The sequence below is a fragment of the Hypanus sabinus genome, chromosome 8 (genome assembly GCF_030144855.1).
Source record: "Hypanus sabinus isolate sHypSab1 chromosome 8, sHypSab1.hap1, whole genome shotgun sequence".
Classification (NCBI taxonomy): Eukaryota; Metazoa; Chordata; class Chondrichthyes; order Myliobatiformes; family Dasyatidae; genus Hypanus; species Hypanus sabinus.
Window position 1 is genome coordinate 100,683,541 of NC_082713.1, and position 144,179 is coordinate 100,827,719.

Below are 144,179 nucleotides of genomic sequence, written 5' to 3' on the forward strand. Positions count from 1 at the left end.
CTCCAGGCAATTTACCCTCTCAGACTGTGCATGCCAGGCAGTTTACCCTCTCAGACAGTGTACACCACTCAGTTTACCCTCACGGACATTGTACACCAGTCAGTTTATTCTCTCAGACAGTGTATACCAGGCAGTTCACACTCTCAGACAGTGTATACCAGGCAGTTTACCATCTGAGAAAGTGAATGACAGGCAGTTTACCCTCTCAGACAGTATATTCAAGGCAGTATATCCTCTCAGACAGTGTACACCTGGCAGTTTATCCTCTCAGTCAGTGTACACCAGACGGTTTATCCTCTCAAAGAATATATACCTCACAGCTTATCCTCTCAGTCAGTGTACACCAGACGGTTTATCCTCTCAAAGAATATATACCTCACAGCTTATCCTCTCAGTCAGTGTATACCAGGCAGTTTATCCTCTTAGACAGTGTACACCAGGCAGTTTATCCTCTCAGTCAGTGTACACCAGGCAGTTTATCCTCTTAGACAGTGTACACCAGGCAGTTTATCCTCTCAGTCAGTGTACACCCGGCAGTTTATCCTCTTAGACAGTGTACACCAGGCAGTTTATCCTCTCAGTCAGTGTACACCAGGCAGTTTATCCTCTCAGACAGTATACACCAGGCAGTTTATCCTCTCAGTCAGTGTACACCAGGCAGTTTATCCTCTCAGTCAGTGTACACCAGGCAGTTTATCCTCTTAGACAGTGTACACCAGGCAGTTTATCCTCTCAGTCAGTGTACACCAGGCAGTTCACCCTCTCAGACAGTGTACACCTGGCAGTTTACGCTCTCAGACAGTGTACACCTGGCAGTTTATCCTCTTAGACAGTGTAAACCAGGCAGTTCACCCTCTCAGGCAGTGTACACCAGGCAGTTTATCCTCTCAGTCAGTGTACACCAGGCAGTTTATCCTCTTAGACAGTGTACACCAGGCAGTTTATCCTCTCAGTCAGTGTACACCTGGCAGTTTACGCTCTCAGACTGTGTACACCAGGCAGTTTACCCTCTCAGACAGAGTATTTCAAGCAGTTTACTCTCTCAGACACTGTATACTAGGACGTTTATCCACTCAGACTATATATACCTGGCAGTTTACCCTCTCAGTCAGTGTACACCAGGCAGTTTACCCTCACAGACAGTGTATACCAAACAGTTTACTCTTCAGACACTGTATACTAGGACGTTTATCCACTCAGACTGTATATACCTGGCAGTTTACCCTCTCAGACAGAGTATACCAGACAGATTACCCACTTAGTTTACACCAGGCAGTTTAGACTCTCAGTTATAATATAGCAGGTAATTCACCCTCTCAGACAGTGTACACCAGGCAGTTCACCCTCTCAGGCAGTGTACACCAGGCAGTTCACCCTCTCAGACAGTGTACACCAGGCAGTTTACCCACTCAGACAGTGTACACCAGGCAGTTCACCCTCTCAGACAGTGTACACCAGGCAGTTCACCCTCTCAGACAGTGTACACCAGGCAGTTTACCCTCTCAGGCAGTGTACACCAGGCAGTTCACCCTCTCAGACAGTGTACACCAGGCAGTTCACCCTCTCAGACAGTGTACACCAGGCAGTTCACCCTCTCAGGCAGTGTACACCAGGCAGTTCACCCTCTCAGACAGTGTACACCAGGCAGTTTACCCACTCAGACACTGTACACCAGGCAGTTCACCCTCTCAGACAGTGTACACCAGGCAGTTCACCCTCTCAGACAGTGTACACCAGGGAGTTCACCCTCTCAGACAGTGTACACCAGGCAGTTTACCTCTCAGACAGTGTACTCCAGGCAGTTCACCCTCTCAGACAGTGTACACCAGGCAGTTTACCTCTCAGACAGTGTACTCCAGGCAGTTCACCCTCTCAGACAGTGTACACCAGGCAGTTCACCCTTTGAGACAGTGTACACCAGGGTGTTCACCCTCTCAGACAGTGTACACCAGGCAGTTTACCTCTCAGACAGTGTACACCAGGCAGTTCACCCTCTCAGACAGTGTACACCAGGCAGTTCACCCTCTCAGACAGTGTACTCCAGGCTGTTCACCCTCTCAGACAGTGTATTCCAGGCAGTTTACCCTCATAGACAGTGTACACCAGGCAGTTTACCCTCTCTGAAAGTGTATACCAGGCAGTTCACCCTCTCAGACAGTGTACTCCAGGCAGTTCACCCTCTGAGACAGTGTACTCCAGGCAGTTCACCCTCTCAGACAGTGTACTCCAGGCAATTTACCCTCTCAGACTGTGCATGCCAGGCAGTTTACCCTCTCAGACAGTGTACACCACTCAGTTTACCCTCACGGACATTGTACACCAGTCAGTTTATCCTCTCAGACAGTGTATACCAGGCAGTTCACACTCTCAGACAGTGTACACCAGGCAGTTTATCCTCTCAGACAGTATACACCAGGCAGTTTATCCTCTCAGACAGTGTACACCAGGCAGTTTATCCTCTCAGACAGTATACACCAGGCAGTTTATCCTCTCAGTCAGTGTACACCAGGCAGTTTATCCTCTCAGTCAGTGCACACCAGGCAGTTTATCCTCTTAGACAGTGTACACCAGGCAGTTTATCCTCTCAGTCAGTGTACACCAGGCAGTTCACCCTCTCAGACAGTGTACACCTGGCAGTTTACGCTCTCAGACAGTGTACACCTGGCAGTTTATCCTCTTAGACAGTGTACACCAGGCAGTTCACCCTCTCAGGCAGTGTACACCAGGCAGTTTATCCTCTCAGTCAGTGTACACCAGGCAGTTTATCCTCTTAGACAGTGTACACCAGGCAGTTTATCCTCTCAGTCAGTGTACACCTGGCAGTTTACGCTCTCAGACTGTGTACACCAGGCAGTTTACCCTCTCAGACAGAGTATTTCAAGCAGTTTACTCTCTCAGACACTGTATACTAGGACGTTTATCCACTCAGACTATATATACCTGGCAGTTTACCCTCTCAGTCAGTGTACACCAGGCAGTTTACCCTCACAGACAGTGTATACCAAACAGTTTACTCTTCAGACACTGTATACTAGGACGTTTATCCACTCAGACTGTATATACCTGGCAGTTTACCCTCTCAGACAGAGTATACCAGACAGATTACCCACTTAGTTTACACCAGGCAGTTTAGACTCTCAGTTATAATATAGCAGGTAATTCACCCTCTCAGACAGTGTACACCAGGCAGTTCACCCTCTCAGACAGTGTACACCAGGCAGTTCACCCTCTCAGGCAGTGTACACCAGGCAGTTCACCCTCTCAGACAGTGTACACCAGGCAGTTTACCCACTCAGACAGTGTACACCAGGCAGTTCACCCTCTCAGACAGTGTACACCAGGCAGTTCACCCTCTCAGACAGTGTACACCAGGCAGTTCACCCTCTCAGACAGTGTACACCAGGCAGTTCACCCTCTCAGACAGTGTACACCAGGGAGTTCACCCTCTCAGACAGTGTACACCAGGCAGTTCACCCTCTCAGACAGTGTACACCAGGCAGTTCACCCTCTCAGACAGTGTACACCAGGCAGTTTACCCTCTCAGACAGTGTACTCCAGGCAGTTCACCCTCTCAGACAGTGTACACCAGGCAGTTCACCCTCTCAGACAGTGTACACCAGGCAGTTCACCCTCTCAGACAGTGTACACCAGGGAGTTCACCCTCTCAGACAGTGTACACCAGGCAGTTTACCTCTCAGACAGTGTACTCCAGGCAGTTCACCCTCTCAGACAGTGTACACCAGGCAGTTCACCCTCTCAGACAGTGTACACCAGGCAGTTCACCCTCTCAGACAGTGTACACCAGGCAGTTCACCCTTTGAGACAGTGTACACCAGGGTGTTCACCCTCTCAGACAGTGTACACCAGGCAGTTTACCTCTCAGACAGTGTACACCAGGCAGTTCACCCTCTCAGACAGTGTACACCAGACAGTTCACCCTCTCAGACAGTGTACACCAGGCAGTTCACCCTCTCAGACAGTGTACTCCAGGCTGTTCACCCTCTCAGACAGTGTATTCCAGGCAGTTTACCCTCATAGACAGTGTACACCAGGCAGTTTACCCTCTCAGACAGTGTACACCAGGCAGTTCACCCTCTGAGACAGTGTACTCCAGGCAGTTCACCCTCTGAGACAGTGTACTCCAGGCAATTTACCCTCTCAGACTGTGCATGCCAGGCAGTTTACCCTCTCAGACAGTGTACACCACTCAGTTTACCCTCACGGACATTGTACACCAGTCAGTTTATCCTCTCAGACAGTGTATACCAGGCAGTTCAAACTCTCAGACAGTGTATACCAGGCAGTTTACCATCTGAGAAAGTGAATGACAGGCAGTTTACCCTCTCAGACAGTATATTCAAGGCAGTATATCCTCTCAGACAGTGTATACCAGGCAGTTTATCCTCTCAGACAGTGTACACCAGACGGTTTATCCTCTCAAAGAATATATACCTCACAGCTTATCCTCTCAGTCAGTGTATACCAGGCAGTTTATCCTCTTAGACAGTGTACACCAGGCAGTTTATCCTCTCAGTCAGTGTACACCAGGCAGTTTATCCTCTTAGACAGTGTACACCAGGCAGTTTATCCTCTCAGTCAGTGTACACCCGGCAGTTTATCCTCTTAGACAGTGTACACCAGGCAGTTTATCCTCTCAGACAGTATACACCAGGCAGTTTATCCTCTCAGTCAGTGTACACCAGGCAGTTTATCCTCTCAGTCAGTGTACACCAGGCAGTTTATCCTCTTAGACAGTGTACACCAGGCAGTTTATCCTCTCAGTCAGTGTACACCAGGCAGTTTATCCTCTCAGTCAGTGTACACCAGGCAGTTTATCCTCTTAGACAGTGTACACCTGGCAGTTTATCCTCTCAGTCAGTGTACACCAGGCAGTTTATCCTCTTAGACAGTGTACACCAGGCAGTTCACCCTCTCAGACAGTGTACACCTGGCAGTTTACGCTCTCAGACAGTGTACACCTGGCAGTTTATCCTCTTAGACAGTGTACACCAGGCAGTTCACCCTCTCAGGCAGTGTACACCAGGCAGTTTATCCTCTCAGTCAGTGTACACCAGGCAGTTTATCCTCTTAGACAGTGTACACCAGGCAGTTTATCCTCTCAGTCAGTGTACACCTGGCAGTTTACGCTCTCAGACTGTGAACACCGGGCAGTTTATCCTCTTAGACAGTGTACACCAGGCAGTTTACCCTCTCAGACAGAGTATATCAAGCAGTTTACTCTCTCAGACACTGTATACTAGGACGTTTATCCACTCAGACTGTATATACCTGGCAATTTACCCTCTCAGTCAGTGTACACCAGGCAGTTTACCCTCACAGACAGTGTATACCAAACAGTTTACTCTTCAGACACTGTATACTAGGACGTTTATCCACTCAGACTGTATATACCTGGCAGTTTACCCTCTCAGACAGAGTATACCAGACAGATTACCCACTTAGTTTACACCAGGCAGTTTAGACTCTCAGTTATAATATAGCAGGTAATTCACCCTCTCAGACAGTGTACACCAGGCAGTTCACCCTCTCAGGCAGTGTACACCAGGCAGTTCACCCTCTCAGACAGTGTACACCAGGCAGTTTACCCACTCAGACAGTGTACACCAGGCAGTTCACCCTCTCAGACAGTGTACACCAGGCAGTTCACCCTCTCAGACAGTGTACACCAGGCAGTTTACCCTCTCAGACAGTGTACTCCAGGCAGTTCACCCTCTCAGACAGTGTACACCAGGGAGTTCACCCTCTCAGACAGTATACACCAGGGAGTTTACCCTCTCAGACAGTGTACTCCAGGCAGTTCACCCTCTCAGACAGTGTACACCAGGGAGTTCACCCTCTCAGACAGTGTACACCAGGCAGTTTACCCTCTCAGACAGTGTACTCCAGGCAGTTCACCCTCTCAGACAGTGTACACCAGGCAGTTCACCCTCTCAGACAGTGTACACCAGGCAGTTTACCCTCTCAGACAGTGTACTCCAGGCAGTTCACCCTCTCAGACAGTGTACACCAGGCAGTTCACCCTCTCAGGCAGTGTACACCAGGCAGTTTACCCTCTCAGTCAGTGTACACCAGGCAGTTTATCCTCTCAGACAGTGTACACCAGGCAGTTCACCCTCTCAGACAGTGTACACCAGGCAGTTCACCCTCTCAGACAGTGTACACCAGGCAGTTCACCCTCTCAGGCAGTGTACACCAGGCAGTTCACCCTCTCAGACAGTGTACACCAGGCAGTTTACCCTCATAGACAGTGTACACCAGGGAGTTCACCCTCTCAGACAGTGTACACCAGGCAGTTCACCCTCTCAGATAGTGTATACCAGGCAGTTCACCCTCTGAGACAGTGTACACCAGGCAGTTCACCCTCTCAGACAGTGTACTCCAGGCTGTTCACCCTCTCAGACAGTGTATTTCAGGCAGTTTACCCTCATAGACTGTGTACACCAGGCAGTTTACCCTCTCTGAAATTGTATACCAGGCAGTTTACCCTCTCTGACAGGGTACACCTGGCCGATTACAATCTCAGACAGTGTATACCAGATAGTTTACAACCTTATTGTAAACCCGGCAGTTTAACCTCTCAGACCGTGTAAAGCAGGCAGTTCACCCTCTCAGACAGTGAACACACTTTAGTTTATCCTCTCAGACAGTGTACACCAGGCACTTTACGCTCTCAGACTGTGAACACCGGGCAGTTTACCCTCTCAGTCAGTGTACACCAGGCAGTTTACTCTCTCAGACACTGTATACTAGGACGTTTATCCACTCAGACTGTATATACCTGGCAATTTACCCTCTCAGACAGAGTATATCAGACAGATTACCCACTTAGTTTACACCAGGCAGTTTAGACTCTCATTTATTATATACCTGGTTGTTCACCCTCTTAGACAGTGTACACCAGGCAGTTTACCCTCTCAGACAGAGTATATCAAGCAGTTTACTCTCTCAGACACTGTATACTAGGACGTTTATCCACTCAGACTGTATATACCTGGCAATTTACCCTCTCAGTCAGTGTACACCAGGCAGTTTACCCTCACAGACAGTGTATACCAAACAGTTTACTCTTCAGACACTGTATACTAGGACGTTTATCCACTCAGACTGTATATACCTGGCAGTTTACCCTCTCAGACAGAGTATACCAGACAGATTACCCACTTAGTTTACACCAGGCAGTTTAGACTCTCAGTTATAATATAGCAGGTAATTCACCCTCTCAGACAGTGTACACCAGGCAGTTCACCCTCTCAGGCAGTGTACACCAGGCAGTTCACCCTCTCAGACAGTGTACACCAGGCAGTTTACCCACTCAGACAGTGTACACCAGGCAGTTCACCCTCTCAGACAGTGTACACCAGGCAGTTCACCCTCTCAGACAGTGTACACCAGGCAGTTTACCCTCTCAGACAGTGTACTCCAGGCAGTTCACCCTCTCAGACAGTGTACACCAGGGAGTTCACCCTCTCAGACAGTATACACCAGGGAGTTTACCCTCTCAGACAGTGTACTCCAGGCAGTTCACCCTCTCAGACAGTGTACACCAGGGAGTTCACCCTCTCAGACAGTGTACACCAGGCAGTTTACCCTCTCAGACAGTGTACTCCAGGCAGTTCACCCTCTCAGACAGTGTACACCAGGCAGTTCACCCTCTCAGACAGTGTACACCAGGCAGTTTACCCTCTCAGACAGTGTACTCCAGGCAGTTCACCCTCTCAGACAGTGTACACCAGGCAGTTCACCCTCTCAGGCAGTGTACACCAGGCAGTTTACCCTCTCAGTCAGTGTACACCAGGCAGTTTATCCTCTCAGACAGTGTACACCAGGCAGTTCACCCTCTCAGACAGTGTACACCAGGCAGTTCACCCTCTCAGACAGTGTACACCAGGCAGTTCACCCTCTCAGGCAGTGTACACCAGGCAGTTCACCCTCTCAGACAGTGTACACCAGGCAGTTTACCCTCATAGACAGTGTACACCAGGGAGTTCACCCTCTCAGACAGTGTACACCAGGCAGTTCACCCTCTCAGATAGTGTATACCAGGCAGTTCACCCTCTGAGACAGTGTACACCAGGCAGTTCACCCTCTCAGACAGTGTACTCCAGGCTGTTCACCCTCTCAGACAGTGTATTTCAGGCAGTTTACCCTCATAGACTGTGTACACCAGGCAGTTTACCCTCTCTGAAATTGTATACCAGGCAGTTTACCCTCTCTGACAGGGTACACCTGGCCGATTACAATCTCAGACAGTGTATACCAGATAGTTTACAACCTTATTGTAAACCCGGCAGTTTAACCTCTCAGACCGTGTAAAGCAGGCAGTTCACCCTCTCAGACAGTGAACACACTTTAGTTTATCCTCTCAGACAGTGTACACCAGGCACTTTACGCTCTCAGACTGTGAACACCGGGCAGTTTACCCTCTCAGTCAGTGTACACCAGGCAGTTTACTCTCTCAGACACTGTATACTAGGACGTTTATCCACTCAGACTGTATATACCTGGCAATTTACCCTCTCAGACAGAGTATATCAGACAGATTACCCACTTAGTTTACACCAGGCAGTTTAGACTCTCATTTATTATATACCTGGTTGTTCACCCTCTTAGACAGTGTACACCAGGCAGTTCACCCTCTCAGACAGTATACACCAGGCAGTTCACCCTCTCAGACAGTGTACACCAGGCTGTTCACCCTCTCAGACAGTGTATTCCAGGCAGTTTACCCTCATAGACTGTGTACACCAGGCAGTTTACCCTCTCTGACAGTGTATACCAGGCAGTTTACCCTCTCTGACAGGGTACACCTGGCCGATTACAATCTCAGACAGTGTATACCAGATAGTTTACAACCTTATTGTAAACCTGGCAGTTTAACCTCTCAGACCGTGTAAAGCAGGCAGTTCACACTCTCAGGCAGTGTACACACTTTAGTTTATCCATTCAGACAGTGTACACCAGGCAGTTTATCCTCTCAGACAGTGTACACCAGGCACTTTACGCTCTCAGTCTGTGAACACCGGGCAGTTTACCCTCTCAGACAGTGTACACCATGCAGTTTACCCTCTCAGACAGTGTACACCAGGCAGTTTACTCTCTCAGACAGAGTATATCAGACAGATTACCCACGTAGTTTACACCAGGCAGTTTAGACTCTCATTTATTATATACCTGGTAGTTCACCCTCTCAGACAGTGTACACCAGGCAGTTCACCCTCTCAGACAGTGTACACCAGGCAGTTAACCCTCTCAGACATTGTACACCAGGCAGTTAACCCTCTCAGACAGTGTACACCAGGGAGTTTACCCTCTCAGACAGTGTACACCAGTGAGTTTACCCTCTCAGACAGTGTACACCAGGCAGTTCACCCTCTCAGACAGTGTACAGCAGGGAGTTCACCCTCTCAGACAGTGTACACCAGGCAGTTCACCCTCTCAGACAGTGTACACCAGGCAGTTTACCCTCTCAGACAGTGTACACCAGGCAGTTTACTCTCTCAGACAGAGTATATCAGACAGATTACCCACGTAGTTTACACCAGGCAGTTTAGACTCTCATTTATTATATACCTGGTAGTTCACCCTCTCAGACAGTGTACACCAGGCAATTTACCCTCTCAGACCGTGTACACCAGGCAGTTTACCCTCTCAGACCGTGTACACCAGGCAGTTTACCTCTCAGACAGTGTACACCAGGCAGTTTACCCTCTCAGACAGTGTACACCAGGCAGTTCACCCTCTCAGACAGTGTACACCAGGCAGTTAACCCTCTCAGACATTGTACACCAGGCAGTTAACCCTCTCAGACAGTGTACACCAGGGAGTTTACCCTCTCAGACAGTGTACACCAGGCAGTTAACCCTCTCAGACATTGTACACCAGGCAGTTCACCCTCTCAGACAGTGTACACCAGTGAGTTTACCCTCTCAGACAGTGTACACCAGGCAGTTCACCCTCTCAGACAGTGTACAGCAGGGAGTTCACCCTCTCAGACAGTGTACAGCAGGGAGTTCACCCTCTCAGACAGTGTACACCAGGCAGTTCACCCTCTCAGACATTGTACACCAGGCAGTTCACCCTCTCCGTCAGTGTACACCAGGCACTTTACTCTCTCAGACAGAGTATATCAGACAGATTACCCACTTAGTTTACACCAGGCAGTTTAGACTCTCATTTATTATATACCTGGTAGTTCACCCTCTCAGACAGTGTACACCAGGCAGTTCACCCTCTCAGACAGTGTACACCAGGCAGTTTACCCTCTCTGAAATTGTATACCAGGCAGTTTACCCTCTCTGACAGGGTACACCTGGCCGATTACAATCTCAGACAGTGTATACCAGATAGTTTACAACCTTATTGTAAACCCGGCAGTTTAACCTCTCAGACCGTGTAAAGCAGGCAGTTCACCCTCTCAGACAGTGAACACACTTTAGTTTATCCTCTCAGACAGTGTACACCAGGCACTTTACGCTCTCAGACTGTGAACACCGGGCAGTTTACCCTCTCAGTCAGTGTACACCAGGCAGTTTACTCTCTCAGACACTGTATACTAGGACGTTTATCCACTCAGACTGTATATACCTGGCAATTTACCCTCTCAGACAGAGTATATCAGACAGATTACCCACTTAGTTTACACCAGGCAGTTTAGACTCTCATTTATTATATACCTGGTTGTTCACCCTCTTAGACAGTGTACACCAGGCAGTTCACCCTCTCAGACAGTATACACCAGGCAGTTCACCCTCTCAGACAGTGTACACCAGGCTGTTCACCCTCTCAGACAGTGTATTCCAGGCAGTTTACCCTCATAGACTGTGTACACCAGGCAGTTTACCCTCTCTGACAGTGTATACCAGGCAGTTTACCCTCTCTGACAGGGTACACCTGGCCGATTACAATCTCAGACAGTGTATACCAGATAGTTTACAACCTTATTGTAAACCTGGCAGTTTAACCTCTCAGACCGTGTAAAGCAGGCAGTTCACACTCTCAGGCAGTGTACACACTTTAGTTTATCCATTCAGACAGTGTACACCAGGCAGTTTATCCTCTCAGACAGTGTACACCAGGCACTTTACGCTCTCAGTCTGTGAACACCGGGCAGTTTACCCTCTCAGACAGTGTACACCATGCAGTTTACCCTCTCAGACAGTGTACACCAGGCAGTTTACTCTCTCAGACAGAGTATATCAGACAGATTACCCACGTAGTTTACACCAGGCAGTTTAGACTCTCATTTATTATATACCTGGTAGTTCACCCTCTCAGACAGTGTACACCAGGCAGTTCACCCTCTCAGACAGTGTACACCAGGCAGTTAACCCTCTCAGACATTGTACACCAGGCAGTTAACCCTCTCAGACAGTGTACACCAGGGAGTTTACCCTCTCAGACAGTGTACACCAGGCAGTTAACCCTCTCAGACATTGTACACCAGGCAGTTCACCCTCTCAGACAGTGTACACCAGTGAGTTTACCCTCTCAGACAGTGTACACCAGGCAGTTCACCCTCTCAGACAGTGTACAGCAGGGAGTTCACCCTCTCAGACAGTGTACACCAGGCAGTTCACCCTCTCAGACAGTGTACACCAGGCAGTTTACCCTCTCAGACAGTGTACACCAGGCAGTTTACTCTCTCAGACAGAGTATATCAGACAGATTACCCACGTAGTTTACACCAGGCAGTTTAGACTCTCATTTATTATATACCTGGTAGTTCACCCTCTCAGACAGTGTACACCAGGCAATTTACCCTCTCAGACCGTGTACACCAGGCAGTTTACCCTCTCAGACCGTGTACACCAGGCAGTTTACCTCTCAGACAGTGTACACCAGGCAGTTTACCCTCTCAGACAGTGTACACCAGGCAGTTCACCCTCTCAGACAGTGTACACCAGGCAGTTAACCCTCTCAGACATTGTACACCAGGCAGTTAACCCTCTCAGACAGTGTACACCAGGGAGTTTACCCTCTCAGACAGTGTACACCAGGCAGTTAACCCTCTCAGACATTGTACACCAGGCAGTTCACCCTCTCAGACAGTGTACACCAGTGAGTTTACCCTCTCAGACAGTGTACACCAGGCAGTTCACCCTCTCAGACAGTGTACAGCAGGGAGTTCACCCTCTCAGACAGTGTACAGCAGGGAGTTCACCCTCTCAGACAGTGTACACCAGGCAGTTCACCCTCTCAGACATTGTACACCAGGCAGTTCACCCTCTCCGTCAGTGTACACCAGGCACTTTACTCTCTCAGACAGAGTATATCAGACAGATTACCCACTTAGTTTACACCAGGCAGTTTAGACTCTCATTTATTATATACCTGGTAGTTCACCCTCTCAGACAGTGTACACCAGGCAGTTCACCCTCTCAGACAGTGTACACCAGGCAGTTTACCCTCTCAGATAGTGTACTCCAGGCAGTTAACACTCTCAGACAGTGTATACCAGGCAATTTACCCTCTCAGAGTGTGCATTCCAGGCAGTTTACCCTCTCAGACAGTGTACACCAGGCAGTTTACGCTCTCAGACAGTGTATACCAGGCAATTTACCCTCTCAGATAGTGTACTCCAGGCAGTTAACACTCTCAGACAGTGTATACCAGGCAATTTACCCTCTCAGACTGTGCATGCCAGGCAGTTTACCCTCTCAGACAGTGTACACCACTCAGTTTACCCTCACGGACATTGTATACCAGTCAGTTTATCCTCTCAGACAGTGTATACCAGGCAGTTCACACTCTCAGACAGTGTATACCAGGCAGTTTACCATCTGAGAAAGTGAATGACAGGCAGTTTACCCTCTCAGACAGTATATTCAAGGCAGTATATCCTCTCAGACAGTGTATACCAGACAGTTTACCCTCTCTGACAGTGTACATCAAACATTTTACCCTCACAGACAGTGTATACCAAGCAGTTTACTCTCTCAGACACTGTATAGTAGGAAGTTTACCCTCTCAGACCGTATATACCTGGCAGGTTACCCTCTCAGACAGTGTACACAGGCAATTTACCTTTTCAGACAGAGTATACCAGACAGATTACCCACTTAGTTTACACCAGGCTGTTTAGACTCTCAGATATCATATACCAGTCAGGTCATCCTCTCAGACTGTGTACACCAGGCAGTTTATCCTCTCAGACAGTGTACACCAGACGGTTTACCCTCTCAAAGAATATATACCACACAGCTTATGCTCTCAGTCAGTGTACACCAGGCAGTTCACCCTCTCAGACAGTGTACACCAGGGAGTTTACCCTCTCAGACAGTGTACACCAGGCAGATCATGCTCTCAGACAGTGTACACCAGGCAGTTTATCCTCTCAGTCAGTGTACACCAGGCAGTTTATCCTCTCAGTCAGTGTACACCAGGCAGTTTATCCTCTTAGACAGTGTACACCAGGCAGTTCACCCTCTCAGACAGTGTACACCTGGCAGTTTATCCTCTCAGTCAGTGTACACCAGGCAGTTTATCCTCTTAGACAGTGTACACCTGGCAGTTTATCCTCTCAGTCAGTGTACACCAGGCAGTTTATCCTCTTAGACAGTGTACACCAGGCAGTTCACCCTCTCAGACAGTGTACACCAGGGAGTTCACCCTCTCAGACAGTGTAAACCAGGCAGTTCACCCTCTGAGACAGTTTACTCCAGGCTGTTCACCCTCTCAGACAGTGTATTCCAGGCAGTTTACCCTCATAGACTGTGTACACCAGGCAGTTTACCCTCTCTGACAGTGTATTCCAGGCAGTTTACCCTCTCTGACAGGGCACACCTGGCCGATTACAATCTCAGACAGTGTATACCAGATAGTTTACAACCTTATTGTGAACCTGGCAGTTTAACCTCTCAGACCGTGTAAAGCAGGCAGTTCCCACTCTCAGGCAGTGTACACACTTTAGTTTATCCATTCAGACAGTGTACACCAGGCAGTTTATCCTCTCAGACAGTGTACACCAGGCACTTTACGCTCTCAGACTGTGAACACCGGGCAGTTTACCCTCTCAGCCAGTGTACACCAGGCAGTTTACTCTCTCAGACAGAGTATATCAGACAGATTACCCACTTAGTTTACACCAGGCAGTTTAGACTCATTTATTATATACCTGGTAGTTCACGCTCTCAGACAGTGTATACCAGGCAATTTACCCTCTCAGATAGTGTACTCCAGGCAGTTAACACTCTCAGACAGTGTATACCAGGCAATTTACCCTCTCAGACTGTGCATGCCAGGCAGTTTACCCTCTCAGACAGTGTACACCAGGCAGTTTACGCTCTCAGACAGTGTATACCAGGCAATTTATCCTCTCAGATAGTGTACTCCAGGCAGTTAACACTCTCAGACAGTGTATACCAGGCAATTTACCCTCTCAGACTGTGCATGCCAGGCAGTTTACCCTCTCAGTGTACACCAGGCAGTTTACGCTCTCAGACAGTGTATACCAGGCAATTTACCCTCTCAGATAGTGTACTCCAGGCAGTTAACACTCTCAGACAGTGTATACCAGGCAATTTACCCTCTCAGACTGTGCATGCCAGGCAGTTTACCCTCTCAGACAGTGTACACCAGGCAGTTTATCCTCTCAGACAGTGTATACCAGGCACTTCACACTCTCAGACAGTGTATACCAGGCAGTTTACCATCTGAGAAAGTGAATGACAGGCAGTTTACCCTCTCAGACAGTATATTCAAGGCAGTATATCCTCTCAGACAGTGTATACCAGGCAGTTTATCCTCTCAGACAGTGTACACCAGACGGTTTACCCTCTCAAAGAATATATACCTCACAGCTTATCCTCTCAGTCAGTGTATACCAGGCAGTTTATCCTCTCAGACAGTGTACACCTGGCAGTTTATCCTCTCAGTCAGTGTACACCAGGCAGTTTATCCTCTTAGACAGTGTACACCAGGCAGTTTATCCTCTTAGACAGTGTACACCAGGCAGTTCACCCTCTCAGACAGTGTACACCAGGCAGTTTATCCTCTCAGTCAGTGTACACCAGGCAGTTTATCCTCTTAGACAGTGTACACCAGGCAGTTTATCCTCTCAGTCAGTGTACACCAGGCAGTTTATCCTCTTAGACAGTGTACACCAGGCAGTTTATCCTCTCAGACAGTATACACCAGGCAGTTTATCCTCTCAGTCAGTGTACACCAGGCAGTTTATCCTCTCAGTCAGTGTACACAAGGCAGTTTATCCTCTTAGACAGTGTACACCTGGCAGTTTATCCTCTCAGACAGTGTACACCAGGCAGTTTATCCTCTCAGTCAGTGTACACCAGGCAGTTTATCCTCTCAGTCAGTGTACACCAGGCAGTTTATCCTCTTAGACAGTGTACACCAGGCAGTTCACCCTCTCAGACAGTGTACACCAGGCAGTTTATCCTCTCAGTCAGTGTACACCAGGCAGTTTATCCTCTCAGACAGTGTACACCAGACGGTTTACCCTCTCAAAGAATATATACCACACAGCTTATCCTCTCAGTCAGTGTATACCAGGTAGTTTATCCTCTCAGACAGTGTACACCTGGCAGTTTGTTCCCCAAAGCAGTGTAATCCAAGTATTCACCATTCTTTACAGCACAGGAATAATCCCTTCAGTTCATGATTTTGTGCAAAACAGATTAAGCTAATGATACACTATCACTGTTGATCCGTATCTCTCCATTGTTTTCATATTCATATGTCTATAAAAGAGCTTCTTAATCTCCTCTGTCGTTTCTGCTTCCATCACCACCCCATTCAATACATATCAGTTATCTCGTATTCTCTTTGTAAAATACCTGTGCTGCACTTCTGCTTTGATATTTTCCCCTCTCACTTCAAATACATATCTTCTAGTATCAGAGACTTGGAACTTGGGATTAGTCTACCAGCTGCCTGTACCTCTGATAACTTCTATCTGGGTTCCTCTAGGCCCTACTACTCCAAAGAAAAAAAAATGTCCTGGTTTGTTTAACCTCTCCTTATAGTACATCCCCTTTAATCTTGATCATGTACTAATGAATCTCCTCTGCATCCACTCCATAGCCTCCACATCCCTCCCATGACAGGCACCTAGAAAAGAACACAATATTGCAGATGCAGCTCAATCCCCTCTAAGTAACGTCCTCTTCATACTAAATCAAAGCCTATACTGGTATTTATCTCAGATATGGGGAGAAGATTCCTCCAGGCTACCCGATCTCAACTTGGCGGCCACTTTATTAGGTACACCTGTACACCTGCACATTAATGAAAATATCTGATCAGCCAACTATGTAGCAGCAACTCAATTCATAAAAGCATGCAGACATTTGGTTGTTGTTCAGGCCAATGATCTAAAGGACCTTGAGGATGGAACGATTGTTTGCGCTTGATGGGTTGTTTGAGAAACTCCTGATCTCCTCGGATTTTCATGCACAGCAGTTTCTAGGGTTTACAGGGAATGGTATAAAAAAAAAGAGCATCCAATGAGTGCAGTGAGTGGTAATTCTGTGGGCAAAAACATCTTTTAATGAGAGAGCTCTCAGACTGGTTCAAGCTGACAGGAAGAGAACAGTGACTTGAATAACCATGCATTCCAACAATAGTGTGCAGAAGAGCATCCCTGAATGCACAACACATCAAACCTTGAGCATTCCACCCCAGATAACATCTTTGTGAATCTCTTCCCTTTCCAGTACTTTGCATCTTCAATATAGTGATTTATTTTTATTTCAATGGAATAACGCTGAGCTTTTTTTCTCTCCAAATTCAGAAATATTGTGTAGATTGTTGAGAAAGCTGATATTGTGCACACTACAACATTGCCAATGGTGGCTCATTCAAACTTGTGAGTATGTCCGGATAATTCTAGAATTATTCTCCCAGTCCATATCTAGAACCTTAAATGCAGTTATAGATTGAGCTGCCTTTATCCCAAAACCTACAAAATCCAAAATTTTTTTGATTACTGACATGATGTCACAAATGGAAATTTCCACAAGGCTTTGGGAAGTTTCTCATGAGTGTCTGTACACCACAGAAAGGATCTCACATTTGTACTGAACAGAAGTTAATGTAAGTTAGAAAAACACTGCATAAAGAAAAAATGAAGATCTTGATCGTATATTGAAAGAGTGAATTCTTCAGCATCAAAGTATCATATGCCAGTTAATGGTATACTGAGCATGAAACAAGCAAAGTTCCATTACAACTAGCTGACAATTGAAGATAATTGTGAATATTCAGCTAGCCTTTTGCAGAAATTTAAGAAAAGGCACAACATTAAATATTTAAAGATGCATGATGATGAGAAGTCTGCTGAGCAGCAGAGAAATTCATTGATGTGTTTGCTAAGATTGTTGCTGGTGAAAATCTAACACACTGAGCAGATATATCAATACATATGTGTTATTAACAAGTGTAAGACAAAGACCGCTTACCAGCAGCACAAAAACTCAGAATTGGGAATGATGGCGACGCCAAGTGACCACTAACTGTCCATCTGGGCAGCTGATGTGGTGATAGCGCACCTTTCTGATGCTTCAATGTACACATTATTGTTTCATGCACAAAATTATTAAAATATATAAAGCTACCTTCAGAGTATATGTGTAAGCTGCATATATAATGTAAATGGATTCTGTGTTTAGATTTGGGTCCCATCCCCACACTACCTCATTATATTGATTCAAATATTCCAAAACCAAAAAAAAACAAAATCTGCGACACTATCAGTCCAAAGTATTTTGGATCGGGGATGATCAACTTGTATCTAGCTTTAATGTCCATCACAAGACTGAGAGAGTGCCACAGCGGCTGTGGCACTGCCTTGCAGCTGGAAGGGAAAGTCAAGCACCAATCTGTTTTCTCAAGAGGAGGAAAGTCATCTAATGTTGGTACTTGTAAATATTTGGTTGTAGAGGAAAACAACATCTATCATAGTTCTTCTAGAGTCTGTAACGATTTTCAGTCTTTAATAGGTTCATACATTGTATAAAGGCTTTAGTGAAATATTTGTTGAGTACATATAGAATTGTACCACTAATGAGAGGTCATATTGTTTGGATCGTGATAAACTTATTATTATCTAACTGGTGATGCCCCTTGTGATGTGATCATGTTGCTTTGCAGGTGTAAAAGATGGGGCAGACCAGCTGATTGTCGGACTTTCTCTGTAACCGGATTTGTTAAATGGTGCTAAGGAAATTGGCAAGCGGCTCTCAGATATCATGTTGGAAAACAGGAGGGATGCAAGATACCTTTTGTTATTGTACGCGTCTATAAGCAATTGTTGTTGGCTTTTGTAATAAATGGAACTTTGGTAAAACCTCTGATGTGCTGGTGTTTCTCCTTCACCGGTATCAATAGACCCAAAATGCAATGGAAAACCTTTCTAGTGACATAACCAGAAAAGGAAGAATGTTTAGAGATCCTGTCCAACTCCTTGCCCTTCAATCTACATTGCTGAAAGTAGTTTAGCAGGCCAATGCTTTTTGTGGAACTTATGTGCGAAAATTAGCTGTCCGGGAATGAAAAGATTAATGTATGAGGAGCATTTGATAGCTCTCATACTCACTAGTGTTTAGAAGAATGATAGCGAGTCCCATTGAAACCTATTAAATATTGAAGGGGCTGGATAGAGTGGATGTGGAGAGGATGTTTCCTATAGTGGGGGAGTCTAGGACAAGAGGGCACAGCCTCAGAATAGAAGGATGTAATTTGGAACAGTATTTCAGGGATCTGAAAGACTGGGTGTAAATAAAGTCACTTTCTTTAGTATTAAAAGCCCACTTTATGAGTGTTGTATTATAATTGAACTATGGATAAATCAATCTAAAAAAAAATTGCCATTAGTGCATCAACATTTGAAAACTGTACCATAGAACTATTTACTAACAAGAGAAAATCTGCTGATGCTGAAAATCCAAGCAATACACACAAATTGCTGGAGGAACTCAGTAATCCAGGCAGCATCTATGGAAAGTGAACAGTCTACATTTCAAGCTGAGAAACTTCAGCAAGACTGGAGAAAAAAATATGAGGATTTGGAGCTAGAAGGTAGAGGGAGGGGAGGCAGGAACACAAAGTGATAGGTGAATCTGTAGCTTCCATCATTTCCAATGAGTTTTCACCACCAAGCACATGTTCCCCTACCCCCCACTTTCAGCCCTGTACAGGAACTTCGCCCTACATGACTCCCTTGTCCACTCGTCTCTCCGCACTGATCTTTCTCCTGGCACTTATCCTTGAAAGTGTAACAAGTGCTACACCTACCTTATACCTCCTCCCTCACTACTTTCAGGGCCCCAAACTGACCTTCCAGGTTAGGGGACACTTCACCTGTGAGTCTGTTGGGGTCAGATACTGTGTCCGGTACTCACAGTGTGGCCTCCGGTATATTGGTGAGACCCAGCGTAGATTGGGAGACTGCTTTTTCGAGCATCTACACTCCATCTGCCAGAGAAAGTTGGAATTCCCAATGGCCACCTACTTTAATTCCACTTCTCATTCCCATTCCAACGTGTCTATCCATGGCCTCCCCCACTGTTATGATGAGGCCACATTCAGGTTGGAAGAACAACACTTTACATTCTGTTTGGGTAGTCTCCAACCTGATGATGTGAATATCGATTTCCCGAACTTCCAGTAATCCCTCCTGCATCATTCCCCATCCCCTTTTCCTTCTTTCAGCTTAACCTTGCCAGCCCATCACCTCCCTCTGGTACTCCTCCCCCTTTTTCTTTCTTCTATGGCCTTCTAACCTCTCCTATTAGAATTCCCCTTCTCCAGCACTGTATCAACACCCCAGCTCTTTACTTCATCCCTCCCCCTCCCGATAGCACCTATCACCTTGTGTTTCTCCCTCCCCTCCCCCACCTTTTAACTCTACTCCTATCTTCTCCAGTCCTGCTGAAGGGTCTCTGCCTGAAACATTGACTGTACTCTTTTTCAGAGATGTTGCCTGGCTTGCTGAGTTCCTCCAGCATTTTGCGTGTATTCCTTAAGAACTATTCATTTGTTTCCCATTCTTGTGTGCCCATTTCATAACTCTGCTGTCTATTAAAAAGCCGTTGGCAAATATTTTGTTCTCTGTCTGTCCAACAGTGTCATGCAGAAGTGACACAATGCACTTCTGGGGTTTCTTCATTTTCATTGATTATGTAATATTCCAATAATATTTGAGTAATATTGAAAATACGTTGTTTGATAAAGCATCCTTTGTTTGTTTAAGTAATTCACTATGAGATATATGTGCTTAAAGTATGTAAATAGCATGTGTCATCATGACGCAATGCCATATATACACAGTTCACTAAAGTAACAATCAAGAAACATAGAAAACCTACGGCACAATACAGGCGCTTCAGCCCACAAAGTTGAGCCGAACATGTCCCTACCTTAGAAATTACTAGGTTTATCCATAGCCCTCTATTTTTCCAAGCTCCATGTACCTATCCAAAAGCCTCTTAAAAGACCCTGTTGTATCCGCCTCCACCACTGTTGCCGGCAGCCCATTCCACGCACTCACCACTCTCAGAGTAAAAACTTACCCCTGACATCTCCTCTGTACATACTCCCCAGCACCTTAAACCTGTGCCCTCCTGTGGCAACCATTTCAGCCCTGGGAAAAAGCTTCTGACTATCCACATGATCAATGCCTCTCATCATCTTATACACCTCTATCAGGTCACCTCTCATCCTCCATTGTTCCAAGGAGAAAAGGCCCAGTTCACTGAACCTATTCTCATAAGGCATTCTCCCCAATCCAGGCAACATCCTTGTAAATGTCGTCTGCACGCTTTCTATGGCTTCCACATCCTTCCTGTAGTGAGGTGACCAGAACTGAGCACAGTACTCCAAATGAGGTCTGACCAGGGTCCTATATAGCTGCAACATTACCTCTCGGCTCCTAAATTCAATTCCATGATTGATGAAGGCCAGTACACCATTAGCTTTCTTAACCACAGAGTCAACCTGTGCATCTGCTTTGAGCAGACCCCAAGACTCGGACCCCAAAATCCCTCTGATCCTCCACACTGCCAAGAGTCTTACCATCATATTTTACCTACCAAAATTAAACACTTCACTCTCATCTGGTTTGAACTCCATCTGCCACTTCTCAGCCCAGTTTTGCATCCTATCAATGTCCCATTGTAACCTCTGATAGCCCTTCACACTATCCACAACACCTCCAACCTTCGTATTATCTGCAAACTTACTAACCCATCCCTCCACTTCCTCATCCAGGTCATTTATAAAAATCACAAAGAGTAAGGGTCCTAGAATGGAACCCCGAGGCACACCACTGGTGACCGACCTCCATGCAGAATATGACCCGTCTACAACCATTCTTTGCCTTCTGTGGGCAAGCCAGTTCTGGATCCACAAAGCAATGTCCCCTTGGATCCCATGCCTCCTTACTTTCTCAATAAGCCTTGCATGGGGTATCTTGTCAAATACCTTGCTGAAATCCATATACACTACATCTACTGCTCTTCCTTCATCAATGTGTTCAGTCACATCCTCAAAAAATTCAATCAGGCTCATAAGGCACGATCTGCCCTTGACAAAGCCATGCTGACTATTCCTAATCATATTATGCCTGTCCAAATGTTCACAAATCCTGCCTCTCAGGATCTTCTCCACTAACTTACCAACCACTAAGGTAAGACTCACTGGTCTATAAATTCCTGGGCTATCTCTACTCCCTTTCTTGAATAAAGGAACAACATTTCCAACTCTCCAGTCCCCCTGAACCTCTCCCGTCCCCATTGATGATGCAAAGATCATCTCCAGAGGCTCAACACTCTCCTCCTTCACCTTCTACAGTAGCCTGGGGTACTTCTTATCCGGTTCCGGCGACTTATTCATCTTGATGCTTTCCAAAAGCTCCAGCACATCTTCTTTCTTAATGTCTACATGCTCAAGCTTTTCAGTCTGCTGAAAGTCATCTCTACTATCACCAAGATCCTCTTCCATAGTGAATACTGAAGCAAAGTATTCATTAAGTACCTCTGCTATCTCCTCCAGTTCCATACACATTTTCCCACTGTCACACTTGATAGGTCCTATACTTTCTTGTCTTATGGTCTTGCTCTTCACATACTTGTAGAATGCCTTGGGATTTCCCTTAATCCTTCCCAGCATGGCCTACTCATGGCCCCTTCTGGCTCTCCTAATTTTCTTCTTAAGCTCCTTCCTGTTAACATTATAATCTAGATCTCTAACATTACCTAGCTCTCTGAACCTTTTGTAAGCTTTTCTTTTCTTCTTGACTAGATTTATTACAGCCCTTGTACACCACGGTTCCTGTCCCCTATCATAACTTCCCTGTCTCTTTGAAGCATACCTATAAAGAACTCCACACAAATATTTCCTGAACATTTGCCACACTTCTTCTGTACTTTACCCTGAAGACTGTTTCCAATTTAAGCTTCCAATTTCCTGCCTGATAGCCTCATAATTCCCCTTACTCCAATTAAACATTTTTCTAACTTGTCTGTTCCTATCTCTCTCCAATGCTATTGTAAAGGAGATGGAATTTTCATCACTATCTCCAAAATGCTCTCCTGCTGACAGATCTGACACCTGACCAGGTTATTTCCCAGTACATGCTTATCCCAACCTCCCCACGTATTTCATTCAATTAATTTCTGGAGGTACAAAACATGACAATGGTGATGAACAAGTTCAAACAAGAACCCGACGCAACTACCTATCTCTTAAAGTGCAGCATTTTTATTTATATTTGAAAGGAAAAAGTTGCTTGAGTTAAAAAAAGTTCGGAAACAAACAAAATTCAGAGGTTAACAAAGAGTAAGTACAAGGCAATAATAATAGAAATAAAAAAGAAAAAATGTCCGCTACCTCAAAAAGATAGATATGTTTGATTGCACAAGACATAACTGGCTAATTTATGCTAAAGAAATTAAGCCTTATTTTAATGTAAATGGAGTAGTTGATGAGAAATGAGTGCCAGTTTTGCTGAATGCCTGGGGTGGAGGATGGTACAGTTTGCTTAGAAGTTTGAGCAGTGCAAGCAAACCAGCTAAAATGAACTTTGCTGATACCATGAATGTAATGTGGGAACATTTTGAACCTAAACCTTTGATGATTGCAGAACTCTTTAAGTTTCATAAGTGGAATCAAAAGGAAGGAGAGTCCATTTCATTTTACATGGCTGAACTGGAGAAATTCTTTGAGCATTCTCAGTTTGGTAAAGGGCTTAATGATGCACCAAGCGATAATTTAGTTTGTGGAATCTTACAAGAAAGTAATCAGAAATGTCTCCTAACTGAAGTACAATTCACATTTAAAACAGCCATCGAAATTGCTGTATCAATGGAAACAGCAGACAGAAACACAATTGATCGCAGTCAGGAATGAAATTCAGCATGAACAAAATTGCAACATCTAATACAGAAACCGGCCTAGCCTAATAGATTGAATCACCATTGTGGCAGTGGCTCACATATAGCAGATCAACGTAGGTTTAAAGGTGAAACTTGCAGAAAATGCAACAAAGTAGGACACATAAAAGAGCATGCTGGGCAGACAAAAATAAATGGGCTGCGCAGGGAAGAGCAAAAGATAAAAAGTCAAGTTGCAGTTTTAAAAAGAACACTAATCTGTATGCTGTTGATGAAAATTCTGATAATGATGATAGTGACACAGGACTGAGGAGTCTTGAGTCTTGAGATTTACATTGTGAAAACTAACAATAGACAAGTAATATGGCAAATTAACTAAAATGGAATTGGACACCAGCTCAGATGTTTCAGTCATTCCACAAAAAGAGTTTGAATGGCATTTCAAAGATACAGAACTGAAGCCTGCAGCTATGACATTCGTAACAGTAAAATACAGCAACCAACAAGCCACATTAGGCTTGTATGTGGTAAAATTAGCAGGGCCAGAATTGCAGGGATGTGATTGCCTGAGACAATGACAAATTGATTGGAAATCCATCCACCATTTGTATGCCACGTTTCCTACAATACAGTCAACTGAAAGCAAATTAGGAGAGGTACTGGATGAGCCACAGCAGTGTTCAAGGATGACATTGGGAAATTCAAACTTATCAAGAATAAACTAGTGTTAAATGTAAATACCACACCCAAGTTGTACAAACCCACCCAGTTCCTTGTACTATCAATGGTAAAGTAGCCAATGAGCTCGATTGCATGGAGGCTAAAGGAATTCATTCCAACATTGAGTGGAGCCCATGGGCAATTCCAGTGATCCTGTAGCCAAGAAGAATGGGTCTTTCAGGATCTGGGATGATTCTAAAGTCACTATCAACCCAATACTGGAAGTATGTCAATACCCTCTGCCCAGAATAAAGGAAAACACTTCAGAAAAGTGGATTTAGCTGAGGCCTATCTACGATGGAGGTGGAAGAAGAATCCAATGTGCCTCTCACATTAAACATTCACAAAGGTCTTTATCACTATGATAGGTTTATTTCTGGAGTAACATCTGCACCTGCACCCTGGCAGAAAGCTATGGACCAGGTGCTGCAAGACTGCCCAGGTACTCAGTGATACCTGGATGACATCATTGTTACTGGTGAGGATGACAGGGAATATTTCTAAGATTTCAAGACAGTGTTAAAAAGATTAGAAGATTATGAGCTTAGACCATGCCATAACAGGTGTGAATTTTTAAAATCATGCATCACATACTGTGGTCACACCATTGATGCAAAGGGATTACACAAGTGTGCTGAGAAAATTCAAGCATGTTGGATGTCCCAAGGCCAAAGAATGTGTCACTGTTGTGGCCCTTTTTAGGGTTTGTCAATTACTATAAAAGGTTCTTTCCTAACCTGGCTACAGTGCTCCACCCTTTGAACTTGTTACTACAGTCAGGAAGAAATGGCAATGGACAAAGCAGTGTGAGGCGGCTTTCCAAAAGATGAAGGAAATGGTGACGTCTGACAATGTACTCACACATCATGATCCACATTGTGCAGTGAAGCTTGCCTGTGATGTAACCATTACCTGTGGTATAAGGGCAGTCATATCACCTGTTATGAATGATGGAAATGAATGCTCTATAGCCTTTGCAGCATGTTCCCATACTGATCCAGAGAAAAATCACACACAGATTGGCAGAGAGGCCTCAATTCTGGTTTGGGGGGGTAAAATGTTCAACCAGTAACTGTACGGGAAAGAGCTTACCCTCATTAGGGATCATCAACCATTGGTCTTCATTTTCAATTCACAAGGGTGTTTCACTAGCAGCAGCACAAATACAGAGATGGGCTCTGTTTCTTGGAAGACACAATTACAAGACTGAATTCAAGAAGACAACTAATCATCTATTGTCCTGTTTACCCTTGGAAAAAGAAATACCTGAAAAATTTACAAAATACAACCCTCCTTTGAGTTATTCTTCCTAATGCAAATCAAAACACTCCCTGAAATGGCAGAGATGATCGAAAGGGAAACCAGAAAAAACCCCACACTGAATCAAGTCTAGGTACTGACTAAAAATGGTTAGAATGTGCAGCAGAAGTTCCAGTTCCCCATTTTTACCAGGGCTGGGATGAACTTTCCCTTGTGGGGATGACTTATGTAGAAACTGAGAGTTGCTGTATTCTCCAAGCTGAGAGATAGTTTTTAAGGAGCTAAATGTCAGTCATCTAGGCATGGGCGAAATGAAAAATTTAGCTTGGAGCTTTGTCTGGTGGCCTGGGATAAATCAGCAGATCAAGCAGCTTGTTATGCGCTGTTCAGGATGTCAACACGTGCAGAAGATGCCAAGAGCAGAGCCTCTCCTTCCCTGGGAATGGTCTGCATTGCCCTGGCAGAAGATTCATGTGGATTTTGCTGTATGGATGCAAATTTCTTGGTAGTAGTGGATTCAGCTACAAAGTGGCCAGAGGTGTTCCCAATATTCCCACTACAGCCTCTCGCACTGTTAATGTGTTGTTCAGAGAAGATTCACTAGAATAATTTCAGGAATGAGAGGGTCATATTCCAGGAATATGAGGAACGTTTGACCGCTCTTGGACTGTACTCCTTGGAGTTTAGAACCACGAGGGGGGACTTCATAGAAACATTTCGAACGTTGAAAGACATGGACAGAGTGGATGTGGCAAAGTTGTTTCCCATGGTAGGGAAGTCTAGTACGAGAGGACATGACTTGAGGATTGCAGGGCGCCCATTCAGAACAGAGATGTGAAAAAAAATTTATAGCCAGAGGGTGGTGAATCTATGGAATTTGTTGCCACGGGCGGCAGTGGAGGCCAAGTCATTGGGTGTATTTAAGGCAGAGATTGATAGGTACCTGAGTAGTCAGGGCATCAAAGGTTATGGTGAGAAGGCGGGGGAATGGAACTAAAGGGGCGATTGGATCAGCTCATGATGAAATGGCGGAGCAGACTTGATGGGCTGAATGGCAAACTTCTGTTCCTTTGTCTTATGGTCTTATGGTCTAAGCCTCTTCTCAAGAGCTAGTGTTTCACAAGACATAGTTGGTGTTAGTTTGTTGCAGAACAGTTTCAGTCATTCCCAAAAATGAATGGAATAAGACATATTACATTGCACCATACCATCCAACTACAAATGGCTTGGCAGAAAGATTTGTCCAGAGTTTGTGTATGTTATTCATACAGTTGGTGTTAATTTTGACTGAAGTTTATGCTCCCACAGTTAGGTCATTAGCCTTACTGCCCTATAGCCACCCTGTTTTGGCATCAACACTATTTTAAAATGGGACCTCAGTCCAGCTCTTGCAGTCCCTACTAGGCTGGATACATGGGAGCTCTAGGATTTGATCCAGAGTCTCCAGTGACTTGTGTGAATTGCAGTCAGTTCTGGCAGCTTGTCTGATCTATTTAAACCATGGTAGACTGTGTGACATTGATTGGACATAGAACTAATTCTTCTGGATGGGTCGATGGATGCCTGTTCACTGCCCTCAGACCACTGTACACTAAACATGCCCTGGCCTTTAATCCCCTGTAGACCTTGACAAAGGTCCAGAATTATCAATTGTACTCAGTGAGATAAAATGATGTGCCAATGAGAAAAGTTCAAAGATGATTGGAGGTGACATTAGTAACAAGGGTAGCCTTCCAAAACTTTTCTGTTGTAAATTTAAATTGTAAAGGAAGTTCTTGCAGTTCTTCAGAGATTTCTGTGGTCTTTGAACATCTGAAAATATTTCATACTCATTGAAGAGTTTTTGAAAATCTCGTCAACATTATAATGCATGAAGTATGGCAGTCAAACTTTCACAGCCAACTGACTAAATAATAATAATGATTGTAAGAATGACACCTGTGGTTTGTACTGCCATTGGTCCACTTCAAAGGAATGGAGTTTTGGGAACAGTACAATATACAGACATTAATACAATATAAACAGTCGATGTTTCAGATCAGGAGCCTTCAGGACTGGAAAGAAAGCTAGGATGGGATAGGTGGAAGAGGTAAAGGGCTGAAGAAGAAAGAATATAATGGGAGAAGGCAGTGTCCCATGAACGAGAGGGAAGGAACCATAGAGAGGTAATGGGCAGGTGAGGAGATGAAAGTGGATGAGCGGGTGACCAGAATGAGGAATGGAAAAGAGAGAAAGAGGGAGGAAAGAGAAATTACTAGAAGTTAGAGAAATCAATGTTCATGCCATCAAGTTGGAGACTCCCTAGACAGAATGTGAGGTGTTGCTCCTCCACCCCTCTGCTAGGTTCCTCCAGCATTTTGTGTGCATGTTTCTCAAGATTACCAGCATCTGCAGAATCTCTTGACTTACACAAGTGACCAGTGATTATACATAGAACACAATGTTGTGCTGACCCTCAAACCGTGCATCCCATATAACCCCCCACCTTAAATTCCTCCATACACCTGTCTAGTAGTCTTTTAAACTTCACTAGTGTATCTGACTCCACCACTGACTTAGGCAGTGCATTCCACGCACCAACCACTCTCTGAGTAAAAAACTTTCCTCTGATATCCCCCTTGAACTTCTTCTCCCCTTACCTTAAAGCCATGTCCTCTTGTACTGAACAGTGATGCCCTGGGGAAGAGGCGTTGACTGTCCACTCTGTCTATTCCTCTTAATATCTTGTACACCTCTATCATGTCAGCCTCCTCTCTAAAGAGTAAAGCCCTAGCTCCCTTAATCTCTGATCATAATCCATACTCTCTAAACCAGGCAGCATCCTGGTAAATCTCCTCTGTACCCTTTCCAATGCTTCCACATCCTTTCAATAGTGAGGCGACCAGAACTGGACACAGTACTCCAAGTGTAGCTGAACTAGAGTTTTATAGAGCTGCATCATTACATCGCGTCTCTTAAACTCTATCCCTCGACTTATGAAAGCTAACACCCCATAAGCTTTCTTAACTACCCTATCTACCCTATCTTTTATCCTAATGTACTGGTTGAAGGATCATTGTCAGGTAGGACATTCGGCATCACCAGCTGTCCCTTGAGGCCATACAATGAAGCCATGCACATTCATCTGTTAGGGCAGACTGGCTTTCACACCTCATTTGAAATACAGCAACAATGATAGGACAGACTCCCTATGGTACTGGGCCAGAACACTGGGCTAGATTTTATGGACAAGTCTCTGAGACGGGATTTGAACCCTCAACTTTGTGATTCAGAAATGAGAACCTTATCAAGGTGAGTTACAGCTGAAATAATAAGGGGAGAAGCTCTTTCTGAATTTTGTTAAAAGAGAATAAACCCACATTGTTAATGATATGACACTTTGCTTTAAGGTATTTTGTTAGTGATCCAACAGACTTTCTGCTCTTAAAATGAGTTACAATACACTGAAGTATTAAATTATATCCTTCATCTTCCAGAGTTATTACACATCAATATTTCATGAGTACATATTGTAATTATTCATACATCAGAGGTGATACATTCTGCTGTTCTATAAATATTCCAAACGCTAGATCTGTGCCTTGAACTTTAAATTCCTCTGTTTGAGCTGTGGTGTATTAACGTACAATATGTAAATTACTTTTGTATAGAACATAACGATGTCACCAGGTATCTATTTGACTTTTAAATCTGAGGAGGAATTTCTTCACCCAGAGGCTGTTGAGTCTGTGGAGTTCTTTGCCACAGGGAGCTGTGGATGCCAAGCCATTGGGTGTATTTAAGGCAGAGATTGACAGGTTCTTGGAGGTTAAGGGATACTTGGAAAAGGCAGAAGAACAGTGTTCAAAAATAACATTGACCATGAATGAACGTCAGAGCACACACGATGGGCCCAATAGATTAATTCTGCTCCTGTGTCTTATGGTCTTGCTGTCTTTGACCACTTGTTGTTTCCTCTTGCTACTTAGAAATTCCTATTATCCACAAGTGGTTAAAGCTTCCCTCAGGTAGTCCAAGGTCCAATTCAAAGCTCAGTGTAATTAGCAAAGGCACTCCTGGACAACAAACTGTGTGAGCTCAGAGCCAGAATTTCCTGTCAGTGGGAAACAAAGGAATGTAATGTTTTGTGCTTCATGGAGACCTGGTTGACAGAGGAGATACTGAATCATGCCATCAAGCCCTATGGTTTCTCCCTGTTCTGGGCAGACAGGTCTAAAACCCTCTCTGGGAAGAGTAGAGGAGGTGAAGTATGCTTTTTGGTCAATAATGCTTGGTGTGACCCCCCCAGAATGTGCATGCCCTCAAATCCTTTTGTTCCCCAGATCTGGAGTACCTGGAGCTGCTGTGTAGACCTAGAGAATTCACGGCTGTTATTATCACAGCTGTGTATAATCTGCTGCAGGTTGATACTAACCTGGCTCCCAAGGAACTGTATGAGACCATCAGGACTCTGGGGACTGCACGCCCAGAGCCCTGCTTCAATGTCGCTAGAGACTTTAATCGAGCATCACTGACTAAAGTCTCTCCAAAGTTTTGTCAACACCTGCAGGTGAGCACACAGGGAGATAGCATACTTGCCCACTGCTACTCTCCCTTCCGCAACGCTTACAAAGCGCTCCCCTGTCCCCTGCTTGAGAAGTCTGATCACTCCTCCATCCTGCTTTGGCCCATGAACAGGCAAAAGCTGAAACAAGAGGCAGCCATAGTTAAAACCATCCACTGTTGGTCCAACCAATCGGTCTCCATACTACACGACTGCTTTGATGACGTCAACTGGAATGTCTTTCATGATGAGAATGTCTGCAAGTTCACAGAATGGGGTAATGAGCTTCTTCCAGAAGTGCATCGAGGGTCTATCCAAACCAGAAACTCTGGATTAACAATTCCATGTGAGCTGCACTCACCTCACGAGACTGAGCATTTGCCACCAGTAGCCACCAGGAACTCAGGAAATCCATCTACGATCTACACAAAGTCATCAGGGCAGTGAAATGACAATACAGAGACAAGGTCCAGACACAACTCTCCACCAACAACACACGCAGCTTGTGGCAAGGTCTGCACACCAACACAGACTTCAATGCTAAGCGCAGTGGTGCTGCCAACATTGCTGTCTCTCTTGGATGAGCTAAATCTTTTTTACGCTCAGTTCGATATCACCAACGCTGAGCCCCCGAGGAGAGCCGCCAAAGTGACCTGCACCTTGGTCATCTCCGAGGCTGAAGTACCCAGGTGTTTCCAGACTGGACAGTCACAAAGCTGCAGGACCAAACGGCATCCCAGAACGAGTACTTAGGATGCACGCAGCACAACTGACAGGTGTACTTACAGACATTTTTAATCTCCCTTTCCCAGTGTAGACAGCCCTCCTACTTCAAATTATCCACCAATGTCCCTAAAAAGACCAAGATAACATGTCTGAACAACTTGCATCCTGTCGCACTCACCTCAATAATAAAGAAATGCTTTGAGAGGCTGGTCAAGGACTACATCTGCAGCATACTGCCACCCAAACTGGACCCCTACAATTCGCCTACCGACACAACCAATCGATAGATAACACAATAGCCACAGCTCTACACACCGTCCTTACATATCTGAAGAAGAAGGATGCTTATGTGAGAATGCTGTTCTTGGACTATGGTTCAGCATTCAACACCATAACTCTCTCCAGGCTCAACAAGAAGCTCAGAGACCTCGGCCTTGACCCTGCCATGTGCAGCTAGATCCTGGACTTTCTATCAGATCACTGGCAGGTGGTAAGAGTGGGCTCCCTCACCTCTGCCCCTCTGACCCTCAACACAGGTGCCCCTCAGGGTTGTGAATTAAGCCCACTCCTTTACTCTCTGTATACCCATGACTATGTCGCCGCCCATGGCTCCAAACTGCTAATCAAATTTGCTGATGGTACTACACTGATTGGCCTTATCTCAAATAATAATGAGGCAGCTCACAGAGAAGAAGTCATTACCCTGACACAGTGGTGTGAAGAAAAGAACCTCTCCATCAATGTCACATGCAAAGGAGCTGGTTGTAGAATACAGGAGGAACAGACAGGCTAACCCCTATTGAAGAAGTTTAGCATGAGTCCCCAAATTCTAAGCACTTTCTACAGGGGCATAGTTAAGAGCATCTGACTTGTTGTATCATTTCCAGGTATAGGAACTGTATTTCCCTCAATCACAGGACCCTGCAAAGAGTGGTACGGACAGCCCAACACAGCTGTGGGAGTGAACTTCCCACTATTCAGGACATTAACAGTGACAGGAGCAAAAAAATGGCCCAAAGGATCATTGGGGACCTGACTCACCTCAACCACAAACTGTTCCATTTGCTACCATCTGGGAAATGGTACCGCAGTATTAAAGCCAGGACCAAAAGGCTCTGGGACAGTTTCTACCACTAGTCCATCAGACTGATTAAATCACACTAACATAATTGTATCTCTATGTTATATTGACTGTTGTACATATCATTTATAACAAATTCCGATAAATTGCACATTGCACATTCAGACGGAGACGTAATGTAAAGATTTTTACTCCTCATGTATATGAAGGATGATAGTAATAAAGTCAATTCAGTTCAACAAGTATACTCCTCAGATCCTCCACAGATTGGAAAGTTAAAGTCACTAAATGAAGCGTTGTCATTGTATTTTCAAAGACTTGTCCCAAATTCACCTGAACACAGTCATTGATTCACGGAGAGGTACCCCTCCCATAACCCTAATGCACAGAAATGTATCTTAATGCCACCAGATTTCTGCTAACCTCCCATTTACACCAATTATACAAACACACCAATTATTCTGTTCCTTGAGGTTGTCATAGCTGGGGATGGTAGTGGGGTAAATTCCCACTACCTATTAGATGCTCCCAGTGGTCTGTGTCACAAATAGACTCTGACAACCAAGACCAACTCTTGGCCTTCACGTATTTCTTAGCAACTAAGCTCGGTGGAACCATTTCTACTGACAGGAGAAGGGGCAAAAACAGGTTAGTGACATCCTAAACCCAGTCAATTCAGGCAGATAGGGTTCATCAGCCGTGGTTGGCACCTCAACTAGGAAAAGGAAAACTCGGATCACTAACATCCACTACCCTGTGGCTTTACGCAGTCCTGAGGAAGGCTTTGGGAATAAACCCTGAGGGAAAAATCTGGAGCTGGAGACCCTACAGAAGTCCTACATTTAGTTCCACACTGACCGCTGGTGTGGTCTCTGGACATGAGCCATTTTCCACACTGACTGCTGGTGTGGTGTCTGGACATGAACCGTGTTCCACACTGACCACTGGTGTGGTCTCTGGACATGAGCCATTTTCCACACTGACTGCTGGTGTGGTCTCTGACATGAACCGTGTTCCACACTAACCACTGGTGTGGTCTCTGGACATGAGCCATTTTCCACACTGACTGCTGGTGTGGTGTCTGGACATGAAACGTGTTCCACAGTGACCGCTGGTGTGGTGTCTGGACCTGAACCGTGTTCCACACTGACCACTGGTGTGGTGTCTGGACATGAACCGTTTTCCACACTGACCGCTGGTGTGGTCTCTGGATATGAGACATTTTCCACACTGACCGCTGGTGTGGTCTCTGGACATGAGACATATTCCACGCTGACCACTGGTGTGGTCTCTGGACATGAGCCATTTTCCACACTGACCGCTGGTGTGGTCTCTGGACATGAGCAATGTTCCACACTGACCTCTGGTGTGGAGTCTGGACATGAACCGTGTTCCACACTGACCGCTGGTGTGATATCTGGACATGAGCAATGTTCCACACTGACCGCTGGTTTAGTCTCTGGACATGAACCGTGTTCCACATTGACCACTGGTGTGGTCTCTGGACATGAGCCATTTTCCACACTGACTGCTGGTGTGGTGTCTGGACATGAAACGTGTTCCACACTGACCGCTGGTGTGGTGTCTGGACCTGAACCGTGTTCCACACTGACCACTGGTGTGGTGTCTGGACATGAACCGTTTTCCACACTGACCGCTGGTGTGGTCTCTGGATATGAGACATTTTCCACACTGACCGCTGGTGTGGTCTCTGGACATGAGACATATTCCACGCTGACCACTGGTGTGGTGTCTGGACAGGAACCGTGTTCCACACTTATCTCTGGTGTGTGGTCTGGACAGGAGCCGTGTTCCACACTGACCTCTGGTGTGGAGTCTGGACATGAACCGTGTTCCACACTGACCGCTGGTGTGGTATCTGGACATGAGCAATGTTCCACACTGACCGCTGGTTTAGTCTCTGGACATGAACCGTGTTCCACATTGACCACTGGTGTGGTCTCTGGACATGAGCCATTTTCCACACTGACCGCTGGTGTGGTCTCTGGACATGAACAGTGTTACACGCTGATCGCTGGTGTGGTCTCGGGACATGAACAGTGTTACACGCTGATCGCTGGTGTGGTCTCGGGACATGAGCCATGTTCCACACTGACCACTGGTGTGGTCTCTGGACATGAGCCATTTTCTGCAATGACCGCTGGTGTGGTCTCTGGACATGAGCCGTGTTCCACACTGACCGCTGGTGTGGTCTCTGGACATGAACAGTGTTACACGCTGATCGCTGGTGTGGTCTCGGGACATGAGCCATGTTCCACACTGACCACTGGTGTGGTCTCTGGACATGAGCCATTTTCTGCAATGACCGCTGGTGTGGTCTCTGGACATGAGCCGTGTTCCACACTGACCGTTGGTGTAGTCACTGGACATGAACCATTTTCTGCACTGACCGCTGGTGTGGTCTCTGGTCATGAGCCATTTTCCACACTGATCGCTGGTGTGGTGTCTGGACATGAGCCGTTTTACACACTGACTGCTGGTGTGGTGTCTGGACATGAGCTGTGTTCGCTCTGACTGCTGGTGTGGGGTCTGGACATGAACAGTATTCCACACTGACCGCTGGTGTGGTGTCTGGACATGAAATGTGTTCCACACTGACCGCTGGTGTGGTGTCTGGACATGAAACGTGTTTCACACTGACCGCTGGTGTGGTGTCTGGACATGAACCATGTTCCACACTGACCACTGGAGTGGTCTCTGGACATGAGCCATTTTCCACACTGATCGCTGGTGTGGTGTCTGGACATGAGCTGTGTTCCACACTGACCGCTGGTGTGGTCTCTGGACATGAGCCACTTTCCACACTGACCGCTGGTGTGGTGTCTGGACAGGAACCGTGTTTCACACTTACCTCTGGTGTGGGGTCTGGACAGGATCCGTGTTCCACACTGACCGCTGGTGTGCTCTCTGGACATGAGCCGTGTTCCACCCTGATCACTGGTGTGGTCTCTGGACATGAGCCATTTTCAGCAATGACCGCTGGTGTGGTCTCTGGACATGAGCCATTTTCTGCACTGACCACTGGTGTGGTCTCTGGACATGAGCCATTTTCCACACTGACCGCTGGTGTAGTCACTGGACATGAGCCATTTTCTGCACTGACCACTGGTGTGGTCTCTGGACATGAGCCATTTTCCACACTGATCGCTGGTGTGGTGTCTGGACATGAGCCGTGTTCCACACTGACCACTGGTGTGGTGTCTGGACATGGACCGTGTTACACACTGACCGCTGGTGTGGTCTCTGGACATGAGCCATTTTCTGCACTGACCGCTGGTGTGAGGTCTGGACATGAGCCGTGTTCCACACTGACCGCTGGTGTGGTCTCTGGACATGAGCCGTGTTCCACCCTGACCACTGGTGTGGTCTCTGGACATGAGCCATTTTCTGCAATGACCGCTGGTGTGGTCTCTGGACATGAGCCGTGTTCCACACTGACCGCTGGTGTAGTCACTGGACATGAGCCATTTTCTGCACTGACCACTGGTGTGGTCTCTGGACATGAACCATTTTCCACACTGATCGCTGGTGTGGTGTCTGGACATGAACCGTGTTACACATTGACCGCTGTTGTGGTCTCTGGAAATGAGATGTGTTCGCTCTGACTGCTGGCGTGGGGTCTGGACATGAACCGTGTTCCACACTGACCGCTGGTGTGGTGTCTGGACATTAAACGTGTTCCACACTGACCGTCGGTGTGGTGTCTGGACATGAGCCATTTTCCACACTGATCGCTGGTGTGGTGTCTGGACATGAGCCATTTTTCACACTGATCGCTGGTGTGGTGTCTGGACATGAGCCGTGTTCCACACTGACCGATGGTGTGGTTTCTGGACATGGACTGTGTTACACACTGACCGCTGGTGTGGTCTCTGGACATGAGCTGTGTTCGCTCTGACTGCTGGCGTGGGGTCTGGACATGAACCGTGTTCCACACTGACCGCTGGTGTGGTCTCTGGACAAGAACCGTGTTCCACACTGTTGTTTGGTGTGGTGTCTGGACATGAACCGTGTTCCACACTGACCGCTGGTGTGGTCTCTGGACATGAACCGTGTTCCACACTGACCGTTGGTGTGGTGTCTGGACATGAGCCATTTTCCACTCTGACCGCCGGTGTGGGGTCTGGACATGAGAGGTGTTCCACACTGACCGCTGGTGTGGTGTCTGGACATGAGCCATTTTCCACACAGACCGCTGGAGTGGTGTCTGGACATGAACCGTGTTCCGCACTGACCACTGGTGTGGTCTCTGGACATGAGCCATTTTCCACACAGACCGCTGGAGTGGTGTCTGGACATGAACCGTGTTCCGCACTGAACGCTGGTGTGGTGTCTGGACGTGAACCGTGTTACATGCTGACCACTGGTGTGGTGTCTGGACATGAGCCGTGTTCCTCACTGATCGCTGGTGTGGTGTCTGGACGTGAACCGTGTTACACGCTGACCGCTGGTGTGGTGTCTGGACATGAGCCGTGTTCCTCACTGATCGCTGGTGTGGTGTCTGGACGTGAACCGTGTTACACGCTGACCGCTGGAGTGGTGTCTGGACATGAACCGTGTTCCGCACTGACCGCTGGTGTGGTGTCTGGACGTGAACCGTGTTACACGCTGACCGCTGGTGTGGTGTCTGGACATGAACCGTGTTACACGCTGACCGCTGGTGTGGTGTCTGGACATGTGCCGTGTTCCTCACTGATCGCTGGTGTGGTGTCTGGACATGAACCGTGTTACACACTGACCGCTGGTGTGGTGTCTGGACATGAGCCGTGTTCCGCACTGACCGCTGGTGTGGTGTCTGGACGTGAACCGTGTTACACGCTGACCGCTGGTGTGGTGTCTGGACATGAACCGTGTTACACGCTGACCGCTGGTGTGGTGTCTGGACATGTGCCGTGTTCCTCACTGATCGCTGGTGTGGTGTCTGGACATGAGCCGTGTTCCACACTGACCGCTGGTGTGGTGTCTGGACATGAGCAGTGTTCCGCACTGACCACTGGTGTGCTGTCTGGACATGAAACGTGTTCCACTCTGACCGCTGGTCTGGTGTCTGGACATGAACCATGTTCCACACTGACCACTGGTGTGGTCTCTGGACATGAGCCATTTTCCACACTGATCGCTGGTGTGGTCTCTGGAAATGAGCCATTTTCTGCAATGACCGCTGGTGTGGTCTCTGGAGATGAGCCGTGTTCCACACTGACCGCTGGTGTGGTGTCTGGACATGAGCCGTGATCCACACTGAGCACTGGTGTAGTGTCTGGACATGGACCATGTTCCACACTGACCACTGGTATGGTCTCTGGACATGAGCCATTTTCCACACTGCACGCTGGTGTGGTGTCTGTACATGAACCGAGTTCCACACTGACCGCTGGTGTGGTATCTGGACATGAACCGTGTTACACATTGACCGCTGTTGTGGTCTCTGGAAATGAGATGTGTTCGCTCTGACTGCTGGCGTGGGGTCTGGACATGAACCGTGTTCCACACTGACCGCTGGTGTGGTGTCTGGACATTAAACGTGTTCCACACTGACCGTCAGTGTGGTGTCTGGACATGAGCCATTTTCCACACTGATCGCTGGTGTGGTGTCTGGACATGAGCCATTTTCCACACTGATCGCTGGTGTGGTGTCTGGACATGAGCCGTGTTCCACACTGACCGCTGGTGTGGTTTCTGGACATGGACCGTGTTACACACTGACCGCTGGTGTGGTCTCTGGACATGAACTGTGTTCGCTCTGACTGCTGGCGTGGGGTCTGGACATGAACCGTGTTCCACACTGACCGCTGGTGTGGTCTCTGGACAAGAACCGTGTTCCACACTGTTGTTTGGTGTGGTGTCTGGACATGAACCGTGTTCCACACTGACCACTGGTGTGGTCTCTGGACATGAACCGTGTTCCACACTGACCGTTGGTGTGGTGTCTGGACATGAGAGGTGTTCCACACTGACCGCTGGTGTGGTGTCTGGACATGAGCCATTTTCCACACAGACCGCTGGAGTGGTGTCTGGACATGAACCGTGTTACACGCTGACCGCTGGTGTGGTGTCTCGACATGAGCCGTGTTCCGCACTGACCACTGGTGTGGTGCCTGGACGTGAACCGTGTTCCTCACTGACCGCTGGTGCGGTGTCTGGACATGAACCGTGTTCCATAGTGACCGCTGGTGGGGTCTCTGGACATGAGCCGTGTTACACATTGACCGCTGTTGTGGTCTCTGGACATGAGCTGTGTTCGCTCTGACTGCTGGCGTGGGGTCTGGACATGAACCGTGTTCCACACTGACCGCTGGTGTGGTCTCTGGACATGAGCCATTTTCCGCACTGACCGCTGGTGTGGTGTCTGGACGTGAACCGTGTTACACGCTGACCGCTGGTGTGGTGTCTGGACATGAACCGTGTTACACGCTGACCGCTGGTGTGGTGTCTGGACATGAGCCGTGTTCCGCACTGACCACTGGTGTAGTGCCTGGATGTGAACCGTGTTCCTCACTGACCGCTGGTGTGGTGTCTGGACATGAACCGTGTTCCATAGTGACCGCTGGTGGGGTCTCTGGACATGAGCCGTTGTCCACCCTGACCGCTGGTGTGGTCTCTGGAAATGAGCTGTGTTCGCTCTGACTGCTGGCGTGGGGTCTGGACATGAACCGTGTTCCACACAGACCGTTGGTGTGGTGTCTGGACATTAAACGTGTTCCACACTGACCGTTGGTGTGGTGTCTGGACATGAGCCATTTTCCACACTGATCGCTGGTGTGGTGTCTGGACATGAGCTGTGTTCCACACTGACCGCTGGTGTGGTGTCTGGACATGAGCCGTGTTCCACACTGACAGCTGGTGTGGTGTCTGGACATGAACATTGTTCCACACAGACCGCTGGTGTGGTCTCTGGACATGAGCCATTTGCCACACTGATCGCTGGTGTGGTGTCTGGACATGAGCCGTGTTCCACACTGACCTCTGGCGTGGGGTCTGGACATGATTCGAGTTCCACACGGACCGCTGCTGTGGTGTCTGGACATGAACCGTATTCCAGACTGACCGCTGGTGTGGTGTCTGGACATGAGAGGTGTTCCACACTGACCGCTGGTGTGGTGTCTGGACATGAGCCATTTTCCACACAGACCGCTGGAGTGGTGTCTGGACATGAACCGTGTTACACGCTGACCGCTGGTGCGGTGTCTGGACATGAACCGTGTTCCATAGTGACCGCTGGTGGGGTCTCTGGACATGAGCCGTGTTACACATTGACCGCTGTTGTGGTCTCTGGACATGAGCTGTGTTCGCTCTGACTGCTGGCGTGGGGTCTGGACATGAACCGTGTTCCACACTGACCGCTGGTGTGGTCTCTGGACATGAGCCATTTTCCACACTGACCGCTGGAGTGGTGTCTGGACATGAACCGTGTTCTGCACTGACTGCTGGTGTGGTGTCTGGACGTGAACCGTGTTACACGCTGACCGCTGGTGTGGTGTCTGGACATGAACCGTGTTCCGCACTGACTGCTGGTGTGGTGTCTGGACGTGAACCGTGTTACACGCTGACCACTGGTGTGGTCTCTGGACATGAGCCATTTTCCACACTGACCGCTGGTGTGGTCTCTGGACATGAACAGTGTTACACGCTGATCGCTGGTGTGGTCTCGGGACATGAGCCATGTTCCACACTGACCACTGGTGTGGTCTCTGGACATGAGCCATTTTCTGCAATGACCGCTGGTGTGGTCTCTGGACATGAGCCGTGTTCCACACTGACCGTTGGTGTAGTCACTGGACATGAACCATTTTCTGCACTGACCGCTGGTGTGGTCTCTGGTCATGAGCCATTTTCCACACTGATCGCTGGTGTGGTGTCTGGACATGAGCCGTTTTACACACTGACTGCTGGTGTGGTGTCTGGACATGAGCTGTGTTCGCTCTGACTGCTGGTGTGGGGTCTGGACATGAACAGTATTCCACACTGACCGCTGGTGTGGTGTCTGGACATGAAATGTGTTCCACACTGACCGCTGGTGTGGTGTCTGGACATGAAACGTGTTTCACACTGACCGCTGGTGTGGTGTCTGGACATGAACCATGTTCCACACTGACCACTGGAGTGGTCTCTGGACATGAGCCATTTTCCACACTGATCGCTGGTGTGGTGTCTGGACATGAGCTGTGTTCCACACTGACCGCTGGTGTGGTCTCTGGACATGAGCCACTTTCCACACTGACCGCTGGTGTGGTGTCTGGACAGGAACCGTGTTTCACACTTACCTCTGGTGTGGGGTCTGGACAGGATCCGTGTTCCACACTGACCGCTGGTGTGCTCTCTGGACATGAGCCGTGTTCCACCCTGATCACTGGTGTGGTCTCTGGACATGAGCCATTTTCAGCAATGACCGCTGGTGTGGTCTCTGGACATGAGCCGTGTTCCACACTGACCGCTGGTGTAGTCACTGGACATGAGCCATTTTCTGCACTGACCACTGGTGTGGTCTCTGGACATGAGCCATTTTCCACACTGATCGCTGGTGTGGTGTCTGGACATGAGCCGTGTTCCACACTGACCACTGGTGTGGTGTCTGGACATGGACCGTGTTACACACTGACCGCTGGTGTGGTCTCTGGACATGAGCCATTTTCTGCACTGACCGCTGGTGTGAGGTCTGGACATGAGCCGTGTTCCACACTGACCGCTGGTGTGGTCTCTGGACATGAGCCGTGTTCCACCCTGACCACTGGTGTGGTCTCTGGACATGAGCCATTTTCTGCAATGACCGCTGGTGTGGTCTCTGGACATGAGCCGTGTTCCACACTGACCGCTGGTGTAGTCACTGGACATGAGCCATTTTCTGCACTGACCACTGGTGTGGTCTCTGGACATGAACCATTTTCCACACTGATCGCTGGTGTGGTGTCTGGACATGAACCGTGTTACACATTGACCGCTGTTGTGGTCTCTGGAAATGAGATGTGTTCGCTCTGACTGCTGGCGTGGGGTCTGGACATGAACCGTGTTCCACACTGACCGCTGGTGTGGTGTCTGGACATTAAACGTGTTCCACACTGACCGTCGGTGTGGTGTCTGGACATGAGCCATTTTCCACACTGATCGCTGGTGTGGTGTCTGGACATGAGCCATTTTTCACACTGATCGCTGGTGTGGTGTCTGGACATGAGCCGTGTTCCACACTGACCGATGGTGTGGTTTCTGGACATGGACTGTGTTACACACTGACCGCTGGTGTGGTCTCTGGACATGAGCTGTGTTCGCTCTGACTGCTGGCGTGGGGTCTGGACATGAACCGTGTTCCACACTGACCGCTGGTGTGGTCTCTGGACAAGAACCGTGTTCCACACTGTTGTTTGGTGTGGTGTCTGGACATGAACCGTGTTCCACACTGACCGCTGGTGTGGTCTCTGGACATGAACCGTGTTCCACACTGACCGTTGGTGTGGTGTCTGGACATGAGCCATTTTCCACTCTGACCGCCGGTGTGGGGTCTGGACATGAGAGGTGTTCCACACTGACCGCTGGTGTGGTCTCTGGACATGAACTGTGTTCGCTCTGACTGCTGGCGTGGGGTCTGGACATGAACCGTGTTCCACACTGACCGCTGGTGTGGTCTCTGGACAAGAACCGTGTTCCACACTGTTGTTTGGTGTGGTGTCTGGACATGAACCGTGTTCCACACTGACCACTGGTGTGGTCTCTGGACATGAACCGTGTTCCACACTGACCGTTGGTGTGGTGTCTGGACATGAGAGGTGTTCCACACTGACCGCTGGTGTGGTGTCTGGACATGAGCCATTTTCCACACAGACCGCTGGAGCGGTGTCTGGACATGAACCGTGTTACACGCTGACCGCTGGTGTGGTGTCTCGACATGAGCCGTGTTCCGCACTGACCACTGGTGTGGTGCCTGGACGTGAACCGTGTTCCTCACTGACCGCTGGTGCGGTGTCTGGACATGAACCGTGTTCCATAGTGACCGCTGGTGGGGTCTCTGGACATGAGCCGTGTTACACATTGACCGCTGTTGTGGTCTCTGGACATGAGCTGTGTTCGCTCTGACTGCTGGCGTGGGGTCTGGACATGAACCGTGTTCCACACTGACCGCTGGTGTGGTCTCTGGACATGAGCCATTTTCCGCACTGACCGCTGGTGTGGTGTCTGGACGTGAACCGTGTTACACGCTGACCGCTGGTGTGGTGTCTGGACATGAACCGTGTTACACGCTGACCGCTGGTGTGGTGTCTGGACATGAGCCGTGTTCCGCACTGACCACTGGTGTAGTGCCTGGATGTGAACCGTGTTCCTCACTGACCGCTGGTGTGGTGTCTGGACATGAACCGTGTTCCATAGTGACCGCTGGTGGGGTCTCTGGACATGAGCCGTTGTCCACCCTGACCGCTGGTGTGGTCTCTGGAAATGAGCTGTGTTCGCTCTGACTGCTGGCGTGGGGTCTGGACATGAACCGTGTTCCACACAGACCGTTGGTGTGGTGTCTGGACATTAAACGTGTTCCACACTGACCGTTGGTGTGGTGTCTGGACATGAGCCATTTTCCACACTGATCGCTGGTGTGGTGTCTGGACATGAGCTGTGTTCCACACTGACCGCTGGTGTGGTGTCTGGACATGAGCCGTGTTCCACACTGACAGCTGGTGTGGTGTCTGGACATGAACATTGTTCCACACAGACCGCTGGTGTGGTCTCTGGACATGAGCCATTTGCCACACTGATCGCTGGTGTGGTGTCTGGACATGAGCCGTGTTCCACACTGACCTCTGGCGTGGGGTCTGGACATGATTCGAGTTCCACACGGACCGCTGCTGTGGTGTCTGGACATGAACCGTATTCCAGACTGACCGCTGGTGTGGTGTCTGGACATGAGAGGTGTTCCACACTGACCGCTGGTGTGGTGTCTGGACATGAGCCATTTTCCACACAGACCGCTGGAGTGGTGTCTGGACATGAACCGTGTTACACGCTGACCGCTGGTGCGGTGTCTGGACATGAACCGTGTTCCATAGTGACCGCTGGTGGGGTCTCTGGACATGAGCCGTGTTACACATTGACCGCTGTTGTGGTCTCTGGACATGAGCTGTGTTCGCTCTGACTGCTGGCGTGGGGTCTGGACATGAACCGTGTTCCACACTGACCGCTGGTGTGGTCTCTGGACATGAGCCATTTTCCACACTGACCGCTGGAGTGGTGTCTGGACATGAACCGTGTTCTGCACTGACTGCTGGTGTGGTGTCTGGACGTGAACCGTGTTACACGCTGACCGCTGGTGTGGTGTCTGGACATGAACCGTGTTCCGCACTGACTGCTGGTGTGGTGTCTGGACGTGAACCGTGTTACACGCTGACCGCTGGTGTGGTGTCTGGACATGAGCCGTGTTCCGCACTGACCACTGGTGTAGTGCCTGGACGTGAACCGTGTACCTCACTGACCGCTGGTGCGGTGTCTGGACATGAACCGTGTTCCATAGTGACCGCTGGTGGGGTCTCTGGACATGAGCCGTGTTCCACACTGACTGCTGGTGTGGTGTCTGGACATGAGCCGTGTTCCACACTAACCGCAGGTGTGGTCTCTGGAAATGAGCTGTGTTCGCTCTGACTGCTGGCGTGGTGTCTGGACATGAACCGTGTTCCACACAGACCGTTGGTGTGGTGTCTGGACATTAAACGTGTTCCACACTGACCGTCGGTGTGGTGTCTGGACATGAGCCATTTTCCACACTGATCGCTGGTGTGGTGTCTGGACATGAGCCATTTTTCACACTGATCGCTGGTGTGGTGTCTGGACATGAGCCGTGTTCCACACTGACCGCTGGTGTGGTTTCTGGACATGGACTGTGTTACACACTGACCGCTGGTGTGGTCTCTGGACATGAGCTGTGTTCGCTCTGACTGCTGGCGTGGGGTCTGGACATGAACCGTGTTCCACACTGACCGCTGGTGTGGTCTCTGGACAAGAACCGTGTTCCACACTGTTGTTTGGTGTGGTGTCTGGACATGAACCGTGTTCCACACTGACCGCTGGTGTGGTCTCTGGACATGAACCGTGTTCCACACTGACCGCTGGTGTGGTGTCTGGACCTGAACCGTGTTCCACACTGACCACTGGTGTGGTGTCTGGACATGAACCGTGTTCCACACTGACCACTGGTGTGGTCTCTGGACATGAGCCATTTTCCACACTGACTGCTGGTGTGGTGTCTGGACATGAAACGTGTTCCACACTGACCGCTGGTGTGGTATCTGGACCTGAACCGTGTTCCACACTGACCACTGGTGTGGTGTCTGGACATGAACCGTTTTCCACACTGACCGCTGGTGTGGTCTCTGGATATGAGACATTTTCCACACTGACCGCTGGTGTGGTCTCTGGACATGAGACATATTCCACGCTGACCACTGGTGTGGTCTCTGGACATGAGCCATTTTCCACACTGACCGCTGGTGTGGTCTCTGGACATGAGCAATGTTCCACACTGACCTCTGGTGTGGAGTCTGGACATGAACCGTGTTCCACACTGACCGCTGGTGTGGTATCTGGACATGAGCAATGTTCCACACTGACCGCTGGTTTAGTCTCTGGACATGAACCGTGTTCCACATTGACCACTGGTGTGGTCTCTGGACATGAGCCATTTTCCACACTGACTGCTGGTGTGGTGTCTGGACATGAAACGTGTTCCACACTGACCGCTGGTGTGGTGTCTGGACCTGAACCGTGTTCCACACTGACCACTGGTGTGGTGTCTGGACATGAACCGTTTTCCACACTGACCGCTGGTGTGGTCTCTGGATATGAGACATTTTCCACACTGACCGCTGGTGTGGTCTCTGGACATGAGACATATTCCACGCTGACCACTGGTGTGGTGTCTGGACAGGAACCGTGTTCCACACTTATCTCTGGTGTGTGGTCTGGACAGGAGCCGTGTTCCACACTGACCTCTGGTGTGGAGTCTGGACATGAACCGTGTTCCACACTGACCGCTGGTGTGGTATCTGGACATGAGCAATGTTCCACACTGACCGCTGGTTTAGTCTCTGGACATGAACCGTGTTCCACATTGACCACTGGTGTGGTCTCGGGACATGAGCCATTTTCCACACAGACCGCTGGAGTGGTGTCTGGACATGAACCGTGTTACACGCTGACCGCTGGTGCGGTGTCTGGACATGAACCGTGTTCCATAGTGACCGCTGGTGGGGTCTCTGGACATGAGCCGTGTTACACATTGACCGCTGTTGTGGTCTCTGGACATGAGCTGTGTTCGCTCTGACTGCTGGCGTGGGGTCTGGACATGAACCGTGTTCCACACTGACCGCTGGTGTGGTCTCTGGACATGAGCCATTTTCCACACTGACCGCTGGAGTGGTGTCTGGACATGAACCGTGTTCTGCACTGACTGCTGGTGTGGTGTCTGGACGTGAACCGTGTTACACGCTGACCGCTGGTGTGGTGTCTGGACATGAACCGTGTTCCGCACTGACTGCTGGTGTGGTGTCTGGACGTGAACCGTGTTACACGCTGACCGCTGGTGTGGTGTCTGGACATGAGCCGTGTTCCGCACTGACCACTGGTGTAGTGCCTGGACGTGAACCGTGTACCTCACTGACCGCTGGTGCGGTGTCTGGACATGAACCGTGTTCCATAGTGACCGCTGGTGGGGTCTCTGGACATGAGCCGTGTTCCACACTGACTGCTGGTGTGGTGTCTGGACATGAGCCGTGTTCCACACTAACCGCAGGTGTGGTCTCTGGAAATGAGCTGTGTTCGCTCTGACTGCTGGCGTGGTGTCTGGACATGAACCGTGTTCCACACAGACCGTTGGTGTGGTGTCTGGACATTAAACGTGTTCCACACTGACCGTCGGTGTGGTGTCTGGACATGAGCCATTTTCCACACTGATCGCTGGTGTGGTGTCTGGACATGAGCCATTTTTCACACTGATCGCTGGTGTGGTGTCTGGACATGAGCCGTGTTCCACACTGACCGCTGGTGTGGTTTCTGGACATGGACTGTGTTACACACTGACCGCTGGTGTGGTCTCTGGACATGAGCTGTGTTCGCTCTGACTGCTGGCGTGGGGTCTGGACATGAACCGTGTTCCACACTGACCGCTGGTGTGGTCTCTGGACAAGAACCGTGTTCCACACTGTTGTTTGGTGTGGTGTCTGGACATGAACCGTGTTCCACACTGACCGCTGGTGTGGTCTCTGGACATGAACCGTGTTCCACACTGACCGCTGGTGTGGTGTCTGGACCTGAACCGTGTTCCACACTGACCACTGGTGTGGTGTCTGGACATGAACCGTGTTCCACACTGACCACTGGTGTGGTCTCTGGACATGAGCCATTTTCCACACTGACTGCTGGTGTGGTGTCTGGACATGAAACGTGTTCCACACTGACCGCTGGTGTGGTATCTGGACCTGAACCGTGTTCCACACTGACCACTGGTGTGGTGTCTGGACATGAACCGTTTTCCACACTGACCGCTGGTGTGGTCTCTGGATATGAGACATTTTCCACACTGACCGCTGGTGTGGTCTCTGGACATGAGACATATTCCACGCTGACCACTGGTGTGGTCTCTGGACATGAGCCATTTTCCACACTGACCGCTGGTGTGGTCTCTGGACATGAGCAATGTTCCACACTGACCTCTGGTGTGGAGTCTGGACATGAACCGTGTTCCACACTGACCGCTGGTGTGGTATCTGGACATGAGCAATGTTCCACACTGACCGCTGGTTTAGTCTCTGGACATGAACCGTGTTCCACATTGACCACTGGTGTGGTCTCTGGACATGAGCCATTTTCCACACTGACTGCTGGTGTGGTGTCTGGACATGAAACGTGTTCCACACTGACCGCTGGTGTGGTGTCTGGACCTGAACCGTGTTCCACACTGACCACTGGTGTGGTGTCTGGACATGAACCGTTTTCCACACTGACCGCTGGTGTGGTCTCTGGATATGAGACATTTTCCACACTGACCGCTGGTGTGGTCTCTGGACATGAGACATATTCCACGCTGACCACTGGTGTGGTGTCTGGACAGGAACCGTGTTCCACACTTATCTCTGGTGTGTGGTCTGGACAGGAGCCGTGTTCCACACTGACCTCTGGTGTGGAGTCTGGACATGAACCGTGTTCCACACTGACCGCTGGTGTGGTATCTGGACATGAGCAATGTTCCACACTGACCGCTGGTTTAGTCTCTGGACATGAACCGTGTTCCACATTGACCACTGGTGTGGTCTCTGGACATGAGCCATTTTCCACACTGACCGCTGGTGTGGTCTCTGGACATGAACAGTGTTACACGCTGATCGCTGGTGTGGTCTCGGGACATGAGCCATGTTCCACACTGACCACTGGTGTGGTCTCTGGACATGAGCCATTTTCTGCAATGACCGCTGGTGTGGTCTCTGGACATGAGCCGTGTTCCACACTGACCGTTGGTGTAGTCACTGGACATGAACCATTTTCTGCACTGACCGCTGGTGTGGTCTCTGGTCATGAGCCATTTTCCACACTGATCGCTGGTGTGGTGTCTGGACATGAGCCGTTTTACACACTGACTGCTGGTGTGGTGTCTGGACATGAGCTGTGTTCGCTCTGACTGCTGGTGTGGGGTCTGGACATGAACAGTATTCCACACTGACCGCTGGTGTGGTGTCTGGACATGAAATGTGTTCCACACTGACCGCTGGTGTGGTGTCTGGACATGAAATGTGTTCCACACTGACCGCTGGTGTGGTGTCTGGACATGAACCATGTTCCACACTGACCACTGGAGTGGTCTCTGGACATGAGCCATTTTCCACACTGATCGCTGGTGTGGTGTCTGGACATGAGCTGTGTTCCACACTGACCGCTGGTGTGGTCTCTGGACATGAGCCACTTTCCACACTGACCGCTGGTGTGGTGTCTGGACAGGAACCGTGTTTCACACTTACCTCTGGTGTGGGGTCTGGACAGGATCCGTGTTCCACACTGACCGCTGGTGTGCTCTCTGGACATGAGCCGTGTTCCACCCTGATCACTGGTGTGGTCTCTGGACATGAGCCATTTTCAGCAATGACCGCTGGTGTGGTCTCTGGACATGAGCCGTGTTCCACACTGACCGCTGGTGTAGTCACTGGACATGAGCCATTTTCTGCACTGACCACTGGTGTGGTCTCTGGACATGAGCCATTTTCCACACTGATCGCTGGTGTGGTGTCTGGACATGAGCCGTGTTCCACACTGACCACTGGTGTGGTGTCTGGACATGGACCGTGTTACACACTGACCGCTGGTGTGGTCTCTGGACATGAGCCATTTTCTGCACTGACCGCTGGTGTGAGGTCTGGACATGAGCCGTGTTCCACACTGACCGCTGGTGTGGTCTCTGGACATGAGCCGAGTTCCACCCTGACCACTGGTGTGGTCTCTGGACATGAGCCATTTTCTGCAATGACCGCTGGTGTGGTCTCTGGACATGAGCCGTGTTCCACACTGACCGCTGGTGTAGTCACTGGACATGAGCCATTTTCTGCACTGACCACTGGTGTGGTCTCTGGACATGAACCATTTTCCACACTGATCGCTGGTGTGGTGTCTGGACATGAACCGTGTTACACATTGACCGCTGTTGTGGTCTCTGGAAATGAGATGTGTTCGCTCTGACTGCTGGCGTGGGGTCTGGACATGAACCGTGTTCCACACTGACCGCTGGTGTGGTGTCTGGACATTAAACGTGTTCCACACTGACCGTCGGTGTGGTGTCTGGACATGAGCCATTTTCCACACTGATCGCTGGTGTGGTGTCTGGACATGAGCCATTTTTCACACTGATCGCAGGTGTGGTGTCTGGACATGAGCCGTGTTCCACACTGACCGCTGGTGTGGTTTCTGGACATGGACTGTGTTACACACTGACCGCTGGTGTGGTCTCTGGACATGAGCTGTGTTCGCTCTGACTGCTGGCGTGGGGTCTGGACATGAACCGTGTTCCACACTGACCGCTGGTGTGGTCTCTGGACAAGAACCGTGTTCCACACTGTTGTTTGGTGTGGTGTCTGGACATGAACCGTGTTCCACACTGACCGCTGGTGTGGTCTCTGGACATGAACCGTGTTCCCCACTGACCGTTGGTGTGGTGTCTGGACATGAGCCATTTTCCACTCTGACCGCCGGTGTGGGGTCTGGACATGAGAGGTGTTCCACACTGACCGCTGGTGTGGTGTCTGGACATGAGCCATTTTCCACACAGACCGCTGGAGTGGTGTCTGGACATGAACCGTGTTCCGCACTGACCACTGGTGTGGTCTCTGGACATGAGCCATTTTCCACACAGACCGCTGGAGTGGTGTCTGGACATGAACCGTGTTCCGCACTGAACGCTGGTGTGGTGTCTGGACATGAACAGTGTTACACGCTGATCGCTGGTGTGGTCTCGGGACATGAGCCATGTTCCACACTGACCACTGGTGTGGTCTCTGGACATGAGCCATTTTCTGCAATGACCGCTGGTGTGGTCTCTGGACATGAGCCGTGTTCCACACTGACCGTTGGTGTAGTCACTGGACATGAACCATTTTCTGCACTGACCGCTGGTGTGGTCTCTGGTCATGAGCCATTTTCCACACTGATCGCTGGTGTGGTGTCTGGACATGAGCCGTTTTACACACTGACTGCTGGTGTGGTGTCTGGACATGAGCTGTGTTCGCTCTGACTGCTGGTGTGGGGTCTGGACATGAACAGTATTCCACACTGACCGCTGGTGTGGTGTCTGGACATGAAATGTGTTCCACACTGACCGCTGGTGTGGTGTCTGGACATGAAACGTGTTCCACACTGACCGCTGGTGTGGTGTCTGGACATGAACCATGTTCCACACTGACCACTGGAGTGGTCTCTGGACATGAGCCATTTTCCACACTGATCGCTGGTGTGGTGTCTGGACATGAGCTGTGTTCCACACTGACCGCTGGTGTGGTCTCTGGACATGAGCCACTTTCCACACTGACCGCTGGTGTGGTGTCTGGACAGGAACCGTGTTTCACACTTACCTCTGGTGTGGGGTCTGGACAGGATCCGTGTTCCACACTGACCGCTGGTGTGCTCTCTGGACATGAGCCGTGTTCCACCCTGATCACTGGTGTGGTCTCTGGACATGAGCCATTTTCAGCAATGACCGCTGGTGTGGTCTCTGGACATGAGCCGTGTTCCACACTGACCGCTGGTGTAGTCACTGGACATGAGCCATTTTCTGCACTGACCACTGGTGTGGTCTCTGGACATGAGCCATTTTCCACACTGATCGCTGGTGTGGTGTCTGGACATGAGCCGTGTTCCACACTGACCACTGGTGTGGTGTCTGGACATGGACCGTGTTACACACTGACCGCTGGTGTGGTCTCTGGACATGAGCCATTTTCTGCACTGACCGCTGGTGTGAGGTCTGGACATGAGCCGTGTTCCACACTGACCGCTGGTGTGGTCTCTGGACATGAGCCGTGTTCCACCCTGACCACTGGTGTGGTCTCTGGACATGAGCCATTTTCTGCAATGACCGCTGGTGTGGTCTCTGGACATGAGCCGTGTTCCACACTGACCGCTGGTGTAGTCACTGGACATGAGCCATTTTCTGCACTGACCACTGGTGTGGTCTCTGGACATGAACCATTTTCCACACTGATCGCTGGTGTGGTGTCTGGACATGAACCGTGTTACACATTGACCGCTGTTGTGGTCTCTGGAAATGAGATGTGTTCGCTCTGACTGCTGGCGTGGGGTCTGGACATGAACCGTGTTCCACACTGACCGCTGGTGTGGTGTCTGGACATTAAACGTGTTCCACACTGACCGTCGGTGTGGTGTCTGGACATGAGCCATTTTCCACACTGATCGCTGGTGTGGTGTCTGGACATGAGCCATTTTTCACACTGATCGCTGGTGTGGTGTCTGGACATGAGCCGTGTTCCACACTGACCGCTGGTGTGGTTTCTGGACATGGACTGTGTTACACACTGACCGCTGGTGTGGTCTCTGGACATGAGCTGTGTTCGCTCTGACTGCTGGCGTGGGGTCTGGACATGAACCGTGTTCCACACTGACCGCTGGTGTGGTCTCTGGACATGAGCCATTTTCTGCAATGACCGCTGGTGTGGTCTCTGGACATGAGCCGTGTTCCACACTGACCGCTGGTGTAGTCACTGGACATGAGCCATTTTCTGCACTGACCACTGGTGTGGTCTCTGGACATGAACCATTTTCCACACTGATCGCTGGTGTGGTGTCTGGACATGAACCGTGTTACACATTGACCGCTGTTGTGGTCTCTGGAAATGAGATGTGTTCGCTCTGACTGCTGGCGTGGGGTCTGGACATGAACCGTGTTCCACACTGACCGCTGGTGTGGTGTCTGGACATTAAACGTGTTCCACACTGACCGTCGGTGTGGTGTCTGGACATGAGCCATTTTCCACACTGATCGCTGGTGTGGTGTCTGGACATGAGCCATTTTTCACACTGATCGCAGGTGTGGTGTCTGGACATGAGCCGTGTTCCACACTGACCGCTGGTGTGGTTTCTGGACATGGACTGTGTTACACACTGACCGCTGGTGTGGTCTCTGGACATGAGCTGTGTTCGCTCTGACTGCTGGCGTGGGGTCTGGACATGAACCGTGTTCCACACTGACCGCTGGTGTGGTCTCTGGACAAGAACCGTGTTCCACACTGTTGTTTGGTGTGGTGTCTGGACATGAACCGTGTTCCACACTGACCGCTGGTGTGGTCTCTGGACATGAACCGTGTTCCCCACTGACCGTTGGTGTGGTGTCTGGACATGAGCCATTTTCCACTCTGACCGCCGGTGTGGGGTCTGGACATGAGAGGTGTTCCACACTGACCGCTGGTGTGGTGTCTGGACATGAGCCATTTTCCACACAGACCGCTGGAGTGGTGTCTGGACATGAACCGTGTTCCGCACTGACCACTGGTGTGGTCTCTGGACATGAGCCATTTTCCACACAGACCGCTGGAGTGGTGTCTGGACATGAACCGTGTTCCGCACTGAACGCTGGTGTGGTGTCTGGACATGAACAGTGTTACACGCTGATCGCTGGTGTGGTCTCGGGACATGAGCCATGTTCCACACTGACCACTGGTGTGGTCTCTGGACATGAGCCATTTTCTGCAATGACCGCTGGTGTGGTCTCTGGACATGAGCCGTGTTCCACACTGACCGTTGGTGTAGTCACTGGACATGAACCATTTTCTGCACTGACCGCTGGTGTGGTCTCTGGTCATGAGCCATTTTCCACACTGATCGCTGGTGTGGTGTCTGGACATGAGCCGTTTTACACACTGACTGCTGGTGTGGTGTCTGGACATGAGCTGTGTTCGCTCTGACTGCTGGTGTGGGGTCTGGACATGAACAGTATTCCACACTGACCGCTGGTGTGGTGTCTGGACATGAAATGTGTTCCACACTGACCGCTGGTGTGGTGTCTGGACATGAAACGTGTTCCACACTGACCGCTGGTGTGGTGTCTGGACATGAACCATGTTCCACACTGACCACTGGAGTGGTCTCTGGACATGAGCCATTTTCCACACTGATCGCTGGTGTGGTGTCTGGACATGAGCTGTGTTCCACACTGACCGCTGGTGTGGTCTCTGGACATGAGCCACTTTCCACACTGACCGCTGGTGTGGTGTCTGGACAGGAACCGTGTTTCACACTTACCTCTGGTGTGGGGTCTGGACAGGATCCGTGTTCCACACTGACCGCTGGTGTGCTCTCTGGACATGAGCCGTGTTCCACCCTGATCACTGGTGTGGTCTCTGGACATGAGCCATTTTCAGCAATGACCGCTGGTGTGGTCTCTGGACATGAGCCGTGTTCCACACTGACCGCTGGTGTAGTCACTGGACATGAGCCATTTTCTGCACTGACCACTGGTGTGGTCTCTGGACATGAGCCATTTTCCACACTGATCGCTGGTGTGGTGTCTGGACATGAGCCGTGTTCCACACTGACCACTGGTGTGGTGTCTGGACATGGACCGTGTTACACACTGACCGCTGGTGTGGTCTCTGGACATGAGCCATTTTCTGCACTGACCGCTGGTGTGAGGTCTGGACATGAGCCGTGTTCCACACTGACCGCTGGTGTGGTCTCTGGACATGAGCCGTGTTCCACCCTGACCACTGGTGTGGTCTCTGGACATGAGCCATTTTCTGCAATGACCGCTGGTGTGGTCTCTGGACATGAGCCGTGTTCCACACTGACCGCTGGTGTAGTCACTGGACATGAGCCATTTTCTGCACTGACCACTGGTGTGGTCTCTGGACATGAACCATTTTCCACACTGATCGCTGGTGTGGTGTCTGGACATGAACCGTGTTACACATTGACCGCTGTTGTGGTCTCTGGAAATGAGATGTGTTCGCTCTGACTGCTGGCGTGGGGTCTGGACATGAACCGTGTTCCACACTGACCGCTGGTGTGGTGTCTGGACATTAAACGTGTTCCACACTGACCGTCGGTGTGGTGTCTGGACATGAGCCATTTTCCACACTGATCGCTGGTGTGGTGTCTGGACATGAGCCATTTTTCACACTGATCGCTGGTGTGGTGTCTGGACATGAGCCGTGTTCCACACTGACCGCTGGTGTGGTTTCTGGACATGGACTGTGTTACACACTGACCGCTGGTGTGGTCTCTGGACATGAGCTGTGTTCGCTCTGACTGCTGGCGTGGGGTCTGGACATGAACCGTGTTCCACACTGACCGCTGGTGTGGTCTCTGGACAAGAACCGTGTTCCACACTGTTGTTTGGTGTGGTGTCTGGACATGAACCGTGTTCCACACTGACCGCTGGTGTGGTCTCTGGACATGAACCGTGTTCCACACTGACCGTTGGTGTGGTGTCTGGACATGAGCCATTTTCCACTCTGACCGCCGGTGTGGGGTCTGGACATGAGAGGTGTTCCACACTGACCGCTGGTGTGGTGTCTGGACATGAGCCATTTTCCACACAGACCGCTGGAGTGGTGTCTGGACATGAACCGTGTTCCGCACTGACCACTGGTGTGGTCTCTGGACATGAGCCATTTTCCACACAGACCGCTGGAGTGGTGTCTGGACATGAACCGTGTTCCGCACTGAACGCTGGTGTGGTGTCTGGACGTGAACCGTGTTACATGCTGACCACTGGTGTGGTGTCTGGACATGAGCCGTGTTCCTCACTGATCGCTGGTGTGGTGTCTGGACGTGAACCGTGTTACACGCTGACCGCTGGTGTGGTGTCTGGACATGAGCCGTGTTCCTCACTGATCGCTGGTGTGGTGTCTGGACGTGAACCGTGTTACACGCTGACCGCTGGAGTGGTGTCTGGACATGAACCGTGTTCCGCACTGACCGCTGGTGTGGTGTCTGGACGTGAACCGTGTTACACGCTGACCGCTGGTGTGGTGTCTGGACATGAACCGTGTTACACGCTGACCGCTGGTGTGGTGTCTGGACATGTGCCGTGTTCCTCACTGATCGCTGGTGTGGTGTCTGGACATAAACCGTGTTACACACTGACCGCTGGTGTGGTGTCTGGACATGAGCCGTGTTCCGCACTGACCGCTGGTGTGGTGTCTGGACGTGAACCGTGTTACACGCTGACCGCTGGTGTGGTGTCTGGACATGAACCGTGTTACACGCTGACCGCTGGTGTGGTGTCTGGACATGTGCCGTGTTCCTCACTGATCGCTGGTGTGGTGTCTGGACATGAGCCGTGTTCCACACTGACCGCTGGTGTGGTGTCTGGACATGAGCAGTGTTCCGCACTGACCACTGGTGTGCTGTCTGGACATGAAACGTGTTCCACTCTGACCACTGGTCTGGTGTCTGGACATGAACCATGTTCCACACTGACCACTGGTGTGGTCTCTGGACATGAGCCATTTTCCACACTGATCGCTGGTGTGGTCTCTGGAAATGAGCCATTTTCTGCAATGACCGCTGGTGTGGTCTCTGGAGATGAGCCGTGTTCCACACTGACCGCTGGTGTGGTGTCTGGACATGAGCCGTGATCCACACTGAGCACTGGTGTAGTGTCTGGACATGGACCATGTTCCACACTGACCACTGGTATGGTCTCTGGACATGAGCCATTTTCCACACTGATCGCTGGTGTGGTGTCTGGACATGAGCTGTGTTCCACACTGACCGCTGGTGTGGTCTCTGGACATGAGCCACTTTCCACACTGACCGCTGGTGTGGTGTCTGGACAGGAACCGTGTTTCACACTTACCTCTGGTGTGGGGTCTGGACAGGATCCGTGTTCCACACTGACCGCTGGTGTGCTCTCTGGACATGAGCCGTGTTCCACCCTGATCACTGGTGTGGTCTCTGGACATGAGCCATTTTCAGCAATGACCGCTGGTGTGGTCTCTGGACATGAGCCGTGTTCCACACTGACCGCTGGTGTAGTCACTGGACATGAGCCATTTTCTGCACTGACCACTGGTGTGGTCTCTGGACATGAGCCATTTTCCACACTGATCGCTGGTGTGGTGTCTGGACATGAGCCGTGTTCCACACTGACCACTGGTGTGGTGTCTGGACATGGACCGTGTTACACACTGACCGCTGGTGTGGTCTCTGGACATGAGCCATTTTCTGCACTGACCGCTGGTGTGAGGTCTGGACATGAGCCGTGTTCCACACTGACCGCTGGTGTGGTCTCTGGACATGAGCCGAGTTCCACCCTGACCACTGGTGTGGTCTCTGGACATGAGCCATTTTCTGCAATGACCGCTGGTGTGGTCTCTGGACATGAGCCGTGTTCCACACTGACCGCTGGTGTAGTCACTGGACATGAGCCATTTTCTGCACTGACCACTGGTGTGGTCTCTGGACATGAACCATTTTCCACACTGATCGCTGGTGTGGTGTCTGGACATGAACCGTGTTACACATTGACCGCTGTTGTGGTCTCTGGAAATGAGATGTGTTCGCTCTGACTGCTGGCGTGGGGTCTGGACATGAACCGTGTTCCACACTGACCGCTGGTGTGGTGTCTGGACATTAAAAGTGTTCCACACTGACCGTCGGTGTGGTGTCTGGACATGAGCCATTTTCCACACTGATCGCTGGTGTGGTGTCTGGACATGAGCCATTTTTCACACTGATCGCAGGTGTGGTGTCTGGACATGAGCCGTGTTCCACACTGACCGCTGGTGTGGTTTCTGGACATGGACTGTGTTACACACTGACCGCTGGTGTGGTCTCTGGACATGAGCTGTGTTCGCTCTGACTGCTGGCGTGGGGTCTGGACATGAACCGTGTTCCACACTGACCGCTGGTGTGGTCTCTGGACAAGAACCGTGTTCCACACTGTTGTTTGGTGTGGTGTCTGGACATGAACCGTGTTCCACACTGACCGCTGGTGTGGTCTCTGGACATGAACCGTGTTCCCCACTGACCGTTGGTGTGGTGTCTGGACATGAGCCATTTTCCACTCTGACCGCCGGTGTGGGGTCTGGACATGAGAGGTGTTCCACACTGACCGCTGGTGTGGTGTCTGGACATGAGCCATTTTCCACACAGACCGCTGGAGTGGTGTCTGGACATGAACCGTGTTCCGCACTGACCACTGGTGTGGTCTCTGGACATGAGCCATTTTCCACACAGACCGCTGGAGTGGTGTCTGGACATGAACCGTGTTCCGCACTGAACGCTGGTGTGGTGTCTGGACATGAACAGTGTTACACGCTGATCGCTGGTGTGGTCTCGGGACATGAGCCATGTTCCACACTGACCACTGGTGTGGTCTCTGGACATGAGCCATTTTCTGCAATGACCGCTGGTGTGGTCTCTGGACATGAGCCGTGTTCCACACTGACCGTTGGTGTAGTCACTGGACATGAACCATTTTCTGCACTGACCGCTGGTGTGGTCTCTGGTCATGAGCCATTTTCCACACTGATCGCTGGTGTGGTGTCTGGACATGAGCCGTTTTACACACTGACTGCTGGTGTGGTGTCTGGACATGAGCTGTGTTCGCTCTGACTGCTGGTGTGGGGTCTGGACATGAACAGTATTCCACACTGACCGCTGGTGTGGTGTCTGGACATGAAATGTGTTCCACACTGACCGCTGGTGTGGTGTCTGGACATGAAACGTGTTCCACACTGACCGCTGGTGTGGTGTCTGGACATGAACCATGTTCCACACTGACCACTGGAGTGGTCTCTGGACATGAGCCATTTTCCACACTGATCGCTGGTGTGGTGTCTGGACATGAGCTGTGTTCCACACTGACCGCTGGTGTGGTCTCTGGACATGAGCCACTTTCCACACTGACCGCTGGTGTGGTGTCTGGACAGGAACCGTGTTTCACACTTACCTCTGGTGTGGGGTCTGGACAGGATCCGTGTTCCACACTGACCGCTGGTGTGCTCTCTGGACATGAGCCGTGTTCCACCCTGATCACTGGTGTGGTCTCTGGACATGAGCCATTTTCAGCAATGACCGCTGGTGTGGTCTCTGGACATGAGCCGTGTTCCACACTGACCGCTGGTGTAGTCACTGGACATGAGCCATTTTCTGCACTGACCACTGGTGTGGTCTCTGGACATGAGCCATTTTCCACACTGATCGCTGGTGTGGTGTCTGGACATGAGCCGTGTTCCACACTGACCACTGGTGTGGTGTCTGGACATGGACCGTGTTACACACTGACCGCTGGTGTGGTCTCTGGACATGAGCCATTTTCTGCACTGACCGCTGGTGTGAGGTCTGGACATGAGCCGTGTTCCACACTGACCGCTGGTGTGGTCTCTGGACATGAGCCGTGTTCCACCCTGACCACTGGTGTGGTCTCTGGACATGAGCCATTTTCTGCAATGACCGCTGGTGTGGTCTCTGGACATGAGCCGTGTTCCACACTGACCGCTGGTGTAGTCACTGGACATGAGCCATTTTCTGCACTGACCACTGGTGTGGTCTCTGGACATGAACCATTTTCCACACTGATCGCTGGTGTGGTGTCTGGACATGAACCGTGTTACACATTGACCGCTGTTGTGGTCTCTGGAAATGAGATGTGTTCGCTCTGACTGCTGGCGTGGGGTCTGGACATGAACCGTGTTCCACACTGACCGCTGGTGTGGTGTCTGGACATTAAACGTGTTCCACACTGACCGTCGGTGTGGTGTCTGGACATGAGCCATTTTCCACACTGATCGCTGGTGTGGTGTCTGGACATGAGCCATTTTTCACACTGATCGCTGGTGTGGTGTCTGGACATGAGCCGTGTTCCACACTGACCGCTGGTGTGGTTTCTGGACATGGACTGTGTTACACACTGACCGCTGGTGTGGTCTCTGGACATGAGCTGTGTTCGCTCTGACTGCTGGCGTGGGGTCTGGACATGAACCGTGTTCCACACTGTTGTTTGGTGTGGTGTCTGGACATGAACCGTGTTCCACACTGACCGCTGGTGTGGTCTCTGGACATGAACCGTCTTCCACACTGACCGTTGGTGTGGTGTCTGGACATGAGCCATTTTCCATTCTGACCGCCGGTGTGGGGTCTGGACATGAGAGGTGTTCCACACTGACCGCTGGTGTGGTGTCTGGACATGAGCCATTTTCCACACAGACCGCTGGAGTGGTGTCTGGACATGAACCGTGTTCCGCACTGACCACTGGTGTGGTCTCTGGACATGAGCCATTTTCCACACAGACCGCTGGAGTGGTGTCTGGACATGAACCGTGTTCCGCACTGAACGCTGGTGTGGTGTCTGGACGTGAACCGTGTTACATGCTGACCACTGGTGTGGTGTCTGGACATGAGCCGTGTTCCTCACTGATCGCTGGTGTGGTGTCTGGACATAAACCGTGTTACACACTGACCGCTGGTGTGGTGTCTGGACATGAGCCGTGTTCCGCACTGACCGCTGGTGTGGTGTCTGGACGTGAACCGTGTTACACGCTGACCGCTGGTGTGGTGTCTGGACATGAACCGTGTTACACGCTGACCGCTGGTGTGGTGTCTGGACATGTGCCGTGTTCCTCACTGATCGCTGGTGTGGTGTCTGGACATGAGCCGTGTTCCACACTGACCGCTGGTGTGGTGTCTGGACATGAGCAGTGTTCCGCACTGACCACTGGTGTGCTGTCTGGACATGAAACGTGTTCCACTCTGACCACTGGTCTGGTGTCTGGACATGAACCATGTTCCACACTGACCACTGGTGTGGTCTCTGGACATGAGCCATTTTCCACACTGATCGCTGGTGTGGTCTCTGGAAATGAGCCATTTTCTGCAATGACCGCTGGTGTGGTCTCTGGAGATGAGCCGTGTTCCACACTGACCGCTGGTGTGGTGTCTGGACATGAGCCGTGATCCACACTGAGCACTGGTGTAGTGTCTGGACATGGACCATGTTCCACACTGACCACTGGTATGGTCTCTGGACATGAGCCATTTTCCACACTGATCGCTGGTGTGGTGTCTGGACATGAGCTGTGTTCCACACTGACCGCTGGTGTGGTCTCTGGACATGAGCCACTTTCCACACTGACCGCTGGTGTGGTGTCTGGACATGAGCCGTGTTCCACACTGACCGCTGGTGTGGTTTCTGGACATGGACTGTGTTACACACTGACCGCTGGTGTGGTCTCTGGACATGAGCTGTGTTCGCTCTGACTGCTGGCGTGGGGTCTGGACATGAACCGTGTTCCACACTGACCGCTGGTGTGGTCTCTGGACAAGAACCGTGTTCCACACTGTTGTTTGGTGTGGTGTCTGGACATGAACCGTGTTCCACACTGACCGCTGGTGTGGTCTCTGGACATGAACCGTGTTCCCCACTGACCGTTGGTGTGGTGTCTGGACATGAGCCATTTTCCACTCTGACCGCCGGTGTGGGGTCTGGACATGAGAGGTGTTCCACACTGACCGCTGGTGTGGTGTCTGGACATGAGCCATTTTCCACACAGACCGCTGGAGTGGTGTCTGGACATGAACCGTGTTCCGCACTGACCACTGGTGTGGTCTCTGGACATGAGCCATTTTCCACACAGACCGCTGGAGTGGTGTCTGGACATGAACCGTGTTCCGCACTGAACGCTGGTGTGGTGTCTGGACATGAACAGTGTTACACGCTGATCGCTGGTGTGGTCTCGGGACATGAGCCATGTTCCACACTGACCACTGGTGTGGTCTCTGGACATGAGCCATTTTCTGCAATGACCGCTGGTGTGGTCTCTGGACATGAGCCGTGTTCCACACTGACCGTTGGTGTAGTCACTGGACATGAACCATTTTCTGCACTGACCGCTGGTGTGGTCTCTGGTCATGAGCCATTTTCCACACTGATCGCTGGTGTGGTGTCTGGACATGAGCCGTTTTACACACTGACTGCTGGTGTGGTGTCTGGACATGAGCTGTGTTCGCTCTGACTGCTGGTGTGGGGTCTGGACATGAACAGTATTCCACACTGACCGCTGGTGTGGTGTCTGGACATGAAATGTGTTCCACACTGACCGCTGGTGTGGTGTCTGGACATGAAACGTGTTCCACACTGACCGCTGGTGTGGTGTCTGGACATGAACCATGTTCCACACTGACCACTGGAGTGGTCTCTGGACATGAGCCATTTTCCACACTGATCGCTGGTGTGGTGTCTGGACATGAGCTGTGTTCCACACTGACCGCTGGTGTGGTCTCTGGACATGAGCCACTTTCCACACTGACCACTGGTGTGGTGTCTGGACAGGAACCGTGTTTCACACTTACCTCTGGTGTGGGGTCTGGACAGGATCCGTGTTCCACACTGACCGCTGGTGTGGTCTCTGGACATGAGCCGTGTTCCACACTGACCGCTGGTGTAGTCACTGGACATGAGCCATTTTCTGCACTGACCACTGGTGTGGTCTCTGGACATGAGCCATTTTCCACACTGATCGCTGGTGTGGTGTCTGGACATGAGCCGTGTTCCACACTGACCACTGGTGTGGTGTCTGGACATGGACCGTGTTACACACTGACCGCTGGTGTGGTCTCTGGACATGAGCCATTTTCTGCACTGACCGCTGGTGTGAGGTCTGGACATGAGCCGTGTTCCACACTGACCGCTGGTGTGGTCTCTGGACATGAGCCGTGTTCCACCCTGACCACTGGTGTGGTCTCTGGACATGAGCCATTTTCTGCAATGACCGCTGGTGTGGTCTCTGGACATGAGCCGTGTTCCACACTGACCGCTGGTGTAGTCACTGGACATGAGCCATTTTCTGCACTGACCACTGGTGTGGTCTCTGGACATGAACCATTTTCCACACTGATCGCTGGTGTGGTGTCTGGACATGAACCGTGTTACACATTGACCGCTGTTGTGGTCTCTGGAAATGAGATGTGTTCGCTCTGACTGCTGGCGTGGGGTCTGGACATGAACCGTGTTCCACACTGACCGCTGGTGTGGTGTCTGGACATTAAACGTGTTCCACACTGACCGTCGGTGTGGTGTCTGGACATGAGCCATTTTCCACACTGATCGCTGGTGTGGTGTCTGGACATGAGCCATTTTTCACACTGATCGCTGGTGTGGTGTCTGGACATGAGCCGTGTTCCACACTGACCGCTGGTGTGGTTTCTGGACATGTGCCGTGTTCCTCACTGATCGCTGGTGTGGTGACTGGACATGAGCCGTGTTCCACACTGACCGCTGGTGTGGTGTCTGGACATGAGCAGTGTTCCGCACTGACCACTGGTGTGCTGTCTGGACATGAAACGTGTTCCACTCTGACCGCTGGTCTGGTGTCTGGACATGAACCATGTTCCACACTGACCACTGGTGTGGTCTCTGGACATGAGCCATTTTCCATACTGATCGCTGGTGTGGTCTCTGGAAATGAGCCATTTTCTGCAATGACCGCTGGTGTGGTCTCTGGAGATGAGCCGTGTTCCACACTGACCGCTGGTGTGGTGTCTGGACATGAGCCGTGATCCACACTGAGCACTGGTGTAGTGTCTGGACATGGACCATGTTCCACACTGACCACTGGTATGGTCTCTGGACATGAGCCATTTTCCACACTGCACGCTGGTGTGGTGTCTGTACATGAACCGAGTTCCACACTGACCGCTGGTGTGGTATCTGGACATGAACCGTGTTACACATTGACCGCTGTTGTGGTCTCTGGAAATGAGATGTGTTCGCTCTGACTGCTGGCGTGGGGTCTGGACATGAACCGTGTTCCACACTGACCGCTGGTGTGGTGTCTGGACATTAAACGTGTTCCACACTGACCGTCAGTGTGGTGTCTGGACATGAGCCATTTTCCACACTGATCGCTGGTGTGGTGTCTGGACATGAGCCATTTTCCACACTGATCGCTGGTGTGGTGTCTGGACATGAGCCGTGTTCCACACTGACCGCTGGTGTGGTTTCTGGACATGGACCGTGTTACACACTGACCGCTGGTGTGGTCTCTGGACATGAACTGTGTTCGCTCTGACTGCTGGCGTGGGGTCTGGACATGAACCGTGTTCCACACTGACCGCTGGTGTGGTCTCTGGACAAGAACCGTGTTCCACACTGTTGTTTGGTGTGGTGTCTGGACATGAACCGTGTTCCACACTGACCGCCGGTGTGGTCTCTGGACATGAACCGTGTTCCACACTGACCGTTGGTGTGGTGTCTGGACATGAGCCATTTTCCACTCTGACCGCCGGTGTGGGGTCTGGACATGAGCCGTGTTCCACACTGACCGCTGGTGTGGTGTCTGGACATGGACCATGTTCCACACTGACCACTGGTGTGGTCTCTGGACATGAGCCATTTTCCACACTGCACGCTGGTGTGGTGTCTGTACATGAACCGAGTTCCACACTGACCGCTGGTGTGGTATCGGGACATGAACCGTGTTACACATTGACTGCTGTTGTGGTCTCTGGAAATGAGATGTGTTCGCTCTGACTGCTGGCGTGGGGTCTGGACATGAACCATGTTCCACACTGACCGTCGGTGTGGTGTCTGGACATGAGCCATTTTCCACACTGATCGCTGGTGTGGTGTCTGGACATGAGCCATTTTCCACACTGATCGCTGGTGTGGTGTCTGGACATGAGCCGTGTTCCACACTGACCGCTGGTGTGGTTTCTGGACATGGACCGTGTTCCACACTGACCGCTGGTGTGTTTTCGGGGCATGAGCCATGTTCCACACTGACCGCTGGTGTGGTCTCCGGACAAGAACCGTGTTCCACACTGTTGTTTGGTGTGGTCTCTGGACATGAGCTGTATTCGCTCTGACTGCTGGCGTGGGGTCTGGACATGAACCATGTTCCACTCTGACCACTGGTGTGGTCACTGGACATGAGCCATTTTCCACTCTGACCGCCAGTGTGGGGTCTGGACATGAGCCGTGTTCCACACTGACCGCTGGTGTGGTGTCTGGACATGCACCGTGTTCCACACTGACCACTGGTGTGGTCTCTGGACATGAACCATTTTCCACACAGACCGCTGGAGTGGTGTCTGGACATGAACCGTGTTCCGCACTGACCGCTGGTGTGGTGTCTGGACGTGAGCCGTGTTCCTCACTGATCGCTGGTGTGGTGTCTGGACATGAACCGTGTTACACGCTGACCGCTGGTGTGGTGTCTGGACATGAGCCGTGTTCCGCACTGACCACTGGTGTGGTGTCTGGACATGAGCCATTTTCTGCACTGACCGCAGGTGTGGTCTCTGGACATGAGCCGTGTTCCACACTGAGCACTGGTGTGGTCTCTGGACATGTGCCATTTTCTGCACTGACCACAGGTGTGGTCTCTGGACATGAGCCGTGTTCCACACTGACCACTGGTGTGGTCTCTGGACATGAGCCATTTTCTGCACTGACCGCAGGTGTGGTCTCTGGACATGAGCCGTGTTCCACACTGACCACTGGTGTGGTCTCTTGACATGAGCCATTTTCTGCACTGACCGTTGGTGTGATCTCTGGACATGAGCCATTTTCTGCACTGGCCGTTGGTGTGGTCTCTGGTCATCAGCCATTCTCCACACTGATCGCTGGTGTGGTGTCTGGACATGAGCTGTGTTCCACACTGACCGCTGGTGTGGTGTCTGGACATGAAACCTGTTCCACACTGACCGCTGGTGTGTTTTCGGGGCATGAGCCATGTTCCACACTGACCGCTGGTGTGGTCTCTGGACAAGAACCGTGTTCCACACTGTTGTTTGGTGTGGTCTCTGGACATGAGCCATTTTCCACACTGCATGCTGGTGTGGTGTCTGGACATGAACCGAGTTCCACACTGACCGCTGGTGTAGTGTCTGGACATGAACTGTGTTCCACACTGACCGCAGGTGTGGTGTCTGGACATGAACCGAGTTCCAGACTGACCGCTGGTGTCGTCTCTGGACATGAACCGTGTTCCACACTGACCACTGGTGTGGTCTCTGGACATGAGCCATTTTCCGCACTGACCGCTGGTGTGGTGTCTGGACGTGAGCCGTGTTCCTCACTGATCACTGGTGTGGTGTCTGGACATGAACCGTGTTACACGCTGACCGCTGGTGTGGCATCTGGACATGAGCTGTGTTCCGCACTGACCACTGGTGTGGTGTCTGGACATGAACCGTGTTCCTCACTGACCACTGGTGCGGTGTCTGGACATGAACCGTGTTCCATAGTGACCGCTGGTTTGGTCTCTGGACATGAGCCGTGTTCCACACTGACCGCTGGTGTGGTGTCTGAACATGAGCTGTGTTCCACACTGACCGCTTGTGTGGTGTCTGGACTTCAACCATGTTACACGCTGACCGTAGGTGTGGCGTCTGGACATGAACCGTGTTCCGCACTGACCGCTGGTGTGGTCTCTGGACATGAGCCATTTTCTGCACTGACTGCTGGTGTGGTCTCTGGTCATGAGCCAATTTCCACACTGACCGCTGATGTGGTGTCTGGACATGAGCCGTGTTCCGCACTGACCACTGGTGTGGTGTCTGGACATGAGCTGTGTTCCACACTGACCGCTGGTGCAGTGTCTGGACATGAACCGTGTTCCACACTGACCACTGGTGTGGTGTCTGGACGTGAACCATGTTCCTCACTGACCGCTGGTGCGGTGTCTGGACATGAACCGTGTTCCATAGTGACCGCTGGTGTGGTCTCTGGACATGAGCCGTGTTCCACACTAACCGCGGGTGTGGTCACTGGACATGAACCGGTTTCCACACTGACCACTGGTGTGGTCTCTGGACATGAGCCGTGTTCCACACTGACCGCTGGTGTGGTGTCTGGACATGAACCTTGTTCCACAAAGACCGCTGGTGTGGTCTCTGGACAAGAGCCGTGTTCCGCACTGACCACTGGTGTGGTCTCTGGACATGAACCTTGTTCCACACTGACCGTTGGTGTGGTGTCTGGACATGAGCTGTGTTCCACACTGACCGCTGGTGTGGTCTCTGGATATGAACCGTGTTCCACACTGACCACTGGTGTCATCACTGGACATGAGCCATTCTCTGCGCTGACTGCTGGTGTGGTGTCTGGACATGAGCCGTTTTCCACACCAACCGCTGGTGTGGTGTCTGGACATGAGCCATTTTCCACACTGACCACTGGTGTGGTGTCTGGACATGAGCCGTGTTCCACACTGACCGCTGGTGTGGTCTCTGGACATGAGCCATTTTCTGCACTGACTGCTGGTGTGATCTCTGGACATGAGCCGTGTTCCACACTGACCGCTGGTGTGGTCTCTGGACATGAGCCATTTTCCACACTGATCGCTGGTGTGGTGTCTGGACATGAACCGTGTTACACGCTGACCGCTGGTGTGGCGTCTGGACATGAACCGTGTTCCGCACTAACCACTGGTGTGGTGTCTGGACGTGAGCCGTGTTCCTCACTGATCGCTGGTGTGGTGTCTGGACATGAACCGTGTTCCGCACTGACCGCTGGTGTGGTGTCTGGACATGAACCGCGTTCCACAGTGACCGCTGGTGTGGTCTCTGGACATGAGCCGTGTTCCACACTGACCGCTGGTGTGGTGTCTGGACATGAACCTTGTTCCACACTGTCCGCTGGTGTGGTCTCTGGACATGAGCCATTTTCCACTCTGACCGCTGGTGTGGTGTCTGGACATGAGCCGTGTTCCACACTGACCACTGGTGTGGTCTCTGGACATGAGCCATTTTCTGCACTGACTGCTGGTGTGGTCTCTGGACATGAGCCGTGTTCCACACTGACCGTTGGTGTGGTGTCTGGACATGAACCGTGTTACACGCTGACCGCTGGTGTGGCGTCTGGACATGAACCGTGTTCCGCACTGACCGCTGGTGTGGTGTCTGGACATGAACCGAGTTCCAGACTGACCGCTGGTGTGGTGTCTGGACATGAGCCGTGTTCCACACTGACAGCTGGTGTGGTGTCTGGACATGAACCGAGTTCCAGACTGACCGCTGGTGTGGTGTCTGGACATGAACCGAGTTACACGCTGACCGCTGGTGTGACGTCTGGACATGAACCGTGTTCCACACTGACTGCTGGTGTGGTGTCTGGACATGAGCCGTGATCCACACTGACCGCTGGTGTGGTCTCTGGACATGAGCCGTGTTCCTCACTGACTGCTGGTGTGACGTCTGGACATGAACCGTGTTCCACACTGACTGCTGGTGTGGTGTCTGGACATGAGCCGTGATCCACACTGACCGCTGGTGTGGTCTCTGGACATTTGCCGTGTTCCACACTGACTGTTGGTGTGGTGTCTGGACATGAACCATTTTCCACACTGACCGCTGGTGTGGTGTCTGGACATGAACCGTGTTCCACACTAACCACTGGTGTGGTCTCGGAACATGAGCTATTGTCCACCCTGACCGCTGGTGTGGTCTCTGGACATGAGCCGTGTTCCACACTGACTGCTGGTGTGGTGTCTGGACATGAACCATTTTCCACACTGACCGCTGGTGTGGTGTCTGGACATGAGCCGTGTTCCACACTGACCGCTGGTGTGGTCTCTGGACATGAGCCATTTTCTGCACTGACTGCTGGTGTGGTCTCTGGACATGAGCCATTTTCCACACTGATCGCTGGTGTGGTGTCTGGACATGAGCTGTGTTCCACACTGACCGCTTGTGTGGTGTCTGGACATCAACCGTGTTCCACACTGTCCGCTGGTGTGGTCTCTGGACATGAGCCATTTTCCACTCTGACCGCTGGTGTGGTGTCTGGACATGAGCCGTGTTCCGCACTGACCACTGGTGTGGTGTCTGGACATGAGCTGTGTTCCACACTGACAGCTGGTGTGGTGTCTGGACATGAACCGAGTTCCAGACTGACTGCTGGTGTGGTGTCTGGACATGAACCGAGTTACACGCTGACCGCTGGTGTGACGTCTGGACATGAACCGTGTTCCACACTGACCGCTGGTGTGGTGTCTGGACGTGAGCCGTGCTCCTCACTGACCGCTGGTGTTGTGTCTGGACATGAACCGTGTTCCCTAGTGACCGCTTGTGTGGTCTCTGGACATGAGCCGTGTTCCACACTGACCGCTGGTGTGGTGTCTGAACATGAGCTGTGTTCCACACTGACCGCTTGTGTGGTGTCTGGACTTCAACCATGTTACACGCTGACCGTAGGTGTGGCGTCTGGACATGAACCGTGTTCCGCACTGACCGCTGGTGTGGTCTCTGGACATGAGCCATTTTCTGCACTGACTGCTGGTGTGGTCTCTGGTCATGAGCCAATTTCCACACTGACCGCTGATGTGGTGTCTGGACATGAGCCGTGTTCCGCACTGACCACTGGTGTGGTGTCTGGACATGAGCTGTGTTCCACACTGACCGCTGGTGCAGTGTCTGGACATGAACCGTGTTCCACACTGACCACTGGTGTGGTGTCTGGACGTGAACCATGTTCCTCACTGACCGCTGGTGCGGTGTCTGGACATGAACCGTGTTCCATAGTGACCGCTGGTGTGGTCTCTGGACATGAGCCGTGTTCCACACTAACCGCGGGTGTGGTCACTGGACATGAACCGGTTTCCACACTGACCACTGGTGTGGTCTCTGGACATGAGCCGTGTTCCACACTGACCGCTGGTGTGGTGTCTGGACATGAACCTTGTTCCACAAAGACCGCTGGTGTGGTCTCTGGACAAGAGCCGTGTTCCGCACTGACCACTGGTGTGGTCTCTGGACATGAACCTTGTTCCACACTGACCGTTGGTGTGGTGTCTGGACATGAGCTGTGTTCCACACTGACCGCTGGTGTGGTCTCTGGATATGAACCGTGTTCCACACTGACCACTGGTGTCATCACTGGACATGAGCCATTCTCTGCGCTGACTGCTGGTGTGGTGTCTGGACATGAGCCGTTTTCCACACCAACCGCTGGTGTGGTGTCTGGACATGAGCCATTTTCCACACTGACCACTGGTGTTGTGTCTGGACATGAGCCGTGTTCCACACTGACCGCTGGTGTGGTCTCTGGACATGAGCCATTTTCTGCACTGACTGCTGGTGTGATCTCTGGACATGAGCCGTGTTCCACACTGACCGCTGGTGTGGTCTCTGGACATGAGCCATTTTCCACACTGATCGCTGGTGTGGTGTCTGGACATGAACCGTGTTACACGCTGACCGCTGGTGTGGCGTCTGGACATGAACCGTGTTCCGCACTAACCACTGGTGTGGTGTCTGGACGTGAGCCGTGTTCCTCACTGATCGCTGGTGTGGTGTCTGGACATGAACCGTGTTCCGCACTGACCGTTGGTGTGGTGTCTGGACATGAACCGCGTTCCACAGTGACCGCTGGTGTGGTCTCTGGACATGAGCCGTGTTCCACACTGACCGCTGGTGTGGTGTCTGGACATGAACCTTGTTCCACACTGTCCGCTGGTGTGGTCTCTGGACATGAGCCATTTTCCACTCTGACCGCTGGTGTGGTGTCTGGACATGAGCCGTGTTCCACACTGACCACTGGTGTGGTCTCTGGACATGAGCCATTTTCTGCACTGACTGCTGGTGTGGTCTCTGGACATGAGCCGTGTTCCACACTGACCGTTGGTGTGGTGTCTGGACATGAACCGTGTTACACGCTGACCGCTGGTGTGGCGTCTGGACATGAACCGTGTTCCGCACTGACCGCTGGTGTGGTGTCTGGACATGAACCGAGTTCCAGACTGACCGCTGGTGTGGTGTCTGGACATGAGCCGTGTTCCACACTGACAGCTGGTGTGGTGTCTGGACATGAACCGAGTTCCAGACTGACCGCTGGTGTGGTGTCTGGACATGAACCGAGTTACACGCTGACCGCTGGTGTGACGTCTGGACATGAACCGTGTTCCACACTGACTGCTGGTGTGGTGTCTGGACATGAGCCGTGATCCACACTGACCGCTGGTGTGGTCTCTGGACATGAGCCGTGTTCCTCACTGACTGCTGGTGTGACGTCTGGACATGAACCGTGTTCCACACTGACTGCTGGTGTGGTGTCTGGACATGAGCCGTGATCCACACTGACCGCTGGTGTGGTCTCTGGACATTTGCCGTGTTCCACACTGACTGTTGGTGTGGTGTCTGGACATGAACCATTTTCCACACTGACCGCTGGTGTGGTGTCTGGACATGAACCGTGTTCCACACTAACCACTGGTGTGGTCTCGGAACATGAGCTATTGTCCACCCTGACCGCTGGTGTGGTCTCTGGACATGAGCCGTGTTCCACACTGACTGCTGGTGTGGTGTCTGGACATGAACCATTTTCCACACTGATCTCTGGTGTGGTGTCTGGACATGAGCCGTGTTCCACACTGACCGCTGGTGTGGTCTCTGGACATGAGCCATTTTCTGCACTGACTGCTGGTGTGGTCTCTGGACATGAGCCATTTTCCACACTGATCGCTGGTGTGGTGTCTGGACATGAGCTGTGTTCCACACTGACCGCTTGTGTGGTGTCTGGACATCAACCGTGTTCCACACTGTCCGCTGGTGTGGTCTCTGGACATGAGCCATTTTCCACTCTGACCGCTGGTGTGGTGTCTGGACATGAGCCGTGTTCCGCACTGACCACTGGTGTGGTGTCTGGACATGAGCTGTGTTCCACACTGACAGCTGGTGTGGTGTCTGGACATGAACCGAGTTCCAGACTGACTGCTGGTGTGGTGTCTGGACATGAACCGAGTTACACGCTGACCGCTGGTGTGACGTCTGGACATGAACCGTGTTCCACACTGACCGCTGGTGTGGTGTCTGGACGTGAGCCGTGCTCCTCACTGACCGCTGGTGTTGTGTCTGGAAATGAACCGTGTTCCCTAGTGACCGCTGGTGTGGTCTCCGGACATGTGCCGTGTTCCACACTGACCGCTAGTGTGGTGTCTGGACATGAACCGTGTTCCGCACTAACCACTGGTGTGGTCTCTGGACATGAGCCATTTTCCACTCTGATCGCTGGTGTGGTGTCTGGACATGAGTTGTGTTCCGCACTGACCGCTGGTGTGGTCTCTGGTCATGAGCCATTTCCTGCACTGACCGCTAGTCTGGTCTCTGGACATGAGCCATTTTCCACACTGATCGCTGCTGTGGTGTCTGGACATGAGTTGTGTTCCACACTGACCGCTGGTGTGGTCTCTGGACATGAGCCATTTCCTGCACTGACCGCTGGTGTGGTGTCTGGACATGAGTTGTGTTCCACACTGATCGCTGGTGTGGGGTCTGGACATGAACAGTGTTCCACACTGACCACTGGTGTGGTGTCTGGACGTGAACCATGTTCCTCACTGACCGCTGGTGCGGTGTCTGGACATGAACCGTGTTCCATAGTGACCGCTGGTGTGGTCTCTGGACATGAGCCGTGTTCCACACTAACCGCGGGTGTGGTCACTGGACATGAACCGGTTTCCACACTGACCACTGGTGTGGTCTCTGGACATGAGCCGTGTTCCACACTGACCGCTGGTATGGTGTCTGAACATGAGCCGTGTTCCACACTGACAGCTGGTGTGGTGTCTGGACATGAACCTTGTTCCACAAAGACCGCTGGTGTGGTCTCTGGACAAGAGCCGTGTTCCGCACTGACCACTGGTGTGGTCTCTGGACATGAACCTTGTTCCACACTGACCGTTGGTGTGGTGTCTGGACATGAGCTGTGTTCCACACTGACCGCTGGTGTGGTCTCTGGATATGAACCGTGTTCCACACTGACCACTGGTGTCATCACTGGACATGAGCCATTCTCTGCGCTGACTGCTGGTGTGGTGTCTGGACATGAGCCGTTTTCCACACCAACCGCTGGTGTGGTGTCTGGACATGAGCCATTTTCCACACTGACCGCTGGTGTGGTGTCTGGACATGAGCCGTGTTCCACACTGACCGCTGGTGTGGTCTCTGGACATGAGCCATTTTCTGCACTTACTGCTGGTGTGATCTCTGGACATGAGCCGTGTTCCACACTGACCGCTGGTGTGGTCTCTGGACATGAGCCATTTTCCACACTGATCGCTGGTGTGGTGTCTGGACATGAACCGTGTTACACGCTGACCGCTGGTGTGGCGTCTGGACATGAACCGTGTTCCGCACTAACCACTGGTGTGGTGTCTGGACGTGAGCCGTGTTCCTCACTGATCGCTGGTGTGGTGTCTGGACATGAACCGTGTTCCGCACTGACCGCTGGTGTGGTGTCTGGACATGAACCGCGTTCCACAGTGACCGCTGGTGTGGTCTCTGGACATGAGCCGTGTTCCACACTGACCGCTGGTGTGGTGTCTGGACATGAACCTTGTTCCACACTGTCCGCTGGTGTGGTCTCTGGACATGAGCCATTTTCCACTCTGACCGCTGGTGTGGTGTCTGGACATGAGCCGTGTTCCACACTGACCACTGGTGTGGTCTCTGGACATGAGCCATTTTCTGCACTGACTGCTGGTGTGGTCTCTGGACATGAGCCGTGTTCCACACTGACCGTTGGTGTGGTGTCTGGACATGAACCGTGTTACACGCTGACCGCTGGTGTGGCGTCTGGACATGAACCGTGTTCCGCACTGACCGCTGGTGTGGTGTCTGGACATGAACCGAGTTCCAGACTGACCGCTGGTGTGGTGTCTGGACATGAGCCGTGTTCCACACTGACAGCTGGTGTGGTGTCTGGACATGAACCGAGTTCCAGACTGACCGCTGGTGTGGTGTCTGGACATGAACCGAGTTACACGCTGACCGCTGGTGTGACGTCTGGATATGAACCGTGTTCCACACTGACTGCTGGTGTGGTGTCTGGACATGAGCCGTGATCCACACTGACCGCTGGTGTGGTCTCTGGACATGAGCCGTGTTCCTCACTGACTGCTGGTGTGACGTCTGGACATGAACCGTGTTCCACACTGACTGCTGGTGTGGTGTCTGGACATGAGCCGTGATCCACACTGACCGCTGGTGTGGTCTCTGGACATTTGCCGTGTTCCACACTGACTGTTGGTGTGGTGTCTGGACATGAACCATTTTCCACACTGACCGCTGGTGTGGTGTCTGGACATGAACCGTGTTCCACACTAACCACTGGTGTGGTCTCGGAACATGAGCTATTGTCCACCCTGACCGCTGGTGTGGTCTCTGGACATGAGCCGTGTTCCACACTGACTGCTGGTGTGGTGTCTGGACATGAACCATTTTCCACACTGACCGCTGGTGTGGTGTCTGGACATGAGCCGTGTTCCACACTGACCGCTGGTGTGGTCTCTGGACATGAGCCATTTTCTGCACTGACTGCTGGTGTGGTCTCTGGACATGAGCCGTGTTCCACACTGACCGCTGGTGTGGTCTCTGGACATGAGCCATTTTCTGCACTGACTGCTGGTGTGGTCTCTGGACATGAGCCATTTTCCACACTGATCGCTGGTGTGGTGTCTGGACATGAACCGTGTTACACGCTGACCGCTGGTGTGGCGTCTGGACATGAACCGTGTTCCGCACTAACCACTGGTGTGGTGTCTGGACGTGAGCCGTGTTCCTCACTGATCGCTGGTGTGGTGTCTGGACATGAACCGTGTTCCGCACTGACCGCTGGTGTGGTGTCTGGACATGAACCGCGTTCCACAGTGACCGCTGGTGTGGTCTCTGGACATGAGCCGTGTTCCACACTGACCGCTGGTGTGGTGTCTGGACATGAACCTTGTTCCACACTGTCCGCTGGTGTGGTCTCTGGACATGAGCCATTTTCCACTCTGACCGCTGGTGTGGTGTCTGGACATGAGCCGTGTTCCACACTGACCACTGGTGTGGTCTCTGGACATGAGCCATTTTCTGCACTGACTGCTGGTGTGGTCTCTGGACATGAGCCGTGTTCCACACTGACCGTTGGTGTGGTGTCTGGACATGAACCGTGTTCCACACTGACCACTGGTGTGGTCTCTGGACATGAGCCATTTTCTGCACTGACTGCTGGTGTGGTCTCTGGACATGAGCCGTGTTCCACACTGACCGTTGGTGTGGTGTCTGGACATGAACCGTGTTACACGCTGACCGCTGGTGTGGCGTCTGGACATGAACCGTGTTCCGCACTGACCGCTGGTGTGGTGTCTGGACATGAACCGAGTTCCAGACTGACCGCTGGTGTGGTGTCTGGACATGAGCCGTGTTCCACACTGACAGCTGGTGTGGTGTCTGGACATGAACCGAGTTCCAGACTGACCGCTGGTGTGGTGTCTGGACATGAACCGAGTTACACGCTGACCGCTGGTGTGACGTCTGGACATGAACCGTGTTCCACACTGACTGCTGGTGTGGTGTCTGGACATGAGCCGTGATCCACACTGACCGCTGGTGTGGTCTCTGGACATGAGCCGTGTTCCTCACTGACTGCTGGTGTGACGTCTGGACATGAACCGTGTTCCACACTGACTGCTGGTGTGGTGTCTGGACATGAGCCGTGATCCACACTGACCGCTGGTGTGGTCTCTGGACATGTGCCGTGTTCCACACTGACTGTTGGTGTGGTGTCTGGACATGAACCATTTTCCACACTGACCGCTGGTGTGGTGTCTGGACATGAACCGTGTTCCACACTAACCACTGGTGTGGTTTCGGAACATGAGCTATTGTCCACCCTGACCGCTGGTGTGGTCTCTGGACATGAGCCGTGTTCCACACTGACTGCTGGTGTGGTGTCTGGACATGAACCATTTTCCACACTGACCGCTGGTGTGGTGTCTGGACATGAGCCGTGTTCCACACTGACCGCTGGTGTGGTCTCTGGACATGAGCCATTTTCTGCACTGACTGCTGGTGTGGTCTCTGGACATGAGCCATTTTCCACACTGATCGCTGGTGTGGTGTCTGGACATGAGCTGTGTTCCACACTGACCGCTTGTGTGGTGTCTGGACATCAACCGTGTTCCACACTGTCCGCTGGTGTGGTCTCTGGACATGAGCCATTTTCCACTCTGACCGCTGGTGTGGTGTCTGGACATGAGCTGTGTTCCACACTGACAGCTGGTGTGGTGTCTGGACATGAACCGAGTTCCAGACTGACCGCTGGTGTGGTGTCTGGACATGAACCGAGTTACACGCTGACCGCTGGTGTGACGTCTGGACATGAACCGTGTTCCACACTGACCGCTGGTGTGGTGTCTGGACGTGAGCCGTGCTCCTCACTGACCGCTGGTGTTGTGTCTGGACATGAACCGTGTTCCCTAGTGACCGCTGGTGTGGTCTCCGGACATGTGCCGTGTTCCACACTGACCGCTAGTGTGGTGTCTGGACATGAACCGTGTTCCACACTAACCACTGGTGTGGTCTCTGGACATGAACCGTGTTCCCTAGTGACCGCTGGTGTGGTCTCCGGACATGTGCCGTGTTCCACTCTGATCGCTGGTGTGGTGTCTGGACATGAGCCGTGTTCCAAACTGACCACTTGTGTGGTGTCTGGACATGAACCGTGTTCCACTCTGACCGTTGGTGTGGTGTCTGGACATGAACCGCGTTCCACAGTGACCGCTGGTATGGTCTCTGGACATGAGCCATTTTCTGCACTGACCGCTGGTGTGGTCTCTGGACATGAGCCGTGTTCCACACTGACTGCTGGTGTGGTCTCTGGATATGAGCCATTTCCTGCACTGACCACTGGTGTGGTCTCTGGACATGAGCCATGTTGCACACTGACCGCTGGTGTGGTGTTTGGACATGAGCCGTGTTCCACACTGACAGCTGGTGTGGTCTCTGACATGAGCCATTTTCCACACTGACCGCTGGTGTGGTGTCTGGACATGAACCGTATTCCAGACTGACCGCTGGTGTGGTGTCTGGACATGAACCGTGTTCCACACTGACCGCTAGTGAGGTGTCTGGATATGAACCGTGTTCCGCACTGACCACTGGTGTGGTGTCTGGACATGAGCCATGTTGCACACTGACCGCTGGAGTGGTGTTTGGACATGAACCGTGTTCCACACTGACCGCCGGTGTGGTGTCTGGGCATGAGCCATGTTCCACACTGACAGCTGGTGTGGTCTCTGACATGAGCCATTTTCCACACTGACCGCTAGTGAGGTGTCTGGATATGAACCGTGTTCCGCACTGACCGCTGGTGTGGTCTCTGGATATGAGCCGTGTTCCACACTGACCGCTGGTGTGGTCTCTGGACATGAGCCATTTTCTGCACTGACTGCTGGTGTGGTCTCTGGACATGAGCCATTTTCCACACTGATCGCTGGTGTGGTGTCTGGACATGAGCTGTGTTCCACACTGACCGCTTGTGTGGTGTCTGGACATCAACCGTGTTCCACACTGTCCGCTGGTGTGGTCTCTGGACATGAGCCATTTTCCACTCTGACCGCTGGTGTGGTGTCTGGACATGAGCCGTGTTCCGCACTGACCACTGGTGTGGTGTCTGGACATGAGCTGTGTTCCACACTGACAGCTGGTGTGGTGTCTGGACATGAACCGAGTTCCAGACTGACCGCTGGTGTGGTGTCTGGACATGAACCGAGTTACACGCTGACCGCTGGTGTGACGTCTGGACATGAACCGTGTTCCACACTGACCGCTGGTGTGGTGTCTGGACGTGAGCCGTGCTCCTCACTGACCGCTGGTGTTGTGTCTGGACATGAACCGTGTTCCCTAGAGACCGCTGGTGTGGTCTCCGGACATGTGCCGTGTTCCACACTGACCGCTAGTGTGGTGTCTGGACATGAACCGTGTTCCACACTAACCACTGGTGTGGTCTCTGGACATGAGCCATTTTCCACTCTGATCGCTGGTGTGGTGTCTGGACATGAGCCGTGTTCCAAACTGACCACTTGTGTGGTGTCTGGACATGAACCGTGTTCCACTCTGACCGTTGGTGTGGTGTCTGGACATGAACCGCGTTCCACAGTGACCGATGGTATGGTCTCTGGACATGAGCCATTTTCTGCACTGACCGCTGGTGTGGTCTCTGGACATGAGCCGTGTTCCACACTGACTGCTGGTGTGGTCTCTGGATATGAGCCATTTCCTGCACTGACCACTGGTGTGGTCTCTGGACATGAGCCATGTTGCACACTGACCGCTGGTGTGGTGTTTGGACATGAGCCGTGTTCCACACTGACAGCTGGTGTGGTCTCTGACATGAGCCATTTTCCACACTGACCGCTGGTGTGGTGTCTGGACATGAACCGTATTCCAGACTGACCGCTGGTGTGGTGTCTGGACATGAACCGTGTTCCACACTGACCGCTAGTGAGGTGTCTGGATATGAACCGTGTTCCGCACTGACCACTGGTGTGGTGTCTGGACATGAGCCATGTTGCACACTGACCGCTGGTGTGGTGTTTGGACATGAACCGTGTTCCACACTGACCGCCGGTGTGGTGTCTGGGCATGAGCCATGTTCCACACTGACAGCTGGTGTGGTCTCTGACATGAGCCATTTTCCACACTGACCGCTAGTGAGGTGTCTGGATATGAACCGTGTTCCGCACTGACCGCTGGTGTGGTCTCTGGATATGAGCCGTGTTCCACACTGACCACTGGTGTGGTCTCTGGACATGAGCCGTGTTCCACACTGACCACTGGTGTGGTCTCTGGACATGAGCCGTGTTCCACACTGACCGCTGGTGTGGTCTCTGGACATGAGCCGTTTTCCACACTGACCGCTGGTGTGGTCTCTGGTCATCAGCCATTTTCCACACTGATCGCTGGTCTGGTGTCTGGACATGAGCCGTGTTCCACACTGACAGCTGGTGTGATGTCTGGACATGAACCGAGTTCCAGACTGTCCGCTGGTGTGGTGTCTGGACATGAACCGTGTTCCACACTGACTGCTGGTGTGGTGTCTGGACATGAACCGTGTTACACGCTGACCGCTGGTGTGACGTCTGGACATGAACCGTGTTCCACACTGACCGCTGGTGTGGTGTCTGGACGTGAGCCGTGCTCCTCACTGACCGCTGGTGTTGTGTCTGGACATGAACCGTGTTCCCTAGTGACCGCTGGTGTGGTCTCCGGACATGTGCCGTGTTCCACACTGACCGCTAGTGTGGTGTCTGGACATGAACCGTGTTCCACACTAACCACTGGTGTGGTCTCTGGACATGAGCCATTTTCCACTCTGATCGCTGGTGTGGTGTCTGGACATGAGCCGTGTTCCAAACTGACCACTTGTGTGGTGTCTGGACATGAACCGTGTTCCACTCTGACCGTTGGTGTGCTGTCTGGACATGAACCGCGTTCCACAGTGACCGCTGGTATGGTCTCTGGACATGAGCCATTTTCTGCACTGACCGCTGGTGTGGTCTCTGGACATGAGCCGTGTTCCACACTGACTGCTGGTGTGGTCTCTGGATATGAGCCATTTCCTGCACTGACCACTGGTGTGGTCTCTGGACATGAGCCATGTTGCACACTGACCGCTGGTGTGGTGTTTGGACATGAGCCGTGTTCCACACTGACAGCTGGTGTGGTCTCTGACATGAGCCATTTTCCACACTGACCGCTGGTGTGGTGTCTGGACATGAACCGTATTCCAGACTGACCGCTGGTGTGGTGTCTGGACATGAACCGTGTTCCACACTGACCGCTAGTGAGGTGTCTGGATATGAACCATGTTCCGCACTGACCACTGGTGTGGTGTCTGGACATGAGCCATGTTGCACACTGACCGCTGGTGTGGTGTTTGGACATGAACCGTGTTCCACACTGACCGCCGGTGTGGTGTCTGGACATGAGCCGTGATCCACACTGACCGCTGGTGTGGTCTCTGGACATGAGCCGTGTTCCTCACTGACTGCTGGTGTGACGTCTGGACATGAACCGTGTTCCACACTGACTGCTGGTGTGGTGTCTGGACATGAGCCGTGATCCACACTGACCGCTGGTGTGGGCTCTGGACATGTGCCGTGTTCCACACTGACTGTTGGTGTGGTGTCTGGACATGAACCATTTTCCACACTGACCGCTGGTGTGGTGTCTGGACATGAACCGTGTTCCACACTAACCACTGGTGTGGTCTCGGAACATGAGCTATTGTCCACCCTGACCGCTGGTGTGGTCTCTGGACATGAGCCGTGTTCCACACTGACTGCTGGTGTGGTGTCTGGACATGAACCATTTTCCACACTGACCGCTGGTGTGGTGTCTGGACATGAGCCGTGTTCCACACTGACCGCTGGTGTGGTCTCTGGACATGAGCCATTTTCTGCACTGACCACTGGTGTGGTCTCTGGACATGAGCCATGTTGCACACTGACCGCTGGTGTGGTGTTTGGACATGAGCCGTGTTCCACACTGACAGCTGGTGTGGTCTCTGACATGAGCCATTTTCCACACTGACCGCTGGTGTGGTGTCTGGACATGAACCGTATTCCAGACTGACCGCTGGTGTGGTGTCTGGACATGAACCGTGTTCCACACTGACCGCTAGTGAGGTGTCTGGATATGAACCGTGTTCCGCACTGACCACTGGTGTGGTGTCTGGACATGAGCCATGTTGCACACTGACCGCTGGTGTGGTGTTTGGACATGAACCGTGTTCCACACTGACCGCCGGTGTGGTGTCTGGGCATGAGCCATGTTCCACACTGACAGCTGGTGTGGTCTCTGACATGAGCCATTTTCCACACTGACCGCTAGTGAGGTGTCTGGATATGAACCGTGTTCCGCACTGACCGCTGGTGTGGTCTCTGGATATGAGCCGTGTTCCACACTGACCGCTGGTGTGGTCTCTGGACATGAGCCATTTTCTGCACTGACTGCTGGTGTGGTCTCTGGACATGAGCCATTTTCCACACTGATCGCTGGTGTGGTGTCTGGACATGAGCTGTGTTCCACACTGACCGCTTGTGTGGTGTCTGGACATCAACCGTGTTCCACACTGTCCGCTGGTGTGGTCTCTGGACATGAGCCATTTTCCACTCTGACCGCTGGTGTGGTGTCTGGACATGAGCCGTGTTCCGCACTGACCACTGGTGTGGTGTCTGGACATGAGCTGTGTTCCACACTGACAGCTGGTGTGGTGTCTGGACATGAACCGAGTTCCAGACTGACCGCTGGTGTGGTGTCTGGACATGAACCGAGTTACACGCTGACCGCTGGTGTGACGTCTGGACATGAACCGTGTTCCACACTGACCTCTGGTGTGGTGTCTGGACGTGAGCCGTGCTCCTCACTGACCGCTGGTGTTGTGTCTGGACATGAACCGTGTTCCCTAGAGACCGCTGGTGTGGTCTCCGGACATGTGCCGTGTTCCACACTGACCGCTAGTGTGGTGTCTGGACATGAACCGTGTTCCACACTAACCACTGGTGTGGTCTCTGGACATGAGCCATTTTCCACTCTGATCGCTGGTGTGGTGTCTGGACATGAGCCGTGTTCCAAACTGACCACTTGTGTGGTGTCTGGACATGAACCGTGTTCCACTCTGACCGTTGGTGTGGTGTCTGGACATGAACCGCGTTCCACAGTGACCGATGGTATGGTCTCTGGACATGAGCCATTTTCTGCACTGACCGCTGGTGTGGTCTCTGGACATGAGCCGTGTTCCACACTGACTGCTGGTGTGGTCTCTGGATATGAGCCATTTCCTGCACTGACCACTGGTGTGGTCTCTGGACATGAGCCATGTTGCACACTGACCGCTGGTGTGGTGTTTGGACATGAGCCGTGTTCCACACTGACAGCTGGTGTGGTCTCTGACATGAGCCATTTTCCACACTGACCGCTGGTGTGGTGTCTGGACATGAACCGTATTCCAGACTGACCGCTGGTGTGGTGTCTGGACATGAACCGTGTTCCACACTGACCGCTAGTGAGGTGTCTGGATATGAACCGTGTTCCGCACTGACCACTGGTGTGGTGTCTGGACATGAGCCATGTTGCACACTGACCGCTGGTGTGGTGTTTGGACATGAACCGTGTTCCACACTGACCGCCGGTGTGGTGTCTGGGCATGAGCCATGTTCCACACTGACAGCTGGTGTGGTCTCTGACATGAGCCATTTTCCACACTGACCGCTAGTGAGGTGTCTGGATATGAACCGTGTTCCGCACTGACCGCTGGTGTGGTCTCTGGATATGAGCCGTGTTCCACACTGACCACTGGTGTGGTCTCTGGACATGAGCCGTGTTCCACACTGACCACTGGTGTGGTCTCTGGACATGAGCCGTGTTCCACACTGACCGCTGGTGTGGTCTCTGGACATGAGCCGTTTTCCACACTGACCGCTGGTGTGGTCTCTGGTCATCAGCCATTTTCCACACTGATCGCTGGTCTGGTGTCTGGACATGAGCCGTGTTCCACACTGACAGCTGGTGTGATGTCTGGACATGAACCGAGTTCCAGACTGTCCGCTGGTGTGGTGTCTGGACATGAACCGTGTTCCACACTGACTGCTGGTGTGGTGTCTGGACATGAACCGTGTTACACGCTGACCGCTGGTGTGACGTCTGGACATGAACCGTGTTCCACACTGACCGCTGGTGTGGTGTCTGGACGTGAGCCGTGCTCCTCACTGACCGCTGGTGTTGTGTCTGGACATGAACCGTGTTCCCTAGTGACCGCTGGTGTGGTCTCCGGACATGTGCCGTGTTCCACACTGACCGCTAGTGTGGTGTCTGGACATGAACCGTGTTCCACACTAACCACTGGTGTGGTCTCTGGACATGAGCCATTTTCCACTCTGATCGCTGGTGTGGTGTCTGGACATGAGCCGTGTTCCAAACTGACCACTTGTGTGGTGTCTGGACATGAACCGTGTTCCACTCTGACCGTTGGTGTGGTGTCTGGACATGAACCGCGTTCCACAGTGACCGCTGGTATGGTCTCTGGACATGAGCCATTTTCTGCACTGACCGCTGGTGTGGTCTCTGGACATGAGCCGTGTTCCACATTGACTGCTGGTGTGGTCTCTGGATATGAGCCATTTCCTGCACTGACCACTGGTGTGGTCTCTGGACATGAGCCATGTTGCACACTGACCGCTGGTGTGGTGTTTGGACATGAGCCGTGTTCCACACTGACAGCTGGTGTGGTCTCTGACATGAGCCATTTTCCACACTGACCGCTGGTGTGGTGTCTGGACATGAACCGTATTCCAGACTGACCGCTGGTGTGGTGTCTGGACATGAACCGTGTTCCACACTGACCGCTAGTGAGGTGTCTGGATATGAACCGTGTTCCGCACTGACCACTGGTGTGGTGTCTGGACATGAGCCATGTTGCACACTGACCGCTGGTGTGGTGTTTGGACATGAACCGTGTTCCACACTGACCGCCGGTGTGGTGTCTGGACATGAGCCGTGATCCACACTGACCGCTGGTGTGGTCTCTGGACATGAGCCGTGTTCCTCACTGACCGCTGGTGTGACGTCTGGACATGAACCGTGTTCCACACTGACTGCTGGTGTGGTGTCTGGACATGAGCCGTGATCCACACTGACCGCCGGTGTGGTCTCTGGACATGTGCCGTGTTCCACACTGACTGTTGGTGTGGTGTCTGGACATGAACCATTTTCCACACTGACCGCTGGTGTGGTGTCTGGACATGAACCGTGTTCCACACTAACCACTGGTGTGGTCTCGGAACATGAGCTATTGTCCACCCTGACCGCTGGTGTGGTCTCTGGACATGAGCCGTGTTCCACACTGACTGCTGGTGTGGTGTCTGGACATGAACCATTTTCCACACTGACCGCTGGTGTGGTGTCTGGACATGAGCCGTGTTCCACACTGACCGCTGGTGTGGTCTCTGGACATGAGCCATTTTCTGCACTGACTGCTGGTGTGGTCTCTGGACATGAGCCATTTTCCACACTGATCGCTGGTGTGGTGTCTGGACATGAGCTGTGTTCCACACTGACCGCTTGTGTGGTGTCTGGACATCAACCGTGTTCCACACTGTCCGCTGGTGTGGTCTCTGGACATGAGCCATTTTCCACTCTGACCGCTGGTGTGGTCTCTGGATATGAGCCGTGTTCCACACTGACCGCTGGTGTGGTCTCTGGACATGAGCCATTTTCTGCACTGACTGCTGGTGTGGTCTCTGGACATGAGCCATTTTCCACACTGATCGCTGGTGTGGTGTCTGGACATGAGCTGTGTTCCACACTGACCGCTTGTGTGGTGTCTGGACATCAACCGTGTTCCACACTGTCCGCTGGTGTGGTCTCTGGACATGAGCCATTTTCCACTCTGACCGCTGGTGTGGTGTCTGGACATGAGCCGTGTTCCGCACTGACCACTGGTGTGGTGTCTGGACATGAGCTGTGTTCCACACTGACAGCTGGTGTGGTGTCTGGACATGAACCGAGTTCCAGACTGACCGCTGGTGTGGTGTCTGGACATGAACCGAGTTACACGCTGACCGCTGGTGTGACGTCTGGACATGAACCGTGTTCCACACTGACCGCTGGTGTGGTGTCTGGACGTGAGCCGTGCTCCTCACTGACCGCTGGTGTTGTGTCTGGACATGAACCGTGTTCCCTAGAGACCGCTGGTGTGGTCTCCGGACATGTGCCGTGTTCCACACTGACCGCTAGTGTGGTGTCTGGACATGAACCGTGTTCCACACTAACCACTGGTGTGGTCTCTGGACATGAGCCATTTTCCACTCTGATCGCTGGTGTGGTGTCTGGACATGAGCCGTGTTCCAAACTGACCACTTGTGTGGTGTCTGGACATGAACCGTGTTCCACTCTGACCGTTGGTGTGGTGTCTGGACATGAACCGCGTTCCACAGTGACCGATGGTATGGTCTCTGGACATGAGCCATTTTCTGCACTGACCGCTGGTGTGGTCTCTGGACATGAGCCGTGTTCCACACTGACTGCTGGTGTGGTCTCTGGATATGAGCCTTTTCCTGCACTGACCACTGGTGTGGTCTCTGGACATGAGCCATGTTGCACACTGACCGCTGGTGTGGTGTTTGGACATGAGCCGTGTTCCACACTGACAGCTGGTGTGGTCTCTGACATGAGCCATTTTCCACACTGACCGCTGGTGTGGTGTCTGGACATGAACCGTATTCCAGACTGACCGCTGGTGTGGTGTCTGGACATGAACCGTGTTCCACACTGACCGCTAGTGAGGTGTCTGGATATGAACCGTGTTCCGCACTGACCACTGGTGTGGTGTCTGGACATGAGCCATGTTGCACACTGACCGCTGGTGTGGTGTTTGGACATGAACCGTGTTCCACACTGACCGCCGGTGTGGTGTCTGGGCATGAGCCATGTTCCACACTGACAGCTGGTGTGGTCTCTGACATGAGCCATTTTCCACACTGACCGCTAGTGAGGTGTCTGGATATGAACCGTGTTCCGCACTGACCGCTGGTGTGGTCTCTGGATATGAGCCGTGTTCCACACTGACCACTGGTGTGGTCTCTGGACATGAGCCGTGTTCCACACTGACCACTGGTGTGGTCTCTGGACATGAGCCGTGTTCCACACTGACCGCTGGTGTGGTCTCTGGACATGAGCCGTTTTCCACACTGACCGCTGGTGTGGTCTCTGGTCATCAGCCATTTTCCACACTGATCGCTGGTCTGGTGTCTGGACATGAGCCGTGTTCCACACTGACAGCTGGTGTGATGTCTGGACATGAACCGAGTTCCAGACTGTCCGCTGGTGTGGTGTCTGGACATGAACCGTGTTCCACACTGACTGCTGGTGTGGTGTCTGGACATGAACCGTGTTACACGCTGACCGCTGGTGTGACGTCTGGACATGAACCGTGTTCCACACTGACCGCTGGTGTGGTGTCTGGACGTGAGCCGTGCTCCTCACTGACCGCTGGTGTTGTGTCTGGACATGAACCGTGTTCCCTAGTGACCGCTGGTGTGGTCTCCGGACATGTGCCGTGTTCCACACTGACCGCTAGTGTGGTGTCTGGACATGAACCGTGTTCCACACTAACCACTGGTGTGGTCTCTGGACATGAGCCATTTTCCACTCTGATCGCTGGTGTGGTGTCTGGACATGAGCCGTGTTCCAAACTGACCACTTGTGTGGTGTCTGGACATGAACCGTGTTCCACTCTGACCGTTGGTGTGGTGTCTGGACATGAACCGCGTTCCACAGTGACCGCTGGTATGGTCTCTGGACATGAGCCATTTTCTGCACTGACCGCTGGTGTGGTCTCTGGACATGAGCCGTGTTCCACATTGACTGCTGGTGTGGTCTCTGGATATGAGCCATTTCCTGCACTGACCACTGGTGTGGTCTCTGGACATGAGCCATGTTGCACACTGACCGCTGGTGTGGTGTTTGGACATGAGCCGTGTTCCACACTGACAGCTGGTGTGGTCTCTGACATGAGCCATTTTCCACACTGACCGCTGGTGTGGTGTCTGGACATGAACCGTATTCCAGACTGACCGCTGGTGTGGTGTCTGGACATGAACCGTGTTCCACACTGACCGCTAGTGAGGTGTCTGGATATGAACCGTGTTCCGCACTGACCACTGGTGTGGTGTCTGGACATGAGCCATGTTGCACACTGACCGCTGGTGTGGTGTTTGGACATGAACCGTGTTCCACACTGACCGCCGGTGTGGTGTCTGGACATGAGCCGTGATCCACACTGACCGCTGGTGTGGTCTCTGGACATGAGCCGTGTTCCTCACTGACCGCTGGTGTGACGTCTGGACATGAACCGTGTTCCACACTGACTGCTGGTGTGGTGTCTGGACATGAGCCGTGATCCACACTGACCGCCGGTGTGGTCTCTGGACATGTGCCGTGTTCCACACTGACTGTTGGTGTGGTGTCTGGACATGAACCATTTTCCACACTGACCGCTGGTGTGGTGTCTGGACATGAACCGTGTTCCACACTAACCACTGGTGTGGTCTCGGAACATGAGCTATTGTCCACCCTGACCGCTGGTGTGGTCTCTGGACATGAGCCGTGTTCCACACTGACTGCTGGTGTGGTGTCTGGACATGAACCATTTTCCACACTGACCGCTGGTGTGGTGTCTGGACATGAGCCGTGTTCCACACTGACCGCTGGTGTGGTCTCTGGACATGAGCCATTTTCTGCACTGACTGCTGGTGTGGTCTCTGGACATGAGCCATTTTCCACACTGATCGCTGGTGTGGTGTCTGGACATGAGCTGTGTTCCACACTGACTGCTTGTGTGGTGTCTGGACATCAACCGTGTTCCACACTGTCCGCTGGTGTGGTCTCTGGACATGAGCCATTTTCCACTCTGACCGCTGGTGTGGTGTCTGGACATGAGCCGTGTTCCGCACTGACCACTGGTGTGGTGTCTGGACATGAGCTGTGTTCCACACTGACAGCTGGTGTGGTGTCTGGACATGAACCGAGTTCCAGACTGACCGCTGGTGTGGTGTCTGGACATGAACCGAGTTACACGCTGACCGCTGGTGTGACGTCTGGACATGAACCGTGTTCCACACTGACCGCTGGTGTGGTGTCTGGACGTGAGCCGTGCTCCTCACTGACCGCTGGTGTGGTGTCTGGACGTGAGCCGTGCTCCTCACTGACCGCTGGTGTTGTGTCTGGACATGAACCGTGTTCCCTAGTGACCGCTGGTGTGGTCTCCGGACATGTGCCGTGTTCCACACTGACCGCTAGTGTGGTGTCTGGACATGAACCGTGTTCCACACTAACCACTGGTGTGGTCTCTGGACATGAGCCGTGTTCCAAACTGACCACTTGTGTAGTGTCTGGACATGAACCGTGTTCCACTCTGACCGTTGGTGTGGTGTCTGGACATGAACCGCATTCCACAGTGACCGCTGGTATGGTCTCTGGACATGAGCCATTTTCTGCACTGACCGCTGGTGTGGTCTCTGGACATGAGCCGTGTTCCACACTGACTGCTGGTGTGGTCTCTGGATATGAGCCATTTCCTGCACTGACCACTGGTGTGGTCTCTGGACATGAGCCATGTTGCACACTGACCGCTGGTGTGGTGTTTGGACATGAGCCGTGTTCCACACTGACAGCTGGTGTGGTCTCTGACATGAGCCATTTTCCACACTGACCGCTGGTGTGGTGTCTGGACATGAACCGTATTCCAGACTGACCGCTGGTGTGGTGTCTGGACATGAACCGTGTTCCACACTGACCGCTAGTGAGGTGTCTGGATATGAACCGTGTTCCGCACTGACCACTGGTGTGGTGTCTGGACATGAGCCATGTTGCACACTGACCGCTGGTGTGGTGTTTGGACATGAACCGTGTTCCACACTGACCGCCGGTGTGGTGTCTGGGCATGAGCCATGTTCCACACTGACAGCTGGTGTGGTCTCTGACATGAGCCATTTTCCACACTGACCGCTAGTGAGGTGTCTGGATATGAACCGTGTTCCGCACTGACCGCTGGTGTGGTCTCTGGATATGAGCCGTGTTCCACACTGACCACTGGTGTGGTCTCTGGACATGAGCCGTGTTCCACACTGACCACTGGTGTGGTCTCTGGACATGAGCCATTTTCTGCACTGACCGCTGGTGTGGTCTCTGGACATGAGCCGTTTTCCACACTGACCGCTGGTGTGGTCTCTGGTCATCAGCCATTTTCCACACTGATCGCTGGTCTGGTGTCTGGACATGAGCCGTGTTCCACACTGACAGCTGGTGTGATGTCTGGACATGAACCGAGTTCCAGACTGTCCGCTGGTGTGGTGTCTGGACATGAACCGTGTTCCACACTGACTGCTGGTGTGGTGTCTGGACATGAACCGTGTTACACGCTGACCGCTGGTGTGACGTCTGGACATGAACCGTGTTCCACACTGACCGCTGGTGTGGTGTCTGGACGTGAGCCGTGCTCCTCACTGACCGCTGGTGTTGTGTCTGGACATGAACCGTGTTCCCTAGTGACCGCTGGTGTGGTCTCCGGACATGTGCCGTGTTCCACACTGACCGCTAGTGTGGTGTCTGGACATGAACCGTGTTCCACACTAACCACTGGTGTGGTCTCTGGACATGAGCCATTTTCCACTCTGATCGCTGGTGTGGTGTCTGGACATGAGCCGTGTTCCAAACTGACCACTTGTGTGGTGTCTGGACATGAACCGTGTTCCACTCTGACCGTTGGTGTGGTGTCTGGACATGAACCGCGTTCCACAGTGACCGCTGGTATGGTCTCTGGACATGAGCCATTTTCTGCACTGACCGCTGGTGTGGTCTCTGGACATGAGCCGTGTTCCACACTGACTGCTGGTGTGGTGTCTGGACATGAGCCATGTTGCACACTGACCGCTGGTGTGGTGTTTGGACATGAACCGTGTTCCACACTGACCGCTGGTGTGGTCTCTGGATATGAGCCGTGTTCCACACTGACCACTGGTGTGGTCTCTGGACATGAGCCGTGTTCCACACTGACCACTGGTGTGGTCTCTGGACATGAGCCATTTTCTGCACTGACCGCTGGTGTGGTCTCTGGACATGAGCCGTTTTCCACACTGACCGCTGGTGTGGTCTCTGGTCATCAGCCATTTTCCACACTGATCGCTGGTCTGGTGTCTGGACATGAGCCGTGTTCCACACTGACAGCTGGTGTGATGTCTGGACATGAACCGAGTTCCAGACTGTCCGCTGGTGTGGTGTCTGGACATGAACCGTGTTCCACACTGACTGCTGGTGTGGTGTCTGGACATGAACCGTGTTACACGCTGACCGCTGGTGTGACGTCTGGACATGAACCGTGTTCCACACTGACCGCTGGTGTGGTGTCTGGACGTGAGCCGTGCTCCTCACTGACCGCTGGTGTTGTGTCTGGACATGAACCGTGTTCCCTAGTGACCGCTGGTGTGGTCTCCGGACATGTGCCGTGTTCCACACTGACCGCTAGTGTGGTGTCTGGACATGAACCGTGTTCCACACTAACCACTGGTGTGGTCTCTGGACATGAGCCATTTTCCACTCTGATCGCTGGTGTGGTGTCTGGACATGAGCCGTGTTCCAAACTGACCACTTGTGTGGTGTCTGGACATGAACCGTGTTCCACTCTGACCGTTGGTGTGGTGTCTGGACATGAACCGCGTTCCACAGTGACCGCTGGTATGGTCTCTGGACATGAGCCATTTTCTGCACTGACCGCTGGTGTGGTCTCTGGACATGAGCCGTGTTCCACACTGACTGCTGGTGTGGTGTCTGGACATGAGCCATGTTGCACACTGACCGCTGGTGTGGTGTTTGGACATGAACCGTGTTCCACACTGACCGCCGGTGTGGTGTCTGGACATGAGCCGTGATCCACACTGACCGCTGGTGTGGTCTCTGGACATGAGCCGTGTTCCTCACTGACTGCTGGTGTGACGTCTGGACATGAACCGTGTTCCACACTGACTGCTGGTGTGGTCTCTGGACATGTGCCGTGTTCCACACTGACTGTTGGTGTGGTGTCTGGACATGAACCATTTTCCACACTGACCGCTGGTGTGGTGTCTGGACATGAACCGTGTTCCACACTAACCACTGGTGTGGTCTCGGAACATGAGCTATTGTCCACCCTGACCGCTGGTGTGGTCTCTGGACATGAGCCGTGTTCCACACTGACTGCTGGTGTGGTGTCTGGACATGAACCATTTTCCACACTGACCGCTGGTGTGGTGTCTGGACATGAGCCGTGTTCCACACTGACCGCTGGTGTGGTCTCTGGACATGAGCCATTTTCTGCACTGACTGCTGGTGTGGTCTCTGGACATGAGCCATTTTCCACACTGATCGCTGGTGTGGTGTCTGGACATGAGCTGTGTTCCACACTGACCGCTTGTGTGGTGTCTGGACATCAACCGTGTTCCACACTGTCCGCTGGTGTGGTCTCTGGACATGAGCCATTTTCCACTCTGACCGCTGGTGTGGTGTCTGGACATGAGCTGTGTTCCACACTGACAGCTGGTGTGGTGTCTGGACATGAACCGAGTTCCAGACTGACCGCTGGTGTGGTGTCTGGACATGAACCGAGTTACACGCTGACCGCTGGTGTGACGTCTGGACATGAACCGTGTTCCACACTGACCGCTGGTGTGGTGTCTGGACGTGAGCCGTGCTCCTCACTGACCGCTGGTGTTGTGTCTGGACATGAACCGTGTTCCCTAGTGACCGCTGGTGTGGTCTCCGGACATGTGCCGTGTTCCACACTGACCGCTAGTGTGGTGTCTGGACATGAACCGTGTTCCACACTAACCACTGGTGTGGTCTCTGGACATGAACCGTGTTCCCCAGTGACCGCTGGTGTAGTCTCCGGACATGTGCCGTGTTCCACTCTGATCGCTGGTGTGGTGTCTGGACATGAGCCGTGTTCCAAACTGACCACTTGTGTGGTGTCTGGACATGAACCGTGTTCCACTCTGACCGTTGGTGTGGTGTCTGGACATGAACCGCGTTCCACAGTGACCGCTGGTATGGTCTCTGGACATGAGCCATTTTCTGCACTGACCGCTGGTGTGGTCTCTGGACATGAACCGTGTTCCACACTGACCGCTAGTGAGGTGTCTGGATATGAACCGTGTTCCGCACTGACCACTGGTGTGGTGTCTGGACATGAGCCATGTTGCAGACTGACCGCTGGTGTGGTGTTTGGACATGAACCGTGTTCCACACTGACCGCCGGTGTGGTGTCTGGGCATGAGCCATGTTCCACACTGACAGCTGGTGTGGTCTCTGACATGAGCCATTTTCCACACTGACCGCTAGTGAGGTGTCTGGATATGAACCGTGTTCCGCACTGACCGCTGGTGTGGTCTCTGGATATGAGCCGTGTTCCACACTGACCACTGGTGTGGTCTCTGGACATGAGCCGTGTTCCACACTGACCACTGGTGTGGTCTCTGGACATGAGCCATTTTCTGCACTGACCGCTGGTGTGGTCTCTGGACATGAGCCGTTTTCCACACTGACCGCTGGTGTGGTCTCTGGTCATCAGCCATTTTCCACACTGATCGCTGGTCTGGTGTCTGGACATGAGCCGTGTTCCACACTGACAGCTGGTGTGATGTCTGGACATGAACCGAGTTCCAGACTGTCCGCTGGTGTGGTGTCTGGACATGAACCGTGTTCCACACTGACTGCTGGTGTGGTGTCTGGACATGAACCGTGTTACACGCTGACCGCTGGTGTGACGTCTGGACATGAACCGTGTTCCACACTGACCGCTGGTGTGGTGTCTGGACGTGAGCCGTGCTCCTCACTGACCGCTGGTGTTGTGTCTGTACATGAACCGTGTTCCCTAGTGACCGCTGGTGTGGTCTCCGGACATGTGCCGTGTTCCACACTGACCGCTAGTGTGGTGTCTGGACATGAACCGTGTTCCACACTAACCACTGGTGTGGTCTCTGGACATGAGCCATTTTCCACACTGATCGCTGGTGTGGTGTCTGGACATGAGCCGTGTTCCAAACTGACCACTTGTGTGGTGTCTGGACATGAACCGTGTTCCACTCTGACCGTTGGTGTGGTGTCTGGACATGAACCGCGTTCCACAGTGACCGCTGGTATGGTCTCTGGACATGAGCCATTTTCTGCACTGACCGCTGGTGTGGTCTCTGGACATGAGCCGTGTTCCACACTGACTGCTGGTGTGGTCTCTGGATATGAGCCATTTCCTGCACTGACCACTGGTGTGGTCTCTGGACATGAGCCATGTTGCACACTGACCGCTGGTGTGGTGTTTGGACATGAGCCGTGTTCCACACTGACAGCTGGTGTGGTCTCTGACATGAGCCATTTTCCACACTGACCGCTGGTGTGGTGTCTGGACATGAACCGTATTCCAGACTGACCGCTGGTGTGGTGTCTGGACATGAACCGTGTTCCACACTGACCGCTAGTGAGGTGTCTGGATATGAACCGTGTTCCGCACTGACCACTGGTGTGGTGTCTGGACATGAGCCATGTTGCACACTGACCGCTGGTGTGGTGTTTGGACATGAACCGTGTTCCACACTGACCGCCGGTGTGGTGTCTGGGCATGAGCCATGTTCCACACTGACAGCTGGTGTGGTCTCTGACATGAGCCATTTTCCACACTGACCGCTAGTGAGGTGTCTGGATATGAACCGTGTTCCGCACTGACCGCTGGTGTGGTCTCTGGATATGAGCCGTGTTCCACACTGACCACTGGTGTGGTCTCTGGACATGAGCCGTGTTCCACACTGACCACTGGTGTGGTCTCTGGACATGAGCCATTTTCTGCACTGACCGCTGGTGTGGTCTCTGGACATGAGCCGTTTTCCACACTGACCGCTGGTGTGGTCTCTGGTCATCAGCCATTTTCCACACTGATCGCTGGTGTGGTGTCTGGACATGAACCGTATTCCAGACTGACCGCTGGTGTGGTGTCTGGACATGAACCGTGTTCCACACTGACCGCTAGTGAGGTGTCTGGATATGAACCGTGTTCCGCACTGACCACTGGTGTGGTGTCTGGACATGAGCCATGTTGCACACTGACCGCTGGTGTGGTGTTTGGACATGAACCGTGTTCCACACTGACCGCCGGTGTGGTGTCTGGACATGAGCCATGTTCCACACTGACAGCTGGTGTGGTCTCTGACATGAGCCATTTTCCACACTGACCGCTAGTGAGGTGTCTGGATATGAACCGTGTTCCGCACTGACCGCTGGTGTGGTCTCTGGACATGAGCCGTGTTCCTCACTGACTGCTGGTGTGACGTCTGGACATGAACCGTGTTCCACACTGACTGCTGGTGTGGTGTCTGGACATGAGCCGTGATCCACACTGACCGCTGGTGTGGTCTCTGGACATGTGCCGTGTTCCACACTGACTGTTGGTGTGGTGTCTGGACATGAACCATTTTCCACACTGACCGCTGGTGTGGTGTCTGGACATGAACCGTGTTCCACACTAACCACTGGTGTGGTCTCGGAACATGAGCTATTGTCCACCCTGACCGCTGGTGTGGTCTCTGGACATGAGCCGTGTTCCACACTGACTGCTGGTGTGGTGTCTGGACATGAACCATTTTCCACACTGACCGCTGGTGTGGTGTCTGGACATGAGCCGTGTTCCACACTGACCGCTGGTGTGGTCTCTGGACATGAGCCATTTTCTGCACTGACTGCTGGTGTGGTCTCTGGACATGAGCCATTTTCCACACTGATCGCTGGTGTGGTGTCTGGACATGAGCTGTGTTCCACACTGACCGCTTGTGTGGTGTCTGGACATCAACCGTGTTCCACACTGTCCGCTGGTGTGGTCTCTGGACATGAGCCATTTTCCACTCTGACCGCTGGTGTGGTGTCTGGACATGAGCCGTGTTCCGCACTGACCACTGGTGTGGTGTCTGGACATGAGCTGTGTTCCACACTGACAGCTGGTGTGGTGTCTGGACATGAACCGAGTTCCAGACTGACCGCTGGTGTGGTGTCTGGACATGAACCGAGTTACACGCTGACCGCTGGTGTGACGTCTGGACATGAACCGTGTTCCACACTGACCGCTGGTGTGGTGTCTGGACGTGAGCCGTGCTCCTCACTGACCGCTGGTGTTGTGTCTGGACATGAACCGTGTTCCCTAGTGACCGCTGGTGTGGTCTCCGGACATGTGCCGTGTACCACACTGACCGCTAGTGTGGTGTCTGGACATGAACCGTGTTCCACACTAACCACTGGTGTGGTCTCTGGACATGAGCCATTTTCCACTCTGATCGCTGGTGTGGTGTCTGGACATGAGCCGTGTTCCAAACTGACCACTTGTGTAGTGTCTGGACATGAACCGTGTTCCACTCTGACCGTTGGTGTGGTGTCTGGACATGAACCGCGTTCCACAGTGACCGCTGGTATGGTCTCTGGACATGAGCCATTTTCTGCACTGACCGCTGGTGTGGTCTCTGGACATGAGCCGTGTTCCACACTGACTGCTGGTGTGGTCTCTGGATATGAGCCATTTCCTGCACTGACCACTGGTGTGGTCTCTGGACATGAGCCATGTTGCACACTGACCGCTGGTGTGGTGTTTGGACATGAGCCGTGTTCCACACTGACAGCTGGTGTGGTCTCTGACATGAGCCATTTTCCACACTGACCGCTGGTGTGGTGTCTGGACATGAACCGTATTCCAGACTGACCGCTGGTGTGGTGTCTGGACATGAACCGTGTTCCACACTGACCGCTAGTGAGGTGTCTGGATATGAACCGTGTTCCGCACTGACCACTGGTGTGGTGTCTGGACATGAGCCATGTTGCACACTGACCGCTGGTGTGGTGTTTGGACATGAACCGTGTTCCACACTGACCGCCGGTGTGGTGTCTGGGCATGAGCCATGTTCCACACTGACAGCTGGTGTGGTCTCTGACATGAGCCATTTTCCACACTGACCGCTAGTGAGGTGTCTGGATATGAACCGTGTTCCGCACTGACCGCTGGTGTGGTCTCTGGATATGAGCCGTGTTCCACACTGACCACTGGTGTGGTCTCTGGACATGAGCCGTGTTCCACACTGACCACTGGTGTGGTCTCTGGACATGAGCCATTTTCTGCACTGACCGCTGGTGTGGTCTCTGGACATGAGCCGTTTTCCACACTGACCGCTGGTGTGGTCTCTGGTCATCAGCCATTTTCCACACTGATCGCTGGTCTGGTGTCTGGACATGAGCCGTGTTCCACACTGACAGCTGGTGTGATGTCTGGACATGAACCGAGTTCCAGACTGTCCGCTGGTGTGGTGTCTGGACATGAACCGTGTTCCACACTGACTGCTGGTGTGGTGTCTGGACATGAACCGTGTTACACGCTGACCGCTGGTGTGACGTCTGGACATGAACCGTGTTCCACACTGACCGCTGGTGTGGTGTCTGGACGTGAGCCGTGCTCCTCACTGACCGCTGGTGTTGTGTCTGGACATGAACCGTGTTCCCTAGTGACCGCTGGTGTGGTCTCCGGACATGTGCCGTGTTCCACACTGACCGCTAGTGTGGTGTCTGGACATGAACCGTGTTCCACACTAACCACTGGTGTGGTCTCTGGACATGAGCCATTTTCTGCACTGACCGCTGGTGTGGTCTCTGGACATGAGCCGTTTTCCACACTGACCGCTGGTGTGGTCTCTGGTCATCAGCCATTTTCCACACTGATCGCTGGTCTGGTGTCTGGACATGAGCCGTGTTCCACACTGACAGCTGGTGTGATGTCTGGACATGAACCGAGTTCCAGACTGTCCGCTGGTGTGGTGTCTGGACATGAACCGTGTTCCACACTGACTGCTGGTGTGGTGTCTGGACATGAACCGTGTTACACGCTGACCGCTGGTGTGGCGTCTGGACATGAACCGTGTTCCGCACTGACCACTGGTGTGGTGTCTGGAAGTGAGCCATGTTCCTCACTGACCGCTGGTGTGGTCTCTGGACATGAGCCATTTTCTGCACTGACCGCTTGTGTGGTCTCTGGTCATCAGCCATTTTCCACACTGACTGCTGGTGTGGTGTCTGGACATGAGCCGTGTTCCACACTGACAGCTGGTGTGGTGTCTGGACATGAACCGAGTTCCAGACTGTCTGCTGGTGTGGTGTCTGGACATGAACCATGTTCCACACTGACCGCTGGTGTGATGTCTGGACATGAACCGTGTTCCACACTGACCACTGGTGTGGTGTCTGGACGTGAGCCGTGTTCCTCACTGATCGCTGGTGTGGTGTCTGGACATGAACCACGTTCCACAGTGACCGCTGGTGTGGTCTCTGGACATGAGCCGTGTTCCACACTGACCGCTGGTGTGGTGTCTGGACATGAGCCATGTTCCACACTAACCGCTGGTGTGGTCTCTGGAAATGAGCCATTTCCTGCACTGACCGCTGGTGTGGTGTCTGGACATGAGTTGTGTTCCACACTGACCGCTGGTGTGGTCTCTGGTCATGAGCCATTTCCTGCACTGACCGCTAGTCTGGTCTCTGGACATGAGCCATTTTCCACACTGATCGCTGCTGTGGTGTCTGGACATGAGTTGTGTTCCACACTGACCGCTGGTGTGGTCTCTGGACATGAGCCATTTCCTGCACTGACCGCTGGTGTGGTGTCTGGACATGAGTTGTGTTCCACACTGATCGCTGGTGTGGGGTCTGGACATGAACAGTGTTCCACACTGACCGCTGGTGTGGTGTCTGGACGTGAGCCGTGTTCCTCACTGATCGCTGGTGTGGTGTCTGGACATGAGCCGTGTTCCACACTGACCGCTGGTGTGGTCTCGGTTTACATGAGCCGTGTTCCACTCTGACCCTTGGTGCGGTGTCTGGATATGAGCCACTCGTGAGCTATGTTCCACACTGACCACTGCTATAGTTTCTGGACATAAGCCACTGTGTCTGCCAAGGTTCAGCAATGACCGCTGACCACTGGTGTTGTCTGAGTGGACTTTACACATTGTTCTTCTAACAATGTGGATTTGCTCCCATATGCTAAGGACATGTGGATGTGTTGGCTAACTGTCCACTGTAAATTACCTCTAAAGTGCAGAGAAGCCTTAGAACCCTTTAAATTTGTAAAAATTTATTGAGCTACAGCATGGAATATTTCCTTCTGACCTTTTGAGAACATTGGCTAGCAACCCCCCCCCAATTTATTCCAGCCTAATCCTGAGTCAATTTACAGTCACCAATTAGCTTTCCTACTGGTGTAGCCAAGGGAGGAAACTGGAGTACTCAGGAGGAAACTGGAGTACTCAGGAGAATCCCCCACACGGCAACAGGGAGATATACAAACTCCTTACAGGCAGCAGTGTGAATTGAACCTGGGTTGCCGGTGCTGTAAAACATTGTGCTGACCACTACACTACTGTGCCATCCCACGCACATAGGTGGGGAATTAATAATGGAATTAATTCCAGGATGAAAACAAACTGGCCATTGATCGCCATTGTGACTCAGTGAGCTGAGGGGCCCCTCCACAATTACTAATGGAACTCCGTCCCCCAGCTCCAATGTTGCAGTCCCATTAACAGAAGGCAATGGGGCTTACCCCAATCCCCCACTTGACAGTTAGAGCAAATCTGCAGAACACAATGGCTGTGAGTGCTGTTGCTGTCATTTGATTAAATCACTCCGACGTATGACATCGGAAGATAAAATTGCATGAATCATATCTTAAGACACCGACCAGGGAATAATTAGATGAAGACGAAGAGAGAGGTGACATGCTTGATGAAAGTCCCAGTGATTGTCAGCAGTATTTTTGACACGCCACATGAGAATCTGCTCATTAATTGGATTATGTCTGATGCTGTTAATTCTGCCATCTCCAGCTGAGAAGAGGCAGCCATGTCACACCTGTTTAATGTTCTGGGAACCTAGGGAAGCAGCAAATATGACTCATTTAAATTGCACTTCATGCATATAATTAGCTCTGGTTGCTGTAATTAAAGAGTTGTTCGTCATTAAATACCAATACGGAGCATTAGATGCAGTGACAGGTTGGAGGTGAGACCTCCTATCAAAACCAAGACCTAACAATATGAATACAAATGCTTTTGAAGTTGCTGCAATTTTTGTCTTTGTTTTCTCAATGAACGATGGAGAGACAGCAATGGCATAGCTCCAGTCAAACGGAAGCACCCTGCAAGGGCTGATAGCTCACAGACCTGGACTGCAGGATGCAAACTATTGAGTGACCCCATGTAGGTTGGATTAACCCAAATTCAATCACTCTTAATATGGAGAGCTTATACAAAAGAAGCAGAGATATTGGGGGATTGAAATTCATTCTCAGTCCTATGAACTAACTGTGCAATATGACAGCAGAGGCTTGTTACAGAATTTCACCTCAATAATAAAGGTTGTTATACTTGTGGGGTGGTAATGGGGATAAGCTCCTGCTGCCTATTAAATGCTCCCAATGGCATATGCCTCAAATATCCTCTGACGACCAAATCCGGGGGTGGGGGTAATCCAGAAGGTTAAGATGAATAGGATCCACGGCAGCTTGGCTGTTTGGATTCCAAACTGCCTTGTGCATAGAAGTCAGAGGATAGTGGTTGAAGGGCTTTATTCAAGGTGGATGTTTGTAATTAATGGTGTTCCACAGGGATCTGTGCTGGGACCTCTGCATTTTGTGATGTATACAAATTTCCTGAATGAAAATGTAGTTGGGTGGGTTGGTAAGCTTGCAGATGATACTACAATCGGTGGAGTTGTGGATAGTGTACAAGACTGGCAAAGAATACAGTGTGATATAGACCAGTTGCGGATATGGGCAGAGAAAAGGCAGATGGAGTTTAACCCAGATAAATATAAGGTGTTGCACCTTGGTAGGGCAAATCAAGGAGATAGTACACTATTAGGAGCAAGATCCTTAACAGCATTTGTGAGCTGAGAGATCTTGAGATCCAAGTTCATAACTCCTTGAAAAAATCCAGAGCAGAATCTGTAAGTTCAACACTGACTGGCAGCTCTTGTGATGCTGCTGGTGCCAAACTTCTGCCATTCTATTAGATTCATCAGCTGCATGGAAAGGTGGGCCTGCTACATGGGCAACAGCTTGCTCTGCATATCGTAGTGGCTTGGTTGTGTATTACATAGACAGCTGAGACACAATGTCCATTATCAACCCCAACCAATATAGTAGCAGTACAATGCAAAACTTAAAATTACAATCAAAATAACTAAATAAATCGGGCAAAAGAGAAATCATTAGGGAGTGTTCTTGGTTTCAGGGACCATTGAGGAATCTAATGGCAGAGGGGAAGAAGCTGTTCTAACCTCATTGATAGTGGGTCTTACGTCCACGTATACACAACATACAGCTACTGCAGTTCAACAAAGCCAAAGTGATCATACTTGCTGTGGGGCTGAACAGTTTCCCATTTGCTCCTAAGATTAGCTCCAGTCTAGCAAGAAGCTTGAAGTGGTGAAGTCCAGCAATGTAACAAGGAACACTGAGAGAAATATTGGGTCAGGGACACAGTGTTACTTGACTTTGTCTCCAGTGAAATTGAGTCTACTATAGACTGGTTGGTTGAGATCATGACAGTCATCAAACAAACAAAAGATGGAGATAGATTGGCAGCAGGCTGTCACATTTGAAAAATGATGCTCCATAGAGTCTAAGACTTTTGTGAGGATGACAAAGGCCAGGCAGTCAGTGATGTTTCCTAAATTATTCCTGGAATTGTACATTGTATCTGTAGGTGGATGGAATCCACACGGCAGATAAATCTGTGATTAACATTAGTCTTTCATTCATATCAAATGGATCTTTTACCTCTCTAATTGGAGCTGGCTTCAGCTCTTTGTGTACAAGCCACTGGTGATCGATTTGAAGATTAGCTGGCTCTCTGAGGGAACCTTTTCTGAGGGACTGCAAGGACAAATATGATGTTTTCAAATTACAGCCACTAACTTGTGTTTTTGAAATGTATCTATTAATAAAATGTGTTGGTTCAATTTCAAGAATGTTATTTCAATTTGGTCATAATCGAGATTTAACTGAGTCTCAATGTTTGAGGTGAGAAGCTCATTTGTCTGAATTGTTCAGGAGAGGTAATTCTAAAATGTGGCTAACTGAATTGTACAGTATTTATTGCTTTCTCGACTCGTATTAATCATTTAACAATTACATTGAGGGAGTTTAATCAGTCCTTGTATCCATTTTAATTTCCAAGTATTGAAATTATCATAGATGGGGAGCAAATAGGGAAATATGACGCAAAATGGTATCTGGCTGTGAGAGCTTTGTATCTCGCTCCCTATTCAGATAGCCTTAGCTTTGTGCAGACTCCAGGTAAAGATTTTCAGAATGTACAAGTAAAATGCTGTAGATATTGGAAATCTGAAATAAAAGTGCAGAAAACTTGGAGCTACTAAACAGACCCAAGTTCAATTTTGCCACTGTCTATAAGGAGTTTGTATGTTCTCCCATGACTGTGTGTGTTTCCTTGGGTGCTCTGGTTCCCTCCCACATTTCAAAGACATACGGTTAGGGTGAGGGTTTGTAAGCTGGGGGCATGCTACGTTGGTCCAGAAGCATAGAGACACTTGCGGGCTGCCCCAGCACAATCATCGTTAATTTGATTTGGCCACATGATTTAATTGGATGGTGTGAGCTGACTGGCCTATTACCATGCTAAATAAAATAAATAGCAGTGGGTCAGAGGGCATCAGAGGAGAGAAGAAAGAGTTAACCTTTTACCAAGCAATCTGATTCATATCTTGAGAGATTATCAGATAAGAAGAGGTGTGAATATCAGAGGGTGATAGAACTGTTGAGGTAAAGAAAATTAGTTAAATTCCCGTTGACGATCTGAGATAGACAACTGCACCAAGCGTTGAGTCGCGTAGGGTCTGTTCTCTCTGCTACGTATCTCTATGTCTCTCAAATGACCTGAAATAGAGGAAAGAAGTTGGGAGTTAGCTTTGCACTTCAGTGTGATGCTGAAATTGCAAACAGTTTTGATGGATGATTGGTGACTAAGAGTGCTTTACAAGTTCAGCCAGAATCTGTGGGTGATGATTAATCCAGATCTGTGCCACATAAATAAAGCTTATATCCCCATAAGGGGGCAGAGTTAAGAGAATCTCTGGGTAAACCAGGAAGGAAAGTAGCATGAGGGTAAAATAAATTTGAAGAACAAGGGTGGAGAAGGTGATTTGCTGCAGGAATTTCATAACAAATGGATGGACAAATAAGAAGGGCTCAAAAGTTGCAAGTGAATTTGGAAAAAAAAAATGCAGTAAAATGGCTCAAAGGATCCATAAAGTGAGCAATGAGTATGTACCAACATTGGCATTTGCAGCAATCGACCAGAACAAGCAACAGATGGAATACAGTGTCAGGAAATGTATTGTCATGCACCATGGTAGAACTGTAGATTATTTTCTAAAAGAAGGAGAAATTTCAAAAATGCAAGATGCAAAGGGACTTTGGAATTCTCATGCAGGATTCCCTGAGTCAGGCTGAGTCGGTGGTAAGGAATGCAAATTTGATGTCAGCATTCATTTCAAGAGGACTAGAACATAAAGGAAGGATGTAATGCTGAGGCTTTATAAAGTATTGCACAGACAACACTTGGAGTATTGTGAGTAGGTTGTGGCCTCACATCTGAGAAAGAGTATGCTGGCATTGGAGAGAGTCCAGAGAAAAATTATGAAAATGATGCCAGGAATGAAAGGGTTAACTCGTGAGGAGCATTTGATGGTTCTGGACCTGTACTTACCAGAGGTTAGAAGAATGAGCAGGGATGTGGAGAGCATGTTTCCTACAGTGGGACAGTTTATGACCAGAGGGCATTGCTTCAGGATTGAAGGACATTTCTTTAGAACTGAGCTGTGGTGAATTTGTGGAAATCATTGCCACAGACAGCCATGGAGGCCAAGTCATTGAATATATTTAAAGGTTCTTGATCAGCAAGAACATCAGTGGTTACAAGGAGAAGAGGGAAAGTAAATCAGCCTATCCAAGACTGAATGGCAGAGCAGACTTGATGGGAGGAACAGTTTATCTCTGTTTTTATATCTTTAAGTTCAAGTTCAAGATTATTGTCATTCAACCATACACATGTATAGCCCCACATGAAACAACATTCGTCTGGACTAAAGTGCACAATACAATACATATAACTCACACACAGCACATAAAGTAATATTACAGAGAGCCGGAGATGCTTCTGCCAACACGGACTGATTGTGGCCTTTCTGTCAGGAAGTTCAGGTGCAGAAAGAGGTGTTGAGACCCACTAAGGACAGTTTACTTACCAGCCTCTGAGGGATGATCATATTGAATGGCAAGCTGAAGTCAATAAACAGCATTTGAGGCACTACTTTCCAGGTGGGACAGGACAGAGCGGCATGCGGAGGTTATGGCACCATCAGTGGACTAATTTGAGCAATAAGCAAACTGAAAAGGGTCCAACGTAGCAGGAAGATGGAATTTAATGTGATCCAAAACCAGCCACTTCATTATTGTTGAGGATAGTGGCATGGGATGGTAGCCGTTGAGGCAGGTTACTGCCACCCTCTTGGACCCTGGGATGAAGATGCTAAACTTGAAGTCTGAGGAGACAGTGGACTGTCCCGGACAGATGTTGAGATGTCTGTTAGAACCTCAGTTAACTGAGCTGCAAGGTCTCTCAGCTCCCAACTGGGCATGTTATCAGGCCCCGTAACTTTATGAGCATTGACCCTGGCTAGGGTCTTTCTCACATCAGCTGTGTCAAGACAAAGTGATTGCTCCTCAGGGGGAAGTGGGCCTTCCTCATTGCACGTTGATCTGTGCATCAAACTGAGTATAAAAGATATTCAGCCAAACAGGCAGAGAAACATCACAAACAAAAGAAAATCTGCAGATACTGGAAATCCGAGCTACACACACAAAATGCTGGAGGAACTCAGCAGGTCAGGCAGTGTCTATGGAAAAGAGTACAGTTGACGTTTTGGGCCGAGATCCTTCGGCAGGAGTGTAGAAAAAAAAAGATGAGATTTCCATTGCCTCCCTCTGTTGTTCCTTCCCCTTTTCTTTCTTCCATGGCTTTCTGTCCTCTCCTATCAGACTCCCCCTTCTCCAGCCCTGTCTCTCTTTCACCAATCAACATCCCAGCTGATTACTTTATCCCTCCAGCATTTTGTGTGTGTTGCAGAGAAGCACCACTGTTGTTGATGTGAAGGACAGACCTAAAGACAATTATGCTGTGCCACTTGCAGCTTGTGTCCCTGATATGGCAGAAATGGCTGTGTATCTTCAGTGAATACTCCCATTTTGCCTTCCTGATAGTGCAAGAAAGTGCATATCTTGCTGATCTGAGAGCTGTCTTATCCCCTGATCTGAAGGCAGCATCCTCAGCCGTGCCCAAACTTCTGATGTCAACCATGACTTCTGATTACAGTAGATGTGTTTAGTTCACTTCTCTATGTCACCAGTCATCGATCCCACATATTCATCAATGTTAATGTGATGATCATAGGTAGCCGCCTGCCTGAACATATTCCAGACCGTGTTTTCTAAACAGCCGTGTGAAGTTGAGATTGCTCCATCTAACAAGTCCTTATCTCCCTTTGAACTGGTTTGAGAAGTCTTATGATGTTGTGGTCCATAATCAGACAGTCATCCCTTGCCCCACGTCACCACCTATCACGTTTACCTACAGTACTGTGCAGAAGTCTGAGGCACATGTGTATAGCTTGAATGCCAAAGACGTTGGCACAATACTGTAGTAATTTTATATATTGCACTACTGCTGCTAAAAAAAATCATTATATATGTGAATGATGACAAACCTGATTCTGATATAGGACTCTGTTGTGGGCTGAGAGTAGAAAAGAGGCAGGGAGAAGGGAATGATAGTTGGGAAAAGGGTAAGGGAGGGGGAGGAAGAGGGAAGCTTCAGAGAGACATTCTGTAATGATCAATAACCCAATTGTTTAGTATCAAATGACCTTGCCTGGTGTCTCAGGGCTGGGTGTATCTGCACTGAAAGCTCACCCTTCTCCCGTGGCACTCCTTCTTTGCCACCTGTCCCTTACCCCTCCTGTGGCACCTCGCTGTCACTATTCCTAACATCTTTTGCTTCTGCCAGATTTACAAACTTGTTCTTCACTCTTTGTTGACAAATAGAGTCCTTTGCAAAAGTCTTCGGCACCCTAGCTGTACACGTGCCAAAAACTTTTGCATGGTACTCTAGCTCCGTTTCCACCTACCATTTATCTCTCCTCTAACGGTTTCTATTCTTTCTTTACTAATCAGAGCCTAGCACTGGTTATCTTTTGTGTTCCTGCTTATCTCCCTCTAGCAGCTGCCTCCAACTTTCACCACTCCCCTCCCCCATCTATCTCACAACTCCAAACCTGCACTCCTCTCCTACCCAGCACCACCAGTCTGCCTTGTTACAAGCCTCCCCTTCTCCCCTTTATCCTGGCGATCTGGCCTCTGATACAAGGTTTCAACCCAAAACGTTGGTGTTTCCTTTTTTTCCCACAGATTTGGCTGAGTTCCTACAGCAGTTTGTTTGTTGCTTCTGATTCTAGCATCTGCAGTCTCCAAATAACCAGGCTGCTTGATCACTCAAATTAAAGTAGGACTTTTTAATTGATAAGTCCTTATAGACTATTGAACTGTACTTTGCAAAATAAGTTCATCTCCTCGTCTAACAGTTTTAGTGCAAACATTGTAACTCAGTTGTCCATTGCAGCTTCATTTTTGCCAAAAAACTTACTGAAGCTATATAATTATAATCCCAACATCCTTTTGCAGGCAACCACTGTGTTATGGTGGAGCTGTGTTCCTGGAAAACATGTTATATAGTGATTTGCCATTACATAAACCTGCATTAACTGTACCAGTCAAGAAACAGGAATTAACAGAAAAACATTGAATTGAATTATTTATATTTATTTCACATAAACTCCATGAGATAATTTTTTATTCTTTATCTCAAATTCTTGGACAGTGATTTGTGATGTCTGTGAGGGTGAGATTCCATTACTCGAACACTGTATCACGGGTGGGGCTGTCAGTATTTCCATTGTATCTGTAACGTTCTCCTTCGAGTGTAACGATAACGTCGAATTTAACGTCGAGATAAACCACAGCCAATGCAAACCAGATCGCAGTAAGATTAACCATTTACTGTTCACTCTTCACATTAACATATGGTGAAAACTGTTGATAAAACAATACAAGATTGATACAGTATTTGTTCCTTCCTTAATATCACATTTCAATTGTAAATACTTGCAAAGGTGACTATAACTACATTACACTAAGGTGCAGTATACAGGGAGAGTTTACCTGCTCCATTGACTACTTTAAATACACTTCCATGCAAACTATCCGCGACTCTTTAACTAACAAAGGCATAAACATTATCTACCGTCGTTACATCTAACAGGATCGGCATTAACATCTTAGTTCAATATATCGATTATCTATTAACTTACAGCGTTGCTCTCACTGTGATTTCTCATGCCTGCAAAACTGCTTCTGCTCAGGTGAGCCTCGTGGAAAGCCCCCACCCTCGCGCTAATTTCAAACCGGTGTTTTCCCACAAGACGCGGCGAAACCGGATGTGACGTCATCGCATGCCGATATATTTTACATGCAATGAATGTACTTTAAACACATCTAATTCTAACTAGAAAATACTATTGAATGAATTACTAAGCGAAAATATTATAAACTAAATAACTGTCGTAAAGACAGCACAGTATCAAAGGTGGGGGTTTGTCTGTACTTCCAATGTATCATGGGTGGGGGCTGTCTGAATTGCAGAAAAATAGCTGCTTTTTTGTTAAATATCAGAACACTTAAAAAAAAACATGTCGGGAAGATCTGGTGTGATGTAATGTGGAATAACCTTCCAGCAACTAATCAACTACACTGGAAGATTTCTGGGTTCAATGAGAATTTTCCCTTTGTGTTAGACTGTAATCGAGCAAAATTCCACTGATCCTCAGAACCACAAAAATTACCTCGTAGACCACCAGATCAAAGCAGTTCATGTCACATCTACTAAATGCGAGTCCTTCAAAAGCTTAGAAGTTAGTAACATATGGATAAAAGTAGAAGCCTTACCTAGGATTAAAAGGGTTCATAACATCATAGCCAAGAGACTGGGATCTGAGACATCAGCGTTCTAGTTTCAAAATAATCCTTAAAAAGTGCTGACTTTATTAGACTTTGTTTTTGTTCTGTATTCTGCTAAAGCTCTTTCTTCAGGTTCATCAATATAAAATTTCCCATGAACCAATGCTATGAGCTGGACATAATTTAAATGTAAAAATAATTGCACTAAATTAAACTTCAACAGATTTGAGATGTTTACAGAGTGCAATTTCACAAATATTGTATAAAATTGATTTATCACAGAAATGAGTATCTTTAATCACTGTGCCAATTCACCTCTGGGTTTCCTGCTGATACAGGGTAATAGCATTCAAAGACATTCAAAATGAGTACATTCGTGTGCTTGTGCCTGGTTTAATTTTTAAAAATTTCTCAAATTAGAAAGGTCACATACAGGCTGAATTGAGGCATTGAGGTCCAGGCCCCAGAGTGTATCGAGGCGATGAAACTCAATGTTTGATTGTCGATTTATTTGCCAAACCAGATTGAAAAGGTCAGGAAGTTAGGGGCTGAGTCGAGGAGTGGGCCGGTTCAGGTCTTTGCTTCATGAGGTTTGCTCAGCTCTGCTGAACTATGGGATTCTCTTGTGGACTGCAGTTCAGAAATTGTTTGCTGGCATTCTTTTTTCTCTGCACATTGAGTAACTGATGGTCTTTTTTATATGGTTCTTTAATTTTATATCCTTTTTTATGGGCATGATATGTTTTATTTTCTCTCTGCACTTTGGGTGATCTTTCTTATATGGGACTTTTTTTGGGTTTCTTTGTTTTGTGATTGCCTGTTAGGAGATGAATCAAGATTGTATAATATATACATACTTTGATAATAAATGTACTTTGATCTTTGAATGTTAAATTCCAAATTTAAATCTTTACCCAGTTATTAAACAGTCCCTACGGATTTGGGTTCAGTTTCGTAATTTTAAAAATTTTAAACAATTTAAGTTGTCTAGTTTTTTATATTGAAACTTTTAATTTAAACCTTCAACAACTGACCCCATGTTTCTCCTATGGAAAACCAAAGAGATCCATTCATTTACAGATTTATTTTGTGATGGTCGATTGATGACCTTTGAAGAGTTAAATAACAAATATTCTCTCGCTCATACACATTTTTGCAATATTTTCAGGTTAGACATTTTTTACAACAATATTTACTTAAGTTTCCATATTTACTAGAATCTGATTTGTTGGATACCATTTGTTGAAATTTGAATCCCTTAGTGAAAGGTTCCATTAGCAGAATTTATAATTTATTTCTGTTACAAAAAGGGAACCTATCACTAAAGATTAAACAAGATTGGGAGGGAGAACTTAATATGACCTTTGTTAATGAAGATCGGCTTCGAGTTTTGAAAAACATAAATTCTTCTTCTATATGTGCCAACCATTGTTTAATTCAACTTAAAATTGTTCATCAGTATTATTTAACAAAGGAGAGACTATCTAAAATATTTCCTAGTATAGACAACTACCGCGATAGATGTAAAACAGAAGTAGCTACTTTGTCACATATGTTCTGGTCATGTTCTTCATTAAAATTGTCTTGGAAATCTTTATTTTCTACAATTTCTAAAGCTCTGAAAATTAATTTACAACCTAACAGACTGACTGTTCTATTTGGAATAGTTCCGCATCATATTCAGGGTATTTCATCTTCAGATCAACATGTAATTGCATTTGTTACACTACTGGCAAGAAGGGCTATTTTATTAAAATGGAAAAATATTTCTTCCCCTACATTAATTGAATGGTTTTCTCAAGTAATGTTATGTCTCAGTTTGGAAAAAATTAGAAGTAGAACTTTTGAGAGAAGATGGGGTTCTTTTGCCAAATATTATCATTTAATTTGAATTATGTTATTTGGTTTCCTTCTAATTTTTTTTATAAATATGAAATGGTGGTTGATGACTCTTTTTTTATATTTAGATGATGGTCAAATGTATTGCTCCGGGGGGTTGATTCCAAATGGGTTTTTTTCCCCTTTTTTTGTAGTTAGTGGGTTTTTTTCTTAGTTAGATGGGGTTCTTTTTTCCCTTCTTTATCCTATATATATATATATAAATGTTTTTAAAAAATTTTGAATGTTGAAAAGACTGGAAATACAAAATAGTTGGAATTAATGGAATTGTCACAGTTATGGATTTGATCTTGGGGTCAAGTTCAATGGTGTGAGTGTAACTATAGAAGGATTAGAAGCGAGAATTTGTCCTGTGCACTTGTTACACTGTTTTATAAAATCAAGGCTAATCCTTTCTCCTGCTCTCCACCATTCCTTGATCCCTTGAAACCCTACTTATCCAAGTATCTAATAACCTCTATCTTGAGTGCTCAGCATTATCACTGCTCTCTGAGAAAATTCTATTGATTCACAATCCACTTGTTGAGGAATTATTTTCTTCTTTCTGGTCCAAATAACTGACCTGTTAGCTTGAGGCTATGTCTGAGGAAACCTCTTAGAGTAGTTTCAAAGGTTGGCACAGCATTGCTGGACCCAATTGCCTGTACTGTGCTGTATTATTCGATGTTCTAATTCTTCATCACTCCTTCACACGTTAACTTCTTTGAGCTTCTCACTCTAGAGCTGTTATTCTCCCATATTTCTAGAAGTATTCCGGGGCTCCTACGATATTTCTGCTAATGTGATTTCTCAAGTCTGCAGAGTAAATTGCTTGTCAATTATTTTATTACACTTGTTATGTGTTGTCTTTGGTTTATACTATGACCTGTTTTATGATGCCTGTTTGAAAGCCTGTAGATGATTCTCACCAAAGCCTCCTGCATCTGGCTGCTGCTTAGCTCCACACAAACAAATTCTGTTTCTTGATTTTTAATAGAAAGATAATCTCTCTCTATCGAATTTAATTTTTTTTTATTTCCAGGGCTGACCTGCCTCTTTCATTTTGCCTGTTTCTGAGAAATTAAATATCTTGGAAGTGATTTGAACATAACAGGCATCCAGTTAAAAATCTCCCTGTTTTGTAATTTTACCATAGATTTAAGATGACAAACTTGGGCTGTTTCCTCTGAAGTGGCAGAGGCTGAGGGGAGATCTGATCAGTAGCAGTGTAGAGTGATCACTCGAGTTGAATACGTTGTTCTCCAATGGAGTTGTCCATTGGTGAGTCCTTAGGTGATGTAGGAACCAATCTGGGGTCCATATATTCTGGCGCAGTGTGGGCAAGATTAAGTGGTGGATGGCTGTTTTGTTTTTCAGTCTCTCACGGCTGCCACTTGTTCTGTGCGGCGTAGCAGAGGTCAGTCTCACACAGAACTATAGAGAGTACCCTTTCCTGAGAAACTGAACTTATCCTTATCCATTTCACTGCCTACCCAATTTCCATGTCAATCCTCTTTAACTTTCCAAATTTCCTTGCTCCAGAAATTCACCCCTCCTCCATCAATTATTTCGGAATTATATGATGCTTATTTAATACTACTCGCTAAATAAAATTTAATCTGCTGTTGAAATTCTGTGATATCTTTGCATTGACTTTGGCTGAATTGTGCAGAAGAAGAAACAGATTCATCTTCATAATGGAAAATCCAAATCAATGATTTAGTCATTATTGACTATTGTGCGGGATTTCCAACATTAATTATTGTGCAGATGTCAAAGTATATTACAATCATTTCATCAATTTTATGAAGACAGAGAAATGTTTTACTGTAACTAATTTCCAGAATAGAACACTATTGAAATTTTCAGGGAGACTTTGAACACATCATTAATCTTCTCCTTTATCTGTTTAGTTAACACAGTCTAGTGCAACACAGGTACAGCCCTCTCCACCATTGACAGCATTTGCAGAAGGCGCTGCCTCATGAAGGCAGAATCTATCATCAAAGATCACCATCATCCATTACAAGTCCTCTTCTCACAGCTACCAAAGTCTGAATTCCTTCACCACCACATTCAACAGCAGCTACATTCCTACAATAATCACATTTTTGAATCAAACTGCACCAGCAGGAGAGGTAAGGGTATTAAGAACCATTCTTCTCAGCAACAAGTGTACCCTTTTGGATACTGCTGGGGAGGATGAACAATTAGATCACGGCTGCAGTGACCGGGCTGTGGCACTGTGGGCGGCTCTGAGGCTCAGCAGGGAAGAGTAAAGTCAGGCAGTACAGTAGTTATAGGGGACTTGACAGCTATGGGAACAAGGAGATTGTGTAGCTGCAAGAGCAACACCAGGATTGTGTGTTGCCTCCGGGCTGCTAGGGCCCAGGACGTATTGGAGTGGCTGCAGGATATTCTCAAGGGGGAGGAGGAACAGCCAGCGGTCACAGTGCATTTTAACACCAATGACATTGGCAGAAAAAGGGGAAGATGTCCTGCGCAGTGAGTATAGGGAGTCAGGAAAGAGGAAGAACAGCACATCCTCCAGGGTTGTAATTTTGTGTCACTAGCAAATGCATGTAGGAGCAAGGAGATAGCATGGATGAATGAGTGGACGAGGAGATGGTGCTGGGGACAGAGTTTCAAGTTCTTGAATCATTGGAAGTTTTTCCGGAGGAGTGACCTGTAGAAGAGGCATGGTTTGCAACTGAACGGGAAGGAAACCAATATCCCAGATGGGAGGTTTGCTGATGCTGCTCAGGAGAGTTTAAACTAGTTTTGCAGGAAGATAGGAAACAGAGTCCTAGATTAGTAAGGGAACAATCAGACCAAAGGCAGATGTCGTGGGAAGTATTGAAAGGCAAAATGTGTTGGAAATTTGAAGTTTGTGTATTTTGATGCTGGAGTATTAAGGATAAGTGAGAACTTAGGGCTTCTGCTTCTGCTTGGTACTGTACAAGCACTGCCGGACAGCTGTTACAATGTGCAGTCGGTGTGAACGGCATGAGAATTAAATTGTAAAGTGACTAGATCCCCTAAATTGATTTGATTGAGTCTACCTTTAAAAAATATTAATCTCAGAAATACTGCACAGGTCTTGTGGCAGAAGATTCCACTCTCTTGTTGATCTTGGATATAACCATATAACAATTACAACACGAAAACAAGCCATCTCAGCCCTTCTAGTCCATGCCAAATGCTTACTCTCACCTAGTCCCACTGACCAGCACTCAACACATAACCCTCCATTCCTTTCCTGTCCATATACCTATCCAATTCTGTTTTCAATGACAATATCGAACTTGCCTCTACCACTTCTACTGGAAGCTCATTCCACACAGCTACCACTCTCTGAGCAAAGAAATTCCCCCTTGTGTTACCCCTAAACTTTTGTCCCCTAACTCTCAACTCATGTCCTCTTATTTGAATCTCTCCTGCTCTCGATGGAAAAAAGCCTATCCATGTCAACTCTATCTATCTCCCCCATAATTTTAAATACCTCTGTCAAGTCCCCCCTCAACCTTCTACATTCCAAAGGATAAAGACCTAACTTGTTCAACCTTTCCCTGTAACTTAGGTGCTGAAACCCAGGTAACATTCTGGTAAATCTTCTCTGTACTCTCTCTGTTTTGTTGACATCTTTCCTATAATTCAGTGACCAGAACTGTACACAATACTCCAAATTCAGCCTCACCAATACCTTGTACAATTTTAACATTACATCCCAACTCCTATACTCAATACTCTGATTTATAAAGGCCAGCATACCAAAAGCTTTCTTCACCACTCTGTCCACATGAGATTCCACATTCAGGGAACTATGCACCATTACTCCTAGATCACTCTGTTCTACTGCATTCTTCAATGCCCTACCATGTACCATGTATTTCCTATTTTGATTATTCCTACCAAAATATAGCACCTCCCACTTATCGGCCATCTTTCAGCCCACTCTTCTAACTGGCCTAAATCTCTCTGCAAGCTTTGAAAACCTACTTCATTATCCACAACGCCACTTACCTTAGTATCATCTGCATACTTATTAATCCAATTTACCACCCCATCATCCAGATCATTAATGTATATGACAAACAACACTGGACCCAGTACGGATCCCTGAGGCACACCACTAGTCACTGGCCTCCAACCTGACAAACAGTTATCCACCACTACTCTCTGGTATCTCCCATCCAGCCAATGTTGAATCCATTTTACTACTTCAATATTAATAACCAATGATTGAACCTTCCTAACTAACCTTCCGTGCGGAACCTTGTCAAAGGCCTTACTGAAGTCCATATAGATAACATCCACTGCTTTACTCTCGTCAACTTTTCTCATAACGTCTTCAAAAAAATCAATAAGATTTGTTAAACATGACCTTCCACACACCTTCCATGGATAGAGGGAGTACTGGTGGCAAATTGTATCAATACATGGAACTACGATGTTTCATTACTGAAACTTGGTTGAGAGAGGGGAAGGAATGGGTGCTTAATGAACCAAGTTTTTGAAGTTTATAGAAAAGACAGAGGAGGAGATAAAACAGTCTGAACAGGACCTACAGTGAGGTTGTTACACCAAGGATACCAGAAGAGAGAAAGGGGGCGACGATGATGAAGGAAAGGATGCCTGAAGTACAGGAGACCCCAGGGAATGTACCTCTCGTAAACAGGTTCACCTTCTTGGAAGCTGTCAGGACAGAAGATACTGCCGGTCTGAGAGGCGGACAGGTCTGCGAGCCAAAAATTGGTGCAGAATCAGAGCGGAGGAGTCAGACATCAGGAAGAGCCGTGGTAGTAGGGGACTCCATAGTAAGAGGTACGGAAAGGGGTTTCTGCGGAAACAGGCAAGATTTAAGGATGGTGCGTTGCTTCCCTGGTGCTAGGATCCAGGACATCACGGACCGATTGCAGGGAATCCTCAAGGGTGAAGGTGAACAGCCGGAAGTAGTAGTGCATGTTGGCACAAATGACATCAGGAAGAAGAGGAAGGACATTCTGCAGCGGGACTTCAGAGAACTCGGAAGAAGGCTGAAAAGCAGGACTTCCAGGGTGATTACCTCTGGTTTGCTTCCAGTTCCTCGTGCTGGAGAGGGCAGGAACAGGGAGATAATGGATCTGAATGTGTGGCTGAGGAACTGGTGCAGGGAGCAACGATTTACATTCCTGGACCACTGGGATCTGTTTTGGGGTAGGGATGAATTGTACAAAAGGGACGGGTTGCACCTTAATAGGCGGGGGGATCAGCATTCTGGTAGACAGGTTTGCCACTGCAACACAGATGTGTTTAAACTAAGTAGTGGGGGGGAGGGGATGAACTGGAAATATAATGATGGAGTTAAAGGGAAAGTGAAAATAAGAAAAGTTAAAAAGGACAACAGAATTAATGGAGTAGAAAGCTCAGGAAGAGATCAGACAGTATGGCCAAGTGAAATAGAAATTGATATGAAAGGGGAGGGGAGTACTGAATTAAAAGTATTATATATGAATGCACGAAATATAAGGAATAAAGTAGATGAGCTTGAGGCTCAGTTGGAAATTGGCAAGTACATGGCTTCAAGCGGACAGGGCCTGAGAAATGAATATTCAAGGATATACATCTTATCGAAAGGACAGACTGACTGGCAGAGGGGGAGGGGTGGCTCTGTTGGTGAGGAATGATATTCAGTCCCTTGCGAGGGGGGACATAGAATCTGGGGATGTAGAGTCAGTATGGATAGAACTGAGAAATTTTAAGGGTAGAAAGACCCTAATGGGAATTATCTACAGGCCCCCAAAAGGCAGTCTGGATGTAGGGTGTAAGTTGAATGAAGAGTTAAAATTGGCATGTCGCAAAGGTAATGATACAGTTGTCATGGGGGATTTCAACATGCAGGTAGACTGGGAGAATCAGAATGGTACTGGACCCCAAGAAAGGGAGTTTGTGGAGTGCCTCCGAGATGGATTCTTAGAACAGCTGGTACTGGAGCCTACCAGGAAGAAGGCAATTCTAGATTTAGTGTTGTGCAATGAACCAGATTTGATCAGGGACCTTGAGGTAAAGGAACCATTAGGAGGTAGTGACCATAATATGATATGTTTTAACCTACAATTTGAGAAGGAGAAGGGAAAATCAGATGTGTCAGTATTACAGTTGAACAAAGGGAACTATGGAGCTATGAGGGAGAAGCTGGTCAAAGTTCAATGGAACAATACCCCAGCAGGGAAGACAGTGGAACAAAAATGGCAGGTATTTCTGGGAATAATGCAGAAGGTGCAGGATAGGTTCATTCCAAAGAGGAAGAAAGATCCTAAGGGGAGTAAGAGGTGGTCGTGGCTGACAAGGGAAGTAAAGGGCAGTATAAAAATAAAAGAGAAGTATAACATAGCAAAGATAAGTGGGAAACCAGAGGACTGGGAAACTTTTAAAGAGCAACAGAAGATAACAAAAAAGGGAATACGCCAAGAAAAAATGAGGTACAAAGATAAACTAGCCAAGAATATAAAGGAGATTAGTAAAAGCTTCTTTAGGTATGTGAATAGCAAAAAAATAGTTAAGACCAAAATTGGGCCATTGAAGACAGAAATGGGTGAATTTATTATGGGGAAGAAGGAAATGGCAGATGATTTGAACAGGTACTTTGGATCTGTCTTCACTAGGGAAGACACAAACAATCTCCCAGATGTAATAGTAGCCAAAGGAACTAGGGTAAAGGATGAACTGAAGGAAATTTATATTAGGCAAGAAACAGTATTGGATAGACTGTTAAGTCTGAAGGCTGATAAGTCCCCGGGACCGGATGGTCTGCATCCCAGGGTACTTAAAGAGGTGGCTCTAGAAATCGTAGACACATTGGTAATCATTTTCCAATATTCTATAGAGTCAGGAACAGTTCCTGCTGATTGGAGGGTGGCTAATGTTGTCCCACTTTTCAAGAAAGGAGGGAGAGAGAAAACAGGGAATTATAGACAGGTTAGCCTGATGTCAGTGGTGGGAAAAATGCTGGAGTCAATTATAATAGAGGAAATTACGACACAGTTGGATAGCAGTAGAAGGATCAGTCCGAGTCAGCATGGATTTATGAAGGGAAAATCATGCTTGACTAATCTTCTGGAGTTTTTTGAGGATGTAACTATGAAAATGGACAAGGGAGAGCCAGTGGATGTAGTGTACCTGGACTTCCAGAAAGCTTTTGATAAAGTCCCACATAGGAGATTAGTGGGCAAAATTAGGGCACATGGTATTGGGGGCAGAGTACTGACATGGATTGAAAATTGGCTGGCTGACAGGGAACAAAGAGTAGTGATTAACGGGTCCCTTTCGGAATGGCAGGCTGTGACCAGTGGGGTACCGCAAGGTTCGGTGTTGGGACCACAGCTGTTTACAATATACATTAATGATTTAGATGAAGGGATTAAAAGTAACATTAGCAAATTTGCTGATGACACAACGCTGGGTGGCAGTGTGAAATGTCAGGAGGGTGTTATGAGAATGCAGGGTGACTTGGACAGGTTGGGTGAGTGGGCAAATGTATGGCAGATGCAGTTTAATGTGGATAAATGTGAGGTTATCCACTTTGGTGGCAAGAACAGGAAGGCAGATTACTATCTAAATAGAGTCAAGTTAGGAAAAGGGGAAGTACAATGAGATCTAGGTGTTCTTGTACATCAGTCAATGAAAGCAAGCATGCAGGTACAGCAGGCAGTGAAGAAAGCTAATGGCATGCTGGCTTTTATAACAAGAGGAATTGAGTATAGGAGTAAAGAGGTCCTTCTGCAGCTGTACAGGGCCCTATTGAGACCCCACCTGGAGTATTGTGTGCAGTTTTGGTCTCCAAATTTGAGGAAAGACATTCTTGCTATTGAGGGAGTGCAGCGTAGGTTCACATGGTTAATTCCCGGAATGGCGGAACTGTCGTATGTTGAAAGGTTGAAGCGACTGGGCTTGTATACACTGGAATTTAGAAGGATGAGAGGGGATCTGATGGAAACATATAAGATTATTAAGGGATTGGACACACTGGAGGCAGGAAGCATGTTCCCGCTGATGGGCGAGTCCAGAACTAGAGGCCACAGTTTAAGAATAAGGGGTAGGCCATTTAGAACAGAGATGCGGAAAAAACTTTTTCACCCAGAGAGTGGTGGATATGTGGAATGCTCTGCCCCAGAAGGCAGTGGAGGCCAAGTCTCTAGATGCATTCAAGAGAGAGTACGATACGATAGAGCTCTTATAGATAGTGGAGTCAAGGGATATGGGGAGAAGGCAGGAACAGGGTACTGATTGTGTATGATCAGCCATGATCACAGTGAATGGCAGTGCTGGCTAGAAGGGCCGAATGGCCTACTCCTGCACCTACTGTCTATTGTCTATTGTAAAAGAGGAAGTGGAGTCCATTTCTCATCAGAATATCACAGCTGCACACAGAAGAGACAGAATGGATGGAGACATTGAGAACATTTGATTGAACTCAGAAACAGAAAGGGTGCAATCACACTGATGGAATTGTACAAGAGACCTATGAAAAATGATAACGGTGGACTAGGAGATGACAGATGGACTAAATGAGTATCTTGCATCAGTCTTCACTGTGGAAGACACTAGCAGTGTGCCAGATGTTGAAGGTTGTGAAGGAAGAGACGTGAGTACAGTTATTATTACAAGGGAGAAGGTGCTTAAAAAGCTGGAAGACCTAAAGGAACATAAGTCACCCAGAACAGATGAACTGCTCCCGAGGGTTCTGAAAGAGATAGTGGTAGAAACTGTGGTAGGATTGGTAATGATCTTTCAAGAATTAGTGGACTCTGGCATTGTTCCAGAGCACTGGAAAATCCATTATTTAAGAAAGGAGAGAGGCAGTAGAAAGGAAATTATAGACAGGTTAGCCCGACTTCAGTGATTAGAAGGTGACAACTGTTAAGGATGAGGTTATGGAGTACTTGGTGACAAAGGACAAGACAGAGCAAAGTCAGCATGGTCTCCTTAAGGGAAAAGCATGCCTGACAAACTCATTGTAATTCTTTGAGAAAATTGTAAGTAGGATAGATAAATGGGATGCAGTGGATGTTGATATTTGCATTTTCAGAAGGCTTTTGACTGGGTGCCACACATGATACTGCTTACCAAGTTATGAGCACATGGCATTACAGGAAAGATACCAACATGGTTAGAGCAGTGGCTGATTAGTAGGAGGCAGCGAGTGGGAATAAAAGGATCCTTTTCTGGTTGGCTGCCAGTTACTAGTGGTGTTCCACAGGGATCAGTGTTAGGACCACTTCTTTTTATGCTGGAGATCAATGATTTAGATGATGGAAGAGGTGGCTTTGTTACCAAGTTTGCAGATGATATGAAGATTGGTGGAAGGGCAGATAGTGTTCAGGAAACAGAAAGGATGCAAAAGAACAGAGACAGATTAGGAGAATGGGCAAGTAAGTGGCACATTTAATACATTGTAGGAAAATGGCCATGCACTTTAGTAGAAGACATAATTGTGCAGACTATTTTCTAAATGGGGAGGAAATCCAAAAATCCGAGGTGCAAAGTAACTTGGGAGTCCTTGTGCAGAACGCACTACAGGTGAAATTACAGGTTAAGTTGGTGGTGAGGAAGGCAAATGCAATGATAACATTCATTTCAAAAGATTTAGAATACAAGAGCAGGGATGTGATGCTGAGGCTTTATAAGACACTGGTGAGACCTCACCTTGAGTATTGTGAACAGTTTTGGGCTCCTTATCTAAGAAAAGATGTGCTGGCATTGGAGAAGGTTCAGAGGAGGCTCACAAAGATGATTCCAGAAATGAAAGGTTTATCACATGAGCAACATTTGATGGGTCTGGGCCTGTACTCACTGAAATTTAGGAGGATGAGAGGGATCTCTTATGAAACCTTTCAAATGTTGAAAGGCCTATTCAGAGTAGACGTGGAAAGGATGTTTCCCCTGGTAGAGGAGTCTAGAACAGTAGTACAATCTCAGGATAGAGGTGCAGCCATTTAAAACAGAGATGTAGAGAAATTTCTTTAGCCAGAGGGTGGTTAATTTGTGGAACCTGTTACCACAGAGAGCTGTGGAATCCAGGTTGTTGCATGCATTTAAGATGGAGATTGATAGGTTCTTGATTGGCCGTGGTATCAAAGGATACAGGGAGAAGGCTGGGCAGTGGGGCTGAGGAATAGATAAAGGATCAGCCATGATTGAATGATGGAGCAGACTCAAAGGGTCAAATAGCCTGGTTCTGCTCCTGTGTCTTATGGTCTTATGATAGCCATTGGGACATTGAGGAACAGATATGTAATCATATTAAGGAAATGCAAAAATAATAAGGTTGTTGTCATGGGGGATTTCAACTTCACTAATTTAAACTAGGACTTTCTTACTATAATGTTGGCAGATAGAGTTTAATGCTGGTAAGTGTGAGGTTCTACATTTTGGTAGGACTAATCAAAATAGGACATACATGGTAAATGGTAGGGCATTGAAGAATGCAGTAGAACAGAGTGATCTAGGAATAATGGTGAATAGTTCCCTGAAGGTAGAATCTCATGTGGATAGGGTGGTAAAGAAAGCTTTTGGTATGTCGGCCTTTATAAATCAGAGCGTTGAGTATAGGAGTTGGGATGTAATGTTGAAATTGTACAAGGCATTGGTAAGGCCGAAATTGGAGTATTGTGTACAGTTCTGGTCACCAAATTATAGGAAAGGTGACAAAAAAATAGAGTACAGAGAAGATTTACTAGAATAGTAAACACAAAGTGCACTGCAGATGCTGTGGTCCAACCAACATGTACAACAAGCTGGAGGAACTCAGCAGATCGGGCAGCATCCTTGGAAATGAGTAGTCAACAATTCGGGCCGAGATCCTTCGTCAGGACTAAATTTACTAGATTTACTAGAATGTAAATCTGGGTTTCAGCACCAAAGTTACAGAGAAAGATTGAACAAGTTAGGTCTTTATTCTTTGGAGCATAGAAGGTTGAGGGGGAACTTGATAGAGGTACTTAAAATTATGAGGAGTATAGATAGAGCTGATGTGGATAGGCTTTTTTTCATTGAGAGTAGGGAAGATTCAAACAAGAGGACATGAGTTGAGAGTTAGGGGTAAAAGTTTAGGGGTAACAAGAGGGGGAACTTCTTTACTCAGAGAGTGGTAGCTGTGTGGAGCGAGCTTCCAGTAGAAGTGGTAGAGGCAGGCACGATATTGTCATTTAAAGTAAAATTGGGTAAGTATATGGACAGGAAAGGAATGGAGGGTTATGGGCTGAGTGCAGGTCGGTGGGACTAGGTGAGAGTAAGCATTCGGCATGGACAGGAAGGGCCAAGATGGCCTGTTTCTGTGCTGTAATTGTTATATTGTGGCGATCCACTTCCTAGCGCACTCGAACCGGCTCACAAATAGCCAGCTTATTTTGGCGCTGCTTGTAGCACACCGCTACAATCTGGTTATAAGGGGTTTAGATGGGGCTGAATTTGTTAAGTGTATCCAGAAAGGTTTCTTAAGTCAATATGAGAGATGGCCCACTGGACCTGGTGTTGGGTAATGAGCCTGGCTGGGTGACAGACCTTACAGTGGGTGGACAGTTAAGGAACAGTGACCACAATGCTTTAACTTTTAGGATAGCTTTCGATAAGGATAGGTATAGCCCTTTAAATTGGAGTAGAGTAAATTACGAGGGCATTAGGCAGGAACTAAGAAGCATTAATTGGGAACTCCTTTTCGCTTGCAGGTCTACATCAGACATGTGGAGGGTGTCTAATGATAACTGCACAGAATACAAGAAAGGTGTGTTCCTGTTTGAAGGAAAGATGGTGAGGTAAAGAAGAGACCCTTGGATATCCAGAGAGGTGATGAATTTAGTCAAGAAGAAAAAGGAAAAGTATGTAAAGTTTCAGAATTTAGGATCAAACCAAGCACATAATAAGTATAAAGAAGCCAGAAAAGAACTAAACAGGAATTTGGAAAGCCAGGAGAGGACATGAAAAGTCCTTGGGAAATAAAAATAAAGTGAATCTCAAGGCATTCTATACATACAAAGACAAAGAAGGGAACATTTGCTTTGATGCAGAGAATGTGAGAGAGGTACTTAATGAGTACTTTGCTTCAGTATTTACCAAAAAATTATATGGAGGGCCAGGAGATCAGCCGAGTGTATAAATACATTAGGGTATTTAGAGATCAAGGTAGAGGAAGTGCTAGGCTTCATAATGAGTATTAAGGTGAATAAGTCCCCAGCACCTGATACGATTTACCCAAGTTATTGAAAGAGATAACAGATGAGATTTCTGGGCCCTCGATCAATATCTTTGTGTCCTCACTAGCTACAGCCTGATGAGTGGCTAATGTTGTATCTCTATTTAAGAAGGGAACAATGGAAAAGTCTGGGAACTATAGATTGTTAAGTCTCAGGTCAGTTGCAAGGATATTGCTGAAGAAAATTCTAAGAGATAAGATATTGTGCTGGGACTTCTGGTGTTTGTAATATATATAAGTTACTTGGATGAAAATGTAGATGGGTGGATTAGTAAATTTATAAACAATACCATGATTGGTGGAGTTGTGGGTAGAGTAGAAGACTGTCAAAAATACAATGTGAAATAAATTAGTTGCATATATGGGTGCTGATCAGCAGGATCTTGGGATCCAAGTTTGTAGCTGTTTGAAAGTGGCTACACCGGTTGATAAGATGGTTAAGAAGGCTTATGGAATGCTTGCTTTTATTAGTCGAGACACTGAGTTGAAAAGCCAGGTTATGTTACAACATTATATAATTCTGGTTAGGCCAGTATTGTGCATTGTGTACATTCTGGTTGTCCCACTATAGGAAGGATGTTGCGGCTTTGGAAAGGTTCACCAGGATGCTGTCCAGTTTAGAGGGTGTGTGCTATCCCGAGAGGCTGTATAAACTTGGGTTGGTTTCTCTGGGACATTGTAGGCTGAGGGGAGATCTGATAGATGTTTATAAGATTATAAGAGGCATAGATAGAGTGGACAGGAAGTATCTAATACCAGAGGGCATGTGAAAAGGTGAAAAGGGGTAGGTTTGAGTGTGATGTGAGAAGTAAGTTTTTTACTCAGAGAGTAGTAAATGCTTAGAATGCACTGCCTGCTATGGTGGTACAGACAAGTACATTAGGGCCTTTTAAGAGATGTTTGGAGAGGTACATGGATGTAAGGAAGTTGGATGGATATGGACATTGTCTAGGTCAGAGGGATTAATGTTTAGGTATTTTTGATTTGCTTTTTAACAGTTTTGGCCCCACATTGTGGGCTGAATGGCCTGTTGCTGCACTGTAATCTGCAATGCTCTATGTTTTAATCCTAATCCTACTTTAACAACAGAACATCAGGAACCACAGCTTGCACCACTGTGATGGTATTGGGTTTGCTAACTGCGAAGTTCTAAACTGAGATGAAGACCTGAAGCCTATTGGATATAAAAAGCCATGAGCACTCTCACCAAAGGGAGATTACACTGTAACTACCCAATCTCCAAAGGCTAGTTCATTTCTCAGTTTATCCTCAAAGGCGAGTATTGCTGCTCATACCCATTATTTGAGTGGTGGGTTCCTCCCCCCCCCCCACCAAGAGGAAGATACATCCAACTAACAAAGTAAATAAAAACAGTTTATTTCTTTTCAGTGATACTGAATATTGTGCATTGTGTACATTCTGGTTGTCCCACTATAGGAAGGATGTTGCGGCTTTGGAAAGGTTCACCAGGATGCTGTCCAGTTTAGAGGGTGTGTGCTATCCCGAGAGGCTGTATAAACTTGGGTTGGTTTCTCTGGGACATTGTAGGCTGAGGGGAGATCTGATAGATGTTTATAAGATTATAAGAGGCATAGATAGAGTGGACAGGAAGTATCTAATACCAGAGGGCATGTGAAAAGGTGAAAAATCCAAGCGACACTCTTGAAACACCTTTAAAACTCACAGAAGATTTATATCTTATAACAGCCTATCAAATTACATACCATTTCTAACACACAAAGAATTTCCTATAAACTAAAAAGACATATCAATGATGCAGATGAATGAATCATCCATTGCAGAAATCAAAGGTGAAGGAATGTACTCTAGCTCAGCCCATGTTTCTTTCATACTTCCTGTTGTTCCTTGTCCCATTCTAAATAAGCCTGACCTGATCTCTTCATTTACACAGTTTCTTTTGCCACTTCAGTGACTTCACACATCTGAGATATTCTTTCAGATACCTTTCAACACAGATTGTCTAAAAGCTCATTGGAGGCACAGATCACAGGTATTCACATAAATGCTGTAAAGCTAACATCTCAAGTATGCAAATTTTCCAATTTATTGATAGATCAACTATTGATATGCTAAGTGATTGTCTGCAAGCTTCCTTGAACTAAGCAACTTAGCCAAAATAGTCTAGTTTGAAACAAGCCAATTTAAATAACCCATTGCCTTTTTCTGCACCTCTTCACCAGTAAGACAGGCACTATAGCCAGAACTTGTTTGCAAAGCTGTATTCTTTTCCAACTTCAAACTGCTTTCCATTTACATTAAGAACTGAAGACTGGCTCCAGTTTATGACCAGAAACTAAACAAAGAATATTCATTGGAAGTTTACTTTATTCAAAAGTAACCTCTTGATCTCCAAAAGTATCAGCTGCTGTGTTTAGAAAGCTGAGCTTGGCAAAAAAGAAGAGGCCTCCTTGCCTTGGAGTCAAATATTCATCACACTACTATGGTATTATCTTTAGTTGTGTTTATATTTGTACCAATGTTTTATCTTCAATTCTTTTTTTAACCTTCATTTTAGCACATAATTTATTTTGTATGTTGCTTAAGTTGAAGACTACCTGACCATAAGAAATAAGGAGCAGAATTGAGGTATTCTGTCTATCAAGATTACACTACCATTCAATCATTATCTGATCTATATTCCTTCTTAACCCCATTCCCCAATTTCTCCCGGCAACCTTTGAGGCCCATACTAATCAAGGATATATCAACCTCCACTTTAAATATGCCAGCTGTCAGTGGCAATAAATTCCACAAATTCCTTCTTACCTCTCTTCTAAAAGGGCATCCTTCTATTTTGAGTCAGTACCTCTGGCGCTGAACTCTTCCACTTTTGAAAACATCATCTTCATGGTGACTCTATCCAGGTCTTTCAATATTTGGTAGGTTTCAATGAGATTCCCCTCATTCTTTTAAACTCCAGCTAGTTCATTCCTGGAATAATTCCTGTAAACCTCCTCTGAAACCTCTCCAATGTCAGCACATCCTTCATTAGATATGGGGTCTAAAACTGCTCACAATGCCCTAAATGTGGTCTGTCCAATGCTGTATAAATCTTCAGCATTACTTCCTTGCTGTTATATTGTGGTCCTCTAGAAATGAATATCAACATTTTATTTGCCTTCTCTACTACCAGCTCAACCTGCAAGTTAAACTTTAGGGAATCATGCTAACTTGCAAGATCCTACAGGATCTTCCTATAGGACTCCTGTTTGAACCTCCCATTTCCGAATTCACTCCATATTTAGAAAATAATTATTGCCTTTATTCCTTCTACCAGAGTGCTTATTCAATGCTCTTCCTTATGTCATATTCCATCTGCCACTTCTTTGCCTTTTCTCCCATTCTGTCCAGGTCCTTCACAGACTCACTGCTTCCTCAACAGTACTTGCTCCTCTACCAATCTTTGTATCATTAGCCATAAACCTATCAATTAAGTCAACCAGATCATTAACATATAACATGAAAAGTTACGGATCCAACACTAACTCCTGCGGAATACCAGCAGTGACTGACAGCTAGGGTCCCCTCTATTTGCACTGTTTGCCTTCTGCCAATTGGTCAATTTTGTATTCATTCTAGATTAGCAAGTTAGATTAGTGGCTAGTGCAATCACTTTGCAGTACCAGTGATCACCTATCAGCTTCGATTCCCATTGCTTTTTGTAAGGATTTTGTACACTCTCTTTGAGACCATGTGGGTTCCCTCCCACTGCTCCGGTTTCTTCCCATATACCAAAGACATGCTGCTAGGGTTAGGGTTAGTAAGTTGTGGGTTTGCTATGTTGACATTGGAAACATGGCAGCACTTGGTCGTGGTTCCCCACTGATCTGATTTAATGCAAGTGACACATGTTTTAATATTTTGATGTACAGGTGATAAACAGTTATTTTTCTTTTATCTTTTTGTAATATCATGGGCTCCTATCTTGGTTAACAGCCTTTTGGGTTGCATCAACATGCCTGTGATGCTGCTACAAATATGTTTTCCATTCTATCCGTACCGATGCATCCTTGTGCAGACGACAATAAAATTGACTTTTTCTCTTGTCATAAGAAAGATCAGAATAGAGTGTTTGCTTCAGGAGACTATGTAAGTCATGTGACCTGTCCAAATGTCCATCTGTGTGTAATTATGGTGCTGATGTGAGAGGACATCAGCATTGCTTCATCATCATCATTAGGTGCCGTGTCATATGATATGAGCGATCTTCATCTTTGACCACGCTTGTTCTTGGCAAATTTTTCTGCAGAAGTGGTTTGCCATTGCCTTCTTCTGGGCAGTGTCTTTACAAGACAGGTGACTCCTAGCTATTATCAACACTCTTCAGAGATTGTCTGCCTAAAGTCAATGGCCGCATTGTTACGTACCCGTGGGTATCTTGTGCCTGTCACATGACCATGATGTAACTGCGGCTATGCTGGGCATGATGTAATGGTCTTGTGATGGTGGAGTGACATAATTTTCCCACCAGTGAGAGGTCATGTGATAGCTTTTCTCAACAGGGTATAAAAGGAGAACCCCTCCCTCTGATGCAGGGCAGTTCATGGTTGAATTCGCCAGTGACTCCGTTTTGCTGCGTATTCGATGTTATGACGCAGTTTTGTTTTAAAGTGGCATTTTACTTTCTGCCTTAAATTTCAAAGGTTATTGCCGGTTGTGTTGCTACAATACTGCCAGTTCAGTCCAGTGGAGAGTGAAGATTTATCGAAGTTCGGGAAGCTGGAGGATTGAAGAAAGTTGGTGCTATAAAGCAGGTTCGTCCTTTATTTAATCTTCATACAAGGAATTAATAACTTGTGCCTGAGTTAACTCCTGCTTTGTCAAAAGAGCAGAAAGAGTTGGATGCAGAGTTTTGCCAAGAAAAAGGTCAGTGCCTTTATGCTGTTTTATTTCCTCCAATCGTAAATCCCTCGGCAAAGCATATTTCGGCTGGGATCAGCAGTAACGTCTCAAAAGAGGATTTTTATTCCTTCAAGGAAAGACTCTCCTAACTGACTATAAATCATTTTGGACTCTTTTTGCAATACTACTTTAAAGAACTGAGTTTGTATTTCTCGCTTTCAGAACTGTTCGAGCTGCCATGTCGCAGCTGACTTCCGGATAAGTTAGTCGTTTGTTTACTTTGGGGTTTTTTTTTTAGCAGTGTTTGATAAATGTTTTATTTGTTATAAAAAGACAGTCTCAATTATATATTCATTGTTGCTGGATCGTAACAGTATAACCAGGACTGGTGACATGCACCAGCTGCTCATACAACCATCCACTACTTGCTCTCATGTCTTCATGTGACACTGATCAATGGTATAAGCAGGTTCTACACCTTTCCCAAGGGTGACCTGCAGTCAGCAAAAGGAAGAAGCATCTTACATCTCCTTTGATAGAGATGTATCTCCACTCCACCACTCAAAGCATTGTTATTCTTCTGGGGAAATTAGAGGATTTTACAGAGAGACCATTGGTGGTCTCCTGGAGTCTCTGGGCCCATTGGCCAGGATGAAAAAGTAATATGTGGGATAGGCTGATGTGTCGCAGAAGCTGTGCATAGGTGGAAAAAGGATTGGACCCCTTCCCATCACAAGCTACCAAACCACCTGCTTCATGTCCCACCTATTGAAGAGTCCATCGTTCCATCAAAGGTTTCATCAGCCACCTCTAAGCTCATGAAAACAGAACTGGAAGGAAAAACATTGATCTGACCAAGAAGAGGAGAGCAGCATCATGGTTTAGTACAGAAGTATTAATGTAATAAAACTTCTTATGATGCTTTACAGAAGGTTTGAAAGATAAAATTGAGCCTAATTAGTGTTATTTAAGATGGATGACCAACATTTGAAAGTAAACTAATGAGGTAGAAAAGTTTCATTTAGTGATCATTTTGAAGAAAGAGGAGGGGAAACATATCAAGAAAGCTTAGGGCTCAGACACATGTAGACACAGATATAATAAACAAAATAAACAGAAAAAAGTAAAGCTGTGCCATAGGGAAATATAATAGTGATGAGAATCAGAGGAGACTATGGGCTAGAACTAGAAAAGAGCAATTAGAACTGCTGCATTAGAGGATGGTGCAGAGGAAGGGAGAGTCAGCACCATAGAAGCAGGAACATTTTGCAATTTGAGGATTAAAATAAACAGAGAGGTAATTATTTCAGATGTCTCTGCACCCACAGCAGGAAAGAACCATCAAAGAGCAAATTATCATGAAATATAAATGTTCTAATCCCCCTTTTTGTCCAAATGTAAAAATAATGATGATGAGCTTTCCTACACATGATGCATAACCAAAACATACTGGCATTTATAAAATTGTGTTTGTCATACACAAGATATTGGAAATTGACTTTTTCCATAGTTCTCATCCAAGAAGGATAAAATTCAAATGAGCTAGAATAAAGAACAGAAAGAGATATTTGGAAAATTGATACTCCAGTTCCAAGTGGCTGTTCTCAGCCATTTTCACTCACTCATTGTGCTTTTCCACTTGCTGACTCAAATTGGGCAAATCTCCATCAAACTTCAGTCACAAGCCAGTCTAGCCTCCTTTACAACTCTAACTGGATTATTTATCCAAAGATCCTGCTGTCTAATATGATGTCTATGGGCTTCACCTCTGGATTTTGTTGTGTTTCACTTGATAGATCTCCTGCTCTGAGTCAAACAGACGTAGGTCTAGATTCCCGGCATTAAAATTTGTGCTGAAAATTTTGCATAAATCTGAGTGAATTCTCTGCTGACAAAGAATTGTTCTCTTTAGGGTGAGACTTTAAGATGAAGCCCTTTAAAGACCTCGTAGGAAATCAAAAGTCCCATTTTTAACTTCTGAAGGTTGTCTTGGCTTAGAGAAATAGGATACAGGGAAAAAGAGTGATGCCGGAATTGATTAATTGATTTTGGAGGGCTGTGATAATGCAAGAGAGATTTCTATATTTTTCCATATTTCTTTACAACTTAGGAGGTCATTTTGTCCCATCCAGTCTATGCCAACTCAGGGCAATCCCATTTCTCTAGTATATTCCCCATGTGATTTATTCTCCCATATTCCCATCAATTTCCTCCCTCTTCCTTCCCCAAACAGATTCTACTCTTCATTATCTCAGTAGGGGCAATTTATATTGGCAAATTAATCTATGAATCAGAATATCTTTGGGCTGTGGAAGCAGAGGACAAATACATGGATAGGAAAGATTAGAGATACATGGACCAATCACAAGTAAATGGGATGATCTCAGGCAACCACTTTGATTGGTATAGAGACATTAGACCTCAGGGCCTGCTTCCATTCTGAATCTTCATGATCCTATATAATTCCAATCTAGTAGAACATAAAAGTTAAAAAACACACCCATAAGACTATAAAACCGGAGCAGAATTAAACCATTTGGTCCATCGAGTCTCCTCCACTATATTCCTCTCAGCCCCAATCTCCGGCTTTCTTTCCATATCCCTTCATGCCTTGAACAATCAAGAATCTTTCAACCTTTGCCTTAAACGTACATAAAGACTTAGCCTCCACAGCTGCCTGTGGCAAAGAATTCTACAGATTCATCGCTCTCGGGCTAAAATAATCTCTAAGGCTGTGTCCTCCGGTCTTACCCTCTCCAGCCATCAAAAACATCCTCTCTACATCCACTAAAACAAGGACTTTCACCATTTGATAGGTCACCCGAATTCTTCTGAATTCTGGCAAATCCAGGCCCAGAAACATCAAACACTCTCCATTATTTTCAAGCCGTTCAATCCTGGAATAATTTTTGTGAACTTCATTTGAACCCTCTCCAGAGTCAGCACATCCTTTCTTAGATTAGGAGCCTAAAACTGTTCATAACACTCCAAATGAGGCCTCACCACTGCTTTATAAAGGCTGAACATTACATCCTTGAATTTATATGCTAGTCCTCTCAGAATGATTGATAAAATTGCATTTTCCTTCCTCACCAAAAAGAAAACCTTGCAAATTAACCTTTAGAGAATCTTTCTTGAGGACCACCAAATCCCTTTGCACCTCAGCTTTTTGAATTTTCTTTCAATTTAGAAAATAGTATACCCTTTTACTTCTGCTACCAAAGTGCATGACCACACATTTCCAGATATTATATCCCATCTGCCATTTCTTTGTCCATTCTCCTAATCAATCTATGTCTTTCTGTGGCCTCTCTACTTCTTCAAAATTACCTTTCTCTCCACCTGTCTTCATATTGTCCACAAACTTTGCAATAACATAATCAATTCTGTCATCCAAGTCATGGACATAAAACACAAAAAGAAGCAGTCTCAACACAGACTGCTGTGGAACACCTCTAATCAGCAGACCCCAAACAGAATAGGCTTCCTTTATTCTCACACTTTGCCTCCTGTCAATCAGTAACTGTTTTATCTATGCTAGAATCTTTTATATAATACTATGGGCTCTTAACGCATTAAACAGTCTCATGTGTGGTACTTTGTCAAAGGCCTTCTGAAAACCCACATAGACAAAATCAACCAATCCTCCTTTGTCTAATTTGCTTGTTATTTCTTCAAAGAATTCCAACAGATTTGTCAGGCAGGATTTTCCCTTGATGAAACCATGCTAACTGCACCATATTTTATCATCCTTAACAATCGACTCCAATATCTTCCCAACTACTGAGATCAGACTAACTGACTTATAATTTCTTTTTGTCTGCCTCTCTCCCTTGGAGTGACATTTACAATTTTCTAGTCTTCCAGAGCCATTCCAGAATCTAGTGATTCTTGAAAGATCATTACTAATGACTCCATAATCTCTTCAGACACCTCTTTCAGAACTCTGGGGAGTAAACCATCTGGCCCAAGTGACTTATCTACTTTCAGTCCTTTCAGTTTCCCAAGAACCTTCTCTCGCATTATCATAACTTCACACACTTGGTGACCTCTGATACCTGAAACTTCCACCAGACTGTTAGTGTCTTCAATAATGAAGACTGATGCAAAATACTTATTCAGTTCATCTGCCTTTTCCTTGTCCCCCATTACTACCTTACCAGCATTGTTTTGTAGTGGTCCGATATCCACTCTCACCTCTCTTTTACACTTTATTTATCTGAAGAACATTTTGGTAACCTCTTTAATATTATTGGCTAGCTTACCTTTGTATTCCATCATTTCCTTCTTAATGACTTTTAGTATAAGAGAAATTAGTGTGGAGAAAACAGACTAAAATGGATTGATGTTCTTAGACTCATTGAGTCAACTGAGATACTTCAGTAGCTATAACAGTATGATCACAAGAAATCCACAAACAAGAGTCATTATAGACTAGTCCATCACAGGTAAATCTCTTCCCACTATTGAGCACATCTGCACAGAGGGCTGTTTCAGGAAAGCAGCATCCATCATCAAGGACCCCCGCAATCCAGGCCAAGCTCCGTTCTTGCTCCTGCCATCAGGAAGGAAGTACAGGAACCTTAGGTCCCACTCCACCAGGTTCAGGAACAGTTATAACCCCTCAACCATCAGACTCATGAACCAAAGACGATAACTTCACTTGCTGTCTTACTGAACTGTTCCCACAACCTAGGATCACTTTCAAGGACTCATCATCACATTTTCTTGATATTTATTACTCATTAATTTATTATTATTGTATTTTAATTTTTTTCTCAGCTCAAGCTGATAAATCCTGAAGTACAGGCATAACCAAGCATACTCATTTCTCAATTGCAGGAGCTTTCAGACTATTCTACTGGTGTTTAGTATTGTGGCTTTCTAGAAATTTACATAAATATTGTTGTGTAGCCTCAATTGTTTAATGTTATTGTATAGTGACTATAGGATGATACCAGTTGTAGATATTATTATCAAACAATGTATTTCCTTTTCATATTCCATAGCCTTTCAATTTTCTCTTTTAATTCACAATATTACTGATGTTCTTTACTGATTGATTTCTGTAGGTTATGTGTTTGGAATGGCTATAACTATTAACTAAATTATTCTTGGTTGTTTATCCTGTAACATTAGATCTGGAATGTTATGGAAAGTCCTATCTAAAATAATAGTTCACTCATAATATAATTTATAATACTCTGACTCTAAAACTGGATCGAGCATGCATTTACAGTAAGGTCTAGTGTCTTTTGGGATTTTGTTTTTTAAAGCAAGATTTTGCTTGTGCCTGTGTAAGTAATCAGATTGAGTTAAACTGCTGCAAGATCCTGTAAGGTGTTGGATTGTTTTTAGTTTCTCTTGGCATTTTCTACCTTTATGTTTTTGAAGTTGTTTGTCATTCAATATGTACTTTTGATAATTGTTATGCTAAGTACCTGGTCCTGTATCAATATAAGGAATCCTTCTGTTTCTGGGAGAAGGTCCAACTCTGAGCCAGGTGGTCAATGCTTCCTTGTTGACATTTAGTCTGCTGAGATCATGAGGATGTCTCCCATGGGGAGTCGTGCTCTTCCATTGGTTAACTTTTTCTTCAATAGTGATAGTCTCTTCATTTTTCTGACTTGTACTCTTATTTAGTGGTGTGTACTCTTAATGAGAATTGCATATGCTCGCATGGAGTGCTGAATCCTATTTTTCTTGATCAAAGTGTTATCTTCAAGTTTCATCTGATTGTTGTGTAAATTTTAAGTCTGCTATGCCTCTTCCCCTTCTGCCTGTCCTAGGTAGTGTTAATCTAAATGTGTTCAAGCGTACATGATGTCTTCTGAAATTTGTTATTTTAGTTCTTGGCTATCTTTGTAAATTTTCCAGATTGGTTTCAGACCAAGAGATTATGCCAAAAGAATACATTATTATTGGTATAGAGGAAGTATTTATCATCTTTGTTGTATTTCTACCATTGAGCTCGGTCTGGCAGATTTTCTTAAGTCTTGAAGTAAAGTTTGTTGGAGTTTTGCCTTTGCACTGATCTATTTTCTTTGCTTGTTGATATCCCAGATACTGATATGTTTTATATTCATCCATCCATTGCACTTTTCTTTATGTTTAATGTTCTGCACTTATCTAGTCCAAAGTTCATGTTCATATCTTGTAAAAACAGCTCTGCTGTATGAATAAATTGCTTCAGTTTTTCTGAGGAAAGAGCGTATAATTTCAAATCATCCATGTATAGAAGGTGTGTCAAGGTATAATTAATTTTGTTGTTAGAAACATAGAAAACCTACAGCACAATGCAGACCCTTCAGCCCACAATGTTGTGCCGAACATGTCCCTACCTTAGAAATTACTAAGCTTACCTTTAGCTCTCTATATTACTAAGCCCCATGTACATATCTAAAAGTCTCTTAAAAGACCCTACCGTATCTGCCTCCACCACCGTTGCGAGCAGCCCATTTCACGCACTCACCACTCACTGAATAAAAAACTTACCCCTGACATCTCCTCTGTACCTATTCTCCAACACATTAAACCTGTGTCCTCTTGTGGCGACCATCTCAGCCCTGGGAAAAAGCATCCGATTATCCACATGATCAATGCCTCTCATCATCTTATACACCTCTATCAGGTCACCTTACATCCTCCTTCGCTCCAAGGAGAAAAGGCCGAGTTCACTCAACCTATTCTCATAAGAAATGCACCCTTTCTATGGCTTCCACATCCTTCCTGTAGTGAGGTGACCAGAACTGAGCACAGTACTCCAAGTGGGGTCTGACCAGGGTCCTATATAGCTGCAACATTACCCCTCAGCTCCTAAATTCAATTCCACGATTTATGAAGGCCAATACACCTTTGTTATCTAATTTTTAACTAATTCAGTAAATTAGAGACTGGGCTTAAATATAGACAGACCAGTAATGGACTTAGAAGGTTGATCTGGAAATAGCCTCAGTTTAGACCAGAAGACGATAAGACATAGGAGCAGAATTAGGCCATTCAACCCATCGAGTCCACTCTACCATTTTATCATGGCTGATCGTAGATCCCATTCAACCCATACACCTGCCCTCTCACATATCCCTTGATGCCCTGACCAATCAGGAATCTATCAACTTCTGTTTTGAATAAACCCACAAGCTTGGGCTCCACCGCAGTCTGTGGCAGAGCATTCTACAGATTCACCATTCTTTGGCTAAAAAAATTCCTCCTCATAACTGTTCTAAAAGGTTGCCCCTCAATTTTGAGGCTGTGCACTCTAGTTCTGGATATTCCACTGTTGGAAACAACCTCTCCACATTCACCCGATCTAATCCTTTCAATATTCAGGTAGGTTTCAATGTGATCCCACTCATCCTTCTAAATTCCAGTGAGAACCGGCCCCAAAGCTCCTCATATGTTAACCCCTTCATTCCCAGAATCATCCTCGTGAACCTCCTGTCGGGGCTGTCTCCAATGGCAATACATCAACTTTAAGATAAGGGGCCCAAAACTGTTGACACATTAACGCCATTATCTAAATCATTGACAAACAACGAGAAAAGCAACGGTCCCAATACTGACCCCTAAAGAACACTGCTAGTCACTGGCAGCCATCAGAAAAGACCCCCTATATTCCCACTAACTGCCTCCTGCCTGTCAGCCTTTCCATTTATTTTGATAACAGTGGTGGTTTTTCTTTGGTTGTTAATGGTGTGATTATAGTACGCCAATGCTTTATCAGATGTTGAAGGCATTTCATAAATATTGGGTGTAGTTTATACATATATAGAACTTCTATTGACCATGAATGTGGGACAGAGTCAAATGCTTTATAGTAGTCAGTATAGCAACATGAAAGATTTCTGCTTTTCCACCAGGCTTGATTTAGAATTACGGAATCTGTTATCAGTTGTTCTTTACATCCTTTCATACCTTTACAGCATCCTTTCTGCTCTTCTTTAAGTACATTGTGGTTATCAGGTTGAGTGGTGATTAGATGCGAGATACATGATGCTACAATTTTATATATAGTTTAACAAGTAATAGGATGATATCTTTATGGATCATTTGTGATTTCTTCTTCAGGTAAAAGATATGTTTTACTTTCTGTCAAAAATTCAGGCACTTTTTCAGGATTTTTAAGAGATTTGTTGACATGCAAGTACATTTTTATACCAATAATTATGAATATTATCACAGTGAGTTGTGGGTATTTTTATAACCTCTTTCAGCATATCCATTGTAATTTCAGGTATTTGCATTTCTTCAATTGTGTGTGTGTATTCTTTATCCTCCCTAATCTAGCTTGCTTCTTGATCGTGATTACCTTGTTTGACCAGATATTAGACCAGCTCATTACCTCTGTGTTTGTTGGTAATTCTGTGCCGGGATTTGTGACATTTTGGTGTGTTAAATTTAGTTTCAATATCCTGTCTAAGTGTTTTTCAGTGTTTTTGAACTGATAGTTCTGTTTTCTTTCTCTGGCACATTTCATGTCTCTGGTCTGGCTTTGTATGCACCAAACTTTTGTTTCAGTTTATCTATAAATTCTATAATTCTTTTGTTAGTTTGATCATATTTTTTTTCCCTTAGCTTTTCTGTTAACTTTCTTGCTCAGGTTATCCTTTTTTATTCTCTATTATGTGTGCTATTTCTGCTCTTAAGTTTTCAATTTTGTTTCTTAATCTCTTCTGCCTTTTTGGTGTTCTCATTTCATTACTCAGTTTTGAGTTTCTATTAATGAGTGCCTCTATTTTGGATCCATTGTACTGCATAAATGCTGCACAGTATATTATTGTGTGTAGTTCTTTAAGTGCTTCAAGCTTTCCTAAATGTGATAATATATTGTTGGGAGTATTACAATTTTTTACAATTGATGATGCATTTTGTTTTGGTGTATAAATTTTTTGTTAGGTCATTACCCATATATTCTGTTAGTGTGGTGTTATATAATAATAACTTTGCTTGCATTAACAATAATAACTTAGTTATTATTATTACTATTACTATTATTGTTATTATTATTATTTATTTCTGTCTACTATCTATTGCACAGTGGTTGTACACTCAGATATTGTAGTCTTTCATTGACTCTATTGTGGTTTCTAGATTTATTGAGTATGCCCACAAGAAAGTGAATCCTAGGTTTGTATATGGTGATATATATGTACTTTGATAATAAATTTACTGTGAGCTTTGAACTTTTAGGACTTTAATGTTCCTCTATTCTATCGCAAGTCTAGAGTTTGAGGAGTGGTGTTTAGTAGTTGGTGGGCTCTGTGGTTAATACTGAGGATTGATGTCTGAGGATCAAATCAGACGTCCAGACATTGATGCCTGTGGTTAGACCCCTCATCTATGATTTTATGTGAATACACTAGGGTAATTAAAGGCCAATTACCCCTGCATGTCTGAGTCCAAAATATGAGTTCAAATTGAAGTGTGCTGGAGGCTGGAGGTCAAAGAAGACAGATAGTCTTAGGGTCAGAGGACTTTGTTGGGGATGGAGAAACAGAGCTGGCTTTGCTTTTGCTGTTTTGCTGCTTTTGGTGTTCTGTGTGGTTCTGCTGAGCATTGTGAGTGTTTTCCGTTGGCACCAGAACGCGTGGTGACACCAGTACACTCTCAGGTATATTAGTTGTTAACACAAACAACGTGTTTCACTGTATGTTTCAATGTACACTACACGTGATGAGTAAACTTGAATCTTGAAAGCTTGAATCCATCAACTCATTTAATTATTTTAAACACCTCAATGGGAACTCTTTGTACTTATGAGAATACAAGAATGAATTTGTCATGTAAGATGCTTAGACATGGGTAAGACTGTTACCATGGTCGACCATATCTACTCAATAATACAGCTAATTATGAAGTTGCATTTTTACCCATTTCATGAAGGCTAGCTTTTATCCCAATCTTATGAGATGATTGGACAGACCTCTAGTACAATATGGTGGAATCTTAACCTCATAACCTACCACACCAAAGCCTTCCACCTTCTTGTCTGCTTGCACTGCACTTTCTCTGCAGCCATAATGCTCTATCTCGCACTTCATTATTGCTTTAGCCTTGTACTACTTCAACGTGTTGTGGTATTGAAATAATCAGTAAGATGGCTTGCAAAACTAAGTTTTTCATTATTCCTCAGTCCATATGGTTATAAGAAAGCAGTCGGTGGTAGCAGAACACTGCATTCGCAATGTCTATAGGATTGACTCAGACTGCACAAATCTACTGTGCCATGCCAATTGCTTTTGGGACTGTCTGGTTAAGGAAACAATTAAAATAAAACTAGAGGAAAATAATTTTAACAAAGCCTAAGGTCTTCTTCTAAGTAAAATCTACATACATTTGTAGAATTCGATTGTAAACGAGGTGCGACAGTGGAAACCTGACTGGATGAGGAGAGGGGGATGATGGGGGTATAAATACCTCCGGACTAGTCATGCCCAAAGACATTCTTGATTAAGCTGGCAGAGTTTGTCATCAAAATGTTCGTTAAAATCATTATCTGTATCTAGCTGGAAGCCTGTTAACAGTTGACTTGTAACAAAAAAGCAATTTATTGATTATGTAATAATGTTCAGGAGACTCTGTCAGCCTCTGGAGAGAACCTACCTGCTCCTACAGTGCACATTTGAGAAATGTTGCATCATGTTAGATGTTGTTTCCTAAATAAAAGAGTTGTTCATTCCAATAATAACCAATCTTATGCGATTGTAGTGATTGAATCAGGGAAAGATTTCTGAAAACAATACACTATTGCACAAAATCAAATTGCCCTGAATCCTAGAAAAACTCTCCGCACCAAGGGTTAACCTCATGGGTAAAGAGAACAAACACTGAATTTCAAGTTTTCATTTTCTCCCTTTAGAAATTTGCAAATTATGATCACAGACCACATCTCAGTTTACCATGTTGAGTGTGTTGTATGTGAGTGACAGTGATTAATAAATCTTAAGAGGTGTTCTTATGTTCCAATTAAATCATAAAAAGAAGTAATTTTTCAGTTTTCAAACCATTTCAAATTCTTGTCCAAAGGTGACGTTAACAGATTGCGGGTGATTTTGACTTTGAAAATGATAGATCTGTAAATGGAGATAGCTGTATATTAGGTGAATGCACCCTTACTCACAGCTCCTTGCCTGGGACGTCCACTAACTTTACTGCTAGAGCACAAAACCTACATCCAGCACTTTCTTCTGTCTAGCTGGTGCTAGGCTGAGTAGTGCAGGACTGGATTACACACTGACCACATCACTCCTGAGCCATCATGGCTATTAGTGGTGATGAAGCAGTGAGGACTCAGATTTCACCAATAACACATCCTGATGGCCTCTGACACTTTGTGCCAACACTCTTCCCCAGAGTCTCCATTCAACAAAAATGCTAGACACATTTCAAATAATATTAAACAGTACAAATATGATAAGACAACCTCTCCCTCAATGTCGCAAAAACAAAGGAGCTGGTTGTGAACTACAGGAGGAATAGAGATGGGCTAACCCCAATTGACATCAATGGATCTGGGATTGAGAGGGTAGACAGCTTCAAGTTCCTTGGCATCCACATCACTGAGGACTTCACGTGATGTTTACACACACACTGTGTGGTAAAAAAGGCACAACGTCACCTCTTTCACCTTAGGTGGTTGAGGAAGTTTGGAATGAGCCCCCAAATCCAAAGAACTTCCTACAGGAGCACAATTGAGAGCATCCTGACTGGCTGCATCACTACCTAGTATAGGAACTGTACCTCCCTTAATCGCAGGACTCTGCAGAGAGTAGTGCGGACAGCCCAGCGCATCTGTAGTTGTGAACTTCTCATGATTCAGGACATTTACAAGGACAGATGTGTAAAAAGGGCCCGTAGGATCATTGGTGACCCAAGTTTTCCCAACCACAATCTATTACAGCTGCTACAATCCGGGAAGCAGCACCGCAGCATAAAAGCCAGGACCAACAGGCTCCGGGACAGCTTCTTCCACCAGGCCATCAGAATGATAAACTCATGCTGATCTGATCTGCGTGTACTCCATATCATATTGACTGTTCTATGTATTATAAATTATTATAAATTACTATGATTGCACATGGCATATTTAGACGGAGACGTTAACATAAAGATTTTTACTCTTCATGTATGTGAAGGATGTAAGAAATAGAGTCAATTCAATTCAAATATTTCTCAATCTTTTAGAATTAAAAATGTAATAAATTTGCTCAATAACAGTTGAAAATGCTTCTAATTAATTAAAAGCATAATGATATTGTGGAAGTATTATACAAACCATGTGGTTAGCGTGATGTGATTTCAGCTTGGAGCATTGTGGTAGTTGGAACACAATTCCGGCACCATTCTATAAAAACTCCCAATTTGTCATCTCTGTGGAATGTGTGGGTTTTCTACAGGTTGTCCAGTTTCCTCCCACAGTCCAGAGACCTACCGGGTAGATTAATCGGTCATTGTAAATTGTCCTGTGATTAGGTTAGGGTTAATTGGGTTTGTTGGGGGTTGCTGGGGTGGTGAGACTTGAAGGGCCAGAAGACCTACTCTGCTCTGTATCGCTGAATAAATGTATCATTCCTGATGGGGGATCTTCACTCAAAATGTCCATATCCATTTCCCTCCATAGTTGCTGCCTGACTCATTAAGCTTCCATCTTCTATGTGTTGCTTCAGAGTCGAGCATCTGTACTGTCTCTGTCTCCATAAAAATCAGAAGCTGGGCTGTAATTTGACAGAATCAGAATCACTGACATACAGAATATGGTGGAACTCATTGTTTTATGGCAGTAAACACAGTACAAGACATAAAAATAACCTCAAACTAATATATATATAGATACATACATAGTGCTAAATACATGTAGTCAGGCAGTGTTCATGGGTTGAAGGACCATTCAGAAATCTGATGGTGGAGGAGAAGAAACTGTTTGTAAACCATCGAGTGTGCAGAATAGCAGGGAGAAAGAGAAAAATGAAAGATATGGGGAGGAGTGAATCTGCATCAACTCTCAGACTCTAGAGTATTCTACAACCATGAACTAAATAGAGATCCCAACTCAAACTACTAACCTCTGACAACTCTGCTTCTGTGAATTTCTATTGCACACACCCAGAGTTGGAGAAAAGAATCCAAACTGTGATTCCTAGCTGGTTTACATCCAACCTTCCTGCAAGGCCAGCTCCCCACATATTGAGCAAAGCACTACTTCTGACGGTGATGCTGGCAGATCTTGTGGGGTCCATAATAATACCTCTGGGCATCCCAGGACATCATCCATGAATGCAATCTCCTGACACCCAAGACAGTCATTTGTATAGAGGCTCCTATAAAAAAAACTCGCATCTAATGAATCTCCTGTTCAAGATCCACCAAGCGTGTCATTTGGAATTGGACCCTAATGTTAACTCCTTTTCAAGAGTAACTCCTCATTAATTAATATCTGCGTAATCTTGCCAATTGGTATTGCTATTCACTTATTATCATCACATGTACCATGAAACAGTGAGAAGTTTGTCTTTTATAGGTATTGTTCATACTGATCAAATCGTTACGCAGTGCTTTGAGGTAGAAGAAGGTAAAACAATAAGAATGCCAAGTGAAGTGTACATGCAATTGCAATGTAAGTGAACGGTAAAGTGAGGTACACAATCATAATGAGGTAGATTGTAAGGTCAAAAGTTCATCCCTATGTTTGATAACAATGGGATAAAATCTGCCCTTAAGCCTGGTGGTCTGTGAATTCAGGCTTTTGTATCTTCTGACAGATGGGAGAGGGGAGAAGAGTGAATGTCTGGTGTGGGTGAGGACTTTGATTATGGCAGCTATTTTTGTGAGGCAGTGAGAAATGTAGACAGAGTTTCCAGAGGGGAGGTTGGTTTGTGATGTGTTGAGCTTTATCTACAAATCTCTGCAGCTTCTTGCAGTTACTGGACGTGCAGAGCAGTTGTCATACCAGGCCATACGACCAAGCAGAATGCTTTGATAAAAATTGATAAGATTTGACAGGGACTTGCCAAATTTCTTTAGCCTCATGAGGAAATAGAGGAGTTAGTGCACTTTCTTGACTGTGTCATCAATGTGGCTGGACCAGGGCAGCCTATCGGTGATGTTCAAACTTAGCAACTTGAAGCACTCAAACTCAACACCACTGATGTATACGGAGCATGAGCACCACCTGCCACCCTTTCCCCCACTTTCTAAGGTCAATGATGTTGAGAGGAAGGTTGCTGTTATGACACCACATCACTAATCTCCTTCCTGTAATAATCTCATCATTATTTGAGATGCAGCCCACTATTGCAAACTTGCAGATGCAGTTGGGGCAGCATCTGGCCACACAGTCATGAGTGTACAGGGAGCAGAATAGGAGGCTGAGAGGTAACCTTGTGGAGCACCAGTGGTTAGGATAACTGTGGCAGATTCTGGCCAATTCTGATTATGCATTCAAGCATGAAAAAAGTATTTGCCTCAGATCATGGTTAAGGCTCAAAGGCAATAAAATGCTTGTTAGGAAACTAAGACAATGTAGCTGGAGAACATTTTAAATGTTCACTTGACTTGCCTTGCAGTAAGTGTACCTCAACAGTTGATGCAATGGCACTTTATGCTCAGATACAAACAGTAGATAGTGGACAACCCAATGTACAAATGTTACACTTTGTGCTTTGGAAAATATCAGACACCCAATCCAAAATTAAAATCATCTCTAAATCTAATGCAGCTGAGGACTGGATCAAATTCAGCTACACAGGATGTACTGGAATTTGAAGCTTGATGTGAAGAGCTGATTAAGAATGACATGATACCCAAGAACTTAATAAGAACCACTGAGGACTTTGGAATTGCATATGTCTTTGAGTTTCATGATGAATATGTCTGCCACAGATCCAGGTGGATACCTTCACCTCCACAGAAGACCCACTTGTTGCTTTTTACCATCATATCAGTGGTGGATTTGACAGATTACTGATAAAGTCATTGAAGTATATCACTAAACTATCAGGGTCCCAAAGAATAGAACTTTATTGTCATTGCTCAAGACAACAAGATTGTGGTGCTACTCCAGCCTGTGTAAAACAAGTATTTACAATCCATGCAGTATAGCTCAATTTTAAAAAATCCCATATTTGCATTTGACAAATGATTTTGATAGTCCATTTGACTCAAAGGCCATTGACAAGCCAGGGTGTAGCATTATTCAGCTGCCCGCAGAAAGAAGCTGTTTTTCACTCTTATTGTCTGGCTAAGATGTTTCTGTATCTCCTACCAGATGGCAGGAGATTGAACAGACAGTGCCAGGGTGAGTTGGGTACAAAACATCTATGTCCACTATTTAATCCTCAAGCTGATTTAATTTCATTTAATTCTTCCAGCTAATGTATTTATCCGAGCCTTTATATTGATTTTATACTTTGATTCAGTTTGAGCTGTTACATTGAAGAGTGACAGGTTTGTGTGAGCACAACTAAGTGCAGACTCTTCATTTCGTGTTCTCAGTATTTATTGTTATTTATTTATTATTGTCATTATTTCTTTTTTTCTCTCTATTTTGAATTGCACAGTACTTTGTCTTTTGCATGCTGGTTATCCACCCTGTTGGAATGGTCTTTCATTGATTCTATTATGGCTATTGGATCTATTGAGTATGCCCGCAAGTAAAGCAGTCTTGGGTTGCATATGGTGACATATATGTACTTTGTTAATAAATTTACTTCAAGCCTTGATTATTGAACTTTAATCTAATTTGAATCCTTGTCACATCTAAGAGTTTGGTTACTGGACAACTTGTTCTCCATGAAGTGTTTTTTGGAGGCTGTGAATTACTGACAGTTGCTGTGCCACAGAAGAAATTTCTTAAATTAAATGCCAAACCAGGATCTTACAAATTCTGATCCTGATGGTGGGTCATAGCCCAATATGTCGACTGTTTACTCTTTTCCATAGATGCACCTGGCTTGCTAAGTTCCTCCAGCATTTTGTGTGCGTTGCTTGCATTTTCAGCATCTGCAGATTCGCATGTTTAGGATTTTACAAAAGTTGCATGAAGTGAGAAAGGTATAACCAGCCAGAATGGAAATGGGTGGATGATTGCTCTGTTGATTCAGTACCGATGCAAAAGCATGAGATTGATTTAAGAGTCAAAGTTGAATTTATTATCATGTGCCCAAGCATATGGGTGGACAGGTGCAATGTAAAAGCCTCAGATAAGCAGCATTCATAAGAAAATAAAACATAAATTGAACTTCAATCTCCAGAATTTTATGCTTTAAAGAATAAAGTTTAGTCCACAAGTGTCGCCAAGCTTCTGGCATCAACATAGCGTGCCCACCCTTACAAACTCACATGTCTTTGAAATTTGGGAGGAAACTGGAGCACCAGAAAGCCCATGTGGCCACAGGGAAAACACATGTAACCCTCTCACCGAGGCTCGTACACCAACTCAGCTCATTAGCTAACTCATGTCTAGGGGCAGTAGGGTTTGGGGTTCAACCAAATAGAAAGATTTGTATATTCTAATTAAAGGAACTTCAACATGAGAAAATGCTGTGTAAATACTTCCCATACAGTTATCGGTAGCCCAGAAATGACAGATCATACACCAACATAAGATTATAAAGTAAGTATATTTACTAAACTTTCAACTTTATCAAAGAGTTAAAAGAGAAACAGAAAAAAAGATAGAAGGACTCATTACAGATAAACCAGTCCAATGTGCACATAAACACTGGAGCTCGTTTCTGGAGCAGTCAGGGGTGTATCGCTTTACTCATGGGCTGGGTGCACCATCTGCATGAAATCGCCTGCCACAGTCTGAGTTTCCCTCAAAGGCCATCTTGAACAAACTGGCTCTTTCAGGAATATTGGCCCTTCTTGGAGCCATTCATCTGAACAAAGCACTTTTTGCAGCAGGAACTCTCCTTACAATGCCATTCTACGACATCTTCCCTTGTACCCCACTCTGCAGCTCCTGCCAAAAGTCCCCAAACCAACTTCAGTCATTCAGAAATATGATCCTACCCTGCTCTCCTGAACCTTTTACTGGGAAGAAAGTTATAATTGGGTGACACAACATTCATAAGTTGGGCAACATGTCTCATTAACATCAGCGGAAGCCAAAACACTCTTACCAGCAGGCCACCCTGCTTTGGCAGAAAACTGCTAATATAAAATATCTCACAACACAGCAATAGAAATCTTAGCTAGGGCATTACACATACAAGCTCCTTACAGACAGTGGTGGGCATTGCACCCTGATTGCTAGTTTTGTAAAGCGTTACACTCACCTCTACGCTATTGTGCCACCCAAGCATACATAGTTTGTTGGAACTAATCTCCACTTGTTGATGCATTTTCTCTCAAAGGGAATTACCTTACTGTTATTGGGAACATTTCTGTCATCTTTGTTTCTCTTCTCTATAAATACTCTGTTTTCTGAATATATTAATTGTGTCACTTTTGATCGTATTTTCACATATTGACACAGCTTTATCAATAAATATCCAATTAGAAAAAAAATCCTATCAGATACAGTAAAAACAAAAAATGGGAATAATCTGTGGAGAAAGAGTTAGTGTCAATATTTCTTCATGGCTTAATGAGATAATAATCAATGAATTAAAGGTGGCTATTGCTTAAATGTTGATCCCAAAGGAAATTAAAAATAATAAATACAATTCTTGTATACTAATCTATCAATAACCTTGTCCAAATTCCGTACTGTTCAGCCCTAAATCAGAAAACCTCACCTAAATCAGGCTCCATATGCACAGCACCCCCACATGCCCTAACATTCTTCAATAGCTGACCAAATTTCCACCAAACTCCATTCACATCATTAGAGACCTCCACCACCCTTCTTCTCACAGCTGCCATCGGGAAGAAGGTATAGGAGCCTCAGGACCCACAACACCAGATTCAAGAGCAGTCTTTACCCCTCACCTATCAGGCTCTTGAACTAATGGGGTAGCTGTACTTGCCCCATCTCTAAACTGTTCTCACAACTTATGGTTTTATTTCCAAGGGTTCTTCAGCTCATGTTCTTGATAGTCATTGCTTGCTTGCTTATTTATTTATCTATCTATCTATCTATTTATTTATTTGTTTGTTTGTTTGTTTGTTTGTTTATCATTTTATTCATTTATTTATTTATTTGTTATTTTCTTTCTTTCTTTCTTTCTTTCTTTCTTTCTTTCTTTCTTTCTTTCTTTCTTTCTTTCTTTCTTTCTTTCTTTCTTTCTGTATATGTACTGTTTGTCTTTACACACTGGTTGTCCACCCCATTGCTGTGAGCGTTCATTGATTCTATTATGGATTTTGAAGTTACTGAGTATGCTTGCAAGAAAATGAATCTCAGGGTCGTACATGTGACATATGTGTACTTTGGTAATAAATTTACTTTGAACTTTGAACTTGAGTCTATTACTTTTCTCCATATTAAAAGCAGTCCTTAATCCCTGCCATTTACATATTTTCTAATGTCTCGTGTAGTGGTCATAGGAGCTGAAGCATTGCCACTATCCAAGGTGAATAATAGTGTCTGGACTGTAAACAGGGAAGGCAGCACAAACTTAACTAACACCAGAAAAAAACTGGTGCAGGTAAAGATCAAAATAACGTTTTTTTAAAGGGATACTTACAGTCATAGATCATTATGAAACTGAATCAGTCCCTTTAGCCCATCATCGATCCCTTCAGTCTATGCCGACCTGTTTTTCTGTCTAGTCCCATCTACCCCCCCTCCGTACCTCTCTCACCCAAGTGTAGTATTGATGTGACTCGGACACCGCTGTAGATCGAACAACCACGTTTATTCAACAGACTTCCATTTTTCTTACCCCCGTCCTGACATCATACATACTCTGACCTACGAATACTCACACAATATATTATATCCCCCTTCTCAAGATTTTTTTTACAACACTGTGAATTACCAAAACAATGCCTCTAGGTATGCCTTTCTTACATTGCAACAGCCGTGACATAAACTAAAATAAAAACATCTTAACTTCTTATTCAGTATTCTACATTGTATCTTACAATACTAACAGCAGTGTATTTTCCTTTACTAACATAGACTAATAAACCTTTTATTTCACACCTTGGAACTTATAGCATGTGTGACTTTGCCTCAAACTGTGTGAGACTGTAGGTAGATCTAGTCTCTGTATCTAGCTGGAAGTTTGACTTGTCTCCCAGACTGTGTGTAACACAGGGGTGACTGTGCTTGTTCTTCATCAGTATCTGTCTCTCGAGTGACCTCTGTGTCTTTGCAGTCTGCATCACTCTTGGTGTCATTTGTTTCCATGTCTAAGTCTGTGGAAATGTCCTGTGCATCTGTACGTGGAAACTCCCTCTTGCCTGTCTTCAGCAGATGCTTCCCGATCCTCCTGTAGACTCTTCCATCGGGCGTGTGAACTATGAAGGATCTTGGTTGCTGATGTCTGTTCACAACCACAGCTGGCTGACAAGTGTCTCCTCTCTGTATTCTGACATTTTCACCTGTATGCAGATCTGGCAACTGTCTTGTATGTCTGTCATAGTAGCTCTTTTGCTTTATTTGCTTGTACTTTTGCTTGTCATATACTTGAGCATTACCTTCAGGAGTCAGTAGAGATGTGGATGTTGGTAGTTTGGACTTCAGACGACATCCCATCAACAGCTGCGCAGGACGGAACCCCACACCCTCAATCGGTGTGTTGCGATATTCGAGCAGAGCAATGTACGGGTCACCATTGCTGCTTTGTGCCTTCTTGAGCATGTTCTTGACAGTTTGTACAGTTCTCTCAGCTTGTCTATTAGACTGAGCGTGCCCTGGACTGGAAGTAACATGTTGAAATTCCCAGCTTTCTGAGAACCCTCTAAACTCACCACTGGCATATTGTGGACCATTGTCACTGACGACAATATCTGGAATACCATGTCTTGCAAATGTCGACTTCATTGTGGTAATAACACCTTGACTGAACATGTCACTTAACTTGGTGATCTCCGGATATTTTGAATAGTAGTCCACACAAAGCAGATATTGTAGTGAAAGGGATCTTCTCCCATGGTCTTCCTGGTAGTGGGTGGGGAAGCAAAGGCTCTCTTGGATTGCTGCTTTTGTTTTCATTACAAACAGCACACTGAGACACAATGTCCTCTATCTGTGTTGACATACCTGACCAATAGAGAATGTCCCTTGCTTTCTTTACATTTCACTATCCCTAGGTGTGACTCATGAATTCTGTTGAGCATTTTACGTCTCATTTGGTTTGGTACTATGAGTTTTGCCGTTTTGAACATTAGTCCTGATGCATAGCTGATTTCCTCTTTAAATGTCCAGTATTTCTGCATTTCCTTTGGAACATCTTTTCTTTCTGTTGGCCATCCGTTCATTGTAATGTCTCTTAGCATTCGCATTTCAGGAACATCTGCAGTCGCTTTCCTGAACATGTTCAACTTCTCGTCAGAGATGGGTAGCTGAGATGTAACCCAGTTGACCTCCAGCTCTCTTCCTGGCAACTCTTCCTTTTGCTCTT